At 44.7% G+C, this 108662-nt stretch overlaps 2 protein-coding genes across 3 annotated transcripts; one reads left to right on the top strand and one right to left on the bottom strand.

Moving 5' to 3' along the window:
* Positions 1-3357: 3357 nt before the first annotated feature.
* LOC104031603 (transmembrane protein 151B) lies at positions 3358-24834 on the bottom strand. Its single transcript, XM_075713024.1, is given in 3 exon segments — positions 3358-3873; positions 3875-4789; positions 24742-24834. Coding segments are annotated over 3 exon segments (1524 nt in total).
* Positions 24835-37451: 12617 nt separating this feature from the next.
* Positions 37452-81332, top strand: RPAP1 (RNA polymerase II associated protein 1). 2 transcript variants are annotated; one of them, XM_075712039.1, is made up of 25 exons: positions 37452-37489; positions 42469-42708; positions 43681-43829; positions 44382-44474; positions 45867-46047; positions 48075-48251; positions 51245-51451; positions 55081-55196; positions 55601-55699; positions 56183-56284; positions 57059-57226; positions 59555-59737; positions 62083-62217; positions 62394-62573; positions 64575-64732; positions 66072-66251; positions 67051-67252; positions 69105-69214; positions 71096-71291; positions 72236-72385; positions 72860-73002; positions 74424-75228; positions 77883-78059; positions 78751-78807; positions 79678-81332. In XM_075712039.1, the coding sequence occupies exons 2-25, from the start codon at positions 42519-42521 to the stop codon at positions 79831-79833; spliced, it is 4314 nt and encodes a 1437-aa protein (XP_075568154.1). In that variant the 5' UTR covers positions 37452-37489; positions 42469-42518; the 3' UTR covers positions 79834-81332. The 2 variants fall into 2 exon arrangements, with proteins under 2 accessions (XP_075568154.1, XP_075568155.1); XM_075712040.1 differs by lacking the exons at positions 71096-71291; positions 72236-72385; positions 72860-73002.
* Positions 81333-108662: the final 27330 nt, after the last annotated feature.

Here is a 108662-nt window from a genome sequence, read left to right as displayed (position 1 = left end):
GCATCAGGAAGCTGCAGCAATGGCAAGAGCAACGATGAAGTGGCATTCAAGGGTCGCAGGATAGCTCTGCTCTATGGTGTAGGAGCCCCAGGATGGCTGTTCAGGTGCTTCCTGAGTGGGTGATCTGTTGAAACCAGCATATTCAGCCCCAGGCCAGAACAGGAGCTGCTCCCAGCATTTCAGTCACCACCAGAGGCTGCAGCGAATGACAGGAGGGAGCTCCATGTGTGCGAGGGCTTTTGCAGCTTAGGGATGGCTTCTCAAGTAAATGCCCCAAAGTTGGGCCAGAACACAAGGAGTGAGGAAGCAGAAACCCTCTCAGCTTTCCAAACCCTGCCAAGGACACAGCTTGAGAGCTGCTGGATATTACAGTGGCTTTTGAGGACACTGAAAAGGTTAAACTGGGCATAAACTGTCCCCATTCTCTGCCCAACCCATCATAATAATGGGATTGCCAGAGCTTGTTCATGTCGGATAATAATACTGTTTAACGTGGCCACTTCTGAGGACCCAAATTTAACTCTCCATCTTGAAATACATATGGGACCAAACTGGCTGTGCCAAGACCTTGGACATGGTATTTAAAGCCACAGGTGGCTGCAGCAGCTACACAAGAAGACTGAAACTCATCCTGCCTGCGTCTGGGCTAAGCTTGCCATAACTGAGTTATGCTGCTCATTTGGGAATTATCTTAGCTGCAGCTGAACTCTGTTCTTTTTTAATTTATATTATTCTACCATCTCTTCCTTTCTTCTGTCTGGTCTTCCTCCCTACCACCTCCTTCAGTAAGAAACTGTGTTGAAATATTGCAGCCTCTCTGTTTTCGTGAAGCTTTAGCCACCTCCAGCTCTTACATCTTCCATATGTGCTGGTTTTAACTTTCTGTGTGAATGACAATAAGCACAGGGAACCATATTAAAGACTTGCATTTACTCAGTCTTCAGAATACAAGTAAATCAGGGATGAGTCTGAGCTTTGAGTTCAGGCCCAATCCTTTCCTAGTTGCCAAACTCTCCCAGCTCTGCCTGGGGGTGGTAGGTGGCACGGTGTAGATGGGGGCTAGGACTGGATCACTGTAGGATGGATCTAAGTTTGGATTTTTCTCTAAGTTTCAGTGTTATCCAGTTTGGCCCCAGCCCAACCATAATCATTACCCTGAGCCCAAACCTGGTTTCTCCATGTGTCTGGGATGGTTATTCTTTTTTAGAGGTGAAAAACTAACATATGATATGTGTTATCTATCTTTTGCAATAAATGCCAAGCTGTCAGAATGAAAATGTCACATAAATCATACATAAACTATTTACATTTAAAAAGATTGACTCATATGAATTTAAACAACCTTTCTGATGGTGCCATCATCTGCAGCAGGTTAGCCAGGTATTGCCAATGTTTCTATTTCTGGAGTTGAAATAAACACAACACATCAAAACAGAGTCATCAAACCAAAACAAAATGTATTTAACATGGTGCAACAGTCAATGCCTTAAGAAATCACCATATAAGTATGCAGAGTTATATATAATCTACGCATACTAATACGACTTTACAAATCCCGTATTACATGTAGATACACGAAGAATGGACTTGGGAGGAAGCATTTGTTGCCAGCCCCTCTGGGGGCTTGGTTTCTTACCTACTTGCTGTAGGGAGTGACAGCACTTTGTTTTTGAAAGTGACTGTATTGCGATCGTATTGCATTCCCCTGTGAGTCACGGTGGATAATAATCTCCGCCATCCACACGACAAAATGGTACGGAGCTTGCTCAGCGTATGACCATCCCTCGTGGGATGGAGGTTTGGCAGGTGCGAGGTCCCTGGCAGGTCCTCAGTGTGGCCATAAGCTTCTTGGGTCGGTCCCTGGCTCTCGGGGGGTCTCCAGGCGGGCCAGGAGGGCAGCCCGCAGCCCAGAGTGCAGCAGTCTGCTCCACCAGGACCAGACACCTTCTAGGTTTGGCATTGCTGGGACTAATCTGACAGTTTCCGGAAGGTGCTGCACCTGCTCCAGGGGAAGGAAGCCTTGCAGGAAGAGCCTGCAGCCCCGGCAGGAGCGGCTGGTGGGGCTGGCTCCCAGCTGTGCTCCCTGCCTGAGGCTGGGGTGGCACCGCATCCCGCCTGGGAAGATGGGAAGGCGGCAGTGGGCTACAGGCCAAAAGCCCTCCCCAGGGCACATGGAAAGCTGAAGGATAACATAGAGCCGTCCTGCAGCTGCTCTAATAGATGCTGCGGGTGGAAGAGCTCTGTAACAACTCCAGACTATCGGTGGGAGGGTTAATACCACATGTACCTTTCCCTCTCCAGCCCCTCTCCCCTTGCCCAGCCTCTGCTGCTCTGAGCGAGTGGTAGGAATGAAACAACCACAAACCAGACCCACAGTCCTAAAAATAGTGACACTAACAGGGCACTGATCTACATTACGGCTCTCAACGATTGCTAATGAGTGGAGCTGGACAAGGTTAACAACAGCTGGAAATGCAGTAGTGTCTCTGCTGCAGACCAGGCAGGGCAAGGTGACCAAAGGACTTTTTGCTTTATTGGTGTATGTCGCTGCTCTGGAAAGAAAGTCCTCAGCACTTCTCAGGGGCATAGCCTGTGGTTGTGTCAGCAGTCAGTGACATTTGTGCCGCGAATACCTTATTTTTGCCTAATGGAAGGCAATTACACCCTGAAAGACATCCTCACTGGCAAAACCCCAGAAAGATTGAAAAGCAGACGTGAGAAAACTGAAAAAAAAAGGAAGATGAGGGTAAAGCAAGAGGAGGAGAACATGAAAGGAGAGAATAAATGACAGAAGAAAAGGAAAAAAGACTGGTGAAAATAAAATAAATTTAAAAAGCACCTCATTTGGGGTTTTCAGGAGGTGACTCAGCACCTGCAGATCTTAATTCTCCTTCTGACTTGACTCTGGCTGGCCGCATGCCTTTCGCCTTGCTCTATCTGAGTATCTTACCTTGCAGGGCATCCAAGAGGGCAAATACACTGCAAAGCACAGGCTTTATAAATCCTCCAGCAGCAACAGCAGTCAAATGCTGTGAATGAAATGTAAAAAAAAAAAGACTGAGGGTGGGATGGGAGGAGAGGCAGGGAACCGAGGAGCAGAGAAAGGGTGAGGAGTGAAAAAGCAGAAGGAAGAGGGGAACAAAAGACTAGGGAGACCAGCTGAAGGAGGGGGAGAAGCTCTAGGAAATGAGGTTAGCTGTTGGTCAGAGCGACTATGTCCTCTTGCAATGGCAGGGGGAAGAGCTGACGCTCGTCCTGCCGACCTGCTGTGGAGACCGACGCTCGCAGGCTCCCTGCCGGCAGCACCTCTGCGAGCCCTGTCCCGGGGCAGAGGAGCCGAGAAACCACGGAGGCCTGTCACAGAGAGGTTTCTAGGCAGGAGGAGCGCCTGACGTAGAAATGCCGCCTGTCGTGCCCCTCTGGCCTGTGCACGATCAGGACGGGGAAGAAGCGGGCGTCGTGGTAGGTTGGGGGGTTTTCGTTGACAGCCAGCTGGCTGGAGTAGGAGCAGCACTGCTCGTCCTGGCAGCCCCGGTCCGCAATGCTGCTGCTGCGGCTCCTCCAGAGGCCTGTCCTGTGGGAGCCGTGGATGCGGCAGAGGGAGAAGCGGCTGGTGTTGAGGGAGAAGCGAGAGTTGCCACTGCAGCTGTGGAAAGCGTGGCGCGAGAAGATGGAGGAGGTGCTGGAGGCACGGTTGCAGCGTTCGCAACCGTGGGCCGTTTCACCATACCGGCACACCGCGTAGCTGTTGTAGGCTGGGGAGTCGGCCAGGTCCATGAGCATGGCCTCCGAGTAGCTGGGGATCAGCTGCCGGTTGGTGCAGATGTGCCACTCCAGCTCGGTGCTGTCCTGCGTGGCATCTCGGGGCATGCGGGTACCGGTACAAGGGCTCCTCTGCCACCGTGGGTGCCGTGTACTCCAGGCCCAGCAGCTTCTCCACGTGGTAGTGGACGTAAGCAGTCCGATACTCTATGAGTACCCTGAGCGGCCACGAGATCATCAGGATAGCTGCCACCCAGAAAGCATAGTGGGACACGTACCACGGGAGGTGATCCGGGTCCCCGTAGGCCATCATAAGCTCTTTAAAGTCCACGTTTTTGAGCTGCATGCCTTCCCTCACCTCCATGTAGTCATCCAGCCCCTCGATCTCCGTGAAGAAGTGAGCCCTCTGAGTCAGGTAAGAGTTCTCAGACTCAATGTTGGCAAAGCTGAAGCACTTGGTGAATCTCAGCTTGGTGGCTGTGTAGCTCTCCAGGCCCAAGAGCTCCTTGGAGATGTCCTTGTATCCACAGTGAGAGTAGTCAAATTCAGCTTCAGCCACGTGGGTGTTGACCCTCTCGTGGTATACTTGCGTGGTGGTGTAGGCATCACCATTGCGGTACCGGGTCACCTGCCGGGTTCGCCGCACGAAGTGGTAGCTGATGGCCTTCCACCAGATGCACGGAGTGGCTTGCTGCATGCGGTTGATGCATTCATAGACACTGTCCACATCTGCCTTGTACTGCAGCTCTCTCTTGACGTGGCAGTGCCAGCACTCCACCAGGTACACCACGTACAGCATAGAGAGGAAAGCCAGCGGGATGTAGACGTAGCCGTCCGAGCACGGGCTGTCGTGGTAGATCATGGACTTGCCCTTGAAGGAGCTATCAAAGCTGAGCTTGGTGACCCGGGCCAGCTGACACCAGGCCACTGCACCCAGGCAGCCATACATGAGGATGGAGAGGAGGAGGCATTTCCAGTGGGACTCTCGGCACATGCAGGCGCTCAGGGACTGCTTCACGGGGCGTTGCTTCAATCACACCACCGGGGAGGGGGGAGAGAAAGACAAAGAGAACAAGGAACCAGTCAGTCACGCCGCTTTGCACAACACACACAGTGACTGTTGCCTTCAAGACATCGTCTGGCTTTGCTCTTGACTGCCTGAGGAATGGGACACCACCCTACTTAATATAAATGTCAATATAAACAGAAACACTGTGCTAGGGACAGAGGTCTCTGGATGAAACTCCTTCCTTGCTTCCTCCTGGCTCTGGGGAGGGAAGTTGTTTGCACGGCAGTGTCTCGCTGTGCCCACACCCCAGTCAGACAGGCTCCTCTGCAGGGGTGAGGTGGGTCCCCATCCCTTCTCCCTGCCTGGAGCCAGCATCATCTACGCACCCCGCCATCTTCTGAGGCCAAGAGGGCTCTGCAGCACATGAACAGCTGAAAGTGTGGGGCTGGGGACTTGCCCCTTTGCTTTGCGAGTGCCCAGCACCTGGGTTCCCACATGGTGCTTGCTAAGGAGGCTCAGGAGCAGTGTCTGTCACAGGGCTGCAGCCCCATGCGTCGTGCCAGCACAGGGGGACCAGCACGTCGTGGAGCTGGAGCTGCTGCCTGACTCAGAGCTGACTCACACCCAACTGTGAAACCTACAAAATGATCGACACCATTTTGCTTGGAGGTGAGCCACTGGGAAAATTACTAGATTCAAGCACATTTACTTGAAAAGATTGTCAGGATTACAGCACAGTGCAGCATAGCTTCAGACCAGTTATAAGACTAGCTCCAACCCAAAATACCTGAGAGCTTAAGCATTGGAGCTAAGGGTGTATGCGTGAATATTTAAAACGTAGCACATCCCTCTCTTTCAAGTCCCCAAAGTTGGGCTAGGAGTAGAGCCGGAGTTCACACTCTCGTACTCGCAATGCATCCCCTGAGACAGTGTGATAGCAGTCCTTACCCCAGCTGTAGTGCAGCGAATCAGCTGCATAGTCATGCTGTGTTGGGCTATAATAAAAAATGCCAAATAGGGCCAAGCAGCTAGCAGAAACAGAGCTGTCTCCCTGCAAAGAGCAGCAGCAGCATGAGTTACATTACTGGCTGGCAAACCGCCTGTCTGTAGAAAGTGCGTGAAGCAAGACACCCCCCCCCCCCCGCCCTGATAGGTAATGTGGAGGGCTATCTGTGTCCCTCTTGTTACCACCATCCTTTGCCACCCTCCTAAGTCTGAGGAAATGACAGTGAGAAAGCAGATACACACTAATATTCATGCATCATCATGCCCTCTGCCGAGCCTGATTTCATGCAAAAATAGAAGCACAGTTACTCCTTCTCCCAAGGGGCCACCTCTAATGCATCAAACTGCTCCGCAGATGCCAACAGATCCTAGCTTTGGGAAATGTCTTCTCTTTCTTTCTCCAGGGGTAAAGTTCTCCCCTAGCAGAGCTTGCCTCGGACCCACAGCAGTTAGGATTCAGTAAGTAATCTTGAACGAGCAGGGAATTTAAGGACCAGCATCTTATGACTCAGGAAATAACAGTGCGGCACCACTAGAAAGAGTTTACTGTCATCTCAATGAGATGGAAGCATTGGCATCTAACCTTGCAGAGTTATAAGGTCAGATTTAATTTTTTTTTTTTTTTTTTTTTTTTCTGGGACAGAGAACCACTTCTAAGTAACTATAGAGGGTTTTATGGCTTGCTGTGAGCACTGCCAAGCTAGACTTCATGGGGTTTGGTTTTGATTTCGTAGCTTCTAATCTGACACTGTGTAAATGCAGAGTAATTTTATTGATTTTAGGGAGCTACACCAGTATTCATCTGCAGGGACTAAGGGCAGAATCTGGCCCCTGATTCTTCCTGACGCATCCAGAAGGAATCTGTAAAGAATTTCTATTCTTAACTCAAACCTTTTGTATGTGTGCATGTGTCAGAATAAAGAATAATTATTCTGGGCTGTATTCTCTTTACAGTGGCCAAAACAGGTGTAGAGAAGCTAAGTGGGTTATAAAGGACATGGCACATAACTTTTCTGTAGGTAGGGCAGTGAAAAAACCTTAGTATGGGTAAGAATAAGGCTGTTTTCCTTAGCCTTTTGCAGGAAACCTTGAGGAAAGCCACAAAGTGGCTTCAGGCAGTCCCCAAATCAGCTGAAAAATAACTATGGGAATTTTGGGGGTGAATTCCTGAGTCTATGTGCAGTCATGGAGAGTTTCATCTCTTGAAACTCTTGTCAAATGCCCACCGCTCTGTCCCAGTGAGGTTACTGCTGCAATGTAGGCTTCTGCCCCAGCCGTACACTGGACCCTCGGTCAGAGCCCCAGGCTCTCCCAGCTCATGAGAACTCCACCAGGAATCTGTCTTCTATTCTTTGTCTCTTCTTGACATGGAACTGGAGTTTTTAAGTGCTATAGTAATGCAAAACTGTAGACTGTAATGAAGAATTGCAAACCTCTACCCTTGTTTGACCCTGAAGGTTTTCTGAGGTGAAGAAAATTCTAAAAATGAACATCTCTCTACTCTAGTCACTGGGACTGTGCAGAAGAGAACAGCTGGGCAATATTCTAACACAGGAATTTAAGTTCACACTCAGTTTTCCACAGGTATCTCTCATGTAAAATCGCATATGGGTACTACTGTGAAGAATGCCAGTGGACCCAGCAAAAGATTCCAGCAGTCAGTTTTAATGTAAGGCAATTGCTTAAGTACTCCATGCAGCTCCAGGAACCCCAGTTTTTTTCTATGACTTGTTTGAAGTGCTGTCAGCCTGGCCCTGGGCACAGCAATGCAACAAGACTGTCCCACATCAGCTAAGGCACTATTTGCCAAAGGCACTGCAATCCCCACCTTCCCTTTATCTCACTTCCCTTGACTAACAACTTCTCTGCTCTCTGCAGCTCTGTGGTCCAACCCATAGGTTGGCTTCTGCCCAAGGGGTGATTCAACCAGCCCTGCTGGTTAGGGTTATCAGTGGTCATATTGGAGCGGGCAAATGCCTGCTAACGTGCTTAGCTCCATGAAATGCCATCTCTCCTTTGGGGGAAGAGATATCTTTGGTCTCACCAGTCCTGGAGCAGCACCAGTCTGGGCTGGCAGCATCTTACAAGCTTGCTGGTCCAAAATGACATATCTGTATGTGTCCTCTGGAGACACTTCAAAAATGGTCTTTAACCCACTGCACTGAAAGGGCTTGGATTAGCCTGAGCCAGGTTACCTCCACTATTCTCACTGCAGCCTGTAAAAAAGGCAGCTTCTCTCCTCCTTGCATTAGTGAAGACATGCAGCCGTAGAGCCCACTGCCGCCTCTCTCTGATTCACACACCTACCAGTCCAGTTCAGCAGGGCCTTCATATTCAAAACCCTTTGGGAAACACACGATTCTTTTCTCCTGGCTCTTCTGACCCACTGTCTCATACCATTCTTTGTTCCTAAGCAGATCCCACTCTCCGCAGGTCCTCGGTTCTAAAAGGATCTCTCTTCCAGGGTCTACCCCACAGCTGTCCCTCCTATTTCAAGTTCTGAATATGTTCATCTGGCCTACATCCCCTTATTTCTCCTTCCCTTTGCTGAAATAATTATCTAACACAATTATACTATTAGAAACATTATTAGAGTGTTTGTAAGAAAGACACGAAATAGAACATAATTACAATAAAAGTATCAGACATTCAAAAATCTAATAAGGAAATGTATCTTTCCATCTCTCTCTGCATAAGAAATTCATTAGTATGTTAAACCAGTGGCTCCCAGACTTTATTAATTAACATACCACCTTCTTGCAAGCATGATGTTTGTGGTACTACATGGAATTTTCTCCTTTCTGTGCAGTGTTTCATATCAAAACAGGGCAAGCTTGTATTTCCGGATGAGTACAATAAATACCTAAAGAAACTAATAATTTCCATGATAACTTGGGCCAGCCAGCAAACGGGAGTTGTGTCCTTTGAGGAATGCTGCAGGATCTGTGTTGTTTTCATGTGGAACAAAAGGATAACCTCTGGAAAATGTTAATAGAGAAACATAATTGAAGAAAGCAAAGACAGAGAGCCTGACAGAAAGCCAGAGCCAAACAGAGACTGTCCCAGAACAGATGCAGGCTCAGCCACCAGGCACTTTGCCTGCAAGCTAGGACTCGTGGATTTGGGTCTCTAACCCAAATCAAGAGAGGTGTCCTTCCTCTCTTGCATGTTGGGGGCTTTGCTTTGGGCTTTGCTTTCAGCATTGACCTGAGAAACCTCCTCACAGTAGATTAAATGAGACACAGGTTGCCCAGAGAAGTTGTGGATGTTCCATCATTGGAAGTGTTCAAGGTCAGATTGGATGGGGCTTTGTGCAACTCAATCTAGTGCAAGATGTCCCTGCCCATGGCCAGGGGGTTGGACTAGATGATCTTTGAAGGTCCCTTCTGACCCAAACTGTTCTGTGATTCTACAACCACTTCTGTCAAGAGGGATGATTTACCAAATCAAATGTTTCACCCAAAAGGTCCCAACCGCCTCTGATGACAGTACAAATTGTAAAAATCTCCTGCTTTGGATGGAATGCTGTGAAGAAGCACAGCCAAGCTGTCAGTAGTATTGTTCATGAATTTCAAGTCGTGTTAAAAACACACGCTGTAAATAACATCTTGCTACACTCTGGCATGCTGCTGAACAGCTTTCAGAGGCCTCCCTTCTCATCACACCTGACTGGATTGGAAACCCCTGCTAACTCTTACCCAAACTATCCATAATCACAAGCCAAAATTCACTTTACTCTTCCACACTTAAAAACAGCAACAAAAAAAATATTTCCCAAACTCTTTAGTAGATCTCAGGGTGAATGAGGAAAATGCCATGGGCAAGAGGTGGCACGTGTGTGGGGGGCTGCGGGTGCCCATGTTGGGGGCCTTGCAGAGAGGGACAAGATTTGGAGACAGCCCTGCCCTGAGCCATCCCTGGCCCCAGGCAGTTGGCCCCACAGCACTGCTCTGTGTTTGCGTTGGGGTTTTTTGGCCTGTCATTTCTGGAACGCTCAGACAGAGCGAAGGATCTTTGTATCACACGAAACGAAGAGGCATCTCCACATACTCCCATGGTCTGTTTTCTGTCTGGTGGCATGGAGCCTCCCAAGACACTAAATGATAGATGCTATTTAATTTGTTGCCGCATTTGCTGGAAAATAGTCTGGAAAGCCCCAACTGTTGATGGAGAACTGGAATTTCAACTGACACCTGTAGCAGACAGGAGTTTCCAGGCTGGCAACATTTCGATTATTTCTCCTTCAAGAAAGTTATGTGCAAAACTTACTTTGCAAATGATAAAACATCCAGGCAGTGGCTGAAAGGGCAATTGCCTTCAAAGACACTCTCCGATGGCAGATGCCCAAGATCAAACGCAGGTATGCAAGGACTGGTGTTGAGCCTCCTTCGCACAGGCACACCCACCCAGCACTCACCCTGGCTCAACAGCAGCCAGGTCGGGTTCTGGCTGCAGTAACCATAATTAAAATCATTAAAACGTGCTCTGTGTTGTAGCAGCGTGCAGATTTGGGCTGCTAATCTCTCTGTGTAAAGGGGTGGAGAGAGAGCAGAGGGGGAATGCACCGCCCGGTACGTCCCCCACTTAGCAGGTGGAGCTGAGCATGCTCTGGTGGCAAGAGCAAGAGGCTAGTTTTGGCTCTCTGACCCATCCCTTGACTCCTTGGGAGCAAAGAGCATTAAGACGCAGGCAGGTAAGTTGTAGCTGGTAACCATCCTAAGTGAGCCTGCAAGCAACTGTATTAGAGATGGCCAAGAATGCAAAAAATTACACACACACCCCAACCCTGATTTCTCCTTCAAAGGCACATTTGAAATGTCAGACTGACACTAAAGAACCAGAACAATATACTTCTGTATGACCAAATTGTGCTTGTGTCTCTAGGTCCCTTCCTCAACAAGTACATAAGAACTAATGAATTTCCTGGGGCGCAGGCTGAAGCAGGCTGGGCATCCCCATTCTCCCAAGTGAGCCCCCTCCCATTAGCTGGAGGAGGAAGGGCCACACTCAGAGAAGCCCAGACAGATTCCACTAGCCCAGGTTTTTGGGTCCCTGACCTGAAACTCCAGTGCCTCTGTTTTACCAGTGATGGCTCGCTGCTTTTGCTGACCTCTGGATATGAGTATATCTGACAGTGGGACTCACCCACTAGCCATGTGGCTGTCCCTTGGCGATGGCTAGGATACTTATGATATAATAAACAGCCAGATGGTTCTTTAGCACTTAGAGAGAGTCAAAGAAATTTCTTCTATCGACTTTGCAAGGCTATTCTGAGTCAGGAAGGTTCAGCTTCTACTACAACCCAAACTACATTTACACCTTAAGACTGGGAGACACTATGCCTTCTCTCCGTACCTCCTATATTGCACAGGCAATGCAATTTCACTCTGCAGTCCTATGTACAGCCCAGTAACTGGTGGTTGGTAAAAGCTCATCTTCCATAAAGACATTCTGCTTTAACTGATAGACTAAAAGAAATTAAGAACCTGCAATCCCCTTTGTAATTTGTTCTGGGGATTAAATTTTACTGTAATTTTGTCTCACTTCAGCCCCCATTCATGGCAGTGAGGATGCCCATTCTCCAGGTGGTGAAAGACCCCTTTCATATGACTGTCTTCTCTCTCTGAAGATACTTCTTTCATTCTAATTATGACACCTCTCAGCCTTCTTTTTCACAATTTAAATGAGTCAAGTTCTCAAAGTCCTTCACTGCACAACCTTTTTTCTAGCTCTTTTTGGTGCTCTGCTCTCTCTCCAGCACCTTGAGATCCTTCTCAAACCTGTACCCTGCAAGTGGATACAGGACTTCAGCACTTATTTCACTGGCATCATACCAAAACATAAAATTGCCTCCATTCCCACTCATTCCCCCTTTTTTACTGTCTCCAAGAGTTGCGTTAGTAGATTTTTGCCCAGCACCACCCCAGGAGTTCATGTTCAACCACTCACCAGCTTTGCTCCCAGGTATTTTTTGAGTCACTGTTTCTGAGGACAGCTGAAGAGTTGGCTGCACTCTCCACCCTGAAATGTGCAACTTCAGATTTGGCTTTGGATTGAATAATGAAATTATCAAATGAAGCAATTCCCTCTGTAGGACTGTGCTCGTCTCATCATTACAGACCACCCTGCTAACGTTTGTGCCAAGTGTAAATGTTACCAGCAGTGATTTTAAGCCTAATTCCAGTGCATAGTATCAAATCTGGTAATTATTCCTGCAGAGCTCTGCCAATCTAATGGCTAAATACCCCATGAACTTACACAAGACAATTGTCTTCATAAAGCTAAGTGTCAATCATAAAAACAAGGCTGTGGGCGTTACGTGGGCACTGAGGTGCTCCTCACACACTTCCAGTGCTCACTGCCAGGAGTAATCCCACATACAGCTCTAGATACTATACTAAGAGAAACCACCCCAAAGCTTCAGTGGAGCACATTATCACCTAGCTTGCTGTTGCTGTGTGCTATTCATCAGTAGCTATATTTTACCCCAAAAGTAGCTGTGGGCGGTGTGGGCTTGAAGCATGTTGTCTTCTTCTAGCTGCCTCAGTACTGCTTATGGCATGCAAATGGTTACAGTGACAATTACAAACCTCTTGTTTTGTCCACTTATGATTTTGACTGGCAAAATAAATTTGAACTGAAAGTTGCCAAACTGACCCCAACAGAGGGGAAGAAATAGTCTGTGGAGTCCAAAAGAAACAGACCAAACTATTTTGGAGCCACAGCCTTTAAAAATCTGATATATAATTTTGCATTATGCTTACTATTTCTCTTTAACTCTTTATTGACAAAATGGCTTTCTCCTCTTGTGTCAGACTTCATGCTTCCTTGAAAAGTTCAGCATGAGCTGTATAAGCAGAAAATATGCTGCCACAGCATGAATTTATTCTAATGTTTGTTTTGTAGACAGTTTGGGGCCCAAGTTTGACTGTCTGTGTCTGGTTTGCAGCCAGCTATCTGGGTTCCCCAATTTTAAAAGCATTAAAAATATCTTTTGGGGAAATCATGCCAAAAGCATTTCCTGTCCTTATAAACCCCAAGTGTAAATGCGTTTGCCCTTGGTGGCTGACCTCAAGAGCTGCAATTTTTCTGAAGCAAAACGCTATCATGTCTAAAATGAAAGAATGAGAGAAAACAGAGGGTAGCGAAGATGTGGCCTGAATGGAAATAGAGAAATGAGGAGGAAACACAGCGGGACGGAAGATGTGGAGGAGAGAAAAGGATAGCCTAGACATGCTCCGAATGCCAGTGCCACCAAGGCAGGGGAAGGGCACCAGGCAGGCAAGGATGGAGACCAGCCAGCCTGGGCAGGGCAGGAGGGAATTGGGCCCAGAGAAAGGACCCGGGAGAGGATCAATGGGGGAAGCACTGAGCATGACAGCACCAAAGCATCATATGAGCCAGTCCTCCTGGCCCATCTACGACCTGGAAAGCAGTACTCCTGAACAGCTGCTTTCTCGCCGCTGGGAACTTCTCCAAAAAAACGATCTATGCCCCCATCTCCTCTCCACAGCCTGGGGGGTGGGATAAGGTTGTGCTAAATTGTCACGGGGGTGACAGCGTGTTGCAGAGCTGACACTGCAGCTGTGTCTCAGCAAGACGTACAGCATCACAGCATGCTCATGCTTTCTGCCAAGACCTGGCTTCGGGGCTACAGGGTGACTTTATCACTGTCTTCAACAACAAAATAACCCCACAGCTCAGGATTACTCATGTGAACAAAGAGTCAATCTTATCTTTTTCTTTTTTTTTTTTTTTCCTCTTTTATTTAGCAAGAATAATCTTCCTGTCCATGGGGAGAAAAGAAGTGGGGGAAAGACCGACATAGGACTGGAAGAAATCCAAGCAGAGAAGCAAGAAGAAAAAAAACTATGGATAAATTAATGCCAGTCATAATTTGATTTGTCTCTGCAGATTTATAAAAGTGATTAATATGTCCCAACAAGATACATGAAAGGGAAAGAATAATCAATAACCACAAATCACACACTTTGGCAGGTGGTGACCTGCCTGGATGAAAGCAGATTTTTGTCTCTACCTACGAGACCTCTTGCATCTTGATCAAGAGAGGGCAGTGGAAAATGTTCCGCCTCCTGATGGACATGGCAGGATGTAACACAGAGAGGATCACTGAGTCCTTACTAGGCAAGCCCTAGGCTGTGCTGTTAACCATAACTGAGGTGAGCTCTGACGCCAGGACCAAACTTCGGTGCTGAGAAAGGCTTCACCATTTGTGCAGTGGACAGGGATGATACAAGAAGAGCAAAGAGATCTCTACCCCGCTTCCCCAAGCAGCCACAACAGACATGGGTGTAGATATCCTCTTCCAGATCCTGAGGTGATCCTGGTGGAAGACTGGCCCAAGAAGTCTAGGGTCACCAGGGAGAAGACAACTGTAGAAGAAGCGTCAGAGTACAATCTCTTATTGCCTTCCAGGGCCAAATGAACTCCTAGGTCAGATACCCATTAGTACGGTGAGGAAGGAGCCTGCAGGACTGTGCTAAACCAGACATTGGTGTATGATAGGCAGAACTGCTCCTCCACCATGTGACCCAGTCTGGGCACTCCATGGGGCATCAATAATAAGGCCTAGTGAGAGAAAAGGGAGATATTACAACAGTCACCTCATAAATCCCCTCCTGGGGAGCCTGAAACAAAATCCCTCCTGCCATCCATCTTGAACGGCAAGAAGCCCATTACCCCTAGCTCATGCTGAGCCAGTAGCAAGTGCTCTCAGCACGGCTGCCAGCATGGAGGGAAAGGGAAATATAAGGGATAGAAGGCAACAAAAAGCCATTTTGCATGAAAGGGAATTTCCCTCCAGTCCTTGAACATGTAGCACATTGGTTGCTGCACATATGTTTTGAATGCACCATTTGCTCTTCTGCCATGAAACTCCTGTGAGAACGAAAACTTCCTGCAGGCAGGGGCTATGACGTCAATGCCAAGCAGAAATGATGTTACTTGGCTTAAAAAGAATAAACTGCATGCACTCCGCGTGTTTGTAGCACCACTGACTCAGGCATTCGCTTCAGCAGTTGCCCTCCTGTGGTGAGCAGGGATTGCTTGGTTTCTTGTTGTTTAAGTCCCTGCAGAGATTTAATCTCCTCCTTCCATCGACAGAGCTGTCAGAGGGAACGTCTCAGGGTGGGAAGGTGTACAAAACGGTAGCATTAAATTCTTTCCCCAGCAGAGCCTATCGCAGGACAAGACATGAAAAGGCACAAATCTTGCTGATTCACCTGAATTTCAAATGCTAGGACCCCCCTGAAGTACCATACAAACACAGCCTGTTATTTCACACCATTCACCCACATGAATTCAAGCCACCATCTGAAAAAGAGGAAAGCAGAGGACAGGACAGAAGGAGCCTCCAGTCCACTAAAATGTCATATTCAGCAGTAGCTCTTGCAGGATACTTTTGAGTTTTTCAAGCAGAAATAAAGGAAATCCCAGAAAAGACAGACATTTGGATCCCAGCCAATATATATGCCACACATCACAGCAGTATGGGAAAGCTGCTCACTAAAATACAAGGGTAGGTATGCGAGTGGCATGAAGAATTTGGCCCTAGCCACATCTGCTGGTGGTGCTCCTGCATGTTGCTCCAAGGAAAGCTGTGCAGTTACATCTTCAGCGCCAAGGAATCCTAGCAACAAAGTGGTCACCATTTGCAAAATAGAAATCAGGACTATTTTAGTGTCAGCTTCCTACAAGCTCACAAAAATGCTACACTAACAAAATTATCCCTTTTACCCCCAAATTGCTGATGTTGCTGCCACCGGCTTTTGACTCAGCAGCAACACAAAGAACATATTCTGGGGGCAGAAGATTTTTCCCAGTAATGTCAACGCTGGGAATGAGTTCATTGGGAAAGAAAAGCTGGGATTTGAGCTGCCTCAGAGCAAGTGAGTAGCTTGTTCTTTTTCCTACATTTTAAGCATACCAATCAGACTTAGCTCATATTCCCCACTCCCCCGCCTTGAATATTGGTGGTTCCTAGTAGACACAGGGTAAATTTTACAGGTATAACAACATGGTTTACTTCAATACTTATCGGTCAACTGATAAAAGCCTCACATATCCTCAGGAAAGCTCCAGTTCCCAGCCACTGCCAGATTAGCGAGACTGAGTGATTGGCATGAGCCGTAGCTGTGCTGCTCGGTATTTTGCAGCTTGCTTCATGCCTAGCTGGCTGCTTGCCCCCCACCACAGCCAACAGCCAGCCCCGCTGCACAGAGGTTTCTGGGCAGGCGCCCTTGCCCCTGCTCCTGCACTGCAGGGAGCTCCTGGAAGGGCCGACAGCAGCGTGTGTACATGTGTGCGTCCATCCTGTGGCTGCAGAACAGAGTGATCCTCACCTCGGCAGGAGCAGGCTCCAGTGTGCTCCAGCCCATGAAAGCCAGACCCAGCTTCCTGCACCCCTGGGCAAGCCACAGGCGACACAGAGGTACCACTGCCCCTGGGGATCATCTAGGTGCAACCTGCTGAAGGCACTGGTGCTACCAGCAGCTTCTCTTGACACGAAGGAAAAACTGACACCATCCAAGGGAAAACAGGAGGGCTGGTGGGACCAGCTCCCATTGCTTCAGTCCAGGAGGGATGGAGACAGCAGGGAGGGGAGAAGGGGACAGTAGCTAGCTGCCGGTCTCTATGTGCTTGACGAAGTCCCAGTTGGGTTCAACAGGAATCCTGTAATACCTATTTCACACCCACCTTTGCTCACAAGATGCAGCTCACCAGGGGCGGGAGAGGAGTAAGAGGAGGCTGGCAGTGCTCGAGCAGGTGTATCTTCTCCTGTGCTGTGCAAACAAGCAGCCTGCAGTAGTGGATGTTAGAGCCATAGTTCAGTGGTCTACTAAAGCTTGTCCCTTCCCAATCCTGGGTCCCTAGAGTCGCAGGTGTTCTCCCCATCCTTGAAGAGTGCATGTCCTGTGCTTTAGTGTTCTCACCATTGCCACAGGTCCTGTGTGTTCTGCCTGACCTTCACTCAGTCCGAGCATGGGGAAGTGAGGGACTGACCTGGAGCCAGACTGGACAACAGCCACAGACCAGTTTCCCTGGGGGGGAAAGCAGGGAGCTGGGAGGAGACAGCCTTGTGAGGAGGAAGCCCAAGGAGTCTTATTTCCTCACCAGCTATTTGCAGCCTAGTCCTTGAATGCCCCTGTTTAGAGATGTTACAAATGAGAAAAATAGTTCATTATTATTAATAGCATTTAATCTTTGCTTACTCTGAAGGAACACCTGGAGATTTAAACGGGTGATAGAAACATCTCTCAAGTCCTCAGAAGAAATATGATCCAGGACTGACCCAAGCTCCAGTGAAGTCAGGGGAAGTCTTTCAGAGCGAACTGCGAATCAAGCTTTGTCCAGAAGCATGAAGTTTTATTTTTATTCTCACTTTTTTGCAAAGCCATCCTTTTACCTAGTAAAACCAGAACAAGATGGCTCTGTGATTTGACCTCTCAACCGCCAGCCTTCCCATTTCCCATGTGTGACCTCCCAGTCAAAGCCTGCCAGCCACACTTCAGCAGAGGACCTGCCAGCACCCCGGTGCTGGGCTGCTGCAGCTCAGGCTGTGGCCGTGCCAGGTGCCTCGCGCTGCTGAGCTGAGCATCCCTTGCAATAACACCCAGCCACTGCTCAGGCTTCAGCTGCTCTGTCAGATTTGGGGAGTGTGTTTCCCTGTCTCTGTACCTTTTTGAACACAGCTGGGACCTCAGTGCTGTCAATTTTTTTTTATAATGGTGCTCCTGTTAAGAGGAGGTAGTATCCCAGCAGCTAATGCTTCCCTGTGAGAAAAGAGGCTTCATCATAAATATCACTTCTCTATCCCTCTTGCATCTCTCTTCTTTCTCTGCGACATATTCTGCAATAACATGTGACAGCACAGCAGGTGAAAACTTCACTGGAAATTCATTTAAACACCTAATGGTTAAAAGGGATCCTGGGAGCCAGGACACCTGGATTTTATTTCTTGACTTGACTTTGACCCATAGCATAGCTTCAGCACACCTTTTTATACCTCCCGAAGACACTGAAAAAATAGCATTTATAAAGTGTTTTCACATAAGCATTGCAGCCGCACCCTCCAGGAAGGCATCTCATCTGCATGTGAGCTGCCACTCTGAGTACCAGCTGGTGGGAACCAGAGGATTTAGCTCCTGCCCTTGCCTGCTGACCCCGGCACACCTCAGGCCTGCAGACAGACCGTCATTCCCACCCTTTCAGCACATGCCCTCACCACCCCCTTCCTCCACCACGTACTGGCACTTCTGTCTGGCCATCTCACCTCCAGGTAGTCATGAGGGTGTTGTTGTCCATCTTTTTGGTCCTCAGAGGGACCCCCATGCTGGCAGGACCCTACTGGCAGATGCTACCAACCCAGCCTCTGTGGTGCTCCGTGCTCCCTCTGCCCATCGCAGGGTGGGGGAGACAGCACGGCTTGTGCCTGTGGGCACTCAGGCTCTTCTAGCTCTTGTCCTCCAGTACACACCGTGCTGGTTTGTGAGAGCTACTCAAAGTAAGATGCCGATGCCTCGTGCTGAATCACTTTTGTTACCACACTAATCGAATGTTGTAGTCCACAATTCCCAGTCCAGCTCCTAAGGGCAATCAGTCGCATGGTTATGAAGAAGGCTTCCAGCCATAAATGCATAGCCACAAATCACTTCTCTCCCACAGCCAAATACACTGTGACCTGGAGAAGTCTCTGAGTGACCCACTTCTCTGGTAAGGTCAGGTTATGCAGACTCCACATTTGCAAGTTACCCCAATTACCTACCGTGAGCTTCCTTGCCAGGAGCGTGACCCTTTGTGACCTGCCCTCTGCCCTTTGCTGTTAGCTCCCACCCTGCTGGTCCCTGCTCTCACCCCCCGTTTCCACCCCCTGTCTTCCCTGAGCCCCCGTATTACCAGTCTTTCCTTAACAAGGCCCCCACTGGCTGGATGCTGAACTAGGATGTGCAATACCTCAGCCATATAGAAATGGTGCTATGTGTGAGTTGGGATTCCCTGCACATTATTCACCTGATGTAAAGTCACAGAAGTTAAAAGCTTGGGCATTTTGTGGGGCATAATCCCCTCTGTCCTCTCCCGGTGGCACGCATGGCACCGGGAGAGCGGCTGCCAGGTACACCAGACACCGCTTCACAACCTTAACTCTGCTCCGGGAGGGCTGCCAGCCTTCCGGTGCTGCCGAGCTGCCGGCGCAGCGTGCAGCCAGGCTCTTCCAGCCTTCCCACTTGCCATCTGTCCTGTCCGTTTCAGGCGCTTTTCTTCCTTGCTTTTGCAGCTGTGGATGAGATGTGCCGTGGGCAGAGTGGTCCGTGCTGAGGGTCTCGGAGGCAGCCTCTACCCCTGCCCTGCTCTGCGGGCCCCTGTTGGCAGAGACCCTGCTGGCTCCGCTGCAGGCAGCATCCCCGCTGTAATACGGCGTCAACTACATCTGTGTGCTCCTGCTTAAACGAAGCTACCCCGTTATAATTTTGGGTAGTTAACAAAGCCGTTAGAACAACTGTGACCTCAACAAAGTTTCATGATGCGCTATTTTTAACTTTAGAGTTCTTAAGCTCGAAGGAGCCCAATGAATGACTGGAGTCTGAAAGTGAACTCTTGAGTGAACTACATTTTCCATGATTAGAACTTAAAAACTAATTAACTACTTAACCACACTTTTCCAAAAAGTAGAACTCCTGCTGTAAGTGAAAAATCAAACACAGCCTTATCTATAGCGTCACGACAGTGTCACTGTAACAACTGAAAGGGCCTTATAGAGCTGATGATAGCTTAGCAGCCACTACTTTTGGTGTTAACTTACTACCATGTGTTAGGACACACCAAGAAACAAGCCCCACTCGCTATGGACTACTTGGGGACATTTCACTCTTTTTAATCCCCGTTTCTGCAATGTCCCTGGTCACTGGCAATGATTTGAGCTATTTTCTTCCAAGGCATAGAAACAGATGAGAGGAAGCCTTGTGCTCTGTTCCTAGGGAGAAGATACCTCCTACCTCACTCTTGCAATGGCTTGCACTGATTGAAAAGCATCCTTGGTATCCACTCTTCCCTTCTGGAGAGAGATCATCCCCTGGGGTCCCTGAAGTGAGAAAGGGAGAACAAGGAGAGTATTTGGGGCTTCAAAACAGTGTGCAGACCCATTGCTGTTCCACTGGTATCAGCTGACTGTCTGTCCACCTGAGAGAAGAGCACTAGAAACCAGGTCTGGAGGGGACCTACCACGTAGTCACCTAGTCTCTCCTTCTCCCAGGAGGCAACATCTACACACTTAACAGCTCTTTGCCGAAATTGTCCTTACAGCCCTTCAACGGTGGAGCTCTACAAGCTCCCCAGTTGCTCCAGCCCAACGCTCCATTAAGAAAATTCCCTTGCTGGAGGGAACTGGGGAAGTCAGCCGGAAGGAGCATCTCATTTCAGTCTCAGCCATGGTGGCGAGGGAGCACTCTCTGTTGGAGAGGACAGAAGACTTTGCTTGTAGAATCCCACACAGCTGGAGCCCAGGCTGCCCTTCAGAGCTCAGACACATCCATTTGATGTTTCCTATCTATTTTTTAAACTCTTGACAGCTTCTGATGTGAAGTACAGAGAAGACAGCCATCTTCAGACACATGATCAGAAGATAAAGTGGGACAATGAAAAGAACAAAAGCAGGAAAAAGATGTGATGCCTCAGCATGGATTTTCTTATGACAGGATCTGCAATGCAAATATTGCCTGGAACTACAGGATCATGAAAAAAAGCTTTCCGGTTCCTCCAATGCCACTACTGTTGGACTTGTTCCTTTGTCTCTACTAGGGAGACCATTTGGATCAAGGAATGAGATGCACTCCTTGGTTCATGTCTGCTGAATGAATGGGCAGGAGGGGTAGAAAGGGGCTTTTCCTGTTTGACCCTCACTCAGCAGGGGGAGTATCATGCACTGCATAAAAAATAACTGTTTAGTCAATCATATTTGCTTGGGATGGTGACACTCTTCCACCAGGCTAACGAGCAGCTGTCATTCAGGGTGTTAGCCAAGCAGGTGTTTTGCAAGAGGTTTGGAAGAGCTGCGGGGAAGGAAAAGCAGAGCTTCCCTAGGAGCCACGTCTCATGGTTCCTGCCCTGCTCTGGGCAGAGGCCGTCGGGTCAGTGCCCTGCGCAGCTCTTGGAGGGGAGATTCACAAGGGAAATAGCTCCTCTCTGGAGACTGGTACCCAATGGTCCCTCCACACCTTCTGCTTAAAAGGTGGCAGGGAAGAACATTAACCTCTATCACAGGCCCTGTGCCACCTCTGCTCTCCATCCCTTGCTCCTGGGTTCATTTCTCTTGAGCACAGAAGCCTTAGGGATGACAACAAGCCTCTATAGGAAGAAGATGTCACCAGAGAGGCAGTAGGGAGCAAATGGACTGCTGCAGATCGGCAACAGAGCAGGGTTCATCAGATCGTACGGATCTGCTGGTGAGGAAAGTGCACCTACAGCAGGCCTGATAAACCTGAGAGGGTTGCCTGCCTTGCTTCCTCCACCACCTCTCAGCCCCATGAGTACGCCTCAACCCACAGATGGGGACAAGTTAAAGCTACCCACTCTAAGTTATAAAGGGCTTTATTCCTGAAGGTTTCAATGCCATAAAATAAGCCTTGACAAATAAAATAAATGTGTTGGACACTCATATTGTGGAAAAGGGATAAAAAAGCTGGAGAACTAAATGGAGTCATTCCCACAAGTAGAGGGTGTGTCTCCAGTGGCATGCTTAAGAGGAAAGGACCTGGCTGTCTTGTGACCCAACAGTCTGTAAAGCTGTAGCCTGCAAACAAGCGATATGTATGTTTTCTTAACTTGTAACACCCCTTGGTGCTGTTGTGACCGCAAACAGCACTTTTGAAACGAGCTCCTGTTGCATTTCGGCAGTGGCAGTAAGAGGGAGATGAGACAGTTTCAAGTGGCCTCTCTCTTCTGTAACATCTCCATCAGTGAGCTGATGACCGTGTGTTTCAGGAACATCGACCCATGAGGTTTTCCACCTTTTATTTAAATAGCTTAACTGATTACAGTATGTCATGCCCAATTAAAGTTCTTAAATATGGAAGAGAACATAAAACCAGGCATGGACAACTGCTGTTAGACTCTGCTGGTACAGATAAGACAAATACATATTTCAAAATGTCAAGTGGCTGCTGCTTTCAGGTTTCTTCAGTGATTACTTGGCTATGGTAGCAAATAAATGGTGTTTGTACTCACCAGCTTCACTTTCCTGAAAAAGAAAAACAATTTCCAACTAAGTTTTAAAGATTTAAACATTTAAGACCATTTCCCAATTGAGGTGTAAGTTGGAAGAAATGCAGAAAAGGGCCAACCTACCAACTCTTCAGTGTACGTGTAGGCTGTCACAGTAATAAGACAAGAAAAACCACTAGCCCACAGCTTAACTGGGGCAGTACAGAGCAGCAGCTTCTGCTAAGTCAGGGAGGAAAGTAAAGTACATATGTCCAGAGAATTGATCTACAGCAATAACTGCTGAAACATCTGGAAAAACACGTCCTTTACATTCCCTCTCCTCAAAGATCTTGATTCTTTTTTGCAAGAGTTGATGGGATGGTAAAATCCTACACCACCACCAAAAGCACAGCTGTTCCAGGTCATCCAGCTCAAGCAATCGATATCTCAACAGAAAAAGAAAAACCAAACCAGAATATTGGCAGGTAATCCAAGGGCTTGCTCTGACATTCAGCAAAGTCAGCAGTAAACCTGAGTGGCCCTTGGCAGAAGAGGATGAGGGCCGTGGCAGGTAACCGAATTGCCTCTCTCCTTCCTGCTCCGCATCTGCACCTTCACTTGTCCTGCTTTCAAGAGTAAAAACTTAGACTTTAGACACATTCTCTGTTACTAGCTCAGGGTTTTATCTCACACTGATTTATTACCCAATAAAAGCAATTCTTAGTCACTGTTAAGATTTAAGCCTATGCATTTGATCTAAGTGAAATCCACAAATGACAAGACTAACAGAGAAGCCCATGAAATGCCCATTTAATACTGGGCTTTTAAATGTAACTGCAGGTCCAAGTGCAAAGAGTATTTACAAGGAGATGGAGAAAACATGAGGAAAAGACCAATATTGTAGGACTGCAGTGTTAAGATATCACTGTTACAATCATTTGAGATATAGACTCAAATGTGCAAATGTTTGTGTTAGAACAGAAGAAAAACTGAGAACAGGATGAGTGAAGCAAGATATAATATGCTTAGCAGAGAGATCAAGTGCTCTCATGCCTAGAAATGGCTTGGACGTTTTTATGGTGGACTTAATATATTGGAAAGCCTTCTGTAGCTCCTGGTCATAGACCAAATAAATCAAAAAATTCCTTCCAGCATTAACCACCTATTGATCTTCTGCAGGGCTGTAATTACATTGGGGAGCTCTACCGTTGGAACAGCAGCTGCATCCCAGATCCAGCCACAGCTCTTCGCAGCGAACCGTGTCGCAGGTGTTTAAAAAGCAATTGTACAGGAGAAAACCCTAATTTTCACCCACGGAGGACAGTTTTTTCAACCTGGGCTGCAAAGTTAATTTTCTGTTATAGGTCCTTTAAAAAGTGCTGTTTGGTTTCAGCCTAAGTTTACTGCAGCTTCACATAGACTTTGTTGAGGCTACCGGATTTTGACTACAGGACCATAAGACTGTTGACAAGCCATGGGACCTGTTAACAGAAGCTTTAAGCAGACTAACTGCACACAGCAATGCTCCAGGGTTGCTTTCACTTCTGTTTTCAGTTTTCTCTGCCTGCTTTAAGGCTGCTCTCTGCATCCCTGGGAGCATGTACATTTGTTTTTAACTCCATATTATGACCAAAGTTCAGTCACTTCCATGATCTGCACATGGATTACGTGATGCAAATGGCAGACCTGCCAAAATAGTTGGGAGCAAAGGCTACATTAGGCATAGAAGAAAATCTCAGGCACTCCTAATACAGGACAGCTTGCTGTCCCAAATGTGCGGGATTGTACACGCATTGTCACTTACTGCCACCGAGCCCTGCAGTTCTGTCTGGCCAATGCCTTGTGGCTCAGGATTTTCTGTGTCAACACTCAGACACATCCGTCATTCCCTCCCTATGATGTGCAAGGCCACAGTAAGCGCTTCCCAGCTGATCTGAAGAAACATATTAAGCCGTATTTTCTACAGCGTTTCCTATCGCAGATTAGGCAACAGGAGCGCCTAGGGCCCAAGGGAAAAGGAGAGGGATGACCTCCTCCTTTGGCCCAAAACACTTGAAAGCCACGGAGCCCCAGGTTGCAAACCCCTTCCCACGCTCAATGTGCCCCTCACTGCCAGTTCCACCAGCGCCTCGCAGAGCTGCAATTTTCTTGCCCGTTTCCGAAGTCCCAGGGACGCAGCAGGCTCTCCCAGGCCAAACCCCAAGGGCCGTATTCAGCCAAACTTCCACTGGACAGGCCCCCTTTCCCCCACCGCAGCGCTCCGGTGCAGAGCCGCTGGCCGAGGCGCCGAGCCGCCGCCCCGAGGCCGGCACCGGGCGCCGGGCTGGGCTGCGGGGGCCCGTCGGTAAAACCCCGCAGCCCGCGGCCGCCCCGGCTGCGGCCACCCCGCCTCCCCGGGGGGCTCTGCGTGGCTGCGGGGGCGGGGGGTCCCCGCCGGCGGCCCCGGCACTGCAGGGCGCTGCGGGGCACCGCACCGCACCGCGCACAGCACCGCACGGCGCACAGCACCGCACCGCACCGCACCGCGGCGGCGGGCGGCCGCCCCCGCGGCGCGCCTGCAGGTAGCCGGGCGGGCGGGCAGGCTGTGGCTGGCTCCCCGGCTCCCCCCGCTCCGCAAACACCCCCGGCCGGGGCACCCTCCTCCCGCCGCGGCTCCCCGGTTTCTGCCCGCGCTGCCTTTGCCCCCCCCCCCCCGCCCCGGTCGCCCCGGCCCGGCCCGGGGTGGGGCGGGCCCCCCCGCCGCCGCTCACCTCCTCCCGCACGGCGGCGGCGGCGGCCCCCGGCGCGGAGGTGCTGCCCGGCCCGCTCTCAGCAGCCGCCTCGGCTTCCGCCTCCGAGGACATCCTTGGCCATCACCGGCGGCGGCGGGGGCCGCCCCGCCGGGTGCTCCCGGCTCCCTCCACCATCCCAGGCAGGCGGGCAGGGAGGGAGGGAGGGAGGGAGGCGGCGGAGGGGAGGAGAGAAAGACGAGGCGGGGGGGGGGGGGGGTGCCCCTGCCGCTCCCGGCCCCCCCCCAGGTGGGCAGGCGACCGCCCGGCGGCTCCCGGCGCGCCTCTGCGGGAGTCTGGGAGCTGCGGGGTGCGCCCTCCCCTTCCCGGGGACGCCCTCCCAACACCCCTACCCTCCCCGGGGCTCCCCTTCCCTTCCCCTCCCCAGGGCGCTCCTTCCCGCCCCCCTCCCCGGGCTGCCCCCTCCCGTCTCCTTCTCGGGGTGAGCTTCGCCCCCCCGGGTTGCGCCCCCCACCCCACCCCGGGGTGCACCCCCGCCGCCGGCCACCCCCTCTCAGCGCATCTTCGCGCCCCCGCCGCCCGCAGCTCAGCCCCGGCCACCCTCCCGCCTTTCCCCAGAGCCCGCACCTCGCCCGGGCTGGCAGAGGCACCCCTCGGCGGGACGCGGCCCGGCAGCAGCAAGAGGAGGAGGAGGCGGAGGAAGGCTGTCCCGGGGGAGCGCTCCCGCACGGAGCAGCCAGCCAAACTTGCTGCCCGGCGCCGCCCGCAGATGCCCCGCTCCCCTCCCCGGTCGCTGGACGCCCGCATTGGGGGCAGAGGGCGACGCTGCCGGGACGGAGCCCTGAGGCTGTGCCGGCCCCTCCGGGCGCAGGCGGTGAGCAACAGCAGCAGCAGCAGCAGCAGCAGCAGCAGCAGCAGCAGCAGCAGCAGCAGCAGCAGCCCCTCGCCCCCACCCCCGGCAGTGGGATTTTCTGCTGCCCCCGGTGCGACAGGAGCGTTGGCGTGGAGCTGCCCCCGCACCCCGGCCCTGCTGCCCACCTTCACCTCCCTTCTCCCGCGGGCGTAGTTGGCAGAGGAAATGGAGGCACCCTGCTGCTCCTGCCCCTTCCTCCCCTCCCTGCTGCCTGAGCCTTTCCTACGGTTTCATCTGCCTCCAGCACGGGTCTCCCCCGCACAACTGCAGCCTCCTGCAAACTCCCTGCACTGTCAATATTTCTTCCTCCCACCTGCATCCTGCGCTCAGAGCATCCAGTCATTATCTGCCCTCCTGCTGACCAGCACCGGTGTACTGCACCATCTTATCTCTGCATGCTTGCTTCACATTTAATTACGCTTTTTGCCTTGTGAGGCTCGACTCATTTGATCCGTTTCTCTCTCTGTGCCCTAGAGCAGTACGTATTTTAAATGCTTCATAAAATCTTGCAAACAGGCAAGCGAGCACACTTGAAGCATCAACCTTCACTTTAATATTCGCACCTCAACTCCTGCCACAACATGCTTGCTGCTTTTCAGGCATGCTGCTCTGGAAAACTCCACTCCAGTTTCAAGGCACTCAGGCTGTGTAAGAGGTTGGTTAGAAGGACCGTAGAGCAGGGAACGGTGCTCGGTGTGTGAATGTAGAGAGAAAAAAGCCCCAAGGCTGGGATTTTGTAGAAATGTTGGGGTCTGCTAAATCTGAATTTCAGGATGTTCATTGCATTGGACAAGTCTTAGGTGATGCCTGGTGGAGAAGACACACCCATTTTTGGAGGTGCAGGATGTCCATGAGAGACAACTGACAAACTCCTTTTGCCTCCCATGGCACTGGATCGCACTGCAGTGCATCTCCTGCCACTGTAGCTACAACCGCATGTGCCTTGTCCTCCCCTGATGACAACTTCTCCTGGCAGGAATGGCATTTGTTTGGCTGCATCCAATATATATGTGCAAAGTAGTCTGTCTTTTGCTCCTGTCAGCCCTGGAGAGGAGCTGCCGGATGCACATAGTGGAAGGCAGTAAAATGCAGGTTTATAAGCCACACGAAAATGCACATTTAAAATACCCCATTTCCTTTCTATAAGCAGCACAATGGGAAATGATCTCTTGGGGATGAGATATAGCCAGCGGATGGGCAGGGAGCGAGTCACATCTGGGACGCGGGAAGGAGCAGTAAAGAACACGTAAGGAGTGCCTGTGACTTACCCACCAAGTTTTATAGGGGAAGAGAGAAATTAAAAACCTGTTCTGCTTGGTCAGCCTGTGCATGTTTGCCTAGATGGTTTCAGTGACCTTATATACACTATAAAACCAGTGTCTGTGGCTGTGCTGTGCTGTGATGGAATGCTGTGGTTAGAGGGGAAATGTGCCAAGCCAGAGAATTGTGCACTGAGAAATCTGGGCTGAATGTTACATTTGTGCCAGATTTTTACTTGTAGGGACTGTTAAAAAGCAACAGTTAAAGGCACAACGAAGGGAGGTAGAAAAAATGGGCTTTGGTGTGCTGCGAGGCAGCTGTGAAGGAGCACCCCCATTCGGTAAGGCACAACGGGGTGACAGTTTTCTGAAGTCAGGGACCCCATTTGTACAGACGGCAGGGAGAGGCTGTGCACTGGAAAGGTGTCAACCAGGCAAGCCAAGCAGCCCCAGAGTAAGAGCATCAAATTGAAAAGCTGAGTCAGACAAGGACAGAAAACAAAGACCTGGCAGAGCTCAGCCTGTCAGATTTGTCTGCCATCCCAGTCCAAATAGTCGCCTCTTTAATAAATATGTCTAATACCCACTGGGCTTTGGGACAGCCCGAACAGCTTCATGAAGGTTTTTAATTTATTTTCATTTCCATGGACACTCTGCTTTTGATATTGAATAACCTGTGATTTATTTAATCTAAACCAATCCTGACTGTTGCTTGGCTCATGGCTGCAAGCAGTCCCAAGGACTGCCTAATTGGCCATTCCACCTTTAAGGGAAGAAGTTGTCTCTGGGGGTACATAGCCCCCAGCTGAATTCAGGCTTTCGATCTGAAAGATACAGGCGTGTACATCTTCCCACCTGCCACGCTGTCAGTGTTCTGCTGGTACCTGAAACCAAGGCATGGGAAAAAGCCTAGAGATGAAGGAGATCTGCAGAAGGGAAAATGAAGGTTGCTATCCCTGAGATGTAAGCTTTGGAAATGTCATCTCTCTCTTGGTGCCTTTATTTCCACCTCTCTAGCTCCAGATTCAAGGTATCAATCTCTGTTATCAAGGTCGTCTTCACAACCTGAAGGAACAGGGGAAAAAAAGGAAGCTTGAATTCCAGAGAGTACTGCAAAATCTATGCAAAGAAGCTCATTTTTTAATTTCAGAAATGCAGAGGATCAGTGTCACTGGTATGAGCTGCCTGAAGGGGCTATTTTTGTTCTTTAGAACCTTTTCCCTCTATTCTAACACAGATTAATTATGAATATTTATGTATATAGCACCAAAACCATGATAAGCAGTTTGCAGGCTGGCTTGCAAAATATGTATACCATATTGCAAAAACTAGCTCTCTCTTCTGGGCTTTGTCCCTGGTCATTCACTCTTTCTAAATGGCTAGCAAAGAACAGAAACAACACGCATTCGTAGTGCTGCTGCCTCCGTTCAGAGCAAAAAGAAACTGGTGCAGTCAGGAACTGCAGTTTGTGTTAGTTTAAAATCAGCCCCCTGTCACTCAGAGCGTGCCTCTGTTAAAACGTTCATAATCCTTTCTCTGAGCTCGGCTGTGCCATTGCACTGATTTAACAGGCCGAATTTTGTCCTGCTCTTTAGTGAGACACAGCATTTGGGCTAAATTTGCAAAGATCTGGTACCGTTTTAAGATATACCTGGGAGCCTGGTGTCTGTCTTTCAGATGAGACAGCTATCAAGATCCCACGCATTTCTGGCCATCAAAACTTGCAGAGCACTTTATTGAAAGAGAAACATTAAGCCTCATGTCCAGGGGAGACTCCTACCAGGGAAATTGCAGTATGATGACTTCAAATTACTTCTCTGCTGCTCCAAAAAATAGCATAAATTAATATATGCTGTTAAGGAACTGCCACATGCTGCCCCAAAGCTGACAGTAATGGAAAAAAGTCTTTCCAACACAGATGGCTGGTTAGTTGACTTATGCAAATAGGCATATTGGAAGAGAGGAGATATTGCTAAATATAAAGTAAGCCATGCTGTCCTACGACTTGTGTGAGCTGCCAAAGAACTATGCAGACTACCCGTAAGGAGCAAGTCCGGTGATTTCAACAGGCTTTCAATCAGGCTTTTCAATCTCAACATAAAAAAAGAAGAGTATTCCTAGTTAATAATAAGCTCTGCTTTTTTTAAATTATAAATTCAAACGTCTATTGGAGTCACAAGTGGCATTTCCTTCACTGTATCTGTTCATGAGCCTGGGTAATCCAAAACATGTCTATTATCTTTTGCAAAGCCTGTGAAGAGAGACCACCGCATTGCTTCAATATTAACGCTTAGTGCAATACTTGTGAATTAAATTGTGGATATAGCAAAAGAGAATCTGTCTGGACCATTCACAAAATGAGCTTTGATATCCTTTTAGTAAGTAAAAAGCTGAAGGGAGACATCAATAATTTATTAGCACTTGGATTACATCCGCCAGTGCTTGCAGTTTGCTGCCTTCTTGGAGGAAAAGAGGACAAAGGCAATATTGGGTCTTAGGTTATAAAGTCTTTGCATGCTGGTGTTGGCGCTGACAAAGGTGCATTTTGATTCTTAGCGTGACAGTCACAGTTCCAGGGACCACGTTGGGATGAAGCACCAACCTGTTGTCATCTGATGCCTTTCCAACTAACAACATGAAATGAGCCGGGTGGTACTGGTACCACCCTGGCACATAGGCACCTCTGGTGTAAACAGCAGGCTTGGTGCCCTGAGAGGCCTGGGCTTTAACAGCCAATGTACAAAATCTCTGGGGACCTGACACGGCTGGAAGGCATGGGTGACACCTGCACAAACATGAGGCCCAAGACAAGGGCCACCTCTAGAGGGGTGAAGTGCTCCTCATTCCTTGTCATCTCCAGCCAGCGTCATCTCCTGGCACTGCTCGTTATTTTCTCTTTATTTCTCAACCCATCTCTACAGTCTAGGCCTTTTGCTTCCATACTGTCTCGCTCCCGTTCTCTTAGATGTCCCTGCCCTGCCTCCTACCATTTCTTTCCTGGTGGCAGTGATGCCTATTCTCAAGCTCTAGGCTTAGTGATGTTATTGCCACTTGCACAGATATGTCAGAATTTGCACTGACATTTGCTCTTTTCTTTCAGAATGAAATGTTGTCCCTTCTCATCTATTCCTCTGGCTTGTGCCTTTCAAATTTGGCACCTGTCTCCTATTTTTACCTTTCTCTTATCTTGCTCCTTCTGATGAGCTATTTCCAACACCTGAACAATCAACACCCCCCACAACTTCTTATTTCCCAGCTTTTTCAATCTTTAAGTCCTGAGAAACTTTTCCTAGTCCTGTCCCTATCACTGTCACCAAGAGCCTCATCTCCCCTTACAGCACTCTCTTGAGTCATTCCCAAGAAGCACTTAGGAATAAGCAAAGGCTATTCCTCTGCTAAATGTATTGGAGCAGAATCCCACCTGTCTGCTGCTTCTTCAAACTGTTGCTCTTCCTTTTTGAGGCTTCTGGTGAGGGAGGACACCTCCAACCTCCACTGACAGAGACAGAACAGATATTGTCCTCTCAGCCCCAGGTAGGACATGAAGGGCCACGGGCAGCATGTGGCTGCTGCTGCTCATGTTGTGCCAAGCCTGAGCTGCTGCACCCTGCTTTTCAGTAGGACTTGGTAGGTCAGCTTAACACTACCCAGGTCCTGTCCACAAACTGCTTTGGAGCAAATGAGGACAAGTCTTTTTACAAATATTGTAAAGGCATCCCAATTTTAATGGGGTGCTATGGACAAGGAATTTGAGCCCCCAGATTCTCTCTCCTCAGCACTGAGGGGCTTTGTCAATCAAAGGGAGTAGCAACAGAAGAATCTGTTCACAACATTTTGTTATCTTAAATAGGAAAGAGAGGTCCTTAGACACAGTGGCTGACCAGAGGAGCAATCCTAGGCTAGGCAAATCACTGGTGGCTCCAAGCACAAAAATATGGCGTGTATGGCTGGAAGAAGAGCAAATTCCCTTAGCAGGAAATACCTAACTATCACAGGTCTTGGCCAACTTCTTTCCCAAGTTAAACTCGGAAGCCCACATCTATCCATTGACCTCCATGGCTCATGACTTCTGATGCAGAACAGCCATCTGGGCAGTGCCACTCCAGAGCCAAGTCGATAATTTGGAGAGTTCCCAACATTTTCCCATGGGAAGAAAGCTGGGCAGTTGCTGCTGCTGTATGTCTCTAGAAGGCAGCCTGCCAGCGCTCAGGGCTGTTGTCCAGTGCCAAACAGACTTTTAAAATGCATGGCCCTCAGTGACAAACTAAAATGAAAAGGTGCACACATACATCCGAGCAATCAATGCTCCCACACGGTGACATTGAGCAAGCACTGGAACGAACTCTGCTGTCTCCCCTGTAACTGGGCTGCTGAAGAAAAGGGCTTTTAAATGTTGGTGTTGCTAGTGGTACCACTTGCCACTAACAGGAGGAGGACTCTCTGCCTGTGAGCTTTCCTCTGGCCACCATCAACTTCCTTGCTCCTGACGCAGGCAACTGTCATGACAGATCACAGTAGCTATAAATACCTCTGAAAATAATACCCCCCCCCCCCCCCCCCCAACACTGAAGAGACCTTGTTGTCAGGCAAATAATGAGCATAAGAGAGTACTCTAGAAAGATGCTTTCACGTCAGCCTGGTAGAGAAGTGTGTACAGATGAAGCTTTCTGATGACTTCACTTCCATCACCAAGTACTACTAGTGAGGGAACAGTCCTGTCCTGGTGCCAGGCATACACCAAACTTCACAAGCAATGAGCCTCTGGAAAAAAAGGGTGCAAGTTCCTACCCTGCGGAAGACTGGCAAAAGCACTTCTTCAGTGTATGAGGTGGCAAAAGAATTCAAAAGTGACTCGGCACTATGTACCAGTGCCACATCTAGGTGCGAGATATCCCATGTGATAACAATACAGTTCTGATAGTTTGCTCAGAATACCCTTCTTCCATGTGTCTCTTCCACCTTGTTGGGCTGTCCTTTTAGACAGTTGTTTCTCATTAGGCTGTTTGTCTCTCCCTTCCCAGAAAGCTAGGTGAATGCAGTGTGTGTTGCTACCTGAGAAGCAGAAATGCACACCACCAGCATGCTCCTCTGGGAACCCACAGCTTTTCATGTCACTCCCAAGGAGATGGGAAACCAGCTCTGGCCTCGCAAGACTCCATGGGCAAATACTCATGAAGACGAGGCACAGCTACCCATCACAGCCCTTTATGTTTTCAAAGATGAAGGCAAAAACCCAACTCCGTGTGACTGCAGTTAGTTCTGCCAGACCACTTAAATCATCAGGACATCATGATCATCACTGTTAAAAACTCTTGGCAGATCTCACAGCATTAGCACAGCTATTTAGAGTTACGTACTTCAGGCTTGGGTCCGCTGGCAGTATGAGCTAGCTGCATGCACCTACACTGAATATTGAGCTCCCTAAAGCGAGCGCATTGCAGAGGCCATGCTTTCCGTTCCCAGGGTGCAAGAGTTGGAGCCCGGGAGAGGTGAGCTTCCCACGGCACTCCTTTCAGTATATATTCTGGCTAGTACAGATGGGATTTGGATAAAGCACGTATGCATCACTCTCATCCTGCTCAGGTGCAGAAATATAAGGTTTTCCCCAAGATACAACAGGAAATAATATGAAGAGAAGAAGGAAACAAATCCTGAATTGCCAACAAAACAGCCAGTTCTTCAGGAGATTTGCCATGGAGGATAATCATCTGAGCATATCCAGTGCTTTGAACTGTCTTAAGTTGCATGAAATATCAGGCTTAGGCACTTTGACAGGCTTCCTTTAAAATCCATGACAGTAGACTTGAATGCATCCACTACATTGCTCAGATTTTGGTAGACAGATCCCACAGAAGCAGCCATGTGAGACACTGTCCTCAGCCCAGAGAAGATGAATTTCAGAAATGTTGCTTTCCTCACTGACCGCAGGGGCAGAGGGTATTGTCAGGCAGGGTCAGCTCAGAGACCATTTTCATTTAAGCCTTCTGTGAAGCAGTGACCACCAATGACGATGCATTCAGCATCTGTGCAAACGCCGATTTTCACCTGCAATACTTTTCAGAGGCAGCATTTGAATGACCTGACTTGAGAAACACATTTGCTTGACTGCCCCTTCTAATTTCCACAGCAGCCTGTTCTCTGGAGTCTCAGCTGTATGGCAGCTCGCTTTTAGCTGGATTTTATTTTGATGCTGTAATGAGGGGAGGAAAACCCAGTGTGATATGGATATGTTATACAGACTGAACGAGAAATATCTTTATTTGCTGAAGATGTGTTATTTCAGGATATTTTCATTTAGTCTGATAAAAATGGCATTTCTATAGAAACAATTGATAAAACAAACAACAAAGGAAATCCCACGCTGTCAAAAGCCAACATAATGTTTGGCAGGTGCATTGCTAGAGATGAGTAAATACTCTGTTGGTTTGGGCTTTTAAAACACAACTCTTCCCCCTCACTTACATGGTTAAATCAATTCACATCGGGCATGGATGCGTGCTTTTTATTGGTGAGCAAGTAGAGGTTTAATTTAAAATATTCCTGCTTCACCTAGTCCCAGGGATGCCCAGCAGCCTTTGCTCTGTGAGGTGTTACCACCAGGGTTCCACGCCAAAAATAGACCAGAACTGCAGAAAAAGCCACCCAAAGCTCTGTGGGTGGATCTCTGAGGATATTCGGACAAACACACCTATCATGTTCTCCCACCGGCAAGAAAGCAGCCATCAATTGCTCACAATCCAGTTTTGCTCTCGTGCACGTGCATTTCTTTAAGAACACGTGTAGATTTTTACTACGACAGAGAGTCCTGATGCACCGTGCATGACACCGCTGTGTGTACATCCCTGCTTTGCTGGTTCAGTGCTGTCACTCTTCCAGCTGGATTCCTGCAGATGTTGGTGTTGACGTGCAGTGCAACCACTCCTTTGAGGCATGATGTATTACCATTCCTTCTGAGTTCAATGCTTAGTCCTTTGTAGAGTGAACCTCTAGCACAGGTGACAATTTACTACTGAACATTTTGTCCTGCCAGACTCAACTCTTTTTTACAAGGGAACACAAGTAAGGACTTGTATCTTGGACCTATTCCATATTATCATCTGTTCTCCCTTCCCAAGCAGACTTGCGTGCTGCCCACCATGCTGCTCTCCAGCTACTCTGTTCTCGACTTCAGTTTCTGTCTTCTGGCAACAAACCACTAGGACTATCTGTCTCCTTGGTCATCTGCTTCTTAGACAACATTTATTATCTCTGCAACACACATAATACTATTGTGTTTATGGATTTACCCTTTCTGATCCCACCAAGGCCACTGCCATACTGTCCTTGTCACTCTGATCCCTTCCCTTTTATAATCCAGTGAGAAAGCCTTTGGCTGAGGGCTCTCATGCTTCTCTCTGCTTTGGAAGACCAAAACCATGCTCCAGAAAGTCAGGTCAAACTATTTGCTTGTGGCAAGCTAGAAGAAGGGGATGAGGGACAATATCAGGGATTGTGACAAGGCTGATGACCTTTTAAAATCTCATAAAATAGCTCTCCTTATGTGAGAAATGTTTGAGTTCACCTCCAATGACTCTTAGAGATGCTCTGGCGGGAATTTCTTTGCTAGAATAGCTTAGCAGATTCAAGCAAGTGTGTTGGTGCTTATAATTTATAGGATAAATATGAAGATGCACAAGCATGATTTATTGATAGAGCACAAGCTATATATAGTGCCTTTAACTGTATTATTAAAACTTAAGGTAAATAATTAATGGAATAAAGAAAAGATACATAAAACTCTGGCAGTTTTGATGGGAAGCATTCCTGTTCTGCAGTAATTAAAATTGAATATATTCTGAGTATATTTATATATCTTTCTGACAAAAAAAGATTATTTGCCCACTTCACATGCATGCTAAGAGACACTGTGTGTGGCCACAGAACCTGTGCAGTCAGTGTGAGAGAAATCAGGGAGGAAAAATGCTTATGGCTATCAGGCTTGAATGCCACTCTGTGCTCAGGATAGGATTACTTTCTGTGGGCATTGACCAGTTCTGTCTGGTTGACCCTCAGATTAATTTCAGATTAGATATAACTCAAATAACACGTGTTAGTTTTGCTAAGTTCAATGCTGACCATTCACATGAGAAGTACTACAGAAAGGTACAGGCTTACTTCAGCAGAAAGCAAGAGACAAAGTTAACATTTTTTATGATTAGAATCAGAGGACTACTCAAGCAAAGCAAAATTCAGGTAGCAATTGGTTGTGTCTCCACAGGCACCTCTCCTGGGTTTAAGAGGAAAAGATGATGGGTGGACCACCCCGAAGAACCATAACTCAAACAGGCCCTTTCATGATTCAGGCCATCTAGTTTACTGAATTGATTCAGTTAAAGACACACAGGGTCAAATATCCTGTAACACCTTTCGGGTATCTTTTTTCACTGGATGATTATTTCCATACTAACAACACTAGTAAGGTCAAAGTGACCTCACAACTAGTTATTAAATTCCCTGGAATCAGAACAGCTCAAACTCATAAGCGGTTGTCAGACAGTCTAAACAGTCCCAACACTTAAGCTAAACACATTCCAATGCAACCAGTGCCAAGGCCTCCCTGCCTTATTGTCCAGGTAAAAGAACCCAAATGTCTTCATCAGGGTCCACAGAAAATCATTCCTAAGTTCAGCACCAGCAAAACCTTGGAGTGCAAAAGGTCTTCTATTCACACCAGTGCACCTGCCAAACCCTTTTGTAAAATCAATGGTGCTCTCTTGTCCAATCTGAAGAGGAACGGTGCAATAAGCTAAAATCCTAGTTTCACCTTTTGCCTCAAGCAGAAGCATAATCCATTAATTTCAATAGATTTTGGAGCAGTCCTACACGATCAACAGAGTCCCAGAGCCACCAGCAATGTCGGGTGGTTCCACAGAGAAAGTAGAAACTGCTGCTCTTGAGGTTTAACTCCAAGAAACCTGAACAATTATTTCAAAGTGTTTCTCGCATCCCAAAACAGCAGAAACTGGGAATGACAAAATTAAGTGGCAGATGGTGGTGGTAGGGTAACAGTTGATTTCAGTGAAATGGAGAATTGGACGTCACATTTCTCAGCAGTCACTGCTATTAGTGAACTAGGTTTGCCTTTAACTTGATTCCAGTTCCTTCAGGGAGTGCAAAGCAGAGCTCCACCAGCTGACAAACTGCAGTCTGGCAGGGCAGCATCAGAGGAGCACTCCAGACACTCTTGAGGCTCTCTTCTGAGAATCTCCAAATGTAATTAAGAGCAGCTCTATTTATTCCTCCTGCTAGGGGCACCTATAAGCACCAGATGTAACAGTAGTAGCTGCTCAAACACCTGCACCAGAATCAGGTGGTAGAAAAATGTCTGCTCGTAAGGTTAGAATCAGGATCAGTCTTGGCTACTTAAGTCAGTTGGTCTAATGGGACATCAAGTGATTTTGGTGGTTCCTACTTCAAGAAGGAATATATAAAGAAGAAAATATAAAATAGCACAGTTGTCAACTTCATGGTCTCAGGAACACGGTTGCTCATCAGAAGATGCACAGCTGAGGGAAACGTTTTCAGCCCAGCATTTTCATTGAGAATTTCTATTTTATATGGTTTGTCACAGCACTGGTTCCCTGCCACTGTGGTTAAGACTGGCTGTCTGTTGACAGGATGAAGGTTTATATTAATTTCTACAAATTTAAGTGCTTTCAATGCTCATAACAAATAAAACTTGTTTCTGGCTGTAATTTTGCACTAATATCATAGCTTTCTGAAGCGATAAAAAGAAGTGAGATTCAGTAGGTAAGAATATGCTGCATTTCTTACAGCATTAGGGCACCTGTGGTGACTTTCCCAAACAGCGAGCCCACCTGCTCCAGTCCAAGCTCTTTTACTCTGTCTGTACTCATGCCCACAGAATTCATCTGCCAGGTAGAAGGGCTGAAAGGCAACCAAGCACTGAAACTAATGACCAATATTAAAATCAATGCTTCTCAAGTTATGACAGCTTTCCAGTATTTAATAAAGCTTAGCATATATAATAAATGAATACTCAGACGTGAATAATAAATTGCAGTATGTTTATACAGCTTTATGTATCTGCTCTCCTGAAATAATGCCAGTGTCAGGCACATCAACACGCTCTAATGAAAAGGCACAGATCATACATTTACATAAACGGATTTCTGTATGTGCAGGGACACGGTGTTGGATGCAAGGGCCCTAAATCCAGCGCAAACGCCAGGAAGAACCTGCACTTGGACCGCACAAGCCAAGAGCGAACTTGGGAGGTAGTTCAGCAGCGAGACTTTCTTTCAAGAGCACTCAGCCGCCCATAGAAGCGGGCAGCCTCCCCACACCTTCTCGCCGGCCAACGGGGGAGGCGGCACGGGACCGGGCCTGCTGTGCCACTCCACGTACCCACCCCACGGCGAAACCACCGGGGAACGGCGGGCCTAACCTCCTGATGGGAGGGAAAATGGCGCCGCTCCACCCCCGCCAGCCGAGAGGTGGTGGCGAGCGCGGGCGGAAGTGACGCCTTGCCGGGCGGAAGTAGCTGCCGCAGGGCAGGGCGGAAGTGCTGGCGGTGAGCGGCGCGGGCCGGGCGCAGGTGAGCCGTGGCACGAGCGGTGGGGGCCGCGGGGCCTTCCCCTCCGTGGGGTGCGGGGTCCCCGGGGCGCCGGTGGGGGCAGGCCGGGCCGGGTCTCTCTTGGGGCAGCCAGCGGGGCCCCGGGGCTTCGCCTTTACTGCAACGTGAAGAGGAGCGCGGCTGCAGGCGCCGTGAGGCCTCCGGGGCAGCGGCCGTGCCCCCCGGGCGCTCTCTGCTGCGGAGCCGTGTTTCGCCGGGTTCCTCCCGCAAGCAGTTCCCCGTCAGGGAGAGGCCTCGCCAGGCCTCCGGGCCTAGCCGACGTCTGCGTTTTTAAGATTTCGATTCAGACTCGCTTAGGGAAAGCCTGTGAGGGCTGTGAATGCGGTGGGAGCGCTGGGACGCATCAGCTCGTTAGTTTGTTAATAGCAGCTTGTCGCTTTTAATTTTATTTTGTGCCATGGTGGTGCCTGTTTATTGCAGAGACTCTTCAGGCAAGCTGGGGACAGCAGCGTTTCTGGAGGCAAAGTGCTGTATGCATGAACACAATATGCTCCTGACAGGCAAAGTAACAGTCACTGAGTCTTATGTGAACAGCGTGAGATGTGGAGCCTCTTTGAGGAGACATTCTTGCAGCTTTTGACTGGGGTTTTCCTTCTGGGAGGAGGCTATTTATAGGTATTTGCCTCCTCTGTAACAGATAAAAGTTGCTGCCTGTCTTGTCAAGCCTAGATGTCTTAGACTGTCGGTCATTACAGTATCGTGTGCATAAAGTGTTTTCGGGACAGAGCAGAGCATGCACGTCACCATTTTGCAAAGTAGCCAAGAACCCTGAGTGAGGCTTTCATTGACCACTCATCTGGAGTGGAGAAGTTGTACCTTTCCATTGACTGCTGAGCTGCCTTGGAGAGGCTGAGATGTGACTCTCTGCTTCTCCTTTTAATTCCTTACCTCAACCAACAAGGTCTGAAGAAATATGTTAATTTGAGGCACTGATTGTGACAGCGGGACCTTGTATTCTTCTTTGACCCAAATCTGATAACTTTAGCAACAGAATGCAAAGTTGTAGACTTGAGGGTGGGGAAAAAATGACAGGGTTCAGAAATCAGTAGGAGTCAGAGGGGATTATTTGCTTTCACATGTACTTGCTACCTCTTCTCTTTTAACTGTGTCTAGTTCGTGGCTGCTGTTGTGATGTAAGTGGCTCCCTTGGGCTGTAGGGCTCTGCTGCTGCTGCAGAAAAATGCATTGTTAAGTGCAGGTGAGCTAGAATAAAATAAAAATCCTAATGGTATTGGATTATATCAAGTAACTATATTTTTTTGTAGCCTGCTGGCACCTGTAAAAACCTTGGACAGGAGTGGAGTGGTATGTTGATCAAACAAAAGCTGTGCCTGGTTCTTATGTTGTTTTATGTCCGCTGAGAGTAGCGGCAGAGGTTGCTCAGAAGCTTAAATGCTGCTTCTGGAAAGCATTGGAAGAATATTATAGAACTCGGATTCTTTTTAAAGTAAATGCCATTCTCTGTGATACACTGGTGCTGCATTAATTGGTGATTAGGATCCCTTATTGTCCTAACTGGTCTTCCTTCTCAGGCTTACACTTGAGCTGAAGTTGGTTAATCCAGAAGTGTATCTTGGCACTTGAAGCAGTCTGTGGCTTTATTGCCTTCTCTGCTGTTGTGTCTTCTTTTAGTCTGACTTAGACTGCTGGTCCCAGCTGCATTTGCAAGACTTCTGCAGCACTGATGCGCTTTTCAAATGGTATCCACAGAAAGTCCACAGCATGACAGAAAACTATTTATTGAGACTTTTAGTGCAGACGGGGGATACAACAGCAGATGATAGCATATTCAGATAATAGTCACTATGTTCTGGTGTGTGTAGGTGCTCATGGTCCTTTGACACTATTTCTGATCCCTTACATGCATTCCTAGGACAATATCCTCAGCAGGTTGTATATGTCAGCTAGATCGTGGTCCCTTGAGGCAAACAGTTTGTGTGTGGTTAGCTTTTAAGTAGCCAGTTGCAAGACTGGAGATAACAAGACCATAGGATGCTGGGGCTAGTGCTGATCATCAGTAGTGTGTTACTTTTCTTGCATGTTTCTCTGAGCACTGATGGATAAGAATTACTCCTTATGATGGCCAGGTGAGTGTTGCTAATGTGCTTAGATGGCTTCCAGAGGGCATGGAAAAAGGTACCATTAGAAATAAAACTATTTTTACTGCATTCTCTCTGTCTGCAAGTGCCATGTATAGATATATGTATATAAGCAATTTCTAGCTCATTGGACTGCAGAAGGACCAAGTCGAAGGCCTTGGTTGTATTAAATTTCTAGACCCAGTTAGAACATGGAAAGAACACATTTAAAGCTTTTATCTATTTTTGCACCATACTAATGCCCACTTCTTTGTTATCATCTTGTAGCTCTCTACATTTGGACAGCCTCTATATCCATATGGAGGAAGGAGTGACTTTGAGGAAATGGTTCCTGGAACAACATCTAGCCTCTTTAGACAATGGCTGCATAGTTGGCTTCTTGTGCCTGACAATTCCCTAGGCAAATGAAGGCAGTTTCAAGGCCCCGCTATATTTTCGATTAACAATTTTAATATGCAGAGACTCAGACAAGTGTGTGTACGTCCCTGTGTAGAAGAGGCTTATTGCAAAAAGATTAGCAGCACACTTTACTTATAACCGGGTGTTTTGTCTCTATTAATCCTAGCATCATCCTTATTTGGGCTTTGAAGCCTGTGATGATAGGGCATGAAACACGTGGCTTCTGTTGCATGTGGCGCTACTTATGCATATCAAAGAGGGACCTATCAATTGAACTATGACTACTAGAGCTCCTGTTGTGGCAGAAAGCTCCATAAATAAACAGCAAGTAGGTGTGTGCTTATGCTACGAGTGCACAAAAAAGGAGCTGTCTGCAGAAGTTCCAATTTTTGCTGTGCAATTGCAAGGGAACTGGGCTGCAAGGGAGTGTTTCTGTATTCTCAGCATCAGTCAGTACTGCAATGACATCCCAGATGTTTTTGTGTTAAGTCATCCTCCAACAGCAGCAAGGCAGCATAGCAGGGTGCTCCCTTCCCTTCCTGCCCTGAAGTAGCCTTTGCTAGTGGCCATGTTCCACAGATGTCCTTGACAGCATTGGCAGAGAAGTCAGGCATTTTCCCTGTGTGCTGCGAGAGGGTTTTACTGTTCAGGGGGTACAGGGAAGTTCCCTTTGCTGCTGCTTGTGGCATATGTAGGCTTGGTGTAAATGGAAGTTGTTGTTCTGGGACTCTTGAGCTGACAGCTTTCATTAAGGCCAGTGTTTTGAGACGTTTGAAATAGAGCAACTAACTCATGATGCTGGCATCGGATGAAGAGATCTGGTTCCTCAGTCATGAAGTGCTGAAATGAATGGAATCCCTGGAAACCTTGAAACCTCTGAAAATCTACTTTGTTTTGGTACACAAAACTCTTAAGTCTGAATGCTTTTGGTCCAGCTTTTGCACAAAATGAGGGGCAGGAAAAAGAATTTCAGCGAGTCTTACATGGTTGGTGGTTTTACACTAAGGCCTTGATTTTAAAAAAACGACCACCAAAAGTAAAACTCGCTGGACCTCTTCATGCTCTTGGAACTAGCAGCATCACATCTAACCAACCTTGGTCAAGAATGAAATCCCTGAAAATGGTATAAATGTTCCAAATGTAGGTCATAAATACTGCATGAGGTCATTCTCATGTCTGTTAGCATCCTTCCCACAAGTTATCTGCCCACATATTTTACAATAAAGTATGATAATAGCATAAGACACAACATTGACTTCAGGGCAGTGGCTGTGCCTGCGCAATGATTGAACTTTGTCGTGGTCTGAGATTAAGACAGAGATACACTTCCAACTTTGCATTTTCTCATGCATACAGCCTATCCATATGGCAGATAACTGTAGTTTTAAAAATCCATATCCGCTTTCCTTTCCAACTTCGCTATAAATCATCACTGAGTCCTGAGGGGCTCTTAAAAATGGAAGGGATCAAATACGTACAAAATATTTCAACATACGAAGTGTGGGAGGGTGTCAAGTCTGTAGCATTAGTGCTGATCAGTGATTCAATTAGTGTGAAATGTGTTTGCAAACACTTTATTTGCTGCCTGCAAGAAATGGATTGACAGTCCCAAGCTCTGGGAATAGGAGGCGAGGAGTAATACTCACAAATATTTTCATGGTCAGTAGATGGGAGGTGGAATAGTTGCCTTCCTGGTAAGTTCTCATAGGTACAGAGGTAAAAGTCTTTATAAATATCGCCCTTGGCTTTCAACCCAAAACTGGCCTGGGCAGTGAATAAAAATTCTTGGAAATAGCATGGCTTCTGCCAATAAGAGGGCAGTGAAAGAGTGAGAGAGAACTAAAGCAGGAGGACTAGGTAAGGAAGAAAAACTTTTTTTCACTTGGGTGATTTGAATGAGAAGAGCAAACAGAGTCAGTGAGAGTGAGCACGTTGTCCAAGTCTACATAGACAGGCTCTTGCACCCTGACAGGGTTGCTAATGCCAGGATCCTGAGAAGACCGTGTGCTGGAGGTGGGAGGTTTGCATGATGCTGTGCCACTGATGTTCTTGGTTGGTGTTGATACCAGAGCAAGTCAAATCTGTTGTCTTGGACGAGGTGCTTCTGTGGCTTTGCAAGTCCAAGGCCGTGGTTTTGGCATTCTGGCAGCGATACACTTGTTGGCTGTTTCTTTGCTGGATGGATGCCATTCTGCTGCCAGCTGGTTGGTAGACCAGGTGTTGGCTTGTCTTGTAGCATATTGTTCGGCAATGAAGAACAAGTTAAACAGTTTGTCTGGGACTCTGGTACAATTAATTGTGTCCTGGGGTGATCCTGAAGTAGGGCGGCTGCGTATATACAGGAACAGCAGCGTGGGACAAAAATGAATAGTTTTTCTTTGCTGTCTCCATCCTCTCCCCAGGAAATCCAGTTCTGTAACCAGTTTTCCATGTCTTCAATAGGTTCCATGTGAACAGCACACAGGGCTGGACTGCAAGAGCAAGAAAGCAGGATGTTGTCAAGACCAAAGCCTGGGGAGTCTGAGGCAGACCTGCTGCACTTTCAAAACCAGTTCCTGGCAGCCAGAGCTTCACCTGCAGTGAAGATTGTGAAGAAAGCAGACAAGAGGAAGGGGAAGGAAGGGAGCACAGATGCTGAGAGACCCCCACTGCAGGACTGCAAGGATGTAGTCATGTTGGATGGTAATTTCCCTTGTGGAGTTCTTTGAATTACTAGGTTTCTCTGTATCTTTCAGTGCTCGCTCTTTCCTCAGTGCCTGCCCTTTCACCTCCTTCTCAACCCAGTGTTGCTTTTTCACTGCATATGTGTCCTCCTTCCGGTATTGTTTGTTCGTAGCCTCGTTGGAAAGTGTGCTGTCTGATATTACTAGCATCCAGTAGAACCACCTTTCCAACACATTGCCTTTGTCTACGTTTATCAGCTGTCTGGTACCTTGCCAGCCTCAATGCAAGAGGTGTTTTCTGTGACTTGTACCCATTGGATACTCAGTGCTTGTTTTGCCATCTATCCAGACTCTGTTCTCAGTGTCTTTGAGGTTTAGCTCTCCTAACAGCTCCAGCTTTTGGCCAGCAGATCTGGATTGATAAGCCTCTTTCCTGCAGTTTTGTTTTCTTCCATCAGCAGTAACTGTAAAACTTCTGTCATATGCTTAATAGTCTCAGAAGCTCAAGGTGCTTTCTTAAAAGCAACAATTTAAATCTTGCAGTGCTTGGTTCCAGGTAAGGAAATATACTCCCAGTTTATAGATAGTGAAAAGGTGGCCTTGTCTTGCTCATGATCATATGGATCACTCGCTGTTAGAGCTGGCAGTGGAAATGTGCTTTTCTGCGCCTGAACACAACCTGCAAGGATACTATTTGTTTCTGTACAGCCTTGCTTCTTCCCTTAATACTTGCAGTCAGTTCTCTACCCTTTCCTGCTTCTGCAGCTCTTTAAAAAGACCTTGGTGCCAATACATAAATAAGAAAATTCCACTACGCAGTGCAAGTCAGAGATAGAGGACTTTTAATTGTATTATTAATTCCTCATCTTCTTTGCTCCTCATCAAAGCAATAATATGTGCTATTAGGGAGCCTTTGGTCTAGTACCTATTGCACAGTAGTTATATTTGAGTAACTTGACTGCTTTTTTTTCTTATTATTTGCCCTCCTCAGATTTTCCTGATACTCTCCCAGCTCTAACTCCAGCTCCTCCAAAAAAGTCCAAGATCAAAACTGCCTATGTCCACTTCGAGGATGAAGATCCAGAGGAAAGACTGGAGAGTCATGATCAACACATTACAGCAGTCTTCAGCAAAATTATTGTATGTCTGTTTTTTATGTGCTGGTCTATTGTGTTTTTGAATGCTGTGAGCTAAGCAGTGGACAGGGATGAAGGGTTCTGTTGCTGCTTTTTATTTCTACAGTGTAATGAAGCAGTTGTAGCACTGCATACCATTGTCCTGGAGCACCTTGAAAGAAAAAGCTCTTTGGGTATATTTTTGCTGTCAGTTAAATAGGGGTTTGAATTTGCTCTCCAGTCCAAACTGCCTACAGGTCACACTCCTTGCATGCAGACACATGCTCTAAGTGTGGATTTGGGTGAGTGTCTGGACTTTCTATGGGAGATGTTCTCATTGCTCTGCACTGGCCCAGGTTTTCCTTTACCTGATTCTTTGAGTGGTGTGTGGAATTTGGCAGCCCAGCCTTTTGGAAATTAGCTTCACTTTGGCTCTAAATAAGCACAAAGTACTCTGAGACTGACAGTGATGTGTGAGCTGCAGAGCTGAGAGATTTTGAGTCCACTCTAAGCTAAATGGTATAAACATGCCTGGCTGTTGCAATGGTTTCTACAGGGTTTGAATTTTTTGCTGCAGGAACGAGACACAAGTGCAGTAGCAGTGACCATGCCAGTATCCACAGGAGACCCATTTCCAAGGACATTTCACCGCTCTGAGATAAAAAGTGAGGTAAGATCGGCAGCAGCTGTTTCATTAACTAATGCTACCTTCACTGACTATTAAAACTTCCCCACAACAAAGTCTAATACGTGGTGGGTGGTAGGGCTCAGAATAAGTGACTTGGCATGCTGGAGATTAGGAGCTGGCTCAACATATCTCTGGCATTACCACCTTAGTGTAGGAGAGAGTTCTCCTACCAAGCTGCCATCAAGTAGGCAATCCATACCCTGCAGTTAAATAACATCGGATTCCTTTTGGTTTAGGAAAAAAGGTGATCCCCTTCTTTAGTGGGGTGGATCAAATCTCCACTATTATAATAGTGATCCTGTTCTGCTTCTTTTTCTCTGAGGAACAATGTCTGTTAATTTGTCCACCAGGTTTGATTAAGTCTGTACTTACTGAAGTTGCATGTGATTTCTCCTGGCATGACATTTGAGTATGGTTGCACAGATTATCTTTTGCAGCTTTTTGGACATAATTTTTTTTTTCTGAGGCTGTAAAACTGGAAGCCATGGCTGCTATCATCAGTCGTTGCTGTAGTAGCAAGAGCTGCTAGCTGAGTGGGAGTCAGATACTGGGAATGGGTATGTGATTGATAGCTGTGGTTGCTTTGAAGAGGTAGCTTATTTTGAAGAACAGCTTTTTTGAAAGGAGAGAGTAACACTTTTTAAACTGCCAATTCTGTTTACCTGATGCAGGAGTGCACAAAGTGGCTACCAAATGTTCAGACTGCCTTTTAAGCTGCTTCTCTGGCCTGGGGACATGCAAGCGGGTTTGGGTTTTGTTTTGGTTGTGGGGTTTTGGTTTTTTTTTTGCTTAGTTTGCTTTGAATTTCCTGTACATCCTGTGCAAGGCTGTTCAGAGCCATGCCCTTCCATCACCTAGGCAAGCAGCACAGTAATTTAGTCAGGATTATTTTAGCACCACTTGCCCACTTCTTACTGTGTAAATCTCTTCACCCTGCTGCTCTCTAATCACCTTATAAGAATCCTGTTCCAAGCATGTGGTGAGCACAGTGCAGTACAGCCCCATTTATCCTCAGAAATGCAAAGTATTCAGCAATACACAGTTTCCAAACAGCAGGAAAGCTGGAACTGTTGTGTTTGGTGATATTTTAGGTGTACTTGCCTGGCTTGAATTAACTTATAATTAATCATCTTCCTTCTCTAGGTAGCAAAAACATTCATGTTTTTGTATCTCTGTCCTAGCATTAAACTGTGTGCCAAAAGAAGAATAGCACACACAGAGAAAAGGGCAGGTGGCTGCCAGCAGCTTCTCCGTGTCGTGTCCCAAAGTCTGATCTGAGGGTGTCTTTAGGATCAGATCTATACATTTGTTAGTGGCAGGTGTGCGGGGGAGTCTGGAGAGGAAAGTGGTGACACATGGCTTCCCTGTTTGCAGGTGAAGGTGGGATCTGGAAGAAAAAGCATCTTTGCGCAAAAGATGGCAGCGAGAAGAGCTGCTGAAAAAGCAGCAACGGCTCCCTCTGCTGCCGAGTGCGTGCGAATAAGATCAGCTGCTCCGGATGCACTAGATCCTCAGGGATCAGCGGGAGAGGCACCTCTTCCTAGCATCAGGGATGGTAAGTGGAGAAGGTGCTGCTTAGCCAGCCTACTGTATTTACATAGCCTTAGTAACCATAACATCAGTGCACCTTATTTTTAAATTAGGGTAGCACTGTTGTCCTTAGTTTAGGAATGTCAAGGTCACTTGGAATGTCCGTGGCATGACAAGGATTTGAAATGGTCTAAGACCCAAATTAACATTCTAAAAATTAGGTTAGCTTTCTCACTGATTTCCTTTTTGCTTCACACAGGGCCAAATAGATTTATTTTGAAAGGTTCTTGTCCTCCTTTTCCTCTCAGTTATATGTAAAGTTTTTCTTGTTTCATCGTTGATTTCCACAATTTCAGGAAGAGGGTTCTTGTGTCTGATAAAGGTGTTTGAGACCGCTGTGATGTGGGTTCTCACTCCTACCTAGAAGCTGAAAGCTCAGGCTTCCATTACCAGATCCGCTGCCATGGCTTTGCTCCATAAGGAATGCTGTGAGGCAGTGCTGATGAGTCAGTGCCACCTCCAGCAGTTACTTGTCTGATGGCAATATGACAAGGAAAAATGAAACCAATTCAACTGGTACCACCATCTCCAGGCTTCCCCCCCGCCGTCTTGGGCAGTCCTGTTTGCTTAGGACCACCATGTATCTGGGTTTTTCCCTGGCGCTCTCTTTTTCACATTGAAATAGAGGCCAGATGCCATTTGTGGGTTATCGCCATTTGGCTAAGGTTTCTGTCTGCCCTGACCCCTGTCAGCAAATTGGTAACAGAACCCCCAGACATGCTGTGCTGTGTGTGCACAAATCCACCATCCAGGCCAATATACTGTGCTTACTCTATATCCTGTTACGATTGTGCAGGTGTACTTCTGACTGAGAAACCTCAAAGGGAAATGCAGTAGCCCTATAGCTGTGATCCTCTTGAAGTAGAATGCTTCTAAAATGTAGTAGCACAGTAGAGGGATCAGAAAATGTCTTGGCCTCCTCAGCAAGACTGTGGTGGCAGAATCACTTAAAAGCAAGAGGAGAAGGGGAGTTCCATTTCTTCTAGTAACAATGTGTTTGTGCCTGGTAACCCTCGGCTTAGTTGCTGATGGTGGGAAACTTGCTGAATCTTTTACCAGGTCACTCTGTCCTCTCATCTCTTTCAGCTCAATATGCAAGACAACTGCTGTGGAAATGACATCAAACCTTACTGATGTTATGATGAGTGTCATTACTGCCATTTGAATAGCAGTTTGATGCTTTCAGGGTTGGCTGGTTTAGGGTCATAGGGATGTTCCAAGTCACTGTATGGAGCATATGAACAAAACATAAGGAATAAAGCCACCAGGTCCTTGTTTAGTGGGCTACAGGACAGCTGGAGGGTCTCACTGACCAAAGGAGCATGTAACCCTGCTGCTGGAGTTAAATGAAATGAACCTTTAAAAAGAATTTAGATCAGGTGATAAAGGAGACTTGATTTTGTTCAGGGTAGGAAAAATGCTCCCCTGCTAGAATTTCTAATGTGTTTAACCCTTAAAGGTGAATACAGGACATTGTTAAAAGCAAACATGCCTGTGTTGAGAATGGATCCTGTATCACTCCGGAAACTGGTTTACCTAATAATTTTAATTCTCCGTCTCACTTAACAGATACTTAATAGGTCACGGTTCAGCTGACATACAAATGTGGGTTCAGGTGTTCTTGGGTAGAGAAAGAATCTAATATTCACTAACTTGAAAGAATGCTCTGACTCATCAATTGTGATTTATGCTCCAGTTTACCTTTTCTTCTTGTTGCTTTGCATTAAAGAAACAAAATTCCTTTCCCCCAAACCTCTCTAAACTCCTAAAGAAACAAGGTGGAAATGGCGTTTTGCTGTGATATGGGAAGAAAGGCCAAATCTTTTAGTTTTGTTTGGAGCTAAACTAAACTTCTTTACTCTTATTTTAACTTGGCTACCAAGGTAAAAAAAAAAAAATTATTATACAAGCCTGGTAATGACGAAATTGAGATGCATTCATAATGTTGTAGACACTTAAAACACTAACTGCTTTCTCTGATGGATCTTATAGGTAAAGCTGGTGACTTTTTGACCTCTCAGCGGCCTTGTCTTATAACGGGAGAGGGTCTTGGAAGCCAAAAGAGTGAGCAGGAAGCTCAAGCTATTCACAAAGAGAACTTGGAGAAGCTGCGGTCCATGTCTGAGGAAGAGATCCTGCAGGAGCAGGAAAAGCTTCTGGCTCAGCTGGGTATGTGCTTCCCAGGATGAATTCTAGAGATGTGGAAGTTTGCTGAATGTGTAGTGTCTTACCAAATCCACAGGTCAAAGGTGGGAGCTTGGGATTCCTGCTCATTGCATATGTGGATAATCTAGCTTCCACGTTGTGTCAGTAGCTTATGAGTAGGAATTAAATGTAAAGGAATTAAAGAGTGCTTATTCCTCAGTGTGAGGGGGCTTAGCTTAAGTCTGTCTCATCTCCCCTTTGCTGTGGGATAAGGTGGTCCATGCACTCTGTTACTTTGCACACCAAATACATGGTTACACATACATGTATTGAGGTCGTAGAATGTAATTCTCTGAAGCAGATAAGAAAGCAAAGCTATTCTTAGGATGGCTGTAGCAATGCTGAGGTGAGAGAGCGCCCCTTGGTCTTCCCCTCTAAAATACCTAAGACTTGGGCCAGGACTGTCGGTAACTGGATAGGGGAAATGTGTGGGCATGTGGGAGACTTCAGTTCAAATTTGTGCTTGGTAGAGCAGAAGAACTTACAGCTAGTCTTGAAATTCTCAAAAAAGTGTTTTTAATTATCTGGCTGTTGGGTGCAGGCATTCTGGCAGGGGTCTGGTCTCTGGTTTGGAGTCCTGTCCACAGTGGTGCTCTGGGAATGCCTGCCACTGACAGTTGATGACAAGATGGGGGAGAGCACTGAGTGTAGTGTGTTTGATAAGGCTTTGTGTGATCTAGGGCACTGTAAAACTTGTTGGCATGGGTTTCAGTAATTTTGTATGCTCAAGAAGAGCACATGTACAGATGTAGGTGGCAGGCAAGGGTTTTTGAAATTCTCATAATTTCAGATTCTCTAGCATCAAATTTGGGTGTGAGTGGCATTTGAGATGCTTAAGTCTCTTACGGGTTTAGCTTAAAGATCGTATTAATGATCTTGACTTCATTGCAGGCAGCATGGGTATAACTGGAAAGGTGGTAAAGGAACCATGCCAAATAATTGCAGACAGAATGTTTAGGTACATCCTTCATTCAGAGAGCTGAGCTCTCCAAACTACCTGAGGTGAAAAAAATCTTTTTGGTTTTTTTTTTTTCACTTCACTGCTTATAACAGTGGCATGTATATGAAAAATATCTAGTTTATGTACTATCTTCTTGTGACTGATTTGTGATCTTTGCTCCTTGTCCCCACCGCTCTGTCCTTTGGGATATTAGTGAAGTGAATACTTAGGGAGTTTAAAAAGGATAGGATGTAAGTATTTTTGAACAATAAATTATCTTCTAAAATAATGTATTTGTTTATATGCCCTACGGGTTAAAATTGTAGATCTTTCAGTCTTTAAAGCCTTAATGAAACTGGGAGTAATTTTGGCATTCCCAAAATATCTGTGGTTAGGGAATTATGCATGATGAAGCAACTCCTAAACTAAATTGCTGGCTTACAGATGAACCTGGGGACTGGACAGGCACAGAGATGTGGAGTAAAGAGACTTTTTCTCCATATTCAGGAGTGTGAATAATCTGTGGGTGTTTAATGCTGCCCAGTCTCTGAATTAACCTCTTAGTTATGAAGCAGATGAGACTCCATGGTGTGGAGTATGAGGATGGGTAGACAATTCCATGCTGGGCAGTGTCTTCAGGTCTTATTGTTGATACTGTTCTGGTTTTGCCCATGGAGACTCTGGGCAGAAGTAGGCTTACTTTCTGACATGCTGTGCATAGATTGACATAATCAGCGACTTGTTTGTCACTGTTTGTGTGAAATGATGAAATAATGAATACAGTCTTTTCCTGGCTGTGTACAATGAAGTGTGAGAAAGTGAGAGCTCTGCTTGCATGCAGGAAAAAATATGCCTGTTTTAATGAGACTGAGCTGAATGCCTCTCCTTCACCAAGGGAGGTTTAAACTGAATCATGAGGAGAGTGTGCAGCCATCACAAGTGTGGGATAGATCTGTGCATCCTTTTTGAACTGTTTCAGAGACATGGGAGTCGTTTCCTTTTCGGGATGACTTCTCTCGGGTACCGACCATTTCTGAATTGCTTGTCTTTTGTCCTCCAAAGAATAAATAACCAATGTAGGTGCTATATTCTGTTACCTTATACAACCCTGACACTGCCTGTTGGAGTATCTCTGTACCTTTTAGAGGCACAATGCACAGGCTCTTACTGTTCACCTGTGGCATAAATATCCCAACACCATCTTCTAGGTGAAGAGTATTCAGAGAGAAAGTGCACTCCATCAAAGATGATGTGGGATAACTGTAGCAGATCTGAAAGTAAAATGATGATCTTCTGATACTTTACCTCTTTTAGAGCCATAGGAATATTATCTGTCCTTCAAAACACCCCTAACTCCCAGATGTTCCTCTAATCCTCCAAAACACGACAAGAATGGCCACGTCTGTTTTCAGGATGTTTTCATACCTTAATTGCCTCTCAGGATGGGGAGTCAGTTCAGAACAAACAAGATCTCCTTCTAACATATCTAGATCATGCACTGCAGCTAGTGCAATTCAGTAAAGAGCAAGTAATTATTTTTGTGGTGTCTGTTCCATGTATTCTCACCACATTCAGATTGATGCCACTGAGCCATCCACACGCAGGGTAGGCAAACTGTCAGACCTGGGTTCCTCCCATAAATCACAGACCAGGATTCTCTCCACAATGAACAGTCTTGTTTGGATGTGCCTTTTCAGTGGCAGTGAGGGAGAAAGAAACAATTATCTCTTTATTTGTAAGCCAGGAGAATAACTGGAACTTTTGTGGTTGCTTAACCTTGGAAGACATTTATCAGCTCTTTCTCTGGTGTCACCTCACCAGTCAGTTGTACCTAGCTTATGTGCTCAAGAGGTCATAAAGCAGTTAAGAGCCTCAGTTTGAAAAGAAGTGGCAGTACAGAAGAAGAGGGCACGTGGAATGGGAATGAAAAGACTAAAACATAAATAGCAGGAGCCATAGGCATATCAAATATTTTGAGACTTCTGTCACTTCTCTGTCTCTTTGTCAATACTTGCAGATTCCAGTTTAGTTGCTTTCTTAAAGTCACGACGTGGTGGCAGTGAAGGCCAGAAAAAGGAATTAAAAATGGAACAGAACAGACTGGAGGAGTTTGCAGAATCTCTGCCTGTGGCTCAGCATGGTATAGGATCGTCTCTTTCCATGCAGGAGTTGGGTCTGGAAGAATCTGTAAGGAAAGAAGAAAATATGAAGGTAGAAATCACAGGTAAGAAACTCAGCGCATGTAGTTAATGTTCTGAACATAAATGTAAGGTTCATATGGTGTTTGCATCAATCCAGGTTGGATTGATGTGGCACTTTGTTAGTTATCCAACTCAGAATTTTATCATGATATTTAAAACGTGTGTATTTTGGGTTCAAGCAAGAACATCTCTGTATTTCTAGCTGGGCTCCATAGATTAGAAGGGTGATACACTATATAATGGAGGTGAGCTGTTTAGTGGGAGGTCTTGCTTTGGTTTTGAATTTGTTCTGAGGTCTCTAAAGGTAAAATGTGTTTTAAACTAGGCATCATTGCTCTTCTGTTCAGTCATGTGAACAGGGAAACAGAATAGTATGGTAGTGAGATTCAGCTGCTGCTTGAATAATTTCTTTTAACTGGGACTGGCTGGGGGCAAGAGGGTGTTGGGTAGGTAAGAGTTAGTGATTTGCTCACAGGATAGCATGGAGATGACAGTCAATCTCACTTCAGGGAAATTGCTCATATAGCACATGTACATCTTATCATGACACTAATCCTGATGGCCCCACTCTGGCTTGTATCTCAGAGCCCATGTGGTGCTTTCCACAGGATAGTTCTTTTCTTTGTGCTGTGGATGGAGGGAAGTATTAAGGTGTAGAGTGTTCTGCTTTTTTGGAAGCATTGTACAGAGATGTTGCCTCTTACGACACAACATTGTAGTACTCAGTATATGCCCGTGTGAGGAGAAAACTGCTTTATCCCCAGCAGCTAGAGCAACCCATCTATTCTTATGGCAGAGACATGTTTTCCCCTTAAGCTTCTGCTCTTATTGTTGCTTTCCTCACTACAGTTTTTTCTTTAGCCATTTCTTTTTCTCTGTTGTGATTCTAGGCTCCCATTCTCATTTTTCCCCACACTTTTCACACTTTTGTTCATAGCATGTCTCTCTCCCTCATTAGCATGCTTCTTCCCCAATTTCATGTCAATTTTTGCCTGTCTGCATCTCTTGATCCTCTCTTCTGATGCCTCTTTTGTGTCCCAGTGCAACGTGCAGACTGATTGAAGAGGTCTCTGAATCACTCTTGGATTTCAGCTTGGTGTTTGCAAGAGATAACAACCGTTTACCATTTTCTTGATGAGAGGGATGAGTCTGTGAGTGTACATGTGTGTACATGTGCAGGAGAAGGAAAGCTGGTTAGCCTCTTACTGAGGAAAACACTTCTCTGAACAGTCCTGTTGCTGTTTCTCCTCAAGTTTTACTTTTCCACAAATCATTCTTAATCAAAAGGACTATTTTTAGTTCTTTTTAGTTCCAGAACAGTCGAGTGCACAAGTAGCACCAGGTTAAGTGACATTGTTTTACTCGCCTGGGAGCAATAGAAGCAGGTTCTAGATAGATTATTAGTAGAGCACTACTACAATAGAAGATTGTAGTAGTGCTTTTGGGAATAGCTCAACGTTCAGAGCGTCATGTGCTGACATCTTTTGCTTCCCATGAAAGACTGCACAGGAAAGGAGAATAGGAGTCTTCCTAGGATATTTGAAATAACAAAGAAAGCATGAGCTGAGGAACACAATTATAAAACCAAGAGAAGCCTTTCCAGCATCTGAGTTTATGCCTGCAGCCCATCTTGGCCAACAGGAGATGTAAAACAATTTTACATTAGCACGTAGTGTTGGGATTTTGCATCTGTTTGTACTCAGAAGTACAAACATGAATAACTAATAACTCATGAATAATCCAGCAGAAATGGTCATTCTGAATTTCCTCAGGGAGGGGATGATGACACAAAGCAATGAGATTGCTCAAAAGTCAAACCAGCCTCTCTAATGAGATAAAAGGCTACTGTTTCTAATAAACAAGATGGTGAAGCCTTTATCCAGCAGCTTGTAATCTTATCAAATGGAAAAGTAAATTCTGGCACTGAGACAAAAGGGGAAGCAAAGCAGAAAGGGAAGAGCTTGGGTGGTAGCCTTTAATATAACCTGGGTCTGGTAAGGTTCAGTGCAAATGTTGCATTCACACTGTCAGCTTGTATTTCTGTAAAGGGATTTCTCAGTAACTGAACAATCTGCTGATGCCTTGGAATATATATCCGTCTTTTCTTGTTGACAAGTCCATAATACTAAGGGCTGGTGGTAATATGCATAATCCTATTCATAGAATGATTAACTCAACCCTATCAGTTTAGTGATTAATGGGAAAACAATTTGTTGAATTACAAATGTCAATAGATTTCATTTTTCTGCTGATTTTATTTCCTCTAGCTTTGCACCTACCACCCACAAACATTCCACTTTCTTACATTTCAGATGCTTTTTCCTTCTCTTCAATTAAAATGTGTGCTGAGCCTTTGGCTGAAATTCGGTGGAACAGATTTCTGGCTGGGGAAGATAATTCTGCACTTGGTTCCTTGCCTGACTCAATACCGCATTGATCATAAGGGTGAAGTTTCATCCTAGAAAGGATGAGTGACCTTCCTGAAAGTTTATCTGCTAATTTGAGGAAAGTAAAAAGTTAGGTTTCAGGCCAGTTATCAGCAGGAAAAGATCTGATGAAAGAAGAGCATCTCAGTGGGACTCATTGTTCCTTGCAAGAGAAGACCGGAGTACTGGGATTAATAGGTGCAATGCAAATGAGTTCTGGGTTGCTCCAGCAGGAGTTGATGCTGCTGCTTTTCATGCCCTCAGACTGCCTGTTCCTGTCCTTATGTGTGATTTCTCTTGAGATAGTAAAAACTTCTTAGCTCATCTCTTCTCATGCAGGTATGGGATAGTATCCTAGTAGCAAAGCATTACCTTTCCTAGCGTTCAGATCGTTTCCAGTTACATCTCTCCCATCTCATCACTTGTGAGATTCTTCGACATGCTGATCTGCCTCTTTCCTAGGGCAACTCTTGTGATGTCAGGCATAAATGTCTTGTTTCTCAAATTCATCTAGTCAAAACTCTTTATAAAGTTAAATCAGTAATTTCTTCCTTTAGTACTTGTACCTTTGAAATTCTTGTTCAACTGTCCAGTTTCCCCACTGAGCTGTTTCTCAGGCAAGCCGTGTAAATTTTCAGCTGTTTTGATCTTTTCTTCCCAAGCTGATCTCCTGAAGCCTGTAGAGGGGGACACAGAATGAAGAGCAGCATTGCAAATGTGATGAAAGCACGAATAGTAGTGTTTGTGCTCTCTCCAATGTATCTAGGCTGAAATCATACTGGCTTTCAATAATTTGCTTGGACCTCTCTGCATTAATAACTTTGAATCATTTCACATCTCCTCTAACACCCCCCTCCTTGGGTGATATTAGTTTGTTTTCTCAAAAGTAGGGCTGTGATTATTTTTCTGCACTGGTTCTGATCACTTTGCCTTATTTGTGTCCTGATTTCTGTTCAACTTCTCCCAAATTGGCCTTGTCTGTGAATTTCATTACAGTACTGTTTACTTCCTCTTCTAGCTCTCATGAAAGATGAAAACAGCTTTAAACCTTTGATGTTTATGCATCAGCCAACAGTCAGTTTGAGGACTGTTTTCTTCTTATTTTACATGAATCTTATATTTGATGCAGTCTTTAAGCCAGATAAGTTGGCAAAGAGGGAATAGTATTTTCTTCATCCCTGCCTTGGAAGGTAAGACTGTCATTTTCCCCCCCCCCACACGCGAAGATGATGATCTGCCTGTGAAGCCCAAGAAGGAATGGATTCACATGGACAATGTGGAGTTTGAGAAGCTGGAATGGATGAAAGATTTGCCTTCACCCCGGCAGAAGAAAACCAAAAAGGTTTGAGAGCAGAAACTGGTATTTTTCATGTTTGTGTCTGGATCGTGCTTCTCAGCAGTAATAGTTTTGAAGGCTTCAAAAACTAGTCCTCTGGTTACTCAGTCTGTAAGGTTTCATCAGGCTGAGAGATTCCCCAGTTTCTTCCACAGGGTGGGATGATACGTGGTCAGTTCAGACTGTAGTGCTTGAGAGAGCTAGGAAGTCAGAGTCTGGCAACTGTGATCTGCGATGAAAGCTAAGAAAAAAGGAAAGAGGGGAGTAAATTTTTTTTTTTAAGAATTTGAGGTCTGACCTGGGGAGTTTCTGAACTGTCACCTTCCAGCAGTTGATGTAAGAAGTGGTATTTTAAGTGGTGAATGAAGCAATAGAAATAATCTTTTTCTCCCTCCGCCCTTTTATTGTAGGGAATGCAAGCTCGATTCAGTTTAAAAGGAGAATTAATTCCTGCAGATGCTGATTTACCGACACATCTAGGCCTGCATCACCATGGAGAAGAAGCAGAGGTAAGTATAATGTAGTAGAAAGGGCACACCCATTTCAGTTTTCTGTGTTTGATTTGGCAGATTCCTTTTGTGTCAAGGCTTTTTAGTGACAAAAACCTTAGGAAAGTGTGGACGGGTGATTTTCTTTTGAACCAAGCTCCTGAAGAGAAGTTGGGTCTGCATGCATTAACTGCTTTGCTTTCAGAAAACTCCATTAATGCTTTTTCTTCTTAATGCCATTAAGGATCTGTGGTGTTGGAAAAAAGTGCACATACATCCTTTTCTTAAGAAGTCAGTTTTCTCCTGTCACATCAATGATTAGAATATCTTTTGCAATTGCCAGAAAGCAGCAAACTGCATTGTATTGCAGTTTGTCTCCCGTTATGCAGTATTTTACAGTTCATCTTATTTTAAGGGGCCTATGTTTACCTATAGCTGAGGGGTTTTTTGTTGAGGTTTGGTTGCTTTTTTTTTTTTTTTTTTCCCTCTCCTCCCCCAATTTAGAGGGCTGGTTATTCTCTCCAAGAGCTCTTTCATTTGTCTCGCAGCCAAGTTATTCAACAGAGGACACTGGCTCTACAGGTCTTAGGTCGTATTGTTGAAAAGGTAAGTCACTTTCCATGGAATTCCTCCCCATAATTCAAGTTTCTGGTGGATCAGGGCCCAGATTCTCTGGTACTAGTTGTTCACTTTCTACTATTAAATGAAGGTGAGCAAAATCACCAGCAGGGCATTCTTTTCCACTGAGGATCTCCTTACTGATTGAAAAGTTAAGTGTTGGGACATAACAAACTGAGTTTCAGGTTTCTTTGGAGGGAGATGCTTCCAAGTGTTGTTTAGCAGCAGTGCTGCAACTTCAGTTCTGTTGTTGCTTTGAACGCAAGTTATTTTTTTCGTGTTACTTTTGTGACAAACCTATCCTTGGCAATGACCCTTTCACTCCTGTTGTCTGAGCCAGTTTCATGATGTGCTTTTTCTGTAGGAGGTGAGAATGATCCGGCTTACTTGTAGAGTGATGTGCCAATAACATAAAGCAAAATGAATATTTACTTCTGTGCACATTTCCAACTAACTCTTAGGGGAAGTGCTAACCTTCCCTCCAACAGCAGTGGAGGCAGAGAAGAAGAAACAGTGTGGTTTTGAGAAAAACAATGGGGCAGAAGATGGGTCCAGACTTTAGAAAGAGACGTTTCCTGCATTAAGGAACTGGAGTTGTGTGCCTCTCTAGAATGAAAGGGGGAGAAAATAAAGGAAAGAAAACTGCACATAGTTTAGCTGCTTTACAGTAGAAATGGGACAAGGCAAACACACAGAATGTTGAGATGTACCCAACTGAGATGACACAGCTTTAACACTGGCTCTGTGTGGCATACGTTTCAGGCCAGGGCTGGAGAGTTTGCTTCCTCCTTGAAGGGCAGCATTCTGCGTCTGCTGCTTGATGCTGGGTTTCTCTTCTTGCTGCGTTTCTCGCTGGATGATGCAGTGGATAATGTCATAGCAGCATCTGTTGGTGCTCTCCGGGCTCTGCTGGTGTCACTTGATGATGAGGTGAGACAATCATTAAGTGCCTGGGTTTGATTTCATGCTGAGCTGTTTACAGGAATCAGAATGAGAAGACATGGTAAGTGGCTTGAACAAAGGCTTGCTGGATGGGTTAGCTTAATGGTCAATAGAATGCCATTGCTGTGCTTTGGGACAGACAAGGGAGTGTGTTATCCCAGCTTGAGACATTCAGACATGTTTTCTCCTGTTTGAATTAGTTCTGCCTCATGATTAAATTCAGTGCAGGCTGCTGAGGTTCTCTTCCTTTTGACATCCTTACAGTCTAGATCAGGCCGCTACTAATGTATGTGTACAATTTAATTTTTTTAATATGGCCTCTTATGCTGTTGGCTTCTTGCTTTGTAGTTTTTCCTGCTTCTGAACAGATTAAATATTCTCCCTGCTTTCCCTTATGCCTCATAATGATACTGTTTTCTTTTTCTGTCACTGTCCATTTTCTGCTGTTCTCAAATGCTTTTCTTACATTGATAAATGCCTAATTTTGCCTTCTCATGTCTGTTTTTTCCTTGATGCTTTTTCCCTTGTTAGAAGGTTGGGATTTCTTTTGGGTGTTCAGAGATACTACAGAGCCCTGAGCAGCAAGATTAAGATGTCTTCCTGCTTGGGCAGAGGCAGTCCATTATAAGCAAAGCATGCTGTGGGCTGTGTTTCAAGTTCCTTCCATGAGAGCTGCTCCTGTGTCAGACTGCAAAGGGGCTGGTGATAGAGAAGAGTCGGTAGATCTTAAAAAGCCCCCTGCAACTTCTCCCCGGCCTTTAGAGCGCTCCCTAGTGCGGAGGCAAGAGAAATGAAGGGCTGGGCAGCTTTCTCCACATCTTGCTCCTTTTCTGAGCTATGAGCCTAATGGTGTTCTGCTAGATGAGTCCTGCCCACCCATGGTGGGTAATTAATGTTATGAATCAGCTTCTTAATGTGCTTTTCTTTCTTCTGATATTACTCTGGTTTATAACTGTCTGCAGTGCTCTGATTCTCAGATCAAAGCTTATGGCGTGGTGTCTTGTATATGTGGGGATTGCTGACTCTCTCGATGCCAAAAGCAGCGCTGTGAGTGCTGTGTCAGTGTATATTTTTCTCATTCGGAGAGTCCTTCCTAGAGTCTCACGCTGCTGAGTTTCAAAAGGTCTCTGAGGAAGGAACAGGGCTGGAAGCCCGGCCTTCTGCTCCAGGATTTGGAAGACAAACAGGATTTATCCCCACTATAAACACAGAAGATCAACACATGTAAAAATCATGCTGTCTGAAGGTTTTGTTCATTCATCAATGGCTATGGGAAGGAAGCACCTTTTTCTTCGCTTCCTTTGAAGACCCAGATACTGTCTTATGCTTTTCCTTCTCTTGGTGGAAGGAAGGCTATAGTCCCAAACTCCGTATTCCAGATGGACTCATAGCTTCATCCCCTAAAGTCAGGCCTCTTCTGACCATGTCATTCACTCACTTACCAGCTTTGTTTAATATTGCCTTTTTAAATTTTTTTTTAATGTCTGATAATAACTTGCACTCCCATTTGAAAGTTTTCAAAACAGCTCAGGGTTTACTTGATGTCTACCACTTCTTTTCTGACTAATGTGGTAGTTATTTCTGATTGCCAGTTCAGGAAATGGAAATTTAGAGCAGTTATTAAGTAGTGCAAGGGTTCAATTTGACTGACTTTTATATTCTAAAACATTTTGGGGGAGGTAGGTCTGCTACGGGAGCAATCCCATCTCTGAAGAATTGAAAGCTCGCTTATTGCAGTATTGCCCTAGAACTTGAGAGTATCTGACACTGTCATTAGCTGTGAACAAAAAAAGAGGTTTTTTATTTGCTGAAGCTGAGGAGTTTTCAGACAAAAGCCAAACAAACATGAAAAAATACACCAGACAGTCTTTATTTTAACATACCAATTTTTACATGACCGTTCTGTATTATTTGTGACCTAAGTTCCACACAGATCCAGAAATGGGAATAGAGCAAATAAATGCAAAACTCCAGTTTAACTTCTAGAGCCTTGGTTTATTTATTTACTTTTATCTTAAGCGTTTTCTATTTAAGCTGCATTTCTGTTACCTGTGTAGTGAATTTAATTCACCTCACAGTAATTGCCTTTCATGATTTCCCCAAATGTGTGTGGGTCATAGGTTGAAATCACTTCCCTGAAAAAGCATTACGTTCCACTTGTACGTGTTTAGAATACCCTTTATTGTGTTCCTATTTTCCTGGGGTTAGGTGGGAATCAATAAAGCATTCTGTAGTCAAAAGCATCCTTGAAAATTCTTTGTCTTCCATGATTTCTTTGTGAGAATTTTATTTTATGTGCTTTTACTCTCCTTACAGAAATATCTTGATTGGACTTTCTCATGGTACCAGGGGATGGCGGCATTCCCCTTTGTCCCCAGCAATGAGGAGGAAGAAGAGGAAGAAGAGGAAGAATTAAATGGAACAGAGAAGTCTCAAGATAAAAAATTAAAGGATGAAAACAAGCCAGATCCAGATGTGGCCCGATATGACGTTGTAAAGGTAAGCACAGAACTAGACTTGAAATATTTTTAGGAAAATAGGCACAGTGGCTATGTGTGCTGTTGAAATATCTATCCTCCTGTATATGCTTTTAAGAACATTCTGAACAAGAATTAGAACTCTTCCCTGGCTGTTGGATGTTATGTTTCTGTCATATATTACTAGGAGGGTAATTTTATTGGTCTCTAAAAATGTTGAGACTTGACCTGTGCGATTTCAGTATCATTAAGTATCTCTAACTTCCTCTAGGGAAACTGGCAACACCACCACTGATGACCTTGTAGGACTTGCTGAAAGACTGTGTACAGACATGATTTTCAAGCTCACTTACTTGAGCTTGAAGTGAAAAGGTTCCAGCCACTATTAAAGTGTCTGTATGCACTTCTGTGAAGTTAAACATGAGCATTACAGCTGGGTAGTTCAGAACTAGTTAGATTTATACAATGGCACTCTTTTTGTATTTGATATAAGGTGGCTGCTTAGCATTTCCCCAATTTCATTCTTCATCTTTGCATTTCTCAGATCAAGAGTTACAGCATTTGGAAGGAATTCCTTACATATTTAAAGCTAATCCCACATTACTGATAGGGAGATCTAAAAATAGCAATCTTTTATCTCAAACCCATCCTTGGTGGAGCTGATGCAACTCTCTTGCCTGCTGCAATCATTAAAACCTGTGATCATGTCACTTAGTCCATGTGCTCAAGCCTGTGTTCGAATGGCACTTGGTTAAAAGCTTTACTGGGCAAATGAATTATGGTACTTGGGCATCTGGTCTCATTTAGAGGCTTCATTATTTCACATGTATTCTACTAGGTGACGCTGTTTACAAAGCTTAACGAAAGAGTTGTAGATAGAAGAGATGAGATCAGTTTATGATTCTGGAAACAGTTGCGTGGTTCAGCATAATGGATTTTAACTTGCTCCAAGTGGCCCAAACTCAGAAGATATTTGGGATAAAATTCGCCACTGTTCTAGTTGTTGTGAAATTCCATTTATAGAATCATAGAATCGTTTAGGTTGGAAAAAACCTTTAAGATTTCTCACCTGCTTGTTGGCTGTTACAACCCAATTATTCCATACAGCTGGAAAAGGAGTATTTAAACTAGCAGCAGAATTCAGTCAGGCCTAGAACTACAACCTTGCTTGGCTACAACTTTTTAAAAGTATTGGTACTTATGAACTCACGTGTTGTGGAGTTGCCTTTTCCCAGAACTAGGAATGCATACCACTGTCACTTAAACTGAAGATTTGTTTCCTAGCACCGCCACTGATCATAGAATCATAGAATTGTTTAGGTTGGAAAAGACCTTTAAGATCATCCAGTCCAACCATTAACCTAACATTACCAAGTCCACACTAAACCAATCAAGGGTAGACTACACTAAACTATGTCCCAGAGTGCCACGTCTACCCGTTTTTTGAACGCTTCCAGGGATGGTGACTCCACCACCTCTCTGGGCAGCCTGTTCCAATGCTTGACTACCCCTTCCGTGAAGAAAGTTTTCCTAATATCCAACCTAAACCTCCCCTGGTGCAGCTTGAGCCCATTTCCTCTTGTCTTATCGCTAACTACTTGGGAGAAGAGACCAACACCCACCTCACTACAACCTCCTTTCAGGTAGTTGTAGAGAGTGATAAGGTCTCCCCTCAGCCTCCTCCTCTCCAGACTAAACAACCCCAGTTCCCTGAGCTGCTCCTCATAAGGCCTGTGCTCCAGACCCTTCACCAGCTTCGTTGCCCTTCTCTGAACATGCTCCAGCACTTCAATATCATGGTCTTCTGTTCTGTGAACCATAAAATAAAAATCACATCATCTCTCTGCATCTCTCTTTTCCTACTGCAAAATAGGAGTTGGTGTCTGTTCTCTGCTTCTGTCAGCTTTCTCTGACATAACAGGTACTATCAGAGGGAGTGCTGCATTAGGTGCAGGTGGTGTCTAGCCAAAATGATTCAAGGACCATGAGAACCCTTTTCAGCCACATTAGGTTTTAGTAGTCCTTCATAGGCAAGGTTGTTTTCCTATTCCCTGTTACTTACAGTTTCATACTCTGGAAAACACAAGTATCCGAACACCACCAGTGGTTTGATTCAGAACAGAAGTTCAGTCATTTCTGCTCTCTTGAGCTAACTCTTGCTCATTTGCTAGCATACTGGCAAATCCACAGAAGCTTACCTCTTAGTTTCCCCACAGGTAGTTTTAAAACTGTCTCTCTGCAGAAGATGTCATTGAATCTGCTTTTGTCTTCCAGCAACTGCAGTTCAGAGAGCCATTGTTAAGAGCATAATGGATTGATATATATTCCCACCCCCCCCCCACCCCCCCCCCCCTTCTCTCCTTTCAGGGACTTTTGAAGACACAGATCCAGCACCGGCTAAGGTACATCCTGGAGGTGGTACGACCTGTTCCAACAGTAGTTCTGGATATACTGCACATCCTCACCCACATAGCAAGGCACTCCTCTGAAGCGTGCAGCCAGGTAAGTCTGTTACACAGGAGCTTCGGAATAGTAGAGAAAGGTTTGAAAAAGTGAAGAAAGAAGCAGGTAAAGTTATGGCAAGGAGATTAGACAAAGTTGTGTATTTTGCATGTCTTTTGCATGTCTGCATAATTGCATACCTTTAGTTATTTGTGCTGCCTGGTATTTTTCTGCAGCTGCTTGACTGTCCTCGGTTGATTGAGACCATTGTCAGGGAATTTCTCCCTACTCAGTGGGATCCCCAAGTGGCTGAACCAGGATGTTTGCTCACCAGCCTTCATGGAGTTGCTTGTGCCACTGCTATGAAGTTCATCAGAGTGTTGGCATCTGGAGGCCGAAATGCAACAGCCAGGCTGGTGAGTGATTCTCAGAAGAGCTTTTCTGATTGCGAAGGCCTTTGTTCTCTGTGCCTTACTTTTTAAGTAAAGATAGAGGATTAATTGGAGGTGACTGAGCTGAAGCTGAAATAATCATTGTGAAGAAGGTGCATATGTGTGTTTTAAAGGGCTTGTTGACAATGTCATAATAATGATGCCTTCTGCTGTATACCAGTAGAAGAGCTGTCTCAAGCTTTTCTCTGTTTTTTTTTTTGTTTTGTTTTATATAGCACAGTTATGCAGAATCACAAAGCACAACTCAGTGATACTGACCAACAGCAGATGTTTAGAGCACACATTGCTGTGTGATGCTCTGTACTCTCCCGTGTTCCAGTGATAGGCAGCTTAGGACTGTATAAACCAGCGATCTAATTGCTATCCTTGTGTTTTACAACCCTGGTTGAACTTGCCTGCCATTCGTCTTAATAACTCTGAGGTCATTTATCAGTATTTCCAACACCTCTTATCTACTTCTGGACAGGTTTTCCACTTCAGAGATAATTGCATTCATTCATATAGGTCATCACACTGGTGCTATAAATGCATAATATCTACCAAGAGCAGCACCCATTACAGTGCAATGAGCACCTCTTAGGATTTTTGGTTCAGTATTGTTAATAGCATCTAATAAATTGCCATCCAGGAAATTGCTAATATCAGCAGAACACCACCGGTCTGTGCTATAAAATACATAGAATAATGTGCTGATAATGGATAGTGGGGTATTTAAAGGCTGTTAAGTGGTGCCAGGAACATAGTAGAAAATCTCAGAATTTTACTCTATTTCAGGCTTTGTGTACTCCAGGTGTTTCAAGGCGTGCAAAAATTCCTTACAAGGTTCCTGCCATTTAGGCTTTGGTTCTGTTGCACTCTCATATGGCTTGTTACAGGCACTTAAACATGGGAATGGAAGATAATAGAAAACTAAATCAAAATCGTCAATGTAGGAATTTATTTTAGCTAACAACAAAATTTTTCCATCTTCCTTCTCTGGAAGTACATTTGACTTTGCCCCCTGTTCTGTAGGAGGGGTGTCAGAATTCATAGTTTGATTCATCAGCTCCTTTGCTTTCTTGCTGGTGTGCATTGATTTCCCTACAAGATGTCTCTAAAGCATTTGAATTTTAAATTATCTATAATATGTCCTTGTGTTGTGGAAAAGACATTGTTATCTCATTTGTTTAGACAGAGCACACACAAGCTTTTGTATGTGTGGGAGAAGGAAAGAGAAGCTCTTTTTTTATGGTTAAGCAAAAATACCCAATTGTTGGGGAGGATAAAAATTATTTCTAGAGAACTGCAAATGAGTCATGTCATGCTTAATTTGGTACTAAAATAACCTCAGAACATTCCCAAGGCATCAAAACTCTATAATCTTATAAAAGTAACAGGCAGGAGGTACCCTTTTTATAAAATAAACACAGAATCATAGAACAGTTTAGGTTGTCGGACCTCCGAAAGCCATTTAGTGTGACCTCCCAAAAAGAATATCTGCATCAATTCAGTGCTTTTGTATAGTGTTTTTAATAAGATATATCTTTACATGTAATCTTGACTAATAGAGTTCTATTTATGACTACTGAAAGAAGGACAATTACACATTTTTGAAAAATTAGTTAAATGCTGCAGAGAGCATCCAAAATAAGAGTGTGCGTGGGCTAGACAAACCTCTGTCAGGAGTGATTTAGGTGTAGTTGATTTGTGTTAGGAATGGATTAGGTAACACCTAGGCATCCCTTCCAGGAATATTTCTCTCTTAACAGCCATTGACTATTTATTGATCCTTTGTAGTATGCTCCTTAAGATTACACAAGATAAAGACAGATTTGAACAGTGCAAGAGGAGTTTAGAATGAGCTGAATTGAAACCTGCAGCTCTTTTGGTGTGTCAGAGTAATGAGGTAATGATGCATGCAACTGTTGTCTCTTATCCTTTTGCCTTTTTGATTGTTCATTCTTTTCTTGTTTATTTGTTTTACAGCTTAACAAATTTGAAATGAAAAATCGGTTAAGTCGATTTATAGCTGAAGACCCACTGGATCTGCTCCTGCCAAGGGAAGAAGCCATAAGGCTAAGCACCGAAGCATTTCGGTTATGGGCTGTGGCGGCTGGCTATGGTCAGGCCTGTGATCTCTACAGGTACAGTCCAAAGCTGGAGGAATGGGGGTGGAGGGCACAACAGGGAAAATGAACATCCTGTTCCAGAGGGTCAAATATAGGGATCTCCAGGCTCAGCCTATACACCCTTCAGAGAATCTTATCTCCCTTTCTCTGGCCTCCTGCAGTAAAACTTGCAGTTTCTAAAGGTATTTCTGTTGAGTATTGCCTTTTTTCTGGTTGTTCTTTATCTCCTGTGTTTAAGCACTGGTATTTTGTTGTTTCTCCTCTGTACTATGGGAGATCACCCTAACTTTTTGGGGCTGCATCTTTTTCCCCTTGAAGGCGTGAATAATCTGTGCTTGTGTGACATCAAGATGTGTAGTTTGCAGCACACCTAGGATTGAATCTGCTGACCTAAAGGCAGTCTGTGGGCAGCAGTCACCAGCATGCACGCTGAGTGAGGCAGACTGATGCAGACAAACTCTGCATGCTCTGCCAACTTTCAGTTCAGTACGTGTGCTTGCCCGTCAAAGTCTGCACTAGGCTAAGTCTGACCTACCTCAAGCATTGAATCTTCTTCTGTAATTGCACTGACTTGGAAGCACAGAGATGGCTGTAGAATTGCTCTGAAGAGGAGTAAAAGGGAGGCCAGTATTAAGTTTCAGAAGGGGGATTCTCTCTCTGCAACAGCATTTTGTGTTCTCCAGTCCCATCAGGTGTATTGGTTAATAAAGAGCAAAAACTGTATATAACTTTTTAGCACTGTAAATAATGTTGAAGAAAGACAAACAGCAGAAGATTCCTTAAATTTGCATGATTATAACTGGATACTTTGGCTGAGAATTTGAGAACTAGGGAAACAAGAATAAAATAGAAGTAGTTTTTCCAAGAGATTATCAGAATGCTAGGAGGCAGAGTATTGAGTAGGTCCCATTCAGATGAATTTGGAATGACAGTATTCTTCCTTTGTCATCTTTTTTCCATGTCTGTTTATTTTTGTTATTTTGGTGGTGGTGATGTTTCTCATAATCTCATTTTAGCAATCTTTATAAATATGCGATGGGAGGGTGTAAAGAAGATAGAGCCAGCTTCTTCCAGTGGTATGACGTCAAAGTACAAGAAGCAATAGGCACAAATGGAAATACAGGAAATTTCACTTAAGTGTAAGAAAAAAACGTTTACTGTCAAGGCAATCAAACACTGGAGCAGGTTGCACAGGAAGATTGTGGACTCTCCATCCCTGAAGATACTAAAAATCCAACTGGACATGTTTCTGGGCAAACTTGCTCTAGCTGACCTGGCTTGAGCAGGGAGTTGAACTATAGATGATCTCCAGAGACCCCTTCCAACCTCATCTATTCTGTGATTCATACTATAGGAATCTCTACCCTGCGCTGGTGAGGATACTGCAGTCCCTGCCTGAATTGCTCAGCTCTTGCCATGGGAAGAGTCCTATGATTGAGTTGTCTGTCCAGCGAGCTACGGCAGTAGTTACTCTGCTGATACATGTGACGCAAACAGCAGGCTACGCGGCAGAGCTGCAGGCCAAGCTGAGCAGGTAGGCCCTCTCTGTCACCAGCTCTGTGTATCTGAGTAGTTGTCATCCTGCCTTCCCTGTCTTTTGTTTGGAGAGACCTGGCCATCACCTTTTTTTTTTTTTTTTCCTCCCCTTCATTTTGGACAGGTTACTGTCCCACATGTGAATCCCTGCATGGTGGGTTGTATTTTCTCTGAGACAAGGTCAGAAGGGTTATCTAGTCTGACAGCTAGCTGACACCTGCTAGCCTGGTAAGAGGCAGGAGTAAAAATCTCCATTCAGCTGTGGGGCAGAAAGAGAGTGTTAGCCAAATGTCCTGCTGAAAGGAGCTAGGAAGTTCCTTTGACCTTCCCTTTGGGGAAAAGAAAGTAACCTCCCTGAGGTTTGGAGGAAAGAACCTCTCTGCAGAGACCAAGATGGGTCAGGATTAAGAGGTTGTTGGTTTTGATAGACATCAAAGCAGTAGGATTTGCTGAAGACGCAGGTACTTTTTCTGGTGAAAAGCAAGAAACTCTTTAACTAAAGCTGGATACTGAGGTAGTGTGTCCAGTAAAACTAGCTCAAAGACAGAGTAGTGCAGGTGAAGAAACTTCAGCTTTCATGAGTAGATTCTGCATTTGTCCTTTCTGCCTAAATTGATTTGATCTGGTCTGTGGGAATGTGCAAAGACTTTTTTTTTTTTCCCCTAGTGGCTGTTGTCAGGTATTGCCTTCCAGACTACATGCAATTGGAAATCTTGTTATTAAAAATGAAGATTTAGAGAGGCAATTGTTTCTGAGACATATGTGCTATCCTGTGTCGTTCTTCCATTGTGTTTCAGTAATAGCTCAGAAGATAGTGAACAGATTCCACCTCCTCCAGTATCATGGAATCAAGTGTCAGGCTTACAGCCCTTCCTTGAGACCAGTCTGAAAAAATTCCTCCAGGAGATATCCCAGACAGAAACTTGGCAAACTCTCCAGCCTCTGACCACAACTTATGTGATCTACCTAGGAGTTTATTACAGTGCTTGCAGCCAACAGGTAAGGCCTGAAAATACAGGGTGTCTTTTCATCTCACCAGCATCAGCTTGTGTATTACCTCTGAGAACATGAACTTACAGGCAATGCTGAAAAAGACGGATGTTGAGGCATCTAGCTCAGGACTAGATTTTGTTTGCCACAGTTCATATCTAGGCTGCATGGCATTTAGTGTCAGATAAGTCTGCTGATTCTTCGCATTAGCAGTGCCAAATATCACTCTTTCTTTCTTGTTCTTTCTTCCTTTGGGCTCAGAGTCTCAATCACGGTATGTGGTAGTGCTGTGACTGTTCTGATTTACTGCAGAGATCCAAAGCATGAAGCAAATATGACCTAATTTAGTTTGGCAGTCCTTTCTCCTTGTGGCCTAAATCAGGTTGCACATTTTTGCATTTGCTGTGGTCTGAGAGCTTACATGTGGACAGTTACACTGCAATAATCTGGTTGGAAGACTGAACATTGAGGGTCATGCCATATGAATTTTGGATAGGAAACAATAAAAATAAATTTATTTGCTGCCCCACTGACATTCAAGGTCAAATTCTGTAACCCAGTTACAGTTGTAGTATGTGACCATCTTTTAAAGTGAGTTTTCTGAAGGTGACACATCAGTGTGATGCTGTTGAAGAATAATGTCTTTTACTTTAGCTACCTTAAAGATTCATGTTCTAAAGATTCCTCTTTACTGCCCAACTGACATGCCTGTGTTCTGACCTGGGAGAGCTGCCTTCAGGGTGTGGGGATAATTTAATGGCTGTAGTTATTCATACTTCTGCAACTCCTCTGAAACTTGCCCAAAGCCACTGAGTTTGTTAGTTGTGGCTGGGGTGGAAACCGCCACTATCTTTCAAAGATGTCTTCAGTGCCCCAAAGGTTGCTAGTACCCGTCAGATGCTGTCATTAGGTCCTGAGCAATTAGAGAACCAGTATAGCAAAGAGGTTAATACTCCTTTTTAACATTTATACATACCAGAAGAGTGGCTGACAAAATAATTTTTTAAGTCCTTGAACTATGACATAAGATTTTTTCTCTTTATTTCCACTTAAAAAGAAGTTCAATCATCTACCTGTGGGTAGCTAATCTGATTAAAAAAAAAAAAAAAACCAAATATGTAGAACGTTTGGATGGACTAGTGAAAAAAAAAAAATCAACATGTATAGTAACTAGTGTACACTGGGACCTTCTTGGCATATTTTTGTTAGGTGACTAACAAAGGTTAGTATCTTCATGTAGATTTTACTGATTTCTGGAGGATTTCACCTGGGGGAAATTAGATTTTATTTTATAGAAATGAGTATTTCTGTATCCTAGAGCAGCATTCTAATGAAGGGAAAGAACATTAAAATTTGCCAACATGTTCCTTCAACCTGGAATATTGCTTACTAGGGTTGGAAGAATTTGGATGGTTCTCTAAAAGCCACAGATCCTCCTCTGTGCAGTGTTCATCCATGGTCATGCTTTGATAGGTCAATTGCACTTTATACAGTTGATTTTTTTTTTTTTTTGAGACCCTCATCATGCCACTCTGCTTTCTCAAGGTAGTCCTGATCACCTTTGTGTTGTCTTCAAGTTAAATGGAAAGATCAGCACGTAGATGGTATGGGGAGAGGGGTTTAGCCACATAGGGCAAGTTTTCATTTAGAGAATCTTGATCCTGTACCTTACTTCCAGCCAATTAAGAAATCTCTGTGATGCATTTTAATACTTGAGTGTGAGAACACCTAGAGCAGTTCCACTATGTAGATGATGTGGTCTGGCAAAAAGACAATAAAAACAGAGAAAGCAATTAAATCAACCTGTCTTTTTGTCCTCACTGGAATGCCTTCATTCACCATCTTTTCCTGTCTTCTGCAGCCATCAGTCAATCCAATTGACTGCTTAGAGGAACTGGAACGTTTGACATCTGAGGTGCTCCAGCCCCTTCTCAGCCAGCCAGCTATACAAAGCATGTGGGACTTGCTGAGGTAAAATCATTTCACTGCTAAGATGCTGTTGCCAGAAGCTAAGGGAGCCTTGTTTCTATACTGTATTGTGTGGCAGTTTTCCCCCTCCCATTTTTTTTCCCCTGTACATATGTGCCCCATATGTGTGAATTGGAGTGCAGTAGGGCTCTGTCTACACCCTGCTCTGTCCTCTCTCTCCTCACAGCAAAAAGCATGATGGCCACAGGAGTTCTCCAGTTCCTCCTTTCCTACTGGTGCTGCTGCAGGGTCTGCATCTCTGCCCTTCCGTGTAGCTGTGTTTTTCATATCAATTTCAGATTGATTTTAGTCAGTCTTGGCTTTGATTCTTCTTTGGTTTCACTGTTTTTTAAAAAAACCAACCAAACAAAAAAAACCCATCAATTTGAGTCCCTCTTACATCAGGGAGGTGAGCGTGTGTGTGTACCATTCATGTGCTCTGTGTGATGCTGCTTATATAAAATAACTTAAGCTCCTGCAGAGCTTCACTAAGGCTTTGAAAGCCCCTGCAAGAAAGTGAAAGGCCAGATACCAAACTGTTCTTTCAGGCATTTGGATAACATAAGCTTTGTCTCTGGCTCCGGGAACTGTTAAGCACTGGAGATATTCTGTCTTTGTGCTGTAGAGGGAGCCTCCCTACTAGCCTTCGATGAGCCCTCTGCAGAGGGGGAACCTAAAAGGCCTAACTTGTAGTCGGGGGGACATCCGGCTGCTTCTGAGAACATCTGATATAAGGGGTACTTGAAATCTTTGGTTTTAAGTGTCATTTGAACGGTCACCAGACAGTTTGGCCCGTGTTCTGTCATGACTGAGAAGTGAGGTCTGAAGTTCTTAGCACCAAAACTTCCAACACAAAGGCACTCATTAGAACCTTTACTGCCTGTCCTTGAGGTCTGAAAGTAATGAGTTTGGTCAAACTGTAAAAGCCCATCAGCAAGAATTCTCCTAGACTGTTCTTAACACTGGCTGGTAAAAATAGAGAGTCAGCTAATCTCTGCCTTAATATTTTGACAATCTTGTCTAAACATTCTGGGCAGATTAGGGCCAGGAGTTCAGGGTACTCTGTGAGCCCCACATGTATTCACGCCTCTCCTACATGGTAATGCCAGTGGAAAGAAGAGCAATGCATTTAAAGAATTAGTTCTCTGTCATAAAGTAATGATATGGATCTTTGACAAGATTTGCCCTGTTGCTCCATTACTGTTGAGCAACATGCTTACAGTCACTTGTCCTTGTAGTGGTCTTGCCTGTGCAGACATGATATGCTTAGTGTGGGCCCTGTAAGCACTGCTGATATGAAAAGTTCTAGTTTCGCCCGCAGAGGGTGAGCGCACACACCAAGAACAGTATGCGTGGTCGTGTGCACGTACGTTAAAGCTAGGTTCTTTCTGAACAGACTTCAAAAATATGCATTTCATGAGCACATAAGGGGCAGCATTTTTGCAAAGTCAGTTTTAGATATAAGCTGGCTTTTTGGCTTTGCCTGCCAGTTTATTATTGAAATGTCTTGGGTGGGTGTGCAGCTTTATTAGCCTGGTTTACGTATGTACATGGCAAAATGTCTATTTTTTTTTTTTTTTCAATCAAAGGCCCAATGCTTTCAAATGTTTGACATCACAGATGCGTCGCTGCATCAGTATTTCTGCAAGTCATGAATAATTTAGCTGAAGATTAGAATTCATGACAGCTCACTAGCATTAGCTTGTATGGCAATAATGCTTGCTTGACCAGCTGTGATACTAGGTTTTTTTCTTGCACAGTCTTTGGGGCTTCGGTTTTACTGCAGCGTGTGGCACAGTTCAGACCGTAACATTCCTACAAGATAATTCTTCAGCCGTATGAGTGCTTTTGACCTGACCCCTCTCTCTTTATCTGTTCACACAGGCCGTGTTCTGCTTTGTGCAACCCTCTGTCCTGTTCCCCAGCACCAGAATCTGTCTTCAGCATTGCGTCTCTGAGTTGTACTGGAGGCAAGCCTCCTTTGAGCCTGGTGGGCTCCAAGTCACCTTTCCCCTTCCTCACTGCCCTCCTATTTCTCATCAATAGCATCACTCACATTCACAAAGGTCTGACCAGCAAGGTGAGAATAGACTTTTTCACTGTAAGTTCTAGGTGAATGATGATATATATGCTTCTGAGGGAGGTTAATATTTGTATCTTCCTAGGCTTAAGAGTGATGTTAGTAGGACTATTAAAAAGGAATTGTTGCATATTTTTATTTTAAAAATGTTGAAGTACTATGGAGAGAAATACCTCCATTTTCAGAACAGGTGGGACAAGGATCTGAAAAATACCTTCTGTCTTTGAATTCCAATATCCAGTTGACACTGGGAAGCTGGAATTATAGAGCAGGTGATGAATGATGATGATGCTTAAAGGATGGATTTACAAAGAACATTGAGAAGGGTTAAATAACTGTTGTTTGGCTAAGCAAAATAGATAACTGAGTGTCAGAGGAGAAAAGGGATGGTTGAAGCGTATATAACAAAGAAAAATGGGATAAAATTAAACAAGAGAATGAGTGCCTCAGTGGCTGAAGAGGTCTCTTCTGCTTCTGGTTGCCCTGAATTTTTAGAATGAGAGTGTCATGGAAGAGTGCACACTCTGAAGAGGAAATGGCAGAGCCCTAGAGAGATGGAGTACCTAGCATAAGCTTTCTCAATACCTTCCTGTGTCATCTTATGTTGAATTAGCTGACCGGTTACTAATAGTGATATCTGGCCAGATGACAGAAAACCCTCTTAAGCCACTGGCCAGACTTCTGTCTTTTACAAAGCACTGTGGAAAATGTAGGCAGTGACTGTTGGTTACCTGCGGTGGGGATGGTCATGATGGATGCAGGTGAGACCTGAGGCAGAAAAGCAGATATTTATCGGGCTATTTTTAAATATCCCTTTTGGAGTAGCCAACAGGAGTTCTCACGGGAGAAGGTAGGGGGTAGGCTGTGGAGAGGGCTATGTTTTACTTTCCTCCAAGCATGAACTGTCTTAGTAGTATTTGTCTCCACTTCTGATTCCTTTATAGTACAGCTCTGTTCTGGGCTTCAGAGGCTTGAAGGATTATCTGCATCAAAGCTGGCAGACCAGACCTCCCTCTGTAACTCCCTCATCTGCGTGGATCTTGCGCCATGAATATCATCTGCAGTACTTTGTGTTAGCGTTGGCTCGGAGAATGGTATCGTTATTAGTCTTTTCATTTCATTCACCCGAGAAATTCACTTCACCCTGGCCTCTCCAACTCAGTGTGTCAGACTGGCAACTGGTCTTTGCATCCATGTTCTTTCTCATATTTGACGTGGGTCTGGTGACTTTTCAGCTGTCTTTTAATGCCTCATTAGCAAGTAATATCTTTACAGTTACTGATGTGGGGATTTACATCCAAAATACTTTGGATGGCAAAACTATATTTTTGCCCGTCTTTGGGCTAGAGTGAGAACAAAGTTTTCAAGTGTGCTGCTAAAAAAGATGTCTGACTATCTAAGACAGGGGAAGCAGAAAGATCTCAGTATGAATGCTGACAGTTCTTGCAGTCTGCCTCAGTCTCTCACTTTCCAGCAAGATCTATGTCTTGGTGACCTCCCTGTCCTTGTTGATTGCCTTGTTGACAAATGGTATAGTGCTTTTATCTGTTGTTTTGTTTCCTGTACAGGCAGGCACTTGTCCGGATTATGCCCAGCATGCCTCACTCCATCACTGTGTTGCTATGGCATTGCTAAGCCGTCTGTTGCCAGGGAGTGAGCATCTGGCTTACGAGGTCCTACTGGATCTTGCCTTTAATCCAGAGTTTCTTCCGTAAGCTTTGTATTTTTTTTCCTTTCTGTAGTCTGGTACATGGGAAAACTTGGGAAGATTGAAAAAGCGCATGTTGGCACTGCAGTTTTGTTGTAATTTTTGGCCTCTAATAGCGCCTGTATTCAAATTTTTGTTACTCATTAGCATATTCTCCAGTCACAGAGCCTTCTAATCAGACCAGTAGTGTGGTTGCAGATTTCTCTCCGATGTACCAATGTTGAGAAATGCAACCAGTTTCTTTTGATCCCCTCTGTGGCAAGAGTCCTGTGATTCCTGATAGAACTGATTCTTACTAAATAGGGCAATTTGACATAGCCCAAAAAGCTTATTAAATCTTCCTTAAACCCTTATTATACAAGTTCTTACACAAATTTTTGCTAATTTGACAACGGTGATGTCTTCCACCTTACACTGGAAGAAATCATGAGCATCTGAAATGTGAAGCCTCCCATGTCTGGCCAAGAAAATGGTAGCAGTTCATCTTGTTCATCACAATCTCTTTGAAATTTGCCATGGCGCATCCCTGTAGGACATTGGACCAAGATGTTGCAAGGAGATACTATAGTTTTCCCAAAAGAAGGAAGGTTTGTGGGTGGGTTGGTTGGTTTGGGTGTTGTGGTTTTGTGGGGTTTTTTGTTGTTGTTTTGGGGGTGTTTTTCTTGTTTTGGTGGTGGTTTTGGGGGGGGGGTTTGTGTGGTTGGTTTTTTTTGTGGTGGGTTGTGGGGGAGGGTTGTGTGGTATGGTTGGTTTGTTTGTTTTGTGGTGTGGTTTTGGTTTTGGGTTTTTTGTTTGTTTGTTTGGTTGGGTTTTTTTTTACAAATACCTGCTATAGAGCTATCATTTTGTGAGAATGTGTCAAGCAATCTGAGGCCATGGTCAGTCTCTGGTCTGAGATCATGGCACATAGATTTGACAAACACAACCCTCCCAATTTCTAACTACTGGTCTGTATGGTTCCCCTGACCTTGCCACTGCTAGCTGCAAAACTACTATTTCGAGAATTGTCTTACTGATTCATGCAGGCCTTATACGATATGGGGTATTTAATCTCAGCACGCTTGACAGCCATGTTGGTAAGTAGACTGCCTCTCTGGACAAGGGGTTGCAGCCTCCACACCAGACTGCTGGCATCGTGTGGAGGTTTTTCATGGCAAGGCCTCAGTGTTGCTAACTCCAAATGTAGTTCTGTGTATTCCCTGTAAATACCAAGATAGCTGATGCTTTACAGGCACTCAATATTATCATAGCTGAATGCTGTAGAAAGTGTTGTGAGTGCTGTGCATATACTCCTCTCCCTGATCCAGGAAGATTGTAGAGATGAATTTCTGTGGTGTTTTGGTGTTTTGGGTTTTTTTGGTTTTTTGTTGGGGGTTTTTTTTCAGTTGTTGTTTCTTAAACTGATGTTTGTCTTTATCTTACAGTGAAGGGAAGGCTGGAGGGCCAGAAGCAGCTGACTTCTCTGATATTCTACATCTGGGTACCAGTGCCAAACTGGCACAGCCTGGCTCTGTGGCAGCATTTTTTTCAAAGGCAACTCGTGGTGCCCTGCTGAGAGAATCGTACCAGAATTTGCCTTTCATTCGCTCCTGCTACCTTTCTCATTTTGTCCACTTGCAGCCTACCCTTATGCGTTCCCAAGCATCCTATCAAGGACGGAATTACCTCATCCAGTCAATGTTGCTTCCTGAGGTCAAAGGGCCCATCCTGCCTTCAGACTGGCCGTTCTTTCCACTTATTAGCCTCTACAACAAAGTGACTAATGCAGAGACACGTGGGGCTGTACTGAACTCTCTCCCACTTGATCTCGTCAACACTGTGACCTGGAACCTGCAGTGGGTCTTGTTGCTGGAAACCTGGCGTGCTAAAACCCTTCAGAGCATCCCTACTGCAGCCAAACTTGCACGGCTTATGTGTGTCTTCCTCACAGGTGGTGACCTCTTTCTAGAAGCACCGATTCACCGCTACACAGCTGCCCTTCTCTCTATGTATTGCCAACCCAAGGCATTGGACTCTCTGAACTTGGATGCTCCTCTCCCTGGTTTGGCTTCCTTCCACGATCTATATATAAGTCTACTGGAGCAGTTTGAAGGTGTCTCCTTTGGAGATCCACTCTTTGGAGTCTTTGTTCTTCTACCTCTACAGAAGCGTTTCAGCGTTCATCTGCGTCTCTCTGTTTTTGGGGAGCACACAAGTATTCTGCGGGCACTGGGAGTGCCGCTCCAGCAGGTAATCCTGGCTTATGGTAGTTGCCTGTCGCTGCGTATTTCTGGGTTACTGGGCTCTTGCCTGTGTTTCTCCAACCTTGATTTGGGCATCCTCCCAGCGCTTCCCCTTCTTCCTCATCCCTCCTTGTTCAGTAGAATAATCATGCTTTTTTGCTTAGAAGATTTTCATTCTCCCTGAAGAAAGTCCAATGCTTGGAATGTAAAATAGAATAGTGTCGTGGTTTAGCCCCAGCCAGCAACTAAGCACCACGCAGCCGCTCGCTCCTTCCCCCTACCCTGATGGGAGGGAATTGGAGGAGTAAGAGTCAGAAACACTCCTGGCTTGAGATAAGAACAGTTTAATAATTGAAATAAAGTAAAATAATAATGATAATAATAACAATATAATAATGATAATAATAATATACAAAGCAAGTGATGCACAATACAATTGCTCACCACCCGCTGACCAATACCCAGACAGTTCCCGAGCAGCGATCGCTGCTCCCTGGCCAACCCCCCCCCCAGTTTATATACTGAGCATGATGTCACATGGTATGGAATAGCCCTTTGGTCAGTTTGGATCAACTATTCTGGCTGTGCCCCCTCCCAGTTTCTTGTGTACCTGGCAGAGCATGGGAAGCTGAAAAGTCCTTGACTAGCATAAGCAGTACTCAGCAACAACTAAAAACATCAGTGTGTTATCAACATTCTTCTCCTACTAAATCCAAAACACAGCACTGTTCCTGCTACTAGGTAGAAAATTAACTCTATCCCAGCCGAAACCAGGACAAATAGGAATGGAGAGCAATGTTCTTTTGATTTAGGGATGTGACAGCAGTATATACTTTTTTTTGTTGTTATGTGGTTTTTTTTTTTTTAAACAGCTTGATTGATTATAAGTCTGAAGAACAGAGTCCAGCCCCTGTAGGTGCAGGCCCTTGTCACATAATCATTTTCAGAAACCTGTTGAACTGTCTTTTGAGAGCAGTGTGTATACATGGAGGGCAGGAGCTGTGAAATTGTTCAGTCTTTGGTGGAAACTGTCCCACAACCTGCTTGGTCTAATGATTGAGAACCTCCGTCTAATTTATGGCCTGTATGTATGAAGGGCTAGTCTGCCCCCCATGTTGTTCTGCCAGCAATTACCTTTCCCTTAAATAAGTCTTTTCTCACCTTGGTGAGAACCTTTTCCTGACCCAGTGCATGGACAAACAGTCATTTTTCCTCTCAGCCATGTTTCCACATTTAGTTATACTGGAGTTGTGCTTTGTTGGGTAACTCAGTGAAAAATTTGATCTGTCAAGTGTAGGACTGCATTTCTTGTGAATGAGCAGAGCACAAGAGATGGAATTTAGCTGGCTTTAAGCTCTGTGTCAGTTGACAGAGAATACCTGATTTAGCCTAAAGTTTACTAATACAAAGATAACCTTTCAAAAAATTTTTTCCAAACAACTGTGAACCAGCAGTTTATTTGAGATCAGTGCTTTCCATTGTGTGGTTGCAGTGCTTTTGCTCTGGTTGTAGTAATTCTGCGGCCAGTTTTTCCATATCATTATGGCCAGATGAGCCTTTGTTTCGTAAGCCAAGATATTCTTGCCTGCTTCTTATGATAAGCTCTCTGTTCTCTGATGTTCTCAGTAGCCCTTCCCTGTCTCTATTCCAGTTCCACAAATATATGTAGGAACAGAGCTGAACACCATATTCCAGATGAAAGCCCTGATTCTACATCACATGCTTTATCTTGTCTTGATCCCTCAACACCAGATCCCTTGGTACCATCAGAATTGTGGCATACATTACAATGGAGAACATTTCAAAACAGATTGTTTTTAATGTGCTTGGAAAGTTTTTAAATGCTGAATACTTTGAAAAATGTTCTCATTGCTGTGTTGCTTGAGAACAAACTATGTGTTGGAAAACTTGAACAAGATCACTTGAGGAGGTGCTGCTTGTTTGGGTGTTTTCCCTTTTTGTGGGGAGTTAAAAATACCCTAGCGGGCAGTAGGAATATCCTAGCAGGCAGGCTGCTTTTTGAATTGAGTAAAATCAATGATTGTCCTTTGTCGTGCAAAGAAGATGCTCCATAGTGAAATACGTAATTTTAGCCCCAGAGAACTTATCTCAAAATTGAGAAGAATAAAAATTGGACTTCTGGAGAGGGGAAAAGCAAATAAAACCAGGTTGTTACTAGGAGCTTTTCTGACCTATTTTTCGAAGATAGACAGTGAAGTCAGAAAACGTTGGAAACTTTGCTTAACAACATTAACTCTGGCACATACATCTGCTTCCCTTTCCTGGCTAAATGCATAGATCCGTGTAAGCCCCTCTGGTACATTAGCAGGATGCGGTGCTGTTGAAAGTACTCTGTCTCCTCACTTTGAAACCACTCTTCTTACCTGAGCCAAAAAAGCAGCTGCAGTGATATAGCCAGTAAAACATCTCTCCATAAAGCTGAAGAGGTCTTGAGGATGCTTTGTCAAAGACATGTCTCATTAGTCAGTGTGGGCAGTAACAGCTCTGCTCCAAATGGGAGTTGTGCCAGCGAGGTACATCATGTTATATGGGAGTACACTCACACAGCTGGGGAAAGGGCACCCTAAAGTCATGAACTTCCCCTCACTGCTTAGACCCTGACAAAAATCGTAATGTTGCCTCTGGGTGGGTTTGTTGCAGTTTCCTGTGCCTCTTGAGCGATACACTTCCCCTCCTGAGGACAACCTGAACCTCCTGCGACTCTACTTCCGAACACTGGTCACTGGTGCGCTGCGCCACACCTGGTGCCCTGTTCTTTACGTGGTGGCTGTGGCTCATGTGAACAGCTTTATTTTCTCCCAAGACAGCACGACACAGGTAGGTAATGGGTAGCGGAGCCTCAGGGCTGGAAGCTTTGGGTTTTGTGTCTGCTCTTCCCGAGAGTCCATCGTGGCTTGTTGTGAATCACTGACACTGGGCTTGAAAACAAAGATTGCAAGCAAATTTTTTGAGGACTGGTCAGCTGTTTGAGAATCTACATATGAAATGTGGACAGCAGCTCTTGTTCATTATACCCTAAAGCACTTGCATTAATGGTAGCCAGTCCTACATAAACCTTCAAAGTGAGCAACTATGTGGGCTATGGTAGTGGGGGAAGAACAAAGCAGAGAGGATGAGGGAGCTGATCAGGCAGAGAGAGCTTGTAATAGATTTAGCCTCTGCCTGGGACAGCCTTAATGTGCAGAGTGCTCTCTCCTTTCACCTTGCTTGAATAACCAAGCAGAAACCTTCCCATGGCCTTGGGGCCTCTAGCAATGGTTACTTGTGCTAACACTTCAGCTGTCATCTACAATTCTACCTGAAAGTTGAAAAGTCAGCTGAGTTTCAGGTCAGGGGAAGAAGGAGAGAGGCAGGACCCAAGCAATAGCCATCTCTAGCACTTTCTGATGGAACAAGCTGCTCTTTGGAGCATCATCATAATGAGAAAAGCATCCTCCTGGAGTGCTGTACACCTGTGGGCAAAGGTAGCACTGTGCCATATTAAGCAAAGTATGTGTTTTGTTCCCAGGAGACTGATGCTGCTCGGAAAAGCATGCTGCGGAAGACATGGCTGTTGGTGGATGAGGTAGGATCTGTAAGGTTTGGTCTGTGCCACTGGGACTTAAGTTTTTCAGACATAGTACTCTTAACAGATTTACCTTTGGCTTTTGAAATTTGTATTTAATTGCCTTGCTAATTTGAGAATGAGAGGAGATTAGCAGCAGGGTTTTGACCTATGATCGCTATAAATACTGTTATCCAGTTCTTATAGTAGTTGAACTCAAAGCACTGAGCCTGTTGGAACCCAGATGAATCTCCTGTACTGTATTTCCATGCCTCTTGCCTAAGCTGCATTATATCTGGATAGTGAGAGGTCCTAGAGAGATGATTCTAGAACAACTATGAATAGGTGGCCTGCAGTGATCTCCCTTAACTCTGTCAGATGCTTCCCCCTGAAAAGAACAAAAAAGATGTAAGGTTTCTCTTTTTCTCAGGGAGCTTGCCAAAGTCCATCGTTTGTGTGACCAGTGTTCAGAAGTAGAGTCGCAGGAGGTTCAGGTTGTCCTCAGGAGGGGAAGTGTATCTCTCAAGAGGCACAGGAAACTGCAACAAACCCACCCAGAGGCAACATTTGGACCTTTATGTTTAGTGTCCAGGGTAAATTCTTAGATCCCACTCAAAACCCCATTTGGGCTTCTGGCAAGAAGTCATTGTGAGGGGTTGTTGAGGAGACAGTGGAGTTGTGCTCAAAAGAGGAAATCTCATGCAAATCAAAAGTGAACTTTCTTGAAAGAAACTCACCTTTTAGAGCTCTTCTATTGAAGATGATGCAATTAAATATGTTGGGCATGATGGAATTGTACTGTCTGGCAGGTCGCTATGTTGTGCTGGAGACAGGGTGGAAAAGATTAGGTTCTGTTCAGACGTGCTTAATGGCTGCTGTTTCTTTCTTCAGACCTTGAAAAAGCACCTACTCTACTACAGACTGCTGAATGCAGAGAGCCCTTTGGGATTTGACCTTTATGAGCAGCTCCCTCCCATGCGACTGAAGTACCTGCAGATGGTGACACAGAAGGAAAATAAGGAGAATGCACCAGTGCTAGTCTCATAGCAAAACACTTGTGCAAGACGGCCAAGGGGAAGAATGGAAGAGCTCAGTTTATGCTTCACTGATGAAACTACGTGCACTTTAGAAAGTTTCAGTGTCTTACCTGGACACTCTTGGCATCTTCACAAAGTGAAGCACTAGTAGAATGCTCCCAGCCCTGCAGAACAATACACATCTTCTCAAGACATGGCAATATGTGTGTAACCTCTCCATGATGAATGCTGGAGCATTTTCCTCCATTCTCTTTCAGGTTGTTCTACTTCTCCCCAGAGAAGGTGACAATGTGTCTGAGAGGCACTGGACTATTGAAAACTTCCTGTTGAAGGAAGTAGAAAACCTATTTCATTCAGGTGGGCTGGAGATTGTGGGTTTTCGAGACGATGTCTGTCTTCCCCAGGTCTTTCCCTTGCTTTCCTGAGTTTTGAATGGTCCTTTCTCCACACTATCCCCTGCAAATAAAATGACAATACAGCAGGGAAGAAGCTGATCCTGAGAGCCTTTTTTAAAAATAGATGTATATGCAAGCAGTTTCTCCAGGACAGTGTTCTGTGCACACAATCAGTCACACAGATGTATTGTGTCAGACCTCTAAGAAATAATATTTCCTAGTGCAGTGATACAAACACTGAATATCCCCACTTGGCTGTCTTTTAGATAGTCTCTAAACTGCTTTCTTTTCTCCCTTAATTTTGTAACATGTATAGCAAGATCAAAAATAATTTCTTTGCAGGGCAGGATGCTTGGCAGAAACCACTCCCCATTAGAGAAAAAAAAACCCAAGTATCTGCTTGTTTGAATAGAATGTATATTGGTTGCCCTCTGAGAAGAGGGGAATGTAATTTAAATTTTATAGTGGAGTTCCTAAGCTTAAACCTGATTTTAAAAATTGCTAATTTGATCCCACTTCTACATCCAAATTCTGTATTACAGCCTCAGACACAAGGGCTACAAATACAGTGCCCTAAAAGGCTCATCACAAGTGCCAGGTCAAGTCCAGAATTTACCCTAGGTGTGATCTCACTGGATGTTTCATTTATATCCAATAATTTTTGCAGAACTACAGTCACTCTGGCAGGGTTTTGTTTGAAGAACTTACTTTTATGAACAAAACTTGTTGAAGTTATTTCTTCTGTTTTGTTCTTACGAATACATTCCTCTGGAAGGGGCAGGATGATGCCTAGCCTGAAGACCTGAGCTCTTTACCTATCAAATAGGCCAAGCTAGCTTCCCTCCAAAGAAACCATGCCTATATTAACCTTGCTCCAGTGAATGTCCTAGTAAGAGTGTGAAACACTGTTAATAGCCCACTTTGTAATTGTTGGAATTGTTTCAGACAAGAAACAAATTCCAGCTAGCAACTTCATGGCTGTGGTGCTGTCTTTGTATTGGCAGTTTTCTAAGTGTACTAATCCTCCCTTAGGTTGCCAGGAAATACACCGTTTCATCTTTTTCCCCCTTATTTCAGAAACGATGTTTCATTTTAATCTCTCTCTTCACACACACCCCCCTTTTTTTTTTCTTCTGTTGCAGCTTTTGGTCTGTGGTTTCTCTGTGCTGCAGATCAATGGCACATAAAGTAACAAAAGCACAGTGGGGGTTTTTTGTTGTTAATTATTTTAAAAGTACTTGATGTTATTAAAAGTTCAGTCAAAGGCATTCAAGTTTCTATTCTGTCTAGATGGTAAAAGCCCAGCAGTTGTCTTTCAAGAGCAATGGATGGTAAAATTTAAGGACTCCTAGCTGCCCATTTAAGAGCAGCCTTCATCGAGGACTTTGCCTTTTGCTTTTCAGACCTCCAGTTATAAAAACTCTTCCAGTCCTTTGTGTGATGCAAAGTTGAATTTTGTAATATGTACAGGGTGTAAATAAATATTTTGATAGCTCTGCAGCTTGTTTTTGGGGGGGGAGGAACTATGAGAATGCTCTCCTTTATTTAAATCTTTCTTGAGTTTGGATAGTTCTCTTTGCAATTTATCAGGATTTTGGAAATGCTACTTCTGTGAGGAAATCCACTAAGCTTTGGAGCTCTGTAAGAGAGCTCTTTAGGCGAAAGGCATCATCCTGCTTGTGTGGTAGGTCATTAACACAGGGTACCAAATTCTGTGTGTATGTGGGGGAGGTGCAGGGTGGGTATTATGTGACTTGTCATGTCCCACAAGTGGGAAGACAGTAAAAAACTGTCCATGGATGGTATTTGTAGGTGATGAGAGAGGAGGTGGATTTCATTTATTTTATGAACTCTGGGAAGTAAAGGATCAGGCTTTTGCCTGATTCTCAAAACCCCCTCTTGTTCCCGGATCTTCCTCAAGCTGTCAGTGTATGCCCAGAAAATACCTACATGTTTTGACATGAAGTTCTGGTGCAAGCATCAGCAATGGAGGGAAGGAAAGGATCCCAAATCATTCTGCAGGCTACAGTTGCATGCAGAACATTCTAAGGATGCTGCATGTGAGCTGTAAGCTTTCAAAACTTTGACTGTCACTTGGGATGGTACAGCAATCCTAAGCTTGAATTTTTTAAGGCTTTGGGCAGCCTTGTGCCAGATTTCTCTGCAGAACACTAGAGGGCATTGCTTTAGTTTAAATGCAAGCTTTCTCGGCTTCAGGGCAATTGGGACTTAAAAAAACCCAACCAACCCTTAAACCTGGTTTGAATTTTCTGCACTTTTTATTTTTGCATATGTTTTTGGAGAAAGTGTGGCGAATTAAATAATTTATGTGATTGGTTCCTAAGAGTCATTTAGTGCTTTGCCAGCAAGAGCATTTTGTAAAAATCCTGGTAGAGCGAATGGAAGCTTAAAACTTAAACTGAATGCAGTCTGAAGCAGGACCAAGGTGTGACAGTTCTGTTAATCCAGTTTAATCCTGATCAGAGTAAATGCGGAGATGAAGAAAATCAAAACCGTCCCAAAAATCAATGTGATTTCTTAAGTCATTACTAAAAGCTTAAGTTTTCTTTGAGAAGAAAATAATTCTGCTGAAAGACGACCGACAAACAGGTTTCTGGGGTTGAAGTGTCTCTAACTCAGAACAGTGTATGTTGTCTGATAACTGATCAGAAGACAAAAAACCCCCACAGATGCTGTCTTTTAATTATTAGAAAGAAACACCCCCCCATCTTCTCATCCTTTGTGGCTAGAAAATGCTTGGTTTCATCCAAGTTACTGATGTTATCTCATGTAGGAACAGTGGGAATCTGTAATGGGATAAATTCAGCAGGGGCTGTGCTGGAAGGCAGCAACAATGTTTTAAAAACAAGTGGTTGGACTGCAGAGGAGTTGAAGATAATCCTTCTAGTATTGCTCTTGAGTTGGCAGGCAAGATGGTGGGGCTGTCACAGTTTTGCATCCTGTAACTTTAATGGCAGCAGTTTTCTGCATTCTACTGAATCTTTCTTTGCATTTTGAAAGGGGAGAGAGAGTCATCACCTTGGACTTCTACCTAGAAGAAATGGAGTTGATTTGTGATCCTTTGACTGTGTAAGTGGTTTAAATTCCCTGAGTTTAGGACCCCTATCTGGTGACTTGGCCCACTTTGCTGAGCAGGGGCAGTTCCCATAGAAGATATATGCAACTCAGTAGCTGGCTGTACTACACACTGGGGTAGGACAAAGCCTGGCAGAAGAAAGTAAAGAGTTAGGCAAGGAAGAAATCAAAATAGGACTGAAACCCCACTGTATGGGAACTTTTTAACAGTAAAGTACACATGAAGCATTATATGATTAAAGCACTTGCATATTGACTACTTCAGTTTGACAGTGGAATTTAGTAATCCATTTCTAGACTAATGCATTCTGTGGCCACTTAGTATCAGGCAAACCCTAAACACCTTTTGCTGATGAAGTCACAGACAGATAGAACAAGCCATAAGATGTGGGTGTATAAATATACTACAGGTCAGATGAACGCGTTTCTTTTGGTGTCAGACAGAAAGTAGAGCAGAAAGGCATGTTAATCGTCGCTTTTGCTCCTTCCCAGTTCTCGCAAAGTTGTCCTTGGAAATCTCTCATCAATGAAGTGCTGCCTCCGGCTGCTCATCAAATCGGGGAGCAACACGTGTTTTCTTTCAGCTTACAGAAGCTCTTATAAGCTCTCCATTCACAAAGCTGGCCCTCTGATCTCCCTTGTATAGATAACTTTATGGTAATTCACTGGCCTTTGCCCTAGTTCCTAAAAACTGGCTGTTTTTCCCCCCCTTTGAATGGAGAATGCACTGTGAAGACATGCTCTGAGAACTGCTGTTGTTTTCCATGATGAGTGGTGTTTGTATGCAGGGGTGAAATGGCCACTGTGTGGTCCCCTCCTTCCCTTTCTTGTGGTAATCTTGTTTCTCAAAACAGCTGTTACAAAAATGCTGTATGTGGATTTCTGGCCAGCCCAAAGAAGAGCGTGAAGAGCTCTAATTCAACCCAACTGAAGTGATATCGTGCAAAAGGACCAGATGCTGCACCAGCAGTGTCATGGTGAGCCTCCAGCCAGCCCTGACCCTGAGCAATAGCTGTGTGCAGGTTACTAACAAACAAAGGATGTTTTAGACAGAGTGACACCTGCCCCATCTTTGGGTCCAGTTCTTTATTTTCTGCCGGGGCATAACTAGCAGATACTGGCAGACACCTGTGGCTCCAGAGACCAGAGCAGTATCCTTTATCCTGCCCCTGGGCAATGTTTTTGCAGTACTATCTTGTCTGTTGAGCAACCAGCTCGTAAGTCTGGTAAGGGCAATGGATATTTCTAGAAAGTACTGTATATAGACAGTCTAAGGTATATGAGGAAGGCCAGGGTCATCTACCCTCTATGTCCCCCCGCCCCAATCTAACATGGATGACAAACCAGACCATTGATGCTAATGCTTGTTATGAAGCAGCAGCTTGTCCAGGCCACAACAAAAAAAGGGGGCTTGTGTGACCTAGAAATACTACCGATGTCAAAGGACAGCCACATGTGTGACAGTGTATGCTAAAATCTGAGGCTGGTGCATTAGTTGATTGCTAAGGCTGGAAGGAAGTTTTCTGGAACAATCTGGGTGCTGGGAGCCTGTCCTGAGGGGTGGCAGCTGTGGGGCTGGGTGGGTAACGGGGGACACCTGGGCCCAGCACCAGCCCTCAGAGAGCTTGTGGAGGGGCCAGCAGCAGCAGCGACAGGAAGAAGATACTGCGTTTCAACCATTTTATGGGCTTTTCTGGAGCGCCGGGTGGCTGGCAGGGGCTGTCGAGGCCATGGACCAGGTTGGCAGTGTTAAACCATGTGTTTCACATGCTGAGGGCCAGGGCTGGTGCACTCCTGTTGCGTCGAGGCTTTTGCCTGGCTGAGGCAATTGCTGTTTTTTTGGGGCTACGCTGATGGTTGCCTCACGCTTCCCCCAAGGAAGGAGGGAGGGTTGCCTGAGTCCTCAGCCTTGTGCTCATCCTGTCCTCAGCGAGGCCTCACATTGGGGTGGTTTGCAGGGCCCTGGGGTGCACTGAGGGGGCTCTGGCAGGCCCCGGGCTCCTCTGGCCGCATGGTGTAGAGGAGGAGGGAGGCAGAAGAAGCCCAGTCCTGGCAGTAGCTGAGGGGATGGGGGAGCAGGAAAGCAGGTGCTGGAGGTCCTGCCACAGCACAACCTTGCTCCCTGACCATAGAGACCAGTCTGAGGCTTTGGGAAGGGACAAAGGGAAGGACTGAGAGAGCCGGTGAGTGCAGAGGGTGGCTCAGATTTTGGGTGCTGTTGTTTCTGGGTCTCTCACATTGAGGTGAGGTTTGTGGTTCCCCCTCTCTCTCAACAGTGTCCCCCTCCCCCACTACTCCCCTTGTGTGTTTTCTTCCCTGTCCCCATTGACCTTCACTCGGCTCTCCTTCCCTCCCTGTCTTGGCCTTTCTATTTTGAATATTCCCCCATCATAGTAACTTCTAGTTCTTCTCCGTTGGCTTTTCTCACTCTTTTGGCTGTTTGCAGAAGCAATCAGTAAGTCAATAGTTAAACCGGGGAACTGAGATGTCGCCGCTGAGTTTGAGGTGGAAGCTCACATCTCTCGGGGCGTTCATCTGAAGGTCTGGGCAGATGTCCATAAATAACATGCACAACATGCCCATTTGGAAACCTTACAGCAAAGAAGGCTGTAACTTTGCTTTTAAGACTCAGATTGCCTGCTGTGTAGGTGGTGTAAGCACACCATGCCGTTTGGGTCTGATCTGTCAGATAATTGACGACACTTTAGCAATTAATCTATTGGATCTGTCTGCTGAAAGCAAGACTGGCGCTTGTTTATCAAGTGACTTTTCTTCACCTTCATTATCACTTCCACCATGGTAAGCTCATAAAATCAATAAGCACATCTCCAAAACGATATTCTAGGCTTCCTCAGTGCGTGTGGGCTTTTGTTAGCAGCTTCCCTCACTGTGTACATTCAGGGTGGCTCTTTGATCTCTTCAGAGCAGCAGGAAGTGTGAAGAGCTCTGAATTAGCTTCAGGTATCGTGTCGCCAGTAGTGAAGTGTAGTTTCGAAGGGAGCCTGGTTTGTGTCACACTGCAACAATACAAAAACAAACAGCCACACAAGCGTGCCGTGCAACTGTGAAGATATGTTGTTAGCATCCTTCACAAAAAAGCAACTTGTTACTCCTGGCATCTATATTTCTTTCAATATAGATTAGCAAAAATAAATCTAGAGTGATACAAAAGTTTCTGCTAAAGCATCATGCATCTCTTGTCTCTGACACAAGCATCAGCTCACTCGCAAAATGTTAGTTGTGCTGCCATCCAGAAGACACTACAGATGGTGGCTCATTTTTGTTCCTCTTGGTACTGTCTGCTGTAAGATTGATCAGGTTTGGATCAATGAAATCTTCAGGCAGGAGCTGCCATTGCTCTCCTCCTGTCTGTCCACTGTGAAAAGGAGTGGGAGGAAAGGGGATGTAAAGTATACTTTTTAGTGTGTGTCTCTCTCTCTTTGCTACCATTTCGTGAACACTTAAAATATTTATGGAGGAGAGTGTGGGCTCGCTGACCGTGCTTCTTTGCAATGAGCTCTTATCAGCACGTTTTATGTTTTATAGCCATCTCTGAAGCTCAAATTTTGGTGGTGGTGATGGGGCTTATCTTTTTTGTAACAGTAAAATTTGCAAGTTAAAAATAGGATGCAGAACTTGGGTATTTGTATTCAGCAGTGACTGTGAATGTGCATCATGAGTCAAACAGTTTCATTCTGTGTGCACTGGTGCCATGAAGGCCCAACATTTCGCTGTCGGAAAAGTTAGCAGGTGTGCCCTGTGCATTTTGCAGACCTCCTCTAGAATTAGTATGTAATTGCCAATATTGTCTTAGGGACAATAAATTGTTTGTCTCCTTGTACAATTCTCTTCTGCTACCAAGATGCACTTAAGCTTAGGAAACTATTCTCTATTTTGCAACCTAACTTTCCCTTTGAACCAGCAATCTTTGCTTACAGCTTTCTGGAGCTATTTATTTTGGTCATTCCTATAGCTAGCTGCAGATGGAAGAAAGAAGCAGTAAGGAAGCAATAATCTAGCATGGAATTCTTGGCCTTTATTTAAACAGAAAATGCAGTTTTATAGTCATACTAAACCCTTGCCAGGAACATTTTCCAGAATGCAGTTTCTGGTCTAAACTAGAGAGAAAATACGATGCATCCCAGAAAGACCAATAGCCTGAGGTTAGGGTAATCTCTCATGATGTGGGAGACCATAATTACTGGGCTAACAGCTGTTCTGATGTGAAAGGCGTTCCCAATTTCCTGATGTTTCCACTTTGTTCTCATGCTACAGTGAACTTAAATGTGACCGTGTCAAAATTGTACCCAAAGGTGAATTCTTACTTTCTGGTTCATCCTCAACAGACTACTTAGGAAGAATTAATTATTATAGGAACAAGGTTCTTAGAGTGTGATAAATGTAGTTCGTGGTTTAGTTCAGGCTTCTTTTTTGGTAACCGCATATTGTTCCAACAAATTGTACTAAATCAGTAACTGGAAAATGCTCCCACACTTTCCTTACTGCATACTGTAAGTGCCTTTTTGGCTTGCCAGCTTTGTTCCCAGAGTGAGAGGAACAGGAAAGAGTGAGCATGAAAGAGTCCTACTGGGGTTGTGCTCTCTTGACTTCAGTGCACAATGTTTTACCAGGAAGTTGCATGCGTTAAAAAAACCTGTCATGTGCTCTTATTTTGCACGCTCATCAAAGAAGCAAGCTTCATCATGAGAAACTACTTGTTCTTGGATCCTTTTTTTGTGTTTGGCTTTTGGTTAGGTAGTGAGACTGTTGAGGTAAATAGGTAGTGAAGACTGGGAAAATGGTAACCTAGTAGGCTTTCCTGGTGAAGAAAACTTCAATGTTCTGCTTTGGGATGATGCAGGTGAGAACATCTCTGAAATCATCTGCAGATTAGCCTTGATCTTTTCCCCAGGGAATCTATTCTTAGATTTTAATGGGAATGGAATCACGGCCTCTGGTTAGTAATGCCAAAGGATTATGAGAGGTAAGTGCTGTAAGTAACCATAATTGAGTGCTTCTTTGATAACAAGCTCTCCTTTTCATCTAGCTGTAAAATGATAACATACTTGCCTTGACAGATAATTGTGAATGGAGAGCTCAATTCAAAATCAGCCTTCACTGTTAGTATCCAGAGGTTCACCCTGACCCACGCATTCTTTTATGTGTGTGCAGGCATGCTCATGTTAAGACACTATACCTCTCAAAGCTTAATCTTTCTGGTGACAGATGTGATTGTCCTCTTACATTTTTATTAGAGTAAAAATTCCACACTGTTTTACTACATCCCTATTTCATATCTTCTGTAGCTCAGGGTGTGTGTGCCTTCAGGATTTTATTGCTGCTTTATTCCTCTAAGAGGTAATTATTGACTATGTTGGGAGACTAACTCCTTACTGAATAGCACAGTTGATGCTTCTGTTGTTTGGTTTTGTCTGCTCTCTCATCTACTCCTATGGATTTCCGTATTGAATGATCCCCAGGAGGTTTTGGGACCCGTGGTGATGCTATTTGTAAAGAAATTTTGAAAATGAGACATGCTTAGGAGTCGTTCTGGGTGGAAGATGGAAGTTGTGCTTAGGATGAACCCATGTGTTTTCCTTTAATGCCTATCAAAGACCCCTATCCTTATGTTTTGAAAATTTACTGGTTTGGACCACCTATAGTTTCACCTGCTGACCGTCGATGTGTTCAGTGGCCGTAATTCAGGCAATATCAACCTGTCCCGGTCTTGACCCTGGCTCTATTTGAATATTGTCTGATAAGCTTATTGAGTGGCAAAGGCATAAGCATTCTACGCTCCTGTGTTTGTAGTTTATCTGTTAGCACGCAAAATTTGGGAAGCTCTAATTTCTAACTACTCTAGTGTGGAAAGGGTTTCATGAAAACTGAATTGTGTTGAACATCGTAATAAATTTCTTATCCATTGTACTATGCATCTCCAAGTTCCTTAGCAAATGTTAAGGTTCATAACCCCCTTGTAGGAGTGGCAATGAGTGCATATACAAAGATTGCTTCACCTAATGCTGAAATAGGAAGGACTCTTTTAGTCATGTATTACAGCACACAGAAATGCCGCATGCTATTTTAGCCTGGAGAACAGAGGAGAGTACTGTATTTAGATGAATCTGTAAGATTGATTTAGGTAGTTACCTAAATTGGATTGTTTCCAGACCAGTGGGATTAACCACCCTCTTTTTGCAAAAAGCGTTATGAGATCTTTAATGATCATACAAGGTCAGGACCCAGTTTTATGTCTCATCTGAAAGATCATGAACTTATAACTACTGATCTGTCATTGTCTGATCTGACTATCTATTCTAGAGACTGCTTTATTTTAGAAGAGATTTGTATAGCCAGGAGTCTAAATGCCATCAAAGCTTTTAGTCCCTTGCCATATTCCTTGCCTGAGGAGGTTTCTAACAAGTTTTTGTTTTGATGTATCTTTTTGATTTGTTTTTCCCTTTTCACGGCAGGCCAAAGTGAGACTGTGAAGAATATTTTCCAGGTTGTATGTCTGTCATCTGCTGCTATGCACAGAACTAATTACTGATCTAGGCCTGAAAATCAATTAATTCCTGGGTTGTTCAGGAGGGTATACAGTTCCCAATGCTTTTTTTTTTTTTTTTTTTTTTTGGGTAAGCTCATCTTTCTGTCTACATGGCCTCCTCTCTGAAAGGCACCTCATCGCCTCTTACTGTAAAACTGCAGCCATAGCAAACTGCGTAAGTGCAGCAGGTGTGTATACCATGCCAGTACTGCTTTAAGCATTTCACAGTTAACTGTGTTTTGTCTGTGCATGTGTACATACCTTAAAAAGCCTCTAGGAATCTTATAAGCAAAACCTTTCTGGTTCCCTAGCTTCACTCTGAAAAGGCATGTGCTAGGAAATTAGAGGAGCTCTCCCTCCCAACTATTCTTAGCATATTATATATAACATAGCAAGTGTTTTTCTTTATAGCAGAGGTATAGAGCATGGACCCGGCTCACAACTTCATTGTTTATATGGTGTGGCCATCTGATTTCCACCCTCTCACACGCATGTTCCTATGTGGCCATATGATTTCCAGGTTGCCCACAAAAGCACGTTCCCTGTAGCGTTGTTTGATAGCACAAAAGTGTGTATTCATGTGGTTCCTGTCAAGGGCCTGTTTGGCCTGCAGCAAGGAAATGTGTCTCTGCAGTAAGATCTCCCTGACAGAGCCAGATGTTATCTGATGTGGGAGAAAATGGACAAACGAAAATGTTCTCCTATTTCAGGGTGCCCAAGGAATGAGCTGTGCCAAGTCCTTCCATCTGTTTATTATGAAGTTTTGTTTAGCCCAAAGAGGACGTTGCTGCACATCATCTGTGCTTTTAGCAGCTTCATTTCAGCAGCAGCAGAGGAGGTGAAATTGAAATCGGGTCTTAATTTCAGAGAGAAATAAATTTGTTCAGAGACAAAAGGCTTTTCTCTCTTGAGTCACCAATATATTATTACCCTTGATTTGATTTGGAAGCTATTTAGGATGCTGTAGTCATATGGTTGGCTGGCAGTCTGGGTAACTTCATCACTGATGTGCCCATGAATGGCAGACCGTGAGCTGGTCACACCATACTGTTTGACTCACGGACTCTGAAGGTCAAATGCAACAGCCTTGCTTGAGGGACTTGGTTGGCACCAGCAGTGAAAAGGGATGCAGTGAAATGTAGGAGCAATCAGTCCTTTCCAAAGAGGTGGGTGGAGAAGGAAGCCAAGTACAAAAAAAATGAAAACGTCACTGCTGTTATTGTACATCAGTCAGAGTTTCTGAATCATCTCCAGAAGGTAAGTCAGCAATGTGTACTTGTCTAGAGGAAACTTCTTGTCCCAGAGCTCTGAGCTGGCACAGCAAACTTGAAAGGCTTGCTTCATGTTTTTGTTGCCTGTGCACTCTGCTGTCTAGAATGGACTAAACTATTTCAGTTGAAGGGACCTATAACAGTCGTCTAGTCCAACTGCCTGACCAATTCAGGGCTGACCAAGTTAAAGCATGTTATTAAGGACATTGTCCAAATGCCTCTTAAACCCCAACAGGCCTGGGGCATTGACCACCTCTCTAGGAAGCCTGTTCCAGTGTTTGACCACCCTCTCGGTAAAGAAATGCTTCCTAATGTCCAGTCTAAACCTCCCCTGGTGCAGCTTTGAACCATTCCCACATGTCCTATCACCAGGGAGAAGAGATCAGCACCTCCCTCTCTACTTCTCTTCCTCAGGAAGCTGGAGAGAGCAATGAGGTCGCCCCTCAGCCTCCTTTTGTCCAAACTAGACAAGCCCAAAGTCCTTAGCTGCTCCTCATAGGCCATTCCTTCCAGCCTTTTCACCAGCTTTGTTGCCCTCCTCTGGACGCGTTTAATGACCTTCATGTCCTTCTTGAATTGTGAGGCCCAGAACATTACTTAAGGTGAGGCCGCTCCAATGCTGACTACAGTGGGATAATCGCCTCTTTTGACCAGCTGGTTAGGGTGTGTTTGATGAACCCCAGAATGTGGTTTGCTCTCTTGGCTGCCAGGGCACACTGCTGACTTATATTGACCCTACTGTCAACCAGCACCCTTTCTGCAGGGCTGCTTTCCAGCCACTTCTCTCCCAGTTTATACTTGTGCCCAGCATTACTCCATCCTAGGTACAGAATCCGGCATTTGGACTTGTTAAATTTCATCCCATTAATCATAGCCCAATGCTTCAATCTATCTAGATCCCTCTGCAAGGCATCTTGTCCCTCAAGAGAGTCAACAGCACCTCTCAGTTTGGTATCATCAGCAAATTTGCTAATGGTGCATTCAACTCCTGCATCCAGATTGTTGATAAATGTATTGAACAGAACTGGCCCTAGAATTGAACGCTGAGGAACACCTTTAAAGTTGGTGCCTTGAAATGTGATCCTCAATATTCTCCCCCCTCCCCCCAATTTTGGTTCCCCCCCCCCCCATCAGTATATCTCAAAGCAGTCTATAAACACTAATGCACTAAACAGTCTGATGCCTGCTTGGAATGGTCTGTTTCTCTCTCCTGTTTGACAGATGGGAAAATACAGCACAGACTACTAAGATAGTTGTCCAAGGTCTCCCTGGAAGTATGTGACAGAGGGAGAGTAATCCCTGTGCAAGTCTTTCCCTCTTTTCCTCTTCTGTTACCATGACCAAATCCCCCTCGCTGCTTTTGTGGAGGTTCAGCCTTCACAGCTTTGGACTTGCCAGTGACCGTTAGGCTGAGAAGCCCGAATAAGGTCTTTTGATACCACCTCACCTCAACAAACATTCACCTTTTTAAAGTATATTGTTTACCCAACGCAATTTCAAACTTAGGTCCCTGACCTTGCACAGAGCTTGACTGCAGGTACCACTCTTGCTGAGTCTTTAGGACCCTGACAAGGTGCATCTGCTACCATGACTGACTCCCAAATGACTGTCGCTGCAAGTGCGCACATGTGCAGACTAACACAAACATGGTTTTAGGCTGGTTCCTTCAGGAATGAGGTCTGGGGAATCCTGCTATCCTTCAGAATCTCTAATAACATTTGAAACCAATGTAACAGAACAGAAAGTGAATATATCAAGTCCCTGTGTGTTTCATAGGAACTTGTGGCTGAGTAGAAGAGCAGCAGGCATCTGTTAGTGCCTCTGCTGAGAGAAGAGCTCAGCTATTTCTGCCCATGTCTTCCCAGTCTGGTAGGAGCCAGCTGGCCAGTTAATACACGCCTATTGGCAGGCCATTCAGTAGCTGTGTGGGTCCAGACTGGCCACAGAGCATCCTGCCCTTCTGGTGTGCCACCCTGTAAAACAAGGAAAGGCACAGGAGCCTGAAACTATCAAGTCAGGTTTAGGAGATGTGGATGAGAATGTAGCAGGAGATAATGCATAAGAAACTGAGCTTCCTCTATCCCACTGTTCATGCAATAAGAATTTTTTCCACTGCAGTAACTGCCGTATCTGTGGCATATATTTATCTCAGGGAAAACACGGTGCTAACTGATTGGCTGGCAGAAATGCAGAAAGAAAGAATCCCAAACACTTGGGATTTTGTTAAAGCATTTTGTATGCAGCAAAAGTGATGAAAAATGCATTTACATCGGTATGCATGAAGGTGCTATCTCATGGTCTGTGAGTGAGCAGGAGGGCTGCATATGTAAGAAAATGGTAAATGGTAGCAATGAAACTGAGGAGCAGTGTCCTGGGCAGAGATGAGTATTGCTGAAGGGCTTGTTCTATTCAAGGCCTTGACTAATGATCTGGGAAATAACAAATAGCCCATTAGTTCACTGATGCTGCTAATGTGGAAAGCGTTGTGAGTACCACATAAATACAAATGCAATTAAATGTCTTAAAATCTGGACAGAAGTCAATACAGAAGAATTCAAACAGGGGCGATTATATGAAACATGGCTGAACTGGAGAAATAAACCTGTACAAAAGAGGTTGAGAGAGGTCAGCTTGGGCTCCTTAGGAACAAAGCACCAATGGGGGTCATTGGGTTTGGGTGTGCACAGACAGCGGCCTCTTCCCAGGGATCAAGGTGGTGATAAGCTGCATCACTTTACATAATGTGGAGCTGACACCCAAATGACATCCCATGGCAAAACTCCTCTGAACAAGACAACCTTCTGAATAAGTAGAGAGAGTTTCAAAGGCAGAGTGCAGTGTAATATTTGAAATGTGGTGATGTGATCTTTTGAGCAGAGCTCAGAAAAGAGTCAGACTGAAGAACTGGGAGGACCTGTTTAGGAAAGCTGAAAAGAACAAAGTAGGATATAGCTAGACCTTACAAAAATAATTAAAATAAAATGAAAAGAGCAGCTTGTATATAATATACAAGCTTGTATATTAGCTTGTAAGCAAAAGAGGGGGAGAAATAGTAAACAGAGAAGCTGCTTTGGGAGAAGTGTTCCCAGAATAGTAACGGGGATTAATGAAAGGAAAATGTACACAGAAATCATCCCTATTTTTTGCTTTGTTTTGAATAACGGACCTGTACAGAGAAGGCCTAAGGCATCTATACTACGGTGGTCAAAGGTCCAGAAATTCTCTGCTTAGCTTGGGACTCAGAGGAAACTCGAAGATGCAATTTCCTTGTGTGCTTGGAGGCATTCTCCTCTTCTGTTTGAGAAAAAAAAAAAAAGAGCTATGACTCCTCTCTGATCCTTCACATGTACACTTTGATTGTGTTTGTTTTCAGTCTCTTTCTGGCAGGAACAATTCTTCACCTTCAGCCTTAAGTGTATATTTTGATGGTGTTCAGGTACACATGTATTTTCCCAGAAAACCTCAGGCATGTCAGGCTGCAGCAGAGGGACATGCTGTGGTACCAGATTGTGTGGCACTGTGAATCCTTCCTGGACTAAAGTGCACAGTTAATACTAATTTGCCTGAATGGGTCCTGGATGCAATCCATAGACTTCAGAGGGTGTGCTGGTAAGTAACACCACTTCATCTCTTCAAAGAATCATAGACATATTTGTTTTTATAACAAGTAATTTTCTCTCACTAGGAAGGGCAATGCTTTCTTTCCTTTCAAATGTCCCTGAGCTGTTGGTTGATTTTTGGCGATCTGTTTTCCACAGGTGATCTTACAGCACTTGGCACCTCTCAGGCTTCTCTGCCCTCTGTAGTCTCCTCTGTGGAGTGCCAGGATGGAGGATAGCATCTTTGTGCCCCCAAATACCTTTCTTTCTGTTAGTCTGTTCCCCCTAATTGTTGCAGTTGTTTTTGTTTGATGGAATAATTGCGAACTCACTCAGTACGCCTAGGGGAGGGGGAGGGGGAGAAATCAATCTTCTATGTCATTAAAAGTACACACACAGAGGAAAAAAAAAAACCCACCCCAAAACAGATTCCCTTGCGGGTATCCATGACTAATGTCCTTTTCATGTAGCTTGGTTTTTGCTAATGAACAACCTGTTTGTTTAGAGTTCTTAAATGAAGCTTTATCTTAAAGGGTAGCTGCTGAAAGAAGGGATGGGAGAAAGGAAAGGGGTGGAAGAAGAATGTGTAATGCCATGAGGACACTCACATGAATTGTGATTTTTTTAAATTTTTTTATTTTTTTTTAAAGTAGGGGAACTGCTCTACTTTGCAATCCTCAAGCAGCTCCTCTGTCATTTGCAAGGTCAGGATTTTCTGGCTCACTTGGAGAGGATGCTCTCTGACCAATGAGGCATGAAATAGCAGTTGGAGAAGGGCTTGATAAATATTGATTCAGAAATTGCCATGGCTGCTGACTCTGCGATTGGCCTGTTTATGCAGCAAATGGAAGAGGAATGGAAAGAAGTTGTCCATTTCTCAGCGATGGTGGCACATGCATTTTTCAACACTGTCCCAGATATTTAAGAGGAAAGGGGCTGAAAGCTCAGCCCAGGATGTTTTTCAGGACAGAATTAATCCATTACAGCAGATTAGACTTTGCAATTCTTTCTCCCACCAGGAGCTTTCCATTCTTAGTTTCATTAAACTCTGTAAGGGTGGTTACACTGTCCCACCAGGAGGAGGAAAGTTTTCCAATGCAAGCAGGATAGGCATTTTGCTACTTTGGGAAATAGCTGTACGGTGTTCAGACTAAAATGGGTACATGCTGCCTGTGCTCTAAACTGAATGAACTATGTCTCTGTTAGTCAGCTATGAGCCTGAATCTGTGGTTCCCCACTGAGTGGTCTATGCCTCCTACCCTGCTGGGTCTCAGCAGTATAAAGTGTGAACCAGCAGAGTGATATCACACCACTTCGGTATTTTGCATTATGCAGTTGTGCCACTACTAACCTGCTATGAAGAACCAAAAATTCAGGTTTCCTGTATTGCCAACCAAAACCTGAATTAAAAGCCAGAACTGGGGTAATTAATACAAGCTCAGTGCTGTGCTAATGCAGTTACCAGATGTTTGGATTGTCTCAGAGTACAGGTAAAATGAGCTCAACATCTGCCAGCTGTACTCAGTGGAGGCATCCTCTGTGTGAGCTGTTCCCAAATGCCACCTGAGCTTAGGGTAACCATGCTCAGTGCTGCTTGAAAGGAGCCCTATGCTTATGCAGTGCTTCCTGTCCACGGTCTTCCTGTTAAACATGAAGTTTGAGCATGTGTTGTTTTGAAAACATATACCATATAAATTGTAAGAGGCGACCACTGAGTCTGTTCTGCCACAGGAACTTGAACACCTTCTGATCTTTCTGATCTGTACTTTCACTGTGTTCAAACCTCTGTAACATGAATTGGAGCTGTTTTGTTTTCTTTAATTTCTATGGCTTAACAAAGTTACTTCAATTAGAGAGGTGCCTGGGGACTCTTGTCGGAATCAGGAACCCTCCGGGTTAGGTGTGGTGAATGAATATAGTACTATGGAGAAGGCTGGGAAGAGGCAGCTTTTGTTCTGAAGAGCTTGTGGTCTAGGCAAAACAGAAGAGAAAAGGAACGGGAGAGAGGAGGTATTTGATAAACTGAGGCCTAAGTTCAACTGTGTGGAATCTTTTTGTGAATAATGAATTTTTTGGGGGAAAATATGGATTTTCTTTATAATATCATAATTAGTCAGCTTGTCTGAATTTGCTGATGTGTTTTGACTACATTTGTTGTTTGAAAGCCCTAAATTCACAAGTAACTGACAGTGGTGAGATCAAGGGCTCGCTTCTCAGCACTTCCCTGTCCGCTATCTCGGTCGTCCTGTGAGAGGGGTAAGTTCTGTTTCCTGTCTGTTTCTGTGTGTGCTCTCAATGCTGGAGTGCAGGACCCAGGGAAGAGTTCATCGCTATGATCTGCACATAGCCTGCCTTATGACAACTCCTCTGTCCCAGAATAACCGTGCACTCTTCACCAGCCTTCAGCAGTACCAGCTCACGTGGGTGTTCTCCTAAGCCAGCCTGGCCCTTTCACGACTGGGACCCCAGCCCCACAGGGACAGAACCAAAGTTACGTCCTTTCACCACAAAGCGTTGGGATGGTTTGTGGTCTGGTCGCAGAGTGCTCTTTGCTTAGCCCATCTGTCCCAGCACACAGGTGTTCCCTGCCTCTCCCATAATGGATGTTGTCAGCAAGGTGCCACCAGTCTCTCTGGCACACACCTCGTCTTTTGCTGCCCTGCTGCCGTGTGCTGGGAGGCAGCCCTTATAGACCGGCACGTAGCTTCATCCTGGGCCTCTGGGGGGAAAAAAGGGAATTGAAGAATGAAACCTTTTAAAAGCAGGTGTTGGCTGCATAGTGACAGGACTCTGTGCTGCCACAGGCATTTCCTCGTGTACTCGCTCCTCATGATCTCCCGTCTTGGAGTAATAACCTTCACAGGTCACTGTGCAGTTAATATCGCCTTCCTGACAACCTCCTTCAACTTGCTTGGGTAATGAGTTGCTTCTAGAGAGGGACACCATTTTATTAACATCTGACTATAAAGAAATATTGCTGTGGTTTGGGGCAGGGCTGAGAGGGGGTGAGGGGTAATGGCATATGGTGAAAACAGATTCAGGAGGCTTATGGATTTGTCATTCAAAAAAGCACAGGACATACAAAATTACCACTGGAATAAATGACACTGATATATTTTGGGAAACCCAGGCTGTTAAAGCATAGATGCTGTGACACTGTGTGGCTCCTGCCTTCTTAAAGAACGACTTCTTTAAAAAAATTATTTCTATTTTGCATTGACTGGATGTCGGAACATGAAGATTTTCAAACACAGCTATCAGTTTTATTTGAGCTAATTTGCTTCACATTTAAGCAGGTGTGGTTCTAGCTGATATATGTTGTACTCAGCTGCATGAAAAATTCATACAGTATTGTCCTGTAGCACCACTAGTCTGTGCATACTGAGTTCTCATGTGGTTTATGCTGCACTTTGTGTTTAAAAAAAAAGTTCACTGTAAAAACAAACCAAAACTTTACTTTCTATAAAGCAGAAAGAATGTATCTGTGTATTGCTTTTGAAATTGCCTAGGTTTTTTTATAGCTGCACTAACGCATGTGTCCCACAGTTGGTGTTTTTTGTACACTAGCCTGTTATACAGGAGAGGTGTCTCATTACTAGATATTTCTGAAAACAAGCTAGGTGATGTTTTATGTCTTTCTAATGTTGCTTATCTGATACTATAATATCAAGAAACCACTTCTGATCCAGTTATTCATCCTCTGAAATTGAAAAGAGAGTTTTGGGAGCTTGGCTGATATAATCATAGAATCGTTTAGGTTGGAAAAGACCTTTAAGATCATCCAGTCCAACTATTAACCTACACTACCAAGTCCACACTAAACCAATCAAGGGTAGACTACACTAAACCATGTCCTGAAGTACCACATCTACCCATTTTTTGAACACTTCCAGGGATGGTGACTCCACCACCTCTCTGGGCAGCCTGTTCCAATGCTTGACTACCCTTTCTGTGAAGAAATGTTTCCTAATATCCAACCTAGACCTCCCCTGGTGCAGCTTGAGCCCATTTCCTCTCGTCCTATCACTTGTTACTTGGGAGAAGAGACCAACACCCACCTCACTACAACCTCCTTTCAGGTAGTTGTAGAGAGTGATAAGGTCTCCCCTCAGCCTCCTCTTCTCCAGACTAAACAACCCCAGTTCCCTCAGCTGCTCCTCATAAGGCCTGTGCTCCAGACCCTTCACCAGCTTCATTGCCCTTCTCTGGACACGCTCCAGCACCTCAATGCTATGATCTAGGAAGAATGGTAGGAATGGATTTGTCTATTTAAGAGTTCCTGTCTGGGAGGCTGTGAGACTACAGACTAAGCAGCAAAAGCTGAAGAAATGGCCTCTATCAGGGAAAGATGGTTCAGGTGAGATGATAATCCCTGGAGTGTAAGGAGAATGGTAATACAAGAAGTGGAGGACCTTTCTAACCAGGGGACTAGGTGGTTCTTGTCTTCATAGCTGTGACATTATCAGATTTGTTCTCAGAATCTTTATTTTTCCAAGACGTCCCTGTTCTTTATGCTAAAGATTCACTGAAATTAAAATCTCCTGGCCATTGGTTTCCATTCCTCTCTATGGAGTTGTTAGTTCATTATGAACAGGGTAACAATGTGTTGTTCCCTTGACAAACTAAGACAGGAAGGTGAGGAAGTGGCCAGAAGCTGGTTTGTCTCAGTGGACCGTAACAGTTGGGACCTTACTCAAGCTTTTGGTATTAGCAAAGAGTTAGTGTGGTCAGTCTGAAATGGTCAGCTCTAAGAAAGATACGCTACAGGAGAGTGCGGGTCCCTCTCCTCTCAGTTCTGGCTCAAAGCCTTATCAAGCACTTGGTTGTTCCACATTTTGAATTAATTTTAAAACCTGGTATTGATTGCCTGGGCTTAGCCCAATTTGCAATACCAGGTTTCCCACCAGTTGCATAGCAGTGCTGCTCTGGCTTATTCTCTCTGCCAGTTCTGCATCCATAGTAACAGTTGTCTGAACAGGCTCAGCAACTACACTGACACTGAATGCATAACGCACATAATGAGTGGATGGTTATGTTGCAACTAGCGTGTTCCTCATTCACTACTATGCATACCTGAACATTATACCTTAAGTATACATACATGAACAACACTATATGTTTGTTAGGACAGTGTGCTTGGATATATTTCCCAGGAGTACTGCTATTGGACTCTTGTTATAAAATACTGGTTTTGAATATATCTCAAAACATTTTACAAAGGAGGTCAGTTTCATCACCCCTCTTTTACAGATGTTTATTCCCAAAGTAAGAGCAGGGAAGAGACCTGCCTATGGTTACAGAGGAAACAGACCAGAGGCAGACCTAGATTTCCAGTTTTCCACATGCAAGTCCATCAGTTGATCCAGCAGGCCTTGCTGCAATGGATGGTGTTTCTATGGATCAGTCTTTTGGGGGGTCTTGATCATTTGATTATCATCATCTAGCTGTTATATTAAAAGGAAAGTCTTATTAGTATAGCTCCAAGTTCCAGATGTTGTTCACATCAAGAAATTTCATAGCACTAACCTTTCTGAAGAAGCTCTGACAGATGCCTCTGCAGCAGTACTGTCTCTACTTTCAGAGACTAGGAAACCAAGGCAGGGAATAACAAAGTGAATTCCAAAGTCAGGTTTGGAGGACATAGCAAGTCAGTGCCGTTTGCTGGGAATAGTTGCCAGGTGTAACACAATGATGTGCTTCTTCAAGCCCTGCGTGCACACTCACTTTTACCTGTAAGAGAACTAAAAATGGCAGATGATGATGGAATACACATGCTCACATGCTGTGGTGGTGTTTCCCGATCATTCTTACCACACAGCAAAGAGGAAATGGTGGAAGGACAATGGAAACAAAGGCAAAAGACCCTGACCCATGTGTGTATCAGAAGCACCTGCTCCACATGTCCAGCTGGATGCTGATTGTCTGTCCCTGTACTTTGGGATGAGGTGGGGGGCAGGGTGGGGTGGTGGTGTTAGTGCTCATCGATACTGTACAGCAGCTGGTTCAATTTGGACCTTTGATTGCCTGTAGCTCTGGAGCTGTTGAAGCGTGTGTATGTTTGCATGCTGCCTAATTAGTGCCATTATCATTGTCATTAATGGCTTTTAATGAAGAACAGATGGTTCTGACAAGGTTTCAAGCTGTGAAGTTCACTAACCCATTTGTGCTAAAAGGAGGGAAAAGAAAACAAAAAACCCCCTTGTTCCAAATTGATGGTGGTAGAGGGGAGTGAAAATGAAGATTTCCCAAATGTAAATCCTATGTTTTCCTATGCAGCCTGATCTGAAGGCATGTGCAGATGCTTACAAAAGCCCTGCTTTTTCACTGGGGAAAACAGGTTTCCTGGCACTTATCCTCATGAAGCTCTGACATGTCAGTTATCTTTGTTGTGTTTGAACTGAGACTTCCCTGAAGAAGAATGGAGGAATGGAAGGGATTAATGTGATATACTCATGCCTTGGAAAGGGCCATCACGAGCAGGACAGGTCAGCACTGGGGCGTAAAGGAAGGGGGGGAGAAAGGGAACATATCTTTGGAAGGGTTCTCAGTAGTGTCCAAGTAACCAAGTCAAGAATCTGAAAGAATTTTAACTTTACCCTCTTATTCCATTTCACTTTTGCCCCAGGTTTGACTACGTCTCAGACATGGCTCTGGTAGCCATGTCTCTTCAGGGCTATAGCTCCAACTTTTTATTCCAGAAGATGGAACGCTGCTACTCCTCATTAGGAATTCAGATGGTCAGCAGTAAACATGGGATCATGGTGGAGACCAACTGGAAAAGGTGCATTCCAAGCACAGGTCATTTGATAGGATGTAACTGTCCTGGCAGCAGCTTTTCTCATCACCCAATTATTAAGCAAAAAGGGGATGTGTAAACTATAAGCTCACATTGATCAATGCCAAGTCTGGCTTAATTAAAAGAAACTCCTTTTCTCATTTAATTGTGAGGGAAGCTTTTAGTCTGCTTGTGATTCAAGCTATCTATGTTTGGCATGGTGGTGTCCATCTGGATGAACAGTGTAATATGTACTTATAATATGGGATGTGGTTTTAGTATTCACTTCTGTTTTCTGTTATTGAATGTACCCCATTTATATGGATCGTTCAAGAGTATCTGCACAGCACCTGAATGACCTGATCAAAAATCTTATCAGCCTCCTGGTCATGTTCAAAAGGTTTCCTATCAGAATTGCAGTTAGAATTTCCAGTATAATGAATGCAAGTTGTATTAGTACCTTTGTAGATGAGTTTCATATAGGACCATGTGTCTGTTCATTTCAGACCCATGGAGGTTCCTATTCTGTATGGATAGATTGGATTTGGGGCTTGAAATAGATATTGGCTTGATTGCAATGTACGCAAGTTGAACTTGCAGCCTCCCCATTTCCTTACGAATTTAGAAGATTTTAAAGAGATTGCTGAAAAGCACCATAAGTAAGAATAATAAATACTGTTATCCTGATGTTGGAGGAATACACCACAGGAATAAACAGTAGCTGGAAACACATCCTCCCCCCACCCACTTTTTTTCTTTATACCTTCGTTTGCAAGAAGGGAAGATATTAAATTCATTAGCACTGATCCAGTGCCATATCTAATTAGCTGCAGCATGGGGCACTTCTGTAATCTTGTGTCATGAGTACAGTGATTTAAGAGGTTTGGGGTTTTTTTTTCCTCTTTCCTCTGCACCAGCATCTATTAAGGATTAAGTAGTGATATGCCTAATTAATTTACATTGCCTTTATCAGGCTGCAGAAACAATTATCTCTCACTGGGAGAGTTTTCAAACAAACACGGTCATGTCCATGAAGTAATCTCCCAAGGAGGCTCTCTGGAGCTGCAAAAGGAGATTTAGAGCAATAACAAGCAAAAATTCTACTGCTCTTCCCTGGCTCTTTCCCAACACTTTCACAAAGCTTCACCCACCTTCCTGCCTGGTCCCTGCCTACCAGGAAGAGGCAAGGCTTGTAGAAATTAAGACCCCTTATTTCACCAAATGTGTAGCTGACTTGCCACAAGCCCTTAAGTGTGCTGTGTTTTAGATGTGTGCTTGGGAGAAGTCTTCTGGCAGTAACATGCCCCTTATTATACTGTCCTGTGGAAGTTGAGAGGAGGGTTTGGGAAGGCAAATGGAAGCAGCAAAACAAAGTGGAGAGAACGCACAGTGCTCCTCCTCATATATTCCAATACAAATACAAGCTAGTATCTGGGTCCCTTAGAGACACAGATATACAATTGCAGCCTATAGAAGCACACTCCTCTCAGGTGCCTCTGAGCCATTCAAAGATGTTCTGCTCTAGTGGAGCATCTGTATGCAATTGCTTTAGGTGCTTAAGCTTTCCTATGCAAACATGCATAGGAAATGTGCCTGGTTATCTCATTAGTTCCTATACAAGGCAGCAGCTGAAGACCGCGGGTGAAGAGGAAACATGGCAAGCTTCATTAGGCTGAGTGGAAACATTTTCACAGGAGTTTATGGAGCGTGGAAATGTCACACTGGGTCTGCAATCAGCAGAAGATTTAAAAGCTGCAAATGTCTGGCCATGGGGAAAAGGTCCGCCCCCATCCCAAGCCAGGCTGGAGGATTCTTTCTTTCTTTCCCTCCTTCCCCTTAATTAATAGATACTTTGTTATTTATGTATACAACAAAGCTTTTCAAGGTTTGTTTTTAGTATTTTGTATGTCTACCCATTAATTTTGGTTTTCCTGCCTTTTGAGGCAGTCAGGGGTGTGTGTGTGAGGTTTCAAGGAGTGCAACCCATATGGGGAAGTGAAACCTTTTCCAGGTAGGAGCCTCTAGGAGAGCCAGGGACGAGGAGAGGTTGACTGGCTGCTTCGGCCAGAGGAAAGCGACATCGACTGCCAGTGGTAGGCAGGAACTTGCCAGGAGGAGAGGATTAGGCCCGAAGTGAGGGTAGCAGTCTTGTCTACACAGAGTGAAAACAGGACAGGCTGGTGAGGGACAGGGGTAGAGAAGTACTGAGACATGAGACAGTTTTGAGAAGCGTCTGCTTGGATAGGTTGGAAAGTTCAAATAGGTAAAAGGAAAGAGGGATCTCTGGGTGGGACAGCTAAAGAGGTGGGGACTTTCTAGAAGGGGGGCTTGGAAAGGGGGGAGGGGGAGAGAGAGAGGTGAGTGAAAGAGGGTTTAAGGAAAGAAGTTTGGTAAGAGTCAGGATTGGGGGAGCTCTTGCATGGGGCAGTGCAATGCTTGGAGAGCAAGGTGGTTCCTGAAAAGGTTTGGATGGATCAGGGCAGGAGTGTGACCACACTTTTTGTGAGAAATAGGGTAACTCTATTCACTGGCATCAATGTGTGCTTCTTTATTTCAGTCTTGGATGCTTTTGCTAGGCATTTTAATGTCCTAACATTTTTCTTTTGAGAGGCTTTCCCACCCCTGACTAATGCCTGTGTTTAAAAAGCATATTTTTATTACACTGTACTAGTGGTTTTGGATTAGTGTTTGGGTTTGGTCCCAATATGAGTACTAGGAATATGATTTTAAATTTAACGTTACTTAGTGCATCAACTCCAGTTATGGTCTTAATTGGTTCCTGTGTGTTCTTTAGTACTTAAGCACTTAGACAAGAATGTGAATACAAGATCTCCACAACTTGCTTTTCCAAGTATTAGTCACTTTACAGTGTCAGCAAATCACTTTTCTAAAGTATATCCTGGGGCAATAATTGGCAGTTAAGATCTAGCTAGATTAAGCCATTTATTATTCTAGATCTTTGATTTCTTTCAAAACTATGTCATTACTATTGTTTACCACATTTAGGGTTAAAAAGATATTCAAATACATAATGGCCTGAATGTAAGTCTGTCCTCTGGTATTTTTCTGCATTTCCTCTCCTGTTTTGAAATGCACTACACCATTAGTTTCAGAGGAAACAATTAAGTTTTGATGTAGAATTCATGGCTTTATAGCAGTTTCCATAGGAACAAAGTATAAGGTATAAAGGCCAGGCATGTAGCTCACCTGTCAGTTCCACCCAGGGAACTTGTGCAGGTGACAATGAACAGGTGATGCCACGTGACTGTCCTCGCATCACAAGTTAAGCTATAACCAGACACATGCAATATTTACAGAGAAATTTGGACCCAGAACTAGTTTGGCTGGCTTTGTATTTTGTTGCAAATCAAATTACCCACTAGCTTAAACTTGCCAGTTTCATGTACAAAAATGTGAGGTTACAGCCATGTTTGTAGAATTGCAATAGGAAATAGTGCAAATAAAGCAGATACTGAAGGTGTGTAACTGCAAATATTATTTCATATGTTTAAGACATTTGATATTTTTTCAGGCCATCTGCAAAGTACATCTTAATGTTCACTTAAATTTAAGCCATCTCTGGAGAGCCCTAGACCCAGTTTTCAATGCAGTCCTATTTTAGTATGTTGTGCCACAATTTACATGCAAATACTATCTACATAGAATTTGGAAGCAAAAATCAGGCAGAATCTGACAGAGACCAGAAAGGTTGAGCATATGACTCGTGTTTAGAAACCACTGAAGTTTCATCTAGCTGTACTCGGTGCCTCATATGACTGTGAAGTGGGTGAATAGAAATTTATATGTAAAAGTGAGATTTAAAGTTATGCTTTTAAGATTATTCCATGCTGAAGTGCAGGGTCTACAGTGGAAGGAATTGTGCTTTTTTTTTAAGTGGGAGTATGCATTTGTGGAAACTCTTGTTTGTTAGCCTCCTAAATATCTTTGGTTTCAGCTGCTCCTCTTTGTGGAGTGCTGTGAATCTTTGTTGAAATTACACCTGCATGGCAGATATTCACTGACACTAGAGTGTCTGTATCAGCCTGCACCAGCTTGGGAATCCACCTATATCTGTTTACTTTTGCTATCTGTTTACTGCTGCTTGGTGTTTGGTTCTTTTTGTTGTGTGCATGTTGACTACCTGACTTAATTTAAATACTGGGTTTCCTTCATTCTTTTTTCTTTCTGTGTTGGACTGTACATGCAAGACAGTAGTGGCAACGTACATCAGAGGTGGTGAATTTTGGTACTCTTCCACTGAAACTGGGCCATCCTTGATAATAGGCTGGCTCCACCTATGGCAAATCAGCGTATCAGGGGAAGGGCCACAGGGTTGCCTTTCCCTCAGCTTTCGCTGTGAAGGTGGCTGAGGAGTCCTTAGCAGGAGCCTGATAAGTAAAGGCTCTTCTGCTTATCTGAACACAGAAACTCCAGGAAGGTGAACTGCTGTGACAGCATTTATTTTCATTCTCTGCATTATCTTTCCTTTGTCCCTTAAGCAAATGGCAACTGAATTAGAAAACTTTCTTTTTAACTCTGTATCTGTTTGGTTTTTTTGTTCTATATCCCTAGAGAATTAAACTTAAGATGGGAGAGTTTACACTTGCAGTTAACATGTGGGAGTCACTGTGGCAACTTTAAAGGCAGATGGGACACATCTGAGAACTTAAGAATTTGAATCACAGCATCTTTCAGTCCCTATCCCAGGATGCATCAGATATTCTGCACTGAAGGTCATCCTTAAAGTACCAAAGCTATAGACAGTGCCTGTTGTGATATCTCATGTGTTTCTGATGGTCACTGGGAAGAGAGTGAACTGGAAGGCAGTGGGAGTGAGCTGGGGACAGGAGTTTTGATGGGGTTTGGAGTAGGAAGGTGCTGTGCAGAACAGAGCAAGGGACTGAGCCAGCGCAGACAGGAGATATTTGACTAAGAGACTGAGGGATAAGCTCATGGCTGGAAGAGCAACAAGAGAGAGAAGGAAGAAGAGCAAGCAGTCATAGCCGTAAGGACCAAAACCATGGTTTTGGATGTGTGGGAATAGTAACAGACTTGCACAACAGGTTGGAGAGGGGAAGTCAGAAGACACAAGAAACACAATAGAATGCATTTAAGAAAAACAAACCCACACAAATAACAAAATCCCTTCATAATTTTGCCAGCTAAACAAGCTTCATGGGCATCTAACTCCAAATTCCCATACTCCAATGGGAGTCTAGACTTTGCCCACTACCAGCAAATTGGAGCATGTGGGACACAACACAGAGGTTCCCCAACAACTGGCAAGTGTCCAGCATAGCAGGGAGGCGAAGGAGTCTGGTGCAGGACTCCTCCCTGCTAGGCACAGGCTGAAATTCTGGCAGAAATGTTGCAGTACATCACGCTGAGCAGCTGAAGCCATGCGTACCTGTGTGAATAACCATTTCTGATCAACTTCTAAACATGATATTCAAACTGATATCTGTTATCTCTTAATTAGTATCAAAGCTTGAACCAGACGTGTTCATGTTGTCAGCCTAATAGGCAAGTAGACATGGGAGCTGTGATGTGTCTTGATTTTAAGTAAGGCTTGGCACAGTGCTGCATGGCACTTTTATACACAAACTCAGGCAGCAAAACCCACATAAGATTGGCACAAGCAGTGAAAAAACTAGACTGAGTAATCTATCAATACTTCTTTGTCAAGCTGAGAGAACATTCAAGTGTGGTCATCAGAAATCTGTCCTGGGTCCAGTACTATTCAATATTTTCATTTGTTATTCTGACAATGGGAGGACAAGCATGCTTATAGGATTTGCAGATAATGCCAAGCCAGAAAGGATTGTCAGCCTTTTGGAGGACAGAATTAGAATTTGTAATGATCTTGGTAAATTGAAGAGATTATATAAAATCCAATAAGATGAAATTTAGTAAAGACAAGTGGTTAGAAAAGGGAAAAATCAAATATACAAATACAAAAGTATCCAGCATCGGCACCATGTTTTGAGAGTGACAGACAAATGGGAGAGAGAGATCAGAGTTCTAGAAAATATAACCTATGTAGAAAGATGAAAGGGGCTGGGTGGAAAAGAAAAGAATATGATTTAAAATATATTAATATATACCAGGTAGTTGCAGTGAAGATACCAATCAGATATTCTCAGTATCTAACAAGGTAAGAATGTGATGAATTGTATTTGCAAGGAGAGGTTTGGACTAGATTTTAAGGGAAAGGTTTTTGTACAATTAGGAAGATAGCACTAGAAGAGCTACCTGGGGAGGTTACAAAATCTGAGGCTTTTTAAGTACCAGTGAGATGAACATCTGTCTATGGTGATTTTTGCATACCAATCCTGCCTCATGTGAGGGGATGGATTAGGTGGAAGCTCTTCAATGAATATATGCTAGACAGGGATGTAAATGGGAATGAGCATGCAGGAATGAATGTGTAAAAAATTGAAGTATCTGGCTTTTTGTAGTGTAGTTTCACCTTTGTTTTCATGCCGTTCCTCATGGGAGACTGTCTTGCGTCTGTGGTATCCAAATAATTTGGGCAAGACCCTGAGCAACCTTATTTAGCTTTGCAGTTATTTCTGCTTTGAGAAGGCTAGACTAGTTGACTCCAGAAGTCTCTTTCAGCCTCAGTTATTCTGCGAATCTGTTACGGGTGGCCCAAGATCTATCAAAGCTCTTGCTGCCAAAATTGTGAAGAAAAGGCTCTGACAGTTTCTACTGCCAAATAGATAATAACTTCTGAAAAGGTTGGTCTTGCTTGGGGTTGCTAGAACAGCAAAAGACAGATAAATTGATGCCAAATGTTTATCTCCTTTGTATTGTATGCTAAATTGATATATTTTAAAACATATAAGTAATTCTATTAGGAAAGCATAACAAACATTATTTGAACATCATTGGCAGAAGCTGTATACAGTATTGCATAAAAATGGGCAGGTTCAAATTAATTCAGAGTTGTTTAAAAGATTTGGTAACTTTGCCAATATAGAGAGAACATGGCAGTGGATAGTATGCAGAAAGCATGCTTACTTGCAGCTATGAGAAATGTGACGGCATTCACTTGGGCACGTCTGTGGCAGATCAGGCAGTGTTCAGCTATGACAGCTATATGAAAATGGTTGTACTTTGCGACCAATTTTTTCCATTTAATGACTTGAAGCCA

The sequence above is a fragment of the Pelecanus crispus genome, chromosome 6, assembly GCF_030463565.1.
Source record: "Pelecanus crispus isolate bPelCri1 chromosome 6, bPelCri1.pri, whole genome shotgun sequence".
NCBI classification, from domain to species: domain Eukaryota; kingdom Metazoa; phylum Chordata; class Aves; order Pelecaniformes; family Pelecanidae; genus Pelecanus; species Pelecanus crispus.
The sequence above is the reverse complement of the archived record's forward strand: the minus strand, read 5'-3'. Positions and strand labels throughout refer to the sequence as shown.

Excerpts from the sequence above, each read along its gene's own strand:
- RPAP1 (XM_075712039.1), top strand. The coding sequence starts at position 42,519 with ATGTTGTCAAGACCAAAGCCTGGGGAGTCTGAGGCAGACCTGCTGCAC. Across the intron at positions 55,700-56,182 it reads ACCATGGAGAAGAAGCAGAG|AGGGCTGGTTATTCTCTCCA; the intron begins GTAAGTATAATG and ends CCCCCAATTTAG. Across the intron at positions 64,733-66,071 it reads CAGGCCTGTGATCTCTACAG|GAATCTCTACCCTGCGCTGG; the intron begins GTACAGTCCAAA and ends TTCATACTATAG.